The sequence below is a fragment of the Quercus lobata genome, chromosome 3, assembly GCF_001633185.2.
Source record: "Quercus lobata isolate SW786 chromosome 3, ValleyOak3.0 Primary Assembly, whole genome shotgun sequence".
NCBI classification, from domain to species: domain Eukaryota; kingdom Viridiplantae; phylum Streptophyta; class Magnoliopsida; order Fagales; family Fagaceae; genus Quercus; species Quercus lobata.
In genome coordinates, this window is record NC_044906.1 from 56,815,930 (window position 1) to 56,944,861 (window position 128,932).

Genomic DNA, 128,932 nt, shown 5'->3' on the forward strand with positions numbered 1-128,932 from the left:
CAGTCCGACCATTATAAATGGTGAATGTGGGTTGATGAAATCACCGAGGAAGGCTCGCATCTTCAATGTTCCATGTGAAGGGTGATTTAGAGACTTGACTCAGCGCCTTGTTCATGGCATCATTGCCCAAGCCTCTGCAAGGTGGGCTTCTGTACCTACGTCTATGGTGGTGCTCCTCTTCATAGGAAAAGGTCTCGCTGGGCGGAGTTCTGGACCTCTGTCTATAACTAGCACCATCTGTCTCTTCAAAGCACGGCTCGGAACTGGGTGGTGAATGTCTTCGTCAAGCATGACGCAACTCCCTCTTCAACTCGTTGATTTCACGTTGCATGTCTCGTCATTCTTTGCATAGGAAACATGACTCTTCCCTCCAGATTGACTTTTACCGGTATGAGCTGTGTGCACACTTCCCTCACGACTCCCTCTCCGTTCGAGGCTCCTGTACTGATTGCCATGCTGAGAACCCCTTGACTCCGCTTGATGTAGATCAACATCTACCTGGTGTGGTCCTGCTACTGCCTGGTGTAGACCTGCCTCTTCCATCGTGGATGTGGTAACCAAATCTCCTTTAGACTAGATCAAGCTCCTTCCCACAGACGGCGCCAATTGTAAGGATTGAAATGGGATTAGGCCCAAAATAGGATTGGGTTCTAGCCCAAGCGACCCAAACAATAAATTTGTAAAGCGTGGATGAAAGAACTAGATCTACTCCAGAAGAAAAATGATTAAATTTGGTAATTTAAAATTGTTAGACAAACGTAAGATGGGAAAATCTCTCTTCGGAGTAACTTGAGTGATTCATATTATATTGTACTTGTTAAACAATAAGATCATACAAGAGTTCATAGTCTTCTTCCCAAAATTTCTTGATTTTTTCCAATCCCCTCTTTTAGTACATCTTTCCATGCTATATACTCTAGTCTTGGTGTCATCCCTACCATACATTTGTAGGTTAGATTCGGGGAACTCCTTGCTGTCCCATCCAGTACTTCCTAGAACCATCAACTAGTAGCTGTAAGGCTGCTTGATCACTGTTCAGGCGTCACTTCCACATTAATGTGGCCAGAGAGTTGGTTGGGAGTCATTTAATGTGGAAGTAGCAGCTTTTTGAAGATATTTGTTGCCCTTCTCCTTTCTTATCCCTTGTCCGATGTCTAACTCTTAGTGATGATGTAACTCCATGATGATATGGCACTCATATTGACTTCGGACACTTGTTGCCAAGATGGATTTTATCCTCAAACGCTTGTTGGACTTACCTCATATTATCTCTACTCCTCTCTTTACTCCGTTCTCTTTATAATCTTATCTAGACCTCCTCGAATGGTCTAACGTCCTCGAATTGGGCCATAAGCCCAGTTAGCACTACCTTAACAGTACCTCCTAATTAACTGGCCCCCACAATTACTTTTTTTTTTTTTTTTTGATATCTCCATTTAAAAATGGAGAAATATAATGGTATGTACAGCTGATATACATACAAAATGAATGCGATATATACTAAAGGTCTGTTTGAATACAGCTTATTTTGCTGAAAACTAAAAACTGAAAACACTGTAGCAAAATAATTTTTAAATGTGTGAATAGTGCCGTGGGACCCATTTTTTAATGAAAAAAGTTGTTGAAAAGTGAAGTTTGTAGGTCCTATGAACAGTGCACGGGACCCACTTGTATTGCTGAAATATGCACTGTACACTAAAAAAAAGTCAACAATTGCGGCTAAAAAAAAAAAGAGGAAAACACAAAACATGAATCCAAACCGCACCTAAGTTCTCAAATTATTTGGTTAGTGTTTTTGTCTTGTTGGATAAAATTGCATACGTATGTGTCTAATCCCTATGAAAGTTTGGCAAATATCTGTCTTTATTGCACCGCTATAATATATGTATGTTTCTAATCCCTATGAAAGTTTGGCAAATATACGTATGTTTCTAATCCGTATGAAAGTTTGGCAAACCCGATAAGATAAGCCCACACCGCTATACTCCTTTTAACATCTCACTTATACTTTCAAAATTCCACTCTTATCATCTTTTTTCTGGAATGTGGTGGAGTGAGCAAAGTGGACCAATAAGTGAATTTTAAGCTAAACGTTAATTCTAGAGTAAAAAAACTGACATCAAAAATCAAATTATATTTATCAATCACTTTTGCAAGCATGTTACTAGTCCCATTTCCCATGCCCAACACTTGTCCATGTGTGTATATATATATACATATTTGGCAATCATTAACATAACACACTTGTCCATGTGTGTATATACATATTGCATGCAAGACAACACTCGATAAGATAAGCCCACACCACTATACTCCTTTTAACATCCCACCTATGCTTTCAAAATTCCACTCTTATCATCTTTTTTCCGGAATGTGGTGGAGTGAGTAAAGAAGGCCAGTAAGTAAATTTTAAGCTAAACGTTAATTCTAGAGTCTAAAAACCGACCTCAAAAATCAAATTATACTTATCAATCACTTTCGCAGGCATGTTACTAGTCCCATTTCCCATGCCCCAAAATTGTCTGTGTGTATATATATACACATTTGGCAATCATTAACATAACACACTTGTCCATGTGTGTATATACATATTGCATGCGAGACGACACCCAATAAGATAAGCCTACACCGCTATACTCCTTTTAACATCCCACCTATGCTTTCAAAATTCCACTCTTATCATCTTTTTTCTGGAATGTGGTGGAGTGAGCAAAGAAGACCCATAAGTGAATTTTAAGTTAAACGTTAATTCTAGAGTCTAAAAACCGGCCTCAAAAATCAAATTATACTTATCAATAACTTTTGCAGGCATGTTACTAGTCCCATTTCCCATGCCCCACACTTGTCCGTGTGTGTATATATATACATATTTGGCAATCATTAACATAACAAGGGACACAATATATTTTTGAAATTGAGGCTCTTCGACAATAATTTAACCATGTTTCATATTGTTTTAGATAATGACATTGGAGTGTACAATGCTATAATGTCTTCATTCCAAAGGATGAGCTAGGCATGCGATAATAGCCGATGACATGTAAAGTTTTCATCTTATTAAGAGTAAATAATTGCAATCATCTATATCTATATATATCTAAAAGTTGAAGTGTAGCATTTATTGTTGCTACGCTCTAATTGAACCACATCAGCGTCCACATCATTATCATTTTTCTTTCCAATCTTCCTATAAATTTTTTTTAACATTTACTCTTTTTTTTTTTTAATATTTACACTTTCTATAACCTTTCTCTATCCTTTACATTTCATCTCTCCACTACCCTCTACCTTAATATCACTCTTCATCTTTCCCTTCATCTTCCTTTTTTTTTTGGTTCTTTCTTATTCACACACTCTTACTATAAATTTGTCATTCTCTCTTCCATTCTTTACATACTTTTCCCTCACAAAAAAAGGTTCTCTCTCTCAATTTTTTGGTGAATTTTTTTATTTTTCTTGCATCTCTGCTTTAGGTTGATAATTGTTTTGATCTTTAGAACTTTATATTAAGCTGATGCAATTTAGTTTTGTGATTTAAGTTTTTTTCTCTCTTTAATTTTTAATTTTATTACATGTTTTTTTATTAAATTCTTAGTTTGGGTTGCTTTGAATTCACTTATTTAGTTGTTCTATATATATTATTTTTGTACAACATGACATTTGTTCTATGAAATTCCTTTAGACTTGATACGTTATCTTTTCATTTGATTTTTTTTTTCTCTCCTCATGCGCAGTGATTGACTTCTAACAAAAACTATTCTATTTATATATTTAGAAATCTATTTCTTCTTAATTCCAACCGTTTAAATTTTGTACGGGCCATGGATTCTATTGAGCAATTAATATGAAAAACAAAATAAAAGTAAAATAAATTCTACAATAATTTGCTTTATAGGGATGGACTCCTCTAAGTTATACATTGTTCCTTAAAAGTAGTGCGAGAGAAACTAATGTTTAGTCTGTCTATGTTACTAATGTTTCTAATCTTTTGAAAGTTTGTGGAGCATATACCCTACTAATTAGGCCATCTAAATCATTTGAATTAAAAATCAACTGTAACATAAAGAACAAAGGGGTCATAATGCATTCATGTTCTCCTTATATCGTGATAAATCTGAGTAGTTGAATAGTATTGTTGTTTAATTTATCACTATTACATATTTTTTCCTGAAAGCTACATACCATCGATCGTTACACCAAATGGATATTTCAAAGTTCCTTTACATGATTACTTTGCTATGTGGTGAGTTGAAACATTGTTGGGTAATGATGTACGTTAGATTGAATGTGTAGCCTCTTAACTTGCAAAGGGCAAGTACTGATTTATGCTAAGTTTTTGTTATTGGTATTCTTTAGAGCTATAATGGTTGATAGGTCTAATGAGGCTTCATTAATTTATGTGAGGCTTCAATTTCACCCAAATGACAAAGCAATAAAACAAGACAATTCATGTTCAGCTTTCAGGTTTATTTTATTAAAAAAAAAAATGCTTAGTTTTTTGGTAACCACCAATTCGTTTTGTTAACTAAACATCATAAAGTAACTTTAATTTAGTTATATGGGTTCATCAAGGGAACTCTTCCCAAGCCAGCAGCTACTTCTCCACACCTTCTTCAATGGGCACGCTGCAAGAGTATGGATAGGGTTTGTCATTTTTCAAGTTGCAAAAAAAAAAATGTATATATATATATATTCAAGCTAATATCAATAGCACTACTACATTTGACCATTTAAATTCAGTCATATCCTCTATATCATTAAATTATTAATATTTTCTCATTTTTTAATTTTTAAAAAATTAAACATATAATGTTTTAATTAAATACAAATAAATAAAAGTTTCCTTATAAAATTGTACTCATTTTTTTTAACATTTACACTTTCTTCAACATTTCTCATTCCTTTCACATTTTCATCTCTCCACTACCGTCTACCTTAATATCACTTTTCATTATCTTTTCACAAAAAAATGTTATTTCTATTATATATTTTTCATTATCTTTACTATATAATAAAAGTTGGACTTAAAAACTATGTTTTAACAAAACATGTGACTTACGTTTTCTTTGTATCAATTTTTTTTTTCTTATGAAAAAAAAAAAAGTCATAATTTGATAATTAATTTTGGACTTATCATATTACTTAGTAAGATATTTTTTTAGAATTATCAATATAAATTTAATTGGAACTTTTTTATAGATAAATACAAATATTTAATTGTCGTTATCAAAATTTTTTCCACACTTTTTTTTTCCCTATCCTAAAATCAGTAACGTTTGAAGCATCATAATTTTTTCACTTCTGATTATCTATAACACTTGTTTTTAAGATAAATTATTTTCTCTAATCAATTTTATCTCATTCAATCAAGACACTATCTCTTTGCTCACATTGCACACCACGCTTCTTCTATATATATAAAAAAATAAAAATAAAATAAAAACCATTGCACACCTCACATATTAGACTTCCTCCTATCAGTTTTCTTCTTCGTAACACGTTCTAGCTTTCAACTTTCAAGTTCAAAGTCACCAAACTGTATGGTAAAAAATTATTCCATTTCTTTTTAATAAGGTTATGTTATTTTATATTTCTTTCTTTTCAAAGCTACAATTATAATTTTTCCCATTTATGTTACTGTTTATTTGTTTTTTTATTTTGTTTGGGTTGGTTTGATCTTCCTAGGTAAGTAGTTTGGTTTTTTTTTTTGGCAGTAGGATTTGAATTCATGTTCTTGATTTTCCATTACATTTATTTCTTAATTCTTGGTATTGAAACAAGTTTTTTTTTTCCTCTTTTCTTTTTATTTTTTCTTAATTCTTCATTTTAACCCAAGTTCTTGAATTAACATTTTTGTTATAACTAATTTTCTTATTCTTTTTATGGTATTAACTTTAGGGCATTCGTGTTTTTGAAAAATTTTATGGTAGCTATGCGTTTTTTGAGGGCTGGTTTGGTATTGGTATTCACTATGATTTTCAATATGTATTTTTGAAGGGTTTTAATCTATATCCTTCTTTATGAATATTATCTAGATTTTTATTAAATTTGAAACTACCAGATATCATTCTAATATTGATTATAGGTGGAACTCTTACCCCTTATTTTATTGAGGTAATTATTTATAAAGTTTCGTTGCTGTGATCAAAAGAGCACATCCTCGGTACCCCCTCCCTCCAAGCAATAACGCATCATGCTCATACATCATGCAAAGCAAGGTTTAGATTACTCACTTACTCTTTATTGATCCTTCAACTTTTTTAGGTAGCTTTTATGAGCATTGCATCTATTATTTATCTCAAAGATGAGGCTCCCATTGCTGTCGCAAGAATGGTGGACAAGTATGTATTGCTTGCATATGTGAAATTAAAAGTTTAATTATCTGGTCAAAAGCTATATCATTCTAATGCTTTAGATTTTATTTATTTTCTTCTTGTGGTTGGTTCATTCTAGCACGTTAAAGTGTGGTCACACAAACATGTTATCACCATCAGTCAAATGAAAAGGTTTGTTTTAAATGTACTTCAAATTTATAGGCTCTAAAATATGATTTGGTGTGGGATCACTAATAATGGAATCTTGGTTGTATATATTTTACGTGATTGTAGTAAACATGAGTAGAATTCAATCAACCCAACCCAACACTTAAATCTATTATGCTTCTAAATTTACCCAACCACTATGCTTCCCACAAGTCTTCTTTTACACCTTACATATACTTAAACTGTCTTTCAATATATGCATGCATTATTATTTTACTAGATGTGATTAGCTACAAAAGTATATGCTTTATTATTATTTTGGGTCACTTACCAAATTCAAATATTTAGATAAACCACATTAAGTTTTGGTTAAGTTAATAATTATAAGCCTTTTAAATATATGTATATAATGAGATTATGATACGATTTGATTAAATTGAAATATAATTTCTAAGAAATATAAATAAAGCAAATGATTGCTCAATAATAAAGTATTAAAAATCATTAATACCAATATATCATTTATAGTCCTAACAACTACTAGTTGTTCTTCATATATAAACTTTTTCCACCCAAATGTTTGTTTCAAGATATTGTAATATCATCAAGAAATTCACAATCCCTCAAAGGTAAAAAGTACTTTTAATGTCCTTTTATTATTATTGCTAAAAAAAACTACAACCCACTTATAAAACTCATTATATTGCAATTCTATTAGATATACAATAAGCTCCATTCCATTAGATATCAAAAGCATAACATATTTTTACTAACTACACTTTTGACCAATAAAAAATGTCCTTTTCTTTAGAATAGTGTCATTTTGTATTACTTGAACTCTAGAACAAGACTATTTTACCCTTAATTTTAATAATGACCTCATATGGTTTTTTTTTTTTTTTTTGGTTGCCAATTCTGGAATTTTCCACCTATGTGAAATTATTATTTTACCCTTGAGGATTTGAAGAATGAATTTTAATAATTAAAAATTATATGTCTGCAATATTTCAATAATCCATTGATCTATTAAAATTAGATCTATCACACTTATTTGTTTTGTTGGATGGAAGGAGAGAGAATGGATGACAAGTTCCATTTTCCATGCAACGAAATGAAAGACACTTATTAGATCTATCACACTTATTTCCCTTCTTTTCCATGCAACCAAATGAAAAATAATAATAATACTAATACTAAAACTACAGATTAAAAAATATTTAAAAAAAAAAGGGGAAAATAGAATCAAATGAAAAATAATAATAAGAATTTATTAAAATCAAACCTATGTAATTCACAATTTAAAATAATAATAATAATAAAACTACAGATTAAAAAAATATATATATATAAGGGGAAAATAGAATCAAAGGTTCCAGAAACAGTATATTCTAAGAGGGGGCGAAAAGGTAACTCAACCATGGTTCAGAACTTAAAAATCCAGCTATCCATTAGTATGGATGGTATAGCCACGACGGACGGTTCAGATTAACGATCAGAAATGAATCCAACGACTGGGAACAGCTGACAAAGAACACTGTCTAATTGGTTAAAGGCTATTTCGGTTTCTCCTTCTCCTCTGCACCACAACCGTTGCGATTTTCGCATCGTAGCAAAAAAAAAAAATCAATCTATCAAAATCTAAAATTAGGGTTAGAATTAGGGTTAGGGTTAGGGTTAGGGTTTCTTGGAGTGAGAGAGAGAGAGAGAGAGAGATCGATGAAATGGAGATGGACTATGTGAGTGAGTTCCCTCATTCTCACATGGATCGGCGACCCAGAAAGAGACCCAGGTTAGCTTGGGAACTCGCTCAACCCCAAACCAACAAGGTACAGTTTTTTCTTCATTTTTTGCTTTCTCTAATTTTCTCAGTTTTTTTTTTTTTTTTGGTTCTTGAAATATTTGGATGAATGGGAATTTTGTTAGGGAGGTTAAATTTTCTTGGTGATAATTATTTACAGTTAAAAAAGTCAACTTTTTTTTTTTTTTTTTGGTTGCTTCCTGGGAATTTTTTGGTTTGGGAATAGTTCAAGAACCAAAAAAAAATTGAAATTTTTAGGCCTATAAATATGTTCCATTTTTATTATTTTCAAGGAAATATTCAATGAAGAACAAAATATATGAATTTGCTGATCTTTAAGTTTTCCTGCAAAGTATTTCCTGGAAATTTTTCCAACCTATAATGGGTTTCTTTTAAAAAAAAATTTGGATACCTAATTGAGCAGATAGGAATTTGCATTATTTCTGTTAAATATGTCATGTTTTCTGTATTGGTTTATGGTGTAATGTGTGCTTTGCTTTTATAATTTTGCAAAGATTGATTTTCTGTTTGGTTGATGAGAAATAGAGAGGTGAGTAACTTAAAAAGAATAGTGGTTTAAGGTGGGGGGATATGTTTTATTAATTATTTTTTTGTTTGGCGGAGAATGAATATATGGCTGTGTGTAGGCTGAGTCAGGAATATATTGTGGGCAAGATTTTGAGAGTGGGACAAGCTTTGGACCTTCAAGGATACTACCAGACCATGCTAGTCTATTTGTAAAGGGATTGGCTCAAAAAGGCTCTCCCCCATGGCGTGACGATGACAAAGATGGACATTACATGTTTGCGCTTGGAGATAATTTGACATCACGCTGTAATTACACACAATCACCATTGAAAAGCTTTTGTTACATTCTATTATCTGCCCCAAAGCATGATAAAATTTTCCACCAAACTATTGATCACAAGTTCATAGTCTTTTGTTATTTTATTTACATAGCTTTCTAAAACTAAATTTATCCTCATTTTTAATTGTTAGTTATGAATGTGATTTATGAGTAGAAAACTACTGATATACGAATAGGAGGATAGTATTTAGGGTAGTGGAGATGATATAGAATTGGATAATAGATGGTTTATTTTCAGGCATTTTGTATAGGTTTTAATAGTTTCTTAGAGTCGTCAGTTCTCTGTCTTGTGCAACAGGAGTCTAAAACAGTCTTCATATTCAATCATCCTCCCCCCCCACCCAACCCACCCCCAAAAAAAGGAAATTCATCCACCCCAAAGTCATTATGCCTTTGGGATTAACCTCACCCAATGGATTTCCTTTATATTTATTTAATTTTTTCTTCCTGTACCCATTACACAATACCCCCCCCCCCCCCACCCCCAAAAAAAGGAAATTTATCCACCCCAAAGTCATTATGCCTTTGGGATTAACCTCACCCAATGGATTTCCTTTATATTTATTTAATTTTTTCTTCCTGTACCCATTACACAATACTCTATCAGTTTGGTTTAGTTGTTCTTGCTCTGATTAAGTCATTCCTGTGTGTGCTTTCCTTATTGCAGATAAGATCCACAGAAAGATTGGTGAAGGTTAGTATTTTTAACTCTCTGTTTGTATTCTTTTCTTTTTTAAAGTTGAATTTCTTCGTACCATGCATTCCTCATCCAGTATCCCTTTCATTCTGCAGGCACCTTTGGTCAGGTTCTTGAATGCTGGGATAAGGAAACAAGGGAGATGGTTGCCATAAAAGTTGTGAGAAGTATTAAGAAGTACCGTGAAGCAGCAATGATAGAAATTGATGTGCTCCAGTTGCTTGGAAAGTATGACAGAACTGGAAGTCGGTTAGTGTACTTTTGCTTATAATATTATCTCTCCTTCTGCTTCATCAGTTTTGAGATGAATTTTATATTAGTGGAGTGGTTTTATTCTTTGCAGTTGTGTACAAATACGGAATTGGTTTGACTATCGTAACCATATATGTATTGTAAGTATGAGTTGATTTATGATAACATGATTTTCCCAGCTTCAAAAATATTTGTGCCTTAAGACTTGCCACTGTGATTTAAATGGTCTTAACAGGTCTTTGAGATGCTTGGACCAAGCTTATACGATTTTCTCCGGAAAAATAATTATCGCCCATTTCCTGTTGATCTTGTCCGCGAGCTTGGCAGGCAACTGTTGGAATGTGTGGCATGTGTGTAGTTGTTACTTCTGCTATTTCTTTTTTATTCTTGTCAATGTTGATGGAAACTGATCTTCTGGGAATTTCTTAAAACCTTCTTTTACTGCTCAGGGAATTTTGTAACGTTGTTTACATAATTTTTTCATTTTGGCGTTATACATGAAAACTCTATTGAGTTTGAGACGTAAAAGTTTTTTTTAATAAAAATAATCTGATGGTATGTGTTCTTTTGTTGGTTGTGGTCTATGAATTTGGCAGTTATGCATGATATGCGCCTTATTCACACGGACTTGAAGCCTGAGAACATACTTTTTGTTTCTCCAGAGTATGTAAAAGTACCTGACTACAAGGTACACCTTCTACTTTGCACGTTCTCAATTTTTGCTTTGGTACTTCCTTGAAGGAGGATTTCATGCAATAACTTTTCAATCCACTACAGGTTACATCCCGGTCACCAAAGGAGGGAACCTATTATAAGCGGTTGCCAAAGTCTAGCGCAATTAAGGTTATTGATTTTGGCAGCACAGCTTATGAGCATCAAGACCACAACTATATTGTCTCTACTAGACACTACCGTGCCCCTGAGGTTATTCTTGGTATGCTAATGTTTTGACTACTCTTTTGCCAGTTCTTCCTGTTCCATATCTTGTTGAAATTTATGGGTATAAGCTTTATATGTCTTTCCAGGACTTGGATGGAGTTATCCATGTGACATATGGAGTATTGGTTGTATCTTGGTAGAACTGTGCTCTGTATGTCTAACATCTCAGATCTATGTTGAATTGTAAGCCAGATGGCTTTACTGTGCAAGTGTTACGAATGCTGATAAAGAAATGCAATTGATTGCAGGGAGAAGCTTTATTTCAGACACATGAGAACTTAGAGCACCTAGCCATGATGGAAAGGGTTCTAGGCCCATTACCTCAGCACATGTTGAAAAGAGCTGAGTGCGTTCCCATTCAAGGACTTCCATTGACTATATCAGCATTTTTATGTTTATAGAAAACAGTAGTTCATCTATGTCTACAATTGTTTCTGTTTCAGCCGCCATGCAGAGAAGTATGTCAGAAGGGGTAGATTGGACTGGCCAGAAGGTGCAGCCTCTCGGGAAAGTATTAAAGCTGTTATCAAGTTACCCCGTCTTCAGGTGTGTATGATGTTGCCTTTTCCTAGCTTAACTTTTGGGACAAAATGTCTGGATAAACCTACGCATATGATTTTGCTCTGTGTTCTGTTTTGCTTTGGCAGAATCTAGTAATGCAGCATGTAGATCACTCAGCAGGGGATCTTATTGACCTATTGCAAGGTCTACTTAGATATGACCCCTCCAAGCGACTAACAGCTCGTGAAGCCCTCAAGCACCCATTCTTTACCAGGGATCAATACAGGAGATTTCTGTGAGAGGTTTGGTTTTTCATTCTGGTGGTGGTATGTTAATTGCTTGAAGTGGTTTTTGGTAAGAGTCAAAGGGCTGGCATTTCTTGTTGCATTACTTTTATTTATTGTCTAAAGTTGCAGCATATGAGGCCTGGTCATGATTTCATGACTTCTTTGATTCTTGTTTTATTGAGCTTGTGTAGATAATCCCATTCTCAGGAGAAGCATTCTCCTTTGTCCAATTTTGTACCAAGAAATGCGTTGTATCTGTTTTCCATTTTTGTATACGAGTTGATTACTATGGACAAATTTGCCCAGTGTTGGTTATGTTGTTGGAATGATGAGGAAGACCTTTACTATGTTGTCATGTAATTCTGCAATACTCCATTCATGAATCACTAGGAATTCTTTGTGCCTTTTGCTATTTATGATGAAATGCTACTTTGCCTTGAATTTTACTTGTATTGTATCATGTCATAATTCACGATATGTTTGCATGTTATTTTAATCTGCGGGTCCTCTGTTTATTGGGATTACACAGATTGAAACTAAGAAAATATAGCGACACGTTGGGCCCGAAGGTGGAGACCCCTCTAAAAAGGAAATTGTTGATATAATTATTTTATATTATAATTGAAAAAATATCACAACATTTTCACAACTAAGGGCATTGTAAAAATGTTGTGAAATTGTCCCTAAACTTTCTCAAGAAAATATTGTATTCATGACAGTTTACCAAGTCAACTGTAAGAATCCACAGAATACTTTGAAATACACAGAATACACAAAATACTTCGAGATTGTTTACCATACAAATGAAGTAATATTTTGCATCAATAGTATTTTCGTATCAATACTTAAAAAAAAAAAATGATCTTAACAAAAAGACAGGGTTTTGGTAATGTGATGAAAAAAATTACTCGATGTTGTAGCATATGGCGAAATAATACTCTCTATAGTCCGAGAAAAGCAATACACACTCACGGTCCACGGCTACATGAGTGCCCAAACGTCATAAGTTTGGATGGTGTTTATAATAACGCAATATGCTTCTTCAGCGTTTCGTTCTGCATTCGCTCCTAATCAAAGCCCCGGTAGGAGGTCCAGACATGAGAATATAGCAATGAGTATGCAACAAATACGAGTATTTTAGGAGCCTCCCCAAAGTAGATCGTGCCCTGAAATAACCTTTCACTTGAAACTGGACCCCTTCGGCTTCTATCTGCTTCTTAAGCCTTCGGGCTGCTACCAGTGGAATCCCAACCTGACTAGTCACCATATGAATATAAGCAAACTTGGATTGGGCCCGTGTGGCATAGAATGGTGGAACATATTGAGTAGCAATAAGGGTACTTCCATAGTATAGATCAATGTACATGTAACTGAAATCAACGTTCACTTTCCTGTTTGGATTTGAGAAGTTTGCGAGCATAGTAACATCAGCATTGAGCAGATAACCCATGTCAAGATAGGCTGCATTCAAGGTGGCAGCAGATATATCAAACCGGGGGAGCCGTGGCCGATAAACAAGATAGACTATGAGGACAATTAGGCCTCCTACGATTATGACAACCCAAAGAATTGCACAGAACACTGCAAGAAACCACGTTAAAGGTTTGTGTCGATGATGATGCTCTCGTGGCAATATCGTCAGGCCTGATTGGTATTGACCCTGGCGCTGCGGATGTTGCCTCCAGTTAGGTGGCGATGAAGACCCATGTGGCGGGGCCTGCTCATTTTGCGTCCTTTGGCCAGAAGGCAGTGTAGATGGGACAGGTGGCGGTGAAGAGGGGTCTTGTGAGTTGAGACGTTGCTGATTTGGCTTCGATTGGCTAGATGGCAGAGCAGCATTCAGGGGAAAATGATCTGCAGACCCAGGGGACTGTTGATCTTGTTGCCGTGGACGCGATGGCTGGCGTTGCTCTTGACCACCCTGCTTGGATTTTTTTCCCTTTTTGGAAGGTGGTTGTGGCCATTGATTGGGTGGCTGTCCCTGTGCAAAGGGTGGCTGGGAACGTTGGTCATGTGACGGTGGGCGCTGGGAACGTTGGTCTTGCGATGGGGGGCGCTGGGAACGTTGGTCTAGTGACAGTGGGCGAAAATAAGGGTTGGTTTCAGGTTGCTGATCAGGGTCGGTATCACGTTCCTGATGCAGCATGGCTATTATGGATATTCGTGCCTGGGCAATGACGAAGATTAGGAGGGGAAATATGTAGAGCAGTTATTATTGCTAGTGGGAGAGAGGATGACTTCATGAGAACTTCAAGAATGATTCATGTACAGGGCAAAGAATCGAACATAAGCTAAGTATTGGAGGCAAGTAATCTTGGCGACACCTTTTACTTTTAATTCTCTACTAAGGTGAGTTACACTAAGTTGTTTATGAACGCATATATTGCAGGATACCGTATCAGATGCTGGCAACTCATACAGGGCTTGGGGCCACTTCTAGTACTTAAATTAACATTTTGTGTTATGGAAAGACTATTATGCCAAGCAAATCCTCTGATTTTCAGTGTGTCAATGAGACCTTTACTGATGGCAAGCATGACTTTTCCCTTTCGTTCCACTTCCACACAAAGAAACAAGTTCTGTTACAGAACACCAAACATCCTGGTTAAAGTACATACATTATCCGACAAGGCACTTTTTTTTAAACCTCCTTTACACCATTACCACCCTCTCTCATTTGCCTAATGTTTTGCGCACAATTTCATAAATTAGTTGATGAGATATGGATTTGTTTGAATACTGCTTATTTCTGAAAACTGAAAATACTATAATAAAATAATTTTTAAATATGTAAATAGTGCCGTGAAATTCAATTTTAAAGTTTTTTTTTTATTTGTTGAAAAAAGTAAACAGTGCATAAGACCCACTGTTTTTCGGCAAAACACAAAGTAGTGACTTACTGACTTCAGTAAAACCTTATCATCACCTTGTGCCAACCGCCGCTAGCTGTTCGCTGCTGTCTGTGCAATCTACCGTCCACTCATTGGCTTCAACTTTGCTCGTCCTCACTATCCTCTATGGCTCTTAAAAAGTTGCAAATGTTGAAGGGTTTACCTTCTTACATTTAAAAAAAAAAATGGTGAATTTAAATGGAGGGAAGCACGAAACAAAAACAACTCATCTATACAGACTGAATTCCTATCTCTGTTTGACAAGTTCTTAGAAAGATTGAAGCTTGTTATGAAATTTTTTTACACCATCAATAGGTATCCGTCCAAATTCATGTCTTCTATGAGTATATAGATTCTTAATTATCACAGATGATGCCTATGAAACCAAACCACCTTATCTAATTAAAGGCAGCTCTACATAGTTAGACCCAATGCGACACATGCTCTGGCTTGTGACTCAGGGTCAAGAGCTACAGGCAATCCTAAAACTTTGAGGTCTCTCATTCACTGGTTAAAAGTGACGAGGGTAAAGTTTGCAAGTGAAACATAGCTTCAACAGGAATTTGGTTAGTTCTCATGTATCGATTATGAATTATCAGTGTGTCCTCCCATCATAGTTGTGGGATTATTATACTCTGCATGTCCTTCAGACATTGCCCTCATTGTTCTAGATAAAATTTCAAACTCTTTTCCTGGGCTTGTAATCATTTTCAACTATTCAATCACAAAACTGGGCAGCAACGTGGTTTCAAGTCCTTGGAACAAAACTTCTGCTCCATTCCCTATAAATTTCTCTTCAGCTGCAAAAAATCTGGTTAAAAGTTTAGCAAAAGTTGTATATCAGTCCCTATGTTAAATTAAAAACAAAATAAAAACGTAAATAAATAAAAGGACCAGGTGTTGAATTTAATGCATTTGGATGAGAAATCCATACCTCTGCATCTAAATTTCAAATTCAAATTGAATCATTAGAGTCTCTTCCCTTTTTTCATGCTGTAGAGGCCTTAATACCTAAGAGAATCAATAGTGAAAATCTGTAAAGAGTTAGTTTGGTTCCTTAGAGAGTGAGGGAGAGTTCCAAGATCACAAGTACAAAATCATCATAAATGGAAGGCCCTAGAGCATGAACAATAGAAATGGTTTTATTAATGTAACTAGCAGGGACAGTAAGCAAGCAAGAGAACTTATTAAAAAAAAAATGAAACATGTCACGACATATCACATAAAAAAACTACAAAAAGGTAGAAAGAAATAGGGCTAATTACAGATCACTTACCTGTGATTAGGCCCGATTTCATGTTGCCTTCCTAAAGTTTGAAAAGTGTCCCGTTAGCCCAATTATGCATCCATTACCCACCTCATCACTTTCACCATTCAAAACATAAAAAAACATTTTTTTTTTAAACAGAGAAATCAAGATCGAAAAGGGATATTTATAAATATTGAAGAAGTTTCTTATGCTTTGGCTTAAGAACAGTAAAGGAAAACCCTAGGAATGGATATGGATTTTCATAGGCCTCCTCTAACCTAGCCACCACTTCAGGACGTTCCCCAACGTACAACCATTGGTATTTTCTCTATAATAGCCACCACTTCAGGAGGTGCCCCGACCTAAAACCATTGGTATTTTCTCTATAATAGCCACCACTTCAGGAGGTGCCCCGACCTTCAATCATTGGTATTTTCTCTATAAAATCTTTGGCTTTTCAATATAAAATCTTGAAAGAACCCTTCTAGGCTTTTCACTATAAAATCTTGAAAGTAACAGATAAACATCCACATAGGAAAGGGAAATATGAATAACTAGAATTATCCTTTAAATACCCGAAGCTTGAGTAAAGAATCCAATTGCTTCTGCATAAGAAAAGGAGCTTTGAAATAACAGCTGGCACTATACCTTCTGCCATGAAGACATCCATTCTATACTTTCCCTTCCAGTTGCTTTGCTGCCTCCAAATTTAACCTCCCATCAAAAGTGAACCTTTCATGAAAGCATCCTTTGGTTCAGGTTGGACGACCTGAACTCGGCAGAGGAAGAGATTTCTCTTAAGAGTGCAAAATGTCCCCCATCTGGGGATGTCAAAATTAGAGTAATTTTTTGTAAGTAAATATTAAAAACCCAAATCCATTTTTATGGTTTTCCTTTTGTGTTCTTAAGCCAAAACATAGGCCACTTCTATAATTTTTTCAAATACCCCTTTTAGATCTTGTTTTTCTGATTTTTTTTTTAATGTTTTTAACAGTGAAAGTGATGAGGTGGGTAACAGTTGTATAACAAAGCCAACCTCAGGTGGGTAAAGTAACATTTTTCAAACCATAAGTAAGCAACATGAAATCAGGCCTAATCACAAGTGGGTAATCTATAATTAGCCCGAAGAAATAACATAAGCATAATTTGAAGCTATGTTGACCAACATTTACTAGATAACTTGAAAATATATTGAGAGTAGGGTTATACATTATGAAAGGAGAGAGAATTATTAAATTCAGAGAGATAAATTACATGTGATGAAGCCTAATTTTCTAGGAGATGTTTGGTTTAAGAAAGAGTATGTCCTGCCCAGTAAACATAAACAGAAGCATTTTTGTCAGTAATACTCCACAACATGCCCCTCTCAGCAACGCCTTTTTCGTGACTCATGCAGCAAGTAAAAATCTTGCACTGATGGTAAAATATTTATCTATCATAAAACTCAAGGAGGAGGAGCAGCTCATACCTGAGTACCATTTTTGGGAAACTTCCAAGAAGGGCAACAGGGCAGAACAGGATAGGCCTGACGAGCTCAATGTCAAACCAATTAATACTGGCAAACATGTGTTCTGCCACAGGCTATAAAGACCAAAACGGCATCAATACCATAAAATTCAACCTGAAAATACAGAAGATTTAATCATATGCAAAAGAACTTAGGATATCCTGTGCACATGAGCTGCTTAACTATTAATACGAGAACAGAAGAGTACATTAGCGTAAAAATTTATACATTGGTGTTATCTTAATATATAGTTTTGAAGTTCACTTTTGCTAAAAGATAATAGAATACAAAAGAATTTATGTTTTTTTAATCAAAACAGGTTAATCACTACAAATATGAGATGAAATATAAGATGATAAACCAAATGACTGGTCTACCTACTTGGAGGGCCAATTTTCAAACCAACAATTAGCACTATGCACAAAGCACACAATGATCACACCATCAACAAACTATATCAAACACACTATACATAACATAACATAACAAAAACTAGCATTAAAAATTGCCGTTGGCATTATCTTTAGCCTATAAACTCTTTATCTGTTGCATATTAGCATTACATAGATTGTACAGTAACCAGATTGCAAAAACTTAATGTAAACAAGACAAGCTTGTGCACGCATGTATATAGAATGGCAATGGATGCTTAATGATTTCATGGCATTTAATTTTTTTTTTTTTTTTTTTTGATAATTAACGAAAAAAATATATATTAAAAAGAAAACATACCAAGTCCGTTCATGGCATTTAATATGTTTATAGCATGTAGAAATGGAAGAATCATTATTTTGAGATATTGTCAACAAAGCAAGACTTTGCTAATTGTTTATAAGTAACCTTTCTACGATATCATAGAAACTTGAATCATTAACAGATACAACATAGATAAAGCAAAAGGTGTGAGTATATGATACAAACCATTTTTTTACATTCATGTGGCATCTCTTGAATGGATGGCATTTATTAGTGTTTCACAAACAGCACTGTCAAGAGTAAAGCCCTTCTCCATCATCTGATCCCATACACTACAAGCCAATGAAAGTTTCTTTTCTCGTATAAGCCCTCCAATGATCAACTTGAAAGTTACTTCATCAGGATAGGACCCACTCGTCTGCATTTCCTCAAAAAGAAGCATGGCTTCACTCACTCTAGAAGCCTTGCAAAGCCCATTTATGAGGGCATTGTATGAAACCACATCAGGTGCAATTCCCTTCTCCACCATATCACAAAAAACACTATGAGCCATCACAATTTTCCCAGTCTTACATAGATGATCAACAATCGTAGTATAAAATATACGATCAGGTAACAAACCCATGCCAGCCATCTGATCAAGAAGTTTCTTTGCTACAACAGAATCACCTTCTCTAAGAAAAGCTTCTATAAGAATTGTAAACGTCACCAAATCTGGTGCAATCCCCTTCCGCTGCATTTCCTCAAAGAGCTTGTAAGCCCTTCTAATACGGGATGCCTTGCAAAAGGCTCTTATAATAGTATTATACGAAACAGCATCACACAACCCCAGTGCCTCCATCTTATTCACCATCAACAAATAAGCCTTATCCGGCAGGTTTGCTTTACAAAGCCCTTTTAAAAGTTGGTTATAACTATAAACATCCGGTTCCATCCCACTCCTCTCCATCTTCTTCATCAACTTCTCGGCCTCCTCCAACATAAGTCCTTCACAACAATAATTCAATAACACATTGTACGTAATCAAATCCGGCTCACACCCATTCCTCCTCATAAATGACCTAATTGCCTGCGCCTTATCAATCCTACCTGCTCTACAAAACCCACTAATCAATGCATTGAACATCAAAATATTAAACTCAACTCTACCCTTCATCACACCCATTGTAAGCTCATAAGCCAAATCAACCTTCCCACCATCACACAACCCTATAACAAGCGCTGTACACGCCTTATTATCAGGACTAAGCCCTTTATCAATCATTTCACGCCACATATCAACCGCGGCATCAAACCGCCTAGCTTTACACAACCCATCAATTAGTATAGTGTATGTTACAACATCAGGCTCTCTACCTTTCTCAACCATTCTATAAAACAATAGCAAAGCCAATTCTAATCTATTCTCATTACACAAAAGGTTCAAATATATATTAAAAGCCCATATATCAGGAATACAACCAAGCCTATCCATGTCTTCTAGAAGCTTATCAATGAGGCTAAAGTTCTTGACTTCACACAAACCAGAAATGAACCTTGAGTACGTAAATGGGATTAGAGAAAAACCCTGGTGGGTCATTTTGTAGTAGTAGTGCTCAGCTAAGTCGAAACGAGATTCACGGACCAGTACGCCGAGGAAGCGGTTGTAGTCGATGCTGAAAATGCGGCAATTTGATTGAGTCATTTCGTCGAACACTTGGACTGCTTGGTCGATGAGACCAGTTTTTACTAGGCGTGAGATTCGAGCTCGGTATATGAGGCGGTGTGCGCCAAGACTGCGATACATATCAGGGTGAATGCATAGCAGAGGGTTGGGACGGTGAGACCTGATGGGGTACTCAATGCAGGAGCATGTACAACAGAATCAGAGAGCGAAGGTAGCTCCTGGTTTCGGCTATGGAAATGAGAGAGAGAGAAACAGAGAAGGGTTGAGGACTCGGTTGGATTTGGGGGCCCAAAAAACCAGACCCCGCTGCTTCCAAGGATCAAATGCTAGTGTGTACCTGATATCCTATTTGCTCTATTTTTGCTTGATGGGCTTTTGGGAGTTGGGACTTTGGTGGGTTGGTTGGGCAGTTGGGATAGACATGGTGGAACTAAACATTCATTTCTCTTGGGCTGTGGTAGCCACTAGCCCAAAAGTTTATGTAACTAAGCATTAATGCTAGACTGCTAGGGTACCAACTACTAGTGTGATTTAAGGGACACCCGGGTGGTAGGCTTAATAGATTTGAAGAACTTACTCTAAATCTAGAGATCTCAAGTTACATCTATAATCAGTCTATAGAGTTTCTAATGTGTCTCATATGTAGAGACTAAAACAGATTAACCAAAAATTATAACACCACTTTCTTTTCTAAAAAGAATACCAGCTACTGGTAGTTTGGCATTAAACAACCAAAAACTTGGTAATCTTCTATTCTTTATAGGGAAAAAAAAAATGTTTAATTACTATTTTTAGTCCTAACATTGGCCTCATGTTTTAAAATGGTCTCTAATGTTTAAAAGGTGTCATTTTATTTTAGTTATTAATATTTTGATATTGCATCAAAAAAAGATTCATGTAGGAAAATAATATATAGTAAAATTTGATGTAATAAATGGTGATATTAAAATGATAATTTGGGAAGTGCGTGGACAATTTTAAAATAGGACATAGTTTGACAACAAACTTGATCGTAGCATAAGGCTACAACTCCACTCAATAACTCTTTATTAGATGTGAATTTTGACAAGTCTACCGTTGAATTGCATTTTCGTCTTATACAATCTATACTTGCAAAATTTTCAAAAAATTAAATATCAATAATTGTGTCATCAATCATATATTTCAATTTCAATTTTTTATAGTTTGAAATTATGTATAAAAATAATTTTATTGATTAAATAGTTAATAATATCCGATTGGCACGAATTTGACATGTGTACTAAAAACATTAAAAATAATGCAACCAATGGTTAGATTTTCAAAATACATAGTTGTAGGGATAAGGGCCCAGGATCATATATTGGGCTTTGGGCTTTGTCGGAGGACGTTGACTGGTCCGAGAAGGAACAAATAGTTATTAGGGGTTCCAATTTAAAGTTTCATAAGTAAGGAACGAATGGAAGGTGGTCTGAGGAGGAACTCCTCCTCGGATATGATGAATGCAGCTCAAGTATCTATTCCAGTAATTAGAATAACCCTCCAGGAGAAAACAACAGTTGCTCGCTTCAGTGAGGTTTCTCTCTAAAACCTCTTTCTGTCTCGTAGCACTGTTGTTCCTTCTCCGAGGATTTTTGTCCCTGTGAATAACACTGTTATTCTCAGGCTAGTTGGGTTATTTTTCTGGGATTATAGGGAAACACTCTACCTTCCCCCTCATCTCCTTCCTCCTTTCAAGTCTTAAAATGGATGATTTGTCAAACCGGTGGAAATCCCTCTCACTATCCGAGAAGGAAGGCCCAGGTCTAGCGCTGAAGTCCGACCAAGCCACCACAGAATTTTACATGGTGGCTCGATTCCTAACTAAACGCCCGATTAACCTGGACACCATTGCAAATACCTTCAATCCCTTGTGGAGAACAAAAACAGCTTTTAGAATGAAATACATCGGAGACCATCTGATACTTTTTTCCTTTGACTACAAAGAAGATGTTGACAGAATCCTAGCAGCAGAGCCATGGAGCTTTGATAAACATATCACGGTGGTTTCAAGCTATGATAATGCGACAGCTGTGGATAGCTCGAACTTGACCATAGTGGCTTTTTGGGTGCAAATACATGACATTCCATTACGCTTCAGAAACAGAAGCATGGCTGAGCAGATTTGTGAGGCAATGGGAACTGTTATACAAACAAAGAATCCAAATGAGTGTGATGGAGGTAGCTTCATCCGTGTACGAGTAGCTCTAAACATTTCCCTACCCCTGTGCCGTGGTCGTCTTATCACTTTGGACAACGACAAGGTTCATTGGGTCTCTTTTAGGTATGAACGCCTCCCAAATGTTTGTTATTGGTGCGGATGTCTCACACACCCTGATAAGGATTGTGAAAAGTGGATAGAGAGTGAGGGTTCACTTAGCAAAGAAGACGAACATTTTGGCCCCTGGTTAAGAGCAACACCCTTCATGGTCTCTAAGAAGGGCTTCCTCTCTGTCCCTAGCTTTTATGCCCATAAGAAAGCCGGAAAACACGGCCAGAACCAGGCCGGAGCTCAACACCAATCCCAAAAGCCTCCAACTACGACGGCGTGTGAAGTCACACAAAACATACTGCCAAAAAATCAAATACAAAATGTGAACCTGGCACCCAACAACTCTGCAAAAGTGACGACTCTTATTTCAGTCTTTTCGGAGCCTTCCCTTTTGGTTCCCCCACTGAAGCCTACTCAACCTATTATGTTTGATCAATTAATTGATGAGATTGACAAAGATATTCAATGCTTTGACAAGGTGGCTCCCGCGCAATAGAGTCTAAAGGACACTCATCCGGAACAAACCATATCCCAACCAAATGGGCCAAACATCTACAGAGTTGCACCCCCTTCAAACAAACTCGCGGAGACCATTAAAGCAAGCCCACTTAGTGATATCACTAACAGCTCTCAGGCCCATTTCACTTTAGAATCGGTGAGTGAAAGAAAATGGACCCGGATTCAACGGCCCAACCTCTTATCTAATGACGAGCTTCTAGAGACCTCCTTAGGCAAAAGAGGACCTTTACCAAACTTAGTAGACTCAATCCCTCAGAAGCGTAGAGCAACCTCAGACGATGACATCCATTCATCTTCTTCCCAAACGGCGGTGGCTGGTCGGCAGCCCAACCGAGCAAGATGAGTCTCTTATTTTGGAATATGCGTGGGCTTGGGAACCAACGCACCATTCACGAGCTCGAGTGTTTTATTCGGGCACAAGATCCCACCGCCCTCTTCTTAGCCGAGATGTGGGTGGGAGAAGTTAGGCTAATCAGTTTGTGTTCAAAGCTGGGTTTTGATCAATATTGAGTCACTCTGCAAGCCAATTGATTGGGATGTCTGGCTTTGTTTTGGAAGAATTCGTTAAAGATAGCAATTTCAACTTCGTCGCTAAACCACATCGATGCCGTGGTTGGCGAAACTCAGGAAAGTAAGTATCGTCTCACATGCTTATACAGCTTTACTGATCCAGCAAAAAAATGTGACACCTGGGCTCTCCTGCGCCATCTCCAAGCAAGCTCCTCTTTGCCGTGGTTGTGTGCAGGGGATTTCAATGAAATCCTCTGGTCCCATGAGAAGTGCGATTTAGGTCCTAGAAGTGAATCTCAAATGAAAGCTTTTCATGAAGTCTTGGATGAGCTCGGATTGAAGGATTTGGGTTTTGTGGGGAAAAAGTTCACTTGGAAAGGGCGGCGACATGGTGGCTTTGTGCTTGAGTGCCTTAACAGAGCAGTAGCAAACTCCCAATGGCTCTCCAAAAACCCGGGTACCAAAGTTCAGCACCTCCACTCCAACTCGTCGGACCATCAAGCCATCCTTGTGAAGCCTGAAGGTATCACTCCTAACCAAATCGCTCCTTTAAATTCGAAAAAATGTGGCTTCAGGATAGGGGTTGTAGTGCCACAGTCAATAGTGCTTGGGGTCCTCCTATTGTTGGGGCAACAATGCTTGAGGTGGCTGGGAAAGTTAAAGTTTGTGGTGTGAAGCTCACTGAATGGAGCAAAAACTCTTTTGGTAGTGTTAGGAAGATGCTTGAGGAGAAGAAAAAACTCCTTGCAAAAGCTGAATTGGCTGCTGCTAAGGGGGGTGATTTACTAGTAGTAAAGTCTCTCCAGAAGGAAATAAACGACATTCTTGATAAAGAAAACCTGATGTGGCAACAGCGTTCTCGCGCGCTTTTCCTGAAATGTGGAGACAGGAATACTGCTTATTTCCACAGTAAGGCTTCATAAAGATACCGGAGGAATAGGCTTTCGAGCTTGAGAAATTCCCAAAATATTTGGTGTACGGAAGAGACTCAAATTAAAGAAATTGCTGTTGAGTATTACCAAGCTCTATTTTCCACCTCCTCTCCATCTGATTTTTCGGACATTCTTGGAAAAATTCAACCCTCAGTAACTGAATCAATGAATGAGAAGCTTCTAAGGGATTTCAACAGGGAAGAAGTGGAAATAGCCATAAATCAGATGAAAGCCATTTCAGCCCCAAGACCTGACGGTATGCCCCCACTCTTTTTTCAATCCTTATGGAATATTGTAAGTAATGATGTTTGTTCTGCTGTATTAGACTGTTTGGAAAATTGTAGGATCCCAAAAGAAATAAACCTTACGCATATTGCTTTAATTCCAAAAGTAAAATCCCCAGAAAGAATTTTGGAATTCCGTCCTATAAGCTTATGCAGTGTGATCTATAAGGTGGTGTCTAAGGTGCTTGCCAACAGACTTAAGAGTTTACTGCCTTCAATTGTTTCAGAAAACCAAAGTGCCTTTCAGGCAGGTAGGGTAATCACAGACAACATTCTGATGGCTTTTGAAACTCTACAATATATGAAACATCACCAGTCGGGCAAGTCGAGTTTCATGGCCTTGAAGTTAGATATGAGCAAGGCTTACAACCGGGTTGAATGGAAGTATCTGGAGCTAATAATGAAGGGAATGGGTTTCGCTGACAGGTGGGTGGCCTTAATGATGGAATGTATCTCAATAGTTAGTTACTCGATACTTATTAACGGTGAACCCTCTCAAATTGTCCATCCTACTAGGGGCATCAAACAAGGAGACCCGCTCTCCCCCTACCTCTTCCTTTTCTGCACCGAAGAATTCCATAGCCTTCTCCACCACTCTGCAGAATCGGGCCAAATCAAAAGGGTGTCCATTTGCAAGAAGGGTCCTCGGCTAACTCACCTCTTCTTTGCCGACGACAATCTGCTTTTCTGTAGATCCTCAACTACTGAATGCCTCAAGATCCAAAACATTTTAGGCAGCTATGAAAGAGCCTCAGGTCAGTAGTTAAATAAGTCGAAGACATCTCTCTTTTTTAGTAAATCTACTCCAGCTGAAAGCATTGAGCAGATCACAAGTTTATTGGGGGTCCAAGAGGTCAAGCAATATGAGAAATACCTCGGTTTCCTTACCCTGATGGGCAGGAACAAGAAGGCAAGTCTCAGGTTTATCAAAGAGCGAGCGTGGGCCAAGCTTCAGGGTTGGAAAGAATAGCTCCTCTCCCAAGCGGGTCGAGAAGTATTGCTAAAGGCGGTGATACAGGCTATCCCTACCTTTGCCATGAGCTGTTTCAAACTCCCTATCACTTTATGAAATTACATAGAATAGTTGATCCGTAAATTCTGGTGGGGTCATCGTGGAAACCAAAGGAAGATCCATTGGTCGAAATGGAGCACTCTTTGCCTTCCAAAAGACATGGGTGGCATGGGTTTTAAGGATCTTCAGAAATTTAACGATGAAATGCTGGCAAAGCAAGTGTGGCGTCTATTGGAAAACAAGTCCTCTCTCTTCCACAGGTTTTTCAAAGCAAAGTTTTTCCCAAAAGGCACTATTTTTTATGCGAAGGAAGAAAAGGGCTCCTTTGCTTGGAAGAGTATCCTTAAAAGCCGAGAGATTATAAAAAAGGGGACTCAATGGTGTGTGGGAAATGGCGAAAACATACTAATCTACAATGACAATTGGCTTCCTGACCCACAATATCCAAGAATCCAATCTTCACCTACTTTCTTCAGCGGTGATGCTAAGGTTTCAATTTTGATTGACAAGGATAGAAAGTGCTAGATTGATGAGGCAGTTGATAACAATTTCCTGGTTCATGAAGCCAGGTTGATCAAAGCAATTCCCTTGAGCCTCAATGAGGTTGAAGACAAACTATGCTGGTGTAGCAATTTGGATGGGCTGTATTCGGTGAAAGCTGGGTACAAACTCCTAGTGAGCAAGGATCTAAACTCAAATGTTGTAGTTTCTCTAGGGTCCATGCCAAAGAGCTCGTGGAAGGGGCTTTGGAATCTAAACACTCCTAACAGAATAAAAACTTTGTTGTGGCGCGCCATATCGAATGCCTTACCAACCCGAGCTAATCTAGTTAAGAGGAAAGTCCTCACTAACCCCACTTGCCAGGCTTGTGGCGTAGCTCCAGAGTCAACCTTGCATGCCTTCTGGTCATGTCCTAAGCTGATTGGGGTTTGGTCCGTTCACTTTAGTTTGCTAGGAAATGAAGCTAGGGAGTGCTCTTCCTTTTGGGATGTGTTTCATTTGTGTTTGGAGAGGTCCCACCCCTCTGAACTTTTTGCAATGATTGCTTACCAGATCTGGTTTAGACGTAATAAACTGAGATTAGGATAAGATGTGGCTGATCTGAAATTGATAAACTCAATGGCAAGAGATGCTCTTCAAGAATTTTAACAAGCCAACACAGCTCCTCTTAAGACACTCCCTGCCCGTAGCAACCCCAAGTGGTCGCCTCCCCTTTCGGATTGGGTCAAAGCAAACTTTGATGGGGCTATTTTCCAGGGCCGTGATGAAGCGGGTCTTGGTACCATCATCCGCAACGACTGTGGTCTAGCAATGGCTGCTCTAACACAAGTTATTCCTCTAACCACTTCTGTGGAGATAGTGGAAGTGTTGGCAGCAAGAAGGGCTCTGTTCTTTTCCTTAGAGCTCGGATTTGATCAGGTCATCTTAGAGGGCGATTCTGAAATTGCAATTCAAGCTATGAATTCTGATGACTACTCGGCTGCTCCCTTTGGGCATATAATTGCAGATATAAAGGCCCTTTCTTCCCACTTCAGGTCCTTGGTTTTCCGCCATACTCGAAGAATGGGAAACAAAGTAGCTCATAGACTTGCTCGGGAAGCTTGTAATTTTTCTTCTTTTTGTACTTGGATAGAGGAAGTTCCTGTATGCTCTTATGTAGAATACTCTGTAAAAATTATCAATTCCACGTAATCCCCTTCTCTAGATGGGAAGGTTTTCTCAAAAAAAAAAAAAAAAAAAAGAATAACCCTCCAGGAAGCTCCAATGATAGGGACATGCCTCGTGAACATATGAGAAGGAAGGGAACCCAAAAATATCTAAGGAAAAACTGCTACTACCGCATTAAATGCATTGCAGCTACTTTTCTAGCCGCATTTATGTGGAGAATACCTCTGAACAGTGCTGCCTTGGCTACCACAACTCACAGAAAGCCAAAGAGAGTGTCTGATAGGACAGGTACTTAAGTAAGGGTTTAAATGATCAACAAGTGTAGGATCAAGATGGTCCAAAGGGGGCTATATAATGTAAGAGACCCTCCATGAGATAAGGATCAAAAATTGATCAGAGAGCATTGTAGCAATCAAAATTATATTTGTAATTGATTTGTATGACAAAATACCTTATCGGACAGTGAATTTATTCAACTCTATTCTCCTTGTTCTTTCTTGATCACTTTTAAATCCATACTAGCCATTGTCAAAGTCATTAGGGCCAAGTTCTTCAATCCACTCTCTAAAAATTTATTGTACTGGGCTCATTGGGTTAAGATCCTATATATCTTAGGCTTAGGCTGCAAAACGTGTCCCTACAATTGGCGCCGTTTGTGGGAAGAACTTGTGTGATAATGAAAACAACAGTCAACTATGGTAGATTCAGGTCCACACCAGGCAGAATCCATAGCATCCCAACATGAAAATCCTTTCGCCAACCTTAAGCGTAGGAGTCAAAAGGGCAGCGTGCATACTACGCATACAAGCAAAAGTCACTCTTGAGTTAGGAGTCACGTCTCTCAAAAGCAACATAATAAAGCCATGCAAAGGGAGATCGACCATCTAAAGAAGAAGTTACGCCATGCACGACGAAGACAAACTCCCTCCCCATCTGATTCCTCTTCCGATGATGAGAAGGATAGTAGTTATTGATGTAGGTCAAGGACTCCTCCTAGTGAATCTTTCTCATATGAAGAAGAGCGCCACTGTGAATGTAGATACAAGAGCCCAACTCACAAAGGGCTGGGAAACGATGCTATGAGCAAAGCTTTGAACAAGATTTCCAAGTCGCCCTTCATGCATGTGATTGAAGAGGCAACTCTTCCTCAGCATTTCTATCAGCCAACATTCACCATCTACAATGGGCGAACAGACTCGGTGAACCATCTGAGCCATTTCAGTCAGAGAATGGCTGTCCATTCTAAGGATGAAGCCTTGATGTGTAAGGTGTTCCCATCCAGTCTGGGACCCGTGGCGATGAGATGGTTTGACGGCCTAACGGCAGATTCAATAGATTCCTTCAAGGAGCTCACCCAGGCATTTAGCTCTCATTTTATTACATGTACCAGGGTCCCTCAGCCCTTAGACTCCCTACTATCTTTGTCCATACGAGAAGGGGTGACCCTGAAAACATACTCGAACAGATACTAGGAGATATACAATGAGATAGATGGTGACTTTAATGACGTCGCCATCAGTACTTTCAAGAGTGGCCTCCCAACTGAGCATGGTTTAAGGAAGTCCCTAACAGGGAAACCTGTCACCAGCCTGCGCCAACTCATGGACCAAATTAACAAATATAAAAAGGTTAAGGAAGACCAGCAATTGGGTAAAGGAAAAGCTAAGGTTATCCCTCAAGAGAGGAGGGATTTTAGGTCGGACCGGTACAACAACAACAACCAGCCTCGGAGAGATTTTACTGGGTAGTCCAAGTCTGCTAATACTCAGGCGGTTAATGTGATGTTTCGAGAACTGGTGCATCAGGTTTTGGAGAAGATTAAGAATGAGAAGTTCTTCAAATGGCCAAACAAAATGGCTGGAAGCCCCATGAGGCGTAACCAGAGCCTTTATTGCCAGTACCATCAAGACTAGGGACACACTACGAAGGACTGTAGAAATTTGTGGGACCATTTGGATTAGCTGGTCCGAGAAGGAAAGTTAAAGTAGCTTTTGCATCATTCAAGTGGCCAAGGGAACTAGGCAGGTTCGGAACCCCAGAGAAATGCTTCTTCAAGACCTCCTTTAGGAACGATCAATATCATCTTTGCTGCTCTAGGGAGAACCGGCTCTTGTCCCTCTAGGGTGATGTCCATGGCTCGGTTATCGACCAAGGGCACTAATTCAGGGCCGAAGAGGGCTAAGTTGGATACCCCACCGATATTGAATTTCTTGGACGATGACAAAATTGGAACCATCCAGCCACATGATGACGCTTTAGTGATCACGCTTAGGATCGGGGGGTATGACGTGAAGAGAGTGATGGTGGATTAGAGCAGTGCAGCCGAGATCATGTACCTCAACTTGTACAGGAGGCTGAACTTAAAGCTCGATGACTTAACAGCCTACGACTCTCTGTTGGTGGGCTTCAATGGGAAGACTATCATCCCAAGGGGTTAGATCAAGCTACTAGTGCAAGCAGGATTAGAGGTGATGGAGGTAGACTTCATCGTGGTGGATGCCTATTCCCCCTACATGGCTATTGTGGCCAGACCTTGGCTTCATGCCCTAGAAGCCGTCTCATCTACTCTGCACCAGAAAGTGAAATACCCCTCGAGGGGTCGCATTGAAGAGATTGTGGGGAGTCAATTCGTGGCTAGGCAATGCCTTGTGGCAGCCATCTCATATTAGCACAAAACTGGCTCATCGGCCTCTATTGAAAAGGACTTATAGCAATCAAAAGCTCTAGATCTGCCTATCAACGGATCAGCCGAGGAGGCAAAGTGTGAGGATTTGGAAAAGTTTGTTATAAGTGATGATCCGGAGAATTTCTTTCAGGTCGGGGCTCAGCTGCCTCCTCAAGAGAAGGAAGAGCTGGTAGAATTTCTTAGAAGAAACATTGATGTGTTTGCATAGGACGCTTATAAGGCCCCGGGGATAGATCCGAACTTCATCTGTCATCATTTAAATGCTAACCCATCCATCACTCCTAAAAAACAATCGCCTCGGCGCCCATCTAAAGAGCATGCAGATGCTATCAAGGACGAGGTGATGAAGCTTAAGCGAGCAGGGGTTATCAAGGAAATTTTCTACCCTGAATGGCTGGCCAATATTGTGGTGGTGAAAAAGAAGAACGGAAAGTAGCGAGTGTGCATGGACTTCACAGATCTGAATAAGTCTTGCCCAAAAGATCCATTCCCTATGCCTAGAATAGACCAATTAGTGGATGCAATGGAGGGCCATCCGCAGATGAGCTTCTTAGACGCCTTTCAAGGGTATCATCAAATACCACTTGCCCTAGATGATCAAGAAAAGACAGTTTTTGTCACTCCCATTAGAAATTGCTACTACAAGGTGATGCCCTTTGGCTTAAAAAACGCAGGATCTACCTATCAAAAGATGATGACGAGAATATTTGAACCACAGTTGGGCAAAAGTATTGAAGTCTATATAGACGACATGGTGGTAAAGAGCAAGGTAGTGTCCGAGCATGTGGGAGACCTTGAAAACATCTTTGAAATTCTAAGGAAACACAAGTTGCTCCTAAACGCTTCCAAGTGCTCATTTGGTGTAGGATCGGGCAAGTTCTTGGGAAACATGGTGACTCACAGGGGAATTGAGGTCAACCCCAATCAAATCAAAGCCATTAATAGTTTACAACCACCTCAAAATCCTAAAGAGGTCCATAAGCTTACCGGAATGACTGCCGCCCTGAACCAGTTTATTTCTCGATCAGCGGATAGGTGCAGACCCTTCTTCCTTTTGATGAAAAAGTGGAAGGGATTTGAGTGGACTGAGGAGTGTACATTGGCTTTCCAACAACTTAAAGAATATCTATCTCGACTACCTATCATGTCCAGTCCTAAGGTAGATGAGGTCCTGTTTACTTATATCGTTGTGGCCCCTCATACCATAAGTTTGGTGTTGATACGAGTTGACAGTGGCGTACAATGGCCAATTTACTAGTGAGCAAATCACTACATAAGGTCGAGGTTTGTTATTTACCACTGGAGAAAGCCATCTTGGCGGTGGTTCATGGTAAAGATGTTCTCGTACTCAAGACTAGTCATCGGCCAGGTGAAGGGCGAACTAGAAGCAAGAGATGAGAGACTGCAAGGGTACTTAAGTCAAGTTAGGCATTTGGAATCAAGATTTGAGTCCTTCACCCTACTACACGTCCCTAGAAGTGGAAACACACATGCTGATTTCCTAACCACACTTGCAACCTCCTCGGCGCAGAGCTTACCTCGGGTTATCCTTATAGAAGACTTGTGCAAACCTATAGTGGTAAAGGGAAAGGTGGTCCATGTTCACCAAGTCAAAGTAAGGCCTAACTGGATGGATCCCATAGTACTATTCCTGAGAGAGGACATCTTGCCAGAAGACAAATCATAAGCTGATAAGGTAAGGAGAAAAGCGCCTCGTTTCTGGCTGTATGAGGACCAAAAATTGTACAAGTGCTCTTTTTCTGGGTTATATCTACTCTGCATTCACCCTGAGGTGTCAGAGCTACTCCTTGAGGAGTTACATGAAGGGATTTGTGGAAGCCACACAGGAGGCAGATCTTTGTCTCACAAAACCATCACTCAGGGCTATTGTTGGCCAAATATGCAGAAAGAAGCGCAAAAATATGTGAAGAAGTGTGATCAATGCCAAAGATTTGCGCCAAATATACATCAGTTAGGAGGAGTCCTTAACCCCCTATCCAGCCTTTAGCCATTTTCTCAATGGGGCTTAGATATAGTCAGCCATTTTCCCAAGGCAGTAGGGAACAAGAGGTATCTACTAATCGGCACTGACTATTTTACTAAGTGGGTTGAAGCTGAGCCCTTGGCGCAGAGATATGGACGCCAAGAAATTTGCCTGGAAAAACATTGTCACTTGGTTCGGGGTCCCTCACACCCTCATCTCGGACAATGGCCTTCAGTTTGATAGTAAGTCCTTTAGGAGATACTATTGTGAATTGGGAATTACGAATAGATATTCTACCCCAGCTTATCCCCAGGGGAATGGACAAGCCGAGGTGGTTAACAAGATCATCGTTAATGGACTCAAAAAGAGGTTGGATGATGCGAAGGGAAGATGGGTAGAAGAGTTATCACATGTCCTCTGAACATATAAAATTACACCTCGTAGATCAACAGGAGAAACCCCCTTTTCAATGACTTATGGGGCCGAGGCTGTCATTTCTTTAGAAACTGACTTCCCAACATTAAGGACCAGCTTGTTCAGTCCGAGCAGTAACAACGAGTTGCTAGAAAAAAGCCTAGACTTTATTGAAGAAAGAAGAGAGAGTGCAAAGGTTCAATTGACATACTACCAACACAAACTCAAGCAAGATTATGATGCCAACGTAAAGCTGAGACCATTAGTGCCTGGTGACTTGGTGTTGAGAAAAGTTGTGGATACTACGAAGAACCCATCATGGGGAAAGCTAGGGCCTAATTCAGAAGGATCATATCGCATCACCTCGGTGGCTGGTGTAGGAGCATACTTTCTTGAAGACCTAGATGAACATGTATTACCACGCCCGTGGAATGTAAACAACCTAAAAAGATATTATTATTAATGAAAGTCTCTTTTGTCAATATATTCATTTATTAAAGGCATTATACTTCCAATTATTCAATCTTTATAAGTGTTAAATAGATCCTAAGTTATGTCAGGTTTCTCGAACCACATACTTAGGTGAAATTAACACTCAATGGCATCTTTATAAGTGTTCAACAGATCCTAAGTTATGTCAGGCTTCTCGGACCACGTACTTGGGTGAAATTAACACTTAATGACATCTTTATAAGTGTTTAAACAAAACCTTAGTCATGCCTGGGTTCTCGGACTAGATGCTTTGGGGAAATTAACACACTATGACATTTTTATAAGTGTTTAAACAGAACTTTAGTCATGTCTGAGTCCTCGGACCAGATACTTTGGGAAAATTAACACATTATGACATCTTTATAAGTGTTTAAATAAAACCTTAGTCATACTTGGGTCCTCGGACCAGATGTTTTGGGGAAATTAACACACTATAACATCTTTATAAGTGTTTAAATAGAACCTTAGTCATGACTGGGTCCTCGGACCAGATACTTTGGGGAAATTAACACACTATAACATCTTTATAAGTGTTTAAACAGAATCTTAGTCATGCCTAGGTCCTCAGACCAGATGCTTTGGGAAAATTAACACACTACGACATCTATCTGAGTGTTTAAACAGATCCAAGATTATAACCAACTCCTCGGGCTGGTGGCTTTGAGTAAGTTAATGACCTTGATTATTTATACAAGTGTCAGGTAGAATCGAGAATATCTCCCCCTTCCATTTTTCTTTCAAATTCCGTTACTTATCCTTATTAGATTTAGCCTTCATTGCAGAAAGGTCATTTCACAATGCAAGTATGGAGTAAATCTCTTTGTTACTGATACATAATTGTTTCCAGTTTTTATTAAAGTTAGAGCAGCAACAGTTCAATACTATTTATGATGGTTATAAGCTTCGAAGCAAATAAAAGTAAAGGTACGAGAGATAAAAAGAAAAACATTTTTCATTAAACAAAAAAGGGAATACACTGTCTGAAGGCAAAACGCCATCACAAAAAGTTATAAAAAAAAATAAAAAATAAAAAACAAAAACTACAAAAGAAAATCTTATATCCGGGATTCTAGGTCTTGGCTTGGGAAGGGTCTTTCTTGGGATTAGCAGCCTCAGAGTGGACATCACCAGCTTTAGACTTAGCCTCTGCATCCTTGGCCTAGGAGACCATATCCCTGATAGTGAGGGCATCCTCATAGGGCTTGGCCTTCATCGGTGACTAAGCCTCCTTATCCACTCCAACTCCTTAGGAAGGGGAGCTTAGCTGGTAAGTAACTACTCGAGAGGAGAGTCCAACTCTGGAATTTCTTGAATATCCTCCGGGAAGAAGATGTTCTCGACCCTTCTCAGCTCGGAGTCTACAAGGACTCCCGACCGGCCCATTGCTATTCCCCACGACTCGGTGCAGTAGTACCTGCATACTACGGCCATCTCCTCTGCCAGTCGGGTCTCTGTGTCCCGTACCCCACGTTTGTAGGATGCCTTCACCGCGGCCTCAGCTGCTTCCTTGGCCACCCGAGCTGCATCCTTGGCTTTCTGCAGCTCCGCCTTAAGATCCAAAACAAATTGTTTTTCAGTGGCCAGGTTTATCTCTGTTATGTGCAATTTTTGGCGTATGTCTTTGGCCTGCCTTTCCATAGTCTTTAGACCTGCCTTGGCACTCTGGCGAGCCTAGATAGCTTCTTTAAGCTTCTCAGACAACTTCGTCTGTTCTTGTTTAAGGGCTCCAAGAGCCTTCTCAGCTTCAAGACGAGAGTGGGCCTCAGCCTTAACCTCGTCATGGGCGTTCCTGACCCACTCTTCAGCTACATAAATTTGCTAGGTAACCTGCATAAAAGTGGAAAAGGGGTTATAAAAATAAATACATATATGAATGAACATGTACCTTAGTATTTAGCGGAAAGAGATGTTGGTTGGCTTACCATTGCAAGGTCCCTCTTCAATGACATGAAGAGGTCCGGTTGCCTGGTACGCCTAAGACCCTCCATGTCTCGGGGGAGAAGGAGAGGTTGCTTCAAAGCCTCGGCAAGGTAGGTGGTGTGCCCCCTCTGAGACTCCCAAATCATGGCATCCCAAGGGATGGGAGCACCCTTCATCTCCAGCCCCTCGCCCAAGTGCACGGCCCTCGGCACACTTTGGCCTCGTCCCGGCTCTCCACGGACTTGGCTCTTTTGTCCTGGGCGTCTTTAGCCTTCTTCTATTGTTTAGCCCCCTTTTTAGGGGCAACCTCGCCTTCCTCTAAGTCCTTAACTAGCCTCTTTTTCCTTAGATTCAGGTTGGCATGCAGTCCGAGGTCAGTAGGGAGTGGGGGGAGAAGAAGGCAGATTGGGAGGAACTTGGGTCTTGGGAACTTCTTTCGAAGTTGATCCCTTGTTCTTGTTCGCCATTAAACCCCTTAAGCCGGTCCTCTGCTTCAAGTCCATGCCTTCCTCTTCTTCCTCTAAGCTAGTGGTGACTTAGGCAACAATTATTTTTGGAGGATAAGCTACAGAAAATCTGTCGGACTCGGTTTCAGAATCCGAGAGCTGCACAGGGCTTTCCTGCGTTCCTCCTTCCTCTTCAAAACGGAATTTATCTATCTCTTCTTTAAGAGATAAACGGGAGGATGCTATCTCTTCTTCTACTATAGCTGCTTGGGGCGGAACCTGTTGGAGTGGTATTGTGAACAATGGAAGATTCTGCCGGATCGATAGTACAACTGGGGGAAGGTCGTCTCGGGCAAGGAAATCCAGTTTTGATACGTCGATCCTAGCCAATCGTGGGTCACCTGCTCTAATGGCGTGTCCGATCTCTTGGAATATCTTCGATATGGGCTCAAACTCCAGAATCAGGTGGACAGCTAGCAGCTGTCCGTCCTCACTAATAAATATTTCCGATCTGAGCAGGTAATTGAGAGCCGTAAAGTTGGTAAAGCTAAGCCGAGGAGCAACTTGATTCTTATCTACAAACATAGCCAAGAAGCAAAACACAGTTAGAAAATCGAATTCTTTCATGAAAAGACAACAGAATGACAGAGAGATAATGATATGGTTAGGGTTAGAGAATCTAAGTCTCTTGCTAGGAAACCTAACTCTAAGGTATCCCACCTGGCACTCCCTCTCGGACTGGGCAATAAAGACCATTATGCCACGCCCCCGAAGCGATGAGGTAATCGTCCTTCATCCCTTTGTTAGATTTGGGGAGGCACGAGATAAGCCTGACGATGGGCAACCTGGACTTGAGGTAAAACCCTCCGTCAGCTTATGAATGGCATTTGTATAGGTAGACCACATCGTGCCAAGTAAGTCCCAATTGGTGATGCTTGTTAAGAGCATCGACATAGCCTAGGATCCTAAACATATTAGGTGCACATTGGTGGGGGCATAACCTATGGTTGAGGAGGTAGTCCCGTGTTATCCTACCGATAGAAATAGTCATCCCTCTCTCTATGACACGATTTGTTCTGGGGAACAATATCGTAGGCTAACTGCTTGGGGTATATGGTACTTATCCTTAAAGGCTTCTATTTTGGCAGGGGAGTCTACTAGACTCGCGAATCTACCCATTTGGACAACCTAAGAAAAAGTTACTGGAATATGTAAGTGAAGAAATAAGAACTGGAAGGCTGAGGAGATTGGCCGAGCAGAAAAAAAAATGTTTAAAAGAATATAAACTTACAGGAACTAAACCCTGATACCTTTAGAAAGGTTTTCAAAAGATTTCTTGAGGAACGGATGAGAAAAGTCTGGTGACTTGGAAAGTTTTGAGAATTTGAGTGTTAGATATCTCTGGAAAGCTTGAAGATTTGTGAAATGGGGAAATGATTTCCCCGTACACTTTATATGGAGGGAGAAAATGAGTGGGAATACTCTCACTCAAAATTCTAGGAAAAATATCAGCTGTTGTATTGGCACCTCATCGTTAGATGCGGGGAATATAACGCCGCCTAGAGCAATTAATGACGCCTCGTGAGCTACGAAGCATCAGTAGCAATTATGAGGCACATAAAATCGCACTCCCACACGTGTGAATCAAGGAATTAGTTGGTCTTATCTCTTAAAAATCAAAACCCCACTTTTTCTCCTCGGATGAGATGGAAAAACCGAAATTTTGAGGGGTTATTGTAGGGATAAGGGCCCAGGATCATATATTGGGCCTTGGGCCTTGGGCTTTGTCCGAGGACGTTGAATGGTCCGAGGAGGAAAAAATAGTTATTAGGGGTTTCAATTTAAAGTCTCATGAGTAAGGAACAAATGAAAGGTGGTCCGAGGAGAAACCCCTCCTCGGATATGATGAATGCAACTCAAGTATTTATTTCAGCAATTAGAATGACCCTCCAGGAAGCTCCAATGATAAGGACGTGCCTCATGAACATACGAGAAGGAAGGGAACCCAAAAATATCTAATGAAAAGCTGCTACCATCACATTAAATACACTTCAGCTACTTTTCTAGCTGCATTTATGTGGAGAAGACCTTTGAACAGTGCTGCCTTGACTTCCACAACTCACAGAAAGTCAAAGAGGGTGTCTGATGGGACAGATACTCAAGTAAGGGCTCAAATGATCAACAAGTGTAGGATCAAGATGGTCCAAAGGGAGCTATAAAATGTAAGAGACACTCCATGAGAGAAGGATCAGAAATTGATCAGAGAGCATTGTAGCAATCAAAATTATATTTGTAATTGATTTGTATGACAAAATACCTCATCGGACAGTGAATTCATTCAACTCTATCCTCCTTGTTCTTTCTTGATCACTTTTAAATCCATACTAGTCGTTGTCAAACTTATTAGGGCCTAGTTCTTCGACTCGCTCTCTACAAATTTATTGTACCGGGCTCACTGGGTCAAGATCTCATACATCTTGGATTTGGACTGCAAAACGTGTCCCTATAATAGTCATGTCAATTTTTTTTAGGCAAGAGTTGTAAAGTTAAGCTATAACCAAGTTTATAGTCAAATTTTTCCCTTTAAAATAATATCAAATGTTGGATTTTGTGATACTTAACAATTGAGCTTTCTTTCAGATGGGCAAAAATTGGTTGAATAGTTAATAATATCCGATTAGCACGAATTTGACATGTATATTAAAACATTAAAAAAATACAATTCAATTGTTAGATTTTCAAAATACATAGTTATGTTAATTTTTTTTAGGCGAGAGTTGTAAAGTTAAGCTACAACCAAGTTTATAGTCAAATTTTGCCCTTCAAAATAATATCAAACGTTTGGATTTTGTGATACTTAACAATTGAGCTTTCTTCAAGATGGGCAAAAATTGATGGAATGAGTCCGACTTACTTGTGTGCAACGAATTTGCCTAATGCACGCAAGCTTGATGCATGATTCATCACGTGTAACGTGTGTAAAGATTGATTATGGGTGTATTGATCTCACATTCAAGGTATAAAACTATCAAATACATGGCAATGTTTGATATAAAATTTGGAAATTGCTAGTAAACAAAAATATGGGGAATGGAATCTTTCAAACCCTTTTTGCTTTTGTATTGCAATGAGATCTAGGTGAGTTGAATGGTTATGAGAAGGGAGTGAAAATTTTTAGTATAGTTTGCCCGCTCCGGTACGGTACACATAAATATTTTTATAATTTTATTAAAATGATCAATTGTGATTGAAGTCATTTTATACGATTTCACATCATTGACATTAGTTTATTACGTACAAATCACAATCAATCTTGATAAATTATGATTGAAGTCATTTAATATAATTTCACATCATTAACATCAGTTTTATTATCTACAAATCTGAAATCACTATCAATCTTGAAAATTTTGTGTAACTAGATTTAGGGTTATTGTTGAATGTAAAGCTATATCCAATGGACAAAAAAAAAAATCTACACACAAATATCTCTTTAGTCTTGATCAATTTATGAAATATGAAGGACACTAGCCAACTTATCTAAAAGAGACATTAACACGTGATTGATACTAATTAAACATCAGATTGTTCGCTGAGATGATGAGGCAACAAAGGGCAAAACCCTGTGATCTGCTAGGAATTAATTGATTGCAGGCATGAATTTTGGTGCAGCTATATATCCTTATTTCCTTAATCAATACTCATTTTCATCTCCTAATTGGCCCATGTAGCTTTCCTTGCATCACGACATGACAAAGAAGGCATATATAATTGGGATGAATGCGAACAAAATATATGAATTTGAAACATAGACAAGTTGTTTGTATATAGACAGAATTATTTGTCGTCCTCCTCCCTTATCCACAGGTCTAGTCATTTACCAAAGATAATTTCTAACCCAAAAAAAAAAAAAAGGTGAGTCTTAAGGATGAGAAACTTGTTCATGTTATGTTATTATAAATCGTGATATTGTTGCCTTAAATTGTTCTTCATCACAACATCTTACAAAATAAAATATAAATAACAATTACTCAGCTTCAATCATAAATTACCAAAAATTCATCTTCAACCAAGGAACACAGAGCATCATTGAGTATGATGAGGTGAGGGCTTTCAATCCATGGAATCCATAAACAAAACCGCAAGGGGCATGTATCCCAAAGCGGACAATATTGTTGACATAAGGATTAAGGCATACGTGTTGTTAATATTTAGATATTCAATCCACATATAAGGGCTTCTCCTTTACCACATCCAAGCAATGTGAGATTCTGTGGATTGCAAGCCTCTCATCTCATCGTACTCACACCCATCCACGCTACTTGTGCCTCTTGGCCTTTTGGGTCACTACAATACACCCCCCTTATAGGTACACATGTCCTCGTGTAGGAGAAAATGCGTTGTGACCCACCTCTCACCCCCTTAATGTGCACAATTTCCTCATTGTGGATCTCAATCAAAAAAGGAAAAAAAAAAACACACACACAAACAAAAAGAAAACAACAAGTAACACCAATGACACAACTAATGCAAGCCTACACCTCCTTCGCGAACTTTGCCCTCCATTTCACAAGCTACTTTTTCACTCTCAGTAATTACCACCTCATTTTCAAGCTTGTTGGCTATTGCATGAGCTTCGCAGTAATTCACTCCCAAGTCCACAAGCAAGTGGATCAATCCACTCAAATCAATATCACAATATATATATATATATATATATATATATATAAAAAACAAAGAGCTCATGCGAGACTACATAACGTTCTGCCAAAAGTTTTTACCTCTTTTCACTAAGTTTTTTTACTGTTACCCAACAGTTCACATTAACTTATTTTTATTGTTATCTCATTAATTGCTTGAGCCACTATATTAGTATTAAAAACAAAAGCAAAAAATACAAATAAAATTAAAGACTATTAACCACCACCTCCATCATACTAGCCTCCCACTACCATCAAGTTGCCGAAATCCCTACGAATAATTTTTCTTTTCTTTTTTCTTTTTAAATTAGGGGCTTAAATATGAAGTATGGGTAATTTGGTTGGAAAGTTTTTGTTTTGGGTATATAAGTAGAGAGAATATTTGGTGCACAATGTAGAATCATATTCTACCATGATTTTAAACTATCTATAAGATGCATGCGCACTTGCCCACACCATGTCTTAATGTCGCACTATTGATGAGTGAAAGAAAGGAAGAGAATTGGGCATACTTTCATTTTATGGTATGTAGTCTGCGAACACAACATAAATTATTTGATTTCCATGGTCCTATTACTCTTTTGCATTTATGTTTGTTATTATGATTTTTTTTTTAAAAAAAAAATTTAATATTACCTTGAGAATGCTACAAAAAAGCAATGAAACTACTAAACCAATTTTTAATATCTCAAATTGTATCTATTTCTTTACTCTAATTTAATTTACCTTTTCTTTATAATATATATGCAACATTTTTCAAAATTGTCTTACATAAAATATCACAAAATAATCCATGCATTACACGGGTAACTTACAATTTACCCACAATGGTCATCAACTAAGCATATGATTTTCATCTTAGTTTCATTTTTCTATAATAAAATCGTGGATTTTATATTTCCAAGTTACCCACAATGGTCATCAACCGAGCATATAATTTTCATCTTAGTTTCATTTTTCTATAATAAAATCGTGGATTTTATATTTCCAAACTTACCTTACATAAAACCTCTCCTAAAATTACCCCTCATCCAATATTAAACTTTAAAACTCTCTAATTTTCTAAGCAAATTTTTCAAGTAGATGACTAGAAAGGTTGGATTGAATGAGAAAATTAACATAAATAAAACTAAGAAATGAATTAATTGCGTTGTAACCCACCTCTCACCCCCTTCATGGGATCAATGTCCTCATTGTGGATCTCAATCAAAAAACGAAAAAGCGCACACACAAACAAAAAGAAACCAACAAGTAACACCCATGACACAACTAATGCACGCCTACACCTCTTTCGCGAACATTTCCCTCAATTTCACAAGCTACTTTTTCACCCTCATAGCAAGTGCTACCTTACTTTTCCCTCAATTTCACAAGCTACTTATAGCAAGTACTACCTTATTTTCAAGCTTGTTAACTATTGCATGAGCTTCGCAGAAATTCACTCCCAAGCCCACAAGCAAGTGGATCAATCCACTCAAAATACCCACAATGGCAATCAGCCTGAGCATATAATCTTCATCTTAGTTTCAATTTTCTATGATAAAATCATGGATTTTATATTTCCAAACTTACCTTACATGAAACCTCCTCCTAAAATTACCCCCCTATCCAATATTAAACTTTAAAACTCTAATTTTCTAGGCAAAATTTTCAAGTAGATGACCAAAAAGGTTGGATTGAATGAGAAAATTAACAGAAATAAAACTAAGAAATGAATTAACAACGTACTCAAGGTTTCTTTCTCATTTACCGTGCCTCTTCTATGTTTTTTATTTAGGAAGCATGGATACGAACACGGATATGACCCGATGAAATTAGCAATTTCTGAAAGATTATAACATAAAATTATTGATACACCATGAATACGACACGAACACAACACATATACAATATAGGTGCGGCACTCTAAATGAAATATCCATGATTCCTAACTTTTTATTTTAGTTTTATGTGTCTTAATAGTTACTCTCTTTTATGCTTTTTATTTTAGTTTTATGTGTCTTAATTGTTTCTGTAATGGTAAACAGTGAAGTGGGTTACGGCTGTGAACGAACTTAAAGTTGGCCAAGTATAATTGTGCCAAACCACACGTGGGTAAATGCCTTGTTTTCTTCCTTTTACTTTTAATCAAAGCGAATCTTCTTCTTTTTTACTTTTTTCTTGGTAGATCCATATGAAGTTTTGATATGAATTTTTGGGGCATAAAGTGCCTTTTACTCTTTTAGGCCCCTACAGTGTGATTCACGCCATAGTTGTTGTTGTTGTTGTTGTTTTTTTTTTTTTTTTTTTTTTTTTTTGTCTTTAATTTTTTTTTTCTTCTTCTTCTTGGGAGATAGTCCACCACGTTCGTCTGTTGAATACAAATCCAATTTGTCTGTTATAGTGACGCTTTTAATAGTTCATAGAGAGACAATTCTTAAAGACTTGGACAAGTGGGGGGCCATCAACTAGAGAAGAATGCCATTTCTTTTCATTTTTCTTCGCCCACCTTTCTTGACATTTAATTCTTTGAATTTTTTTCCCCTCATTTTCGGATATAACCTTCCCTGACTATAACAGAAATGGATCTTGCAATTATAATTAATAATTATGTTCCACATGCCTGAATGATAAAAATAAACTTAGATTAGAATATATTTGCCCATTAACCCATTTTTTTCATATTTTAATTGTTTTGAGTTCTTCTTTTTTATAATAAGTTGAGTTATTAGTCCACCATAAATCAAAATAAATTGAAATTAAAAAAATATGTATTAAATTGAAACTCACCATAATTCAAAATAAAAGTATTATGAAATGTTGTCCGATTTTGTTGTTTCTTTAGACTTTCTAGTTTGTTTTTGTCTTGTCTTTTGAGAAAATCTATAAAAACACACACACAAAAAATGCTAAAATACAAATTGTACATTCTAAATTTGACTGAAATTTATTTCAATCATCTAACTTTATTTTCATTCAATTGAATCCTCCAAGTTTAAAATTTATTCAATTCAAGTTTTTTTATCCAATTTCGTTAAAAAAAAAATTGCTGTTAAATTTGCAATTAAAAAATATTTTTTAATGGCAGTTTTTTAGCAAAATTGGACAAAGAGATTTAAATTGAATAAATTTAAAACTTAGAGAACTTAATCCAATAAAAGTAGAGTTAGTAAACTTATATAAATTTCAGTCAAACTTAGATGAAGTAATTTGCATTTTAGCAACAAAAAAAAATGAAAAAAAAAATCATATTTGTTGATTTGATAAATTGTTAGTAGTAAATAAAAAATTAATACCAATAATGAAGTCCAATAAGAGCTAATAAAAACTTATCAATTCAACTATTGTAAAAAATATTATAAAATTTTGTTCGTACCTAACATTTGCTCTTTTGTTTTTGTCGTTGTTTGTGTTTTGGGTGAAGATAACAAGGCCAAGCTGACGGTGGTCTCATGTGAAAAGCTGAACAGTTCAAACAAATTGCAAACTCAATGACAGAGTAATCACTGTCACGAACCAAATTCACCCTTCGGCACTTTTCTTCCACTAGGCTGTCACCACCATGTGAGCATGCAAAGTGTAAATTCTTTCTTTCCTAATTGCAAGTAGCTAGCAAGTGGAAAACTCAAAGCGGCAGTCGACAAGAGAAGAGACCAAGTCAAAAATTCAGACACATTACAGTAGTGATGACTGAACACTAAACCCTATTGGGTTAAAAGTTTGAACATGAAGCAACTTTATTGACCAATCATCATCATCATATATGAGGCCCTTGTTTGTTTGTTTCGTTTGCTTCGTTGTTAAGTTTGTTCGGCTGTTATTACTTGTTCCTAGCTAACAACAACAATTTGCCATTGACAGCTGCTTCACGTGGCAGATCAAACTCCACTAAGATCACAGTGTTTTTTGGGGATGTTTTTGATGTTTCTTTCTGCTACTGCCCCAATGGCGGCTCAGTTTTGACCACAATGCACGGATACTGTACGCCTTCCAGAAAAGGAAGGAGCCATATCGCACAGCACAACAGTATATGCTTGTAATTCAGGACAAAGTTTGGCTACCTATATAGTTAAAACTCCTACTAAAAATTTAACAAGATTTTGAAAATATAATCATTGAATTGTATATTATTTATGTTCTTAATTTGCATATCAAATTTTGTATCAATTAAATGTTATTTACTATTTGATTTAAAAACTTATTTTTTATACATAATTTTACATTACAAAAACTTAAAATTTAAACATTTGATTAATAGCATAACTATTAATTTTTGATTTTTCAAAAACTTTGCAAGCATAAATGATATAAGAAAAAAATGTAAATAAAAAGATATTAAATAAAGTTGTAATCATTTTGTTGCCAAATTCTATCCTTGTGTATATAAATAAATAATGTTATATATGTCCACCGCATTTTTAGAATAAATCCTAGGTAAGAAATTGTTATTAGGAATACAAAATTGATATCAATAGTAAGTTTTGGATTATAACCAATAATAATTTGCCACCTAAAATTTGTTGTGCAAAAATATTGAGAAAATGTCATAGATGTATGATATAAATTAGTTGAAAAAATTATATAAGAAGACTCGTAATGTTTCACATTAAGCCATAATTTTTAGCTTTTATCAATTAAAGTCTTAAATTAGTAAAACCATTTTGATTTGAAGTATATATCCGTCTTCCTTTGCTTTTTAAGAATCAAATCGTCTAATTTTTTTTTTATCCTTATGCATGTAGCAAACTTTAAGTATTTTAAAATAATTAACATAGTTTCTCTAAGTGGAACTCTATTGCCAAAATTACAAAAAAGTTTGAAAAATACTATTCCAATTTAAATTTTACTGTCAATAACTTCTAGAAATTTAAAATATTTTTCATTATTTATTTTATATTTTTTTAATAATTTATCATATTATTTGTTTTAATAATACATTTCGGGTCTTACAAGTCATGTTTGTATTATGTGATTCATTAAGTATACTAAAATTATTAGTATATTTTAGTTTAAGTGAAACTCTATTACCAAATTTAATGAAAAATTAAAATATTACTCAGTCTAAAACTCAATTATCAAAAGTTTCAAGAAATATAAAAAGAGCTTAGTTAGTTATTTTAAACTATTTTATAATCTATTGTAATTTTTTTTTTTTTACTTATCTTATATGATACATTCATCATGAAATTGAAAGTAATTTATGATATAGTTTTTACTTTAGTAAACATAGCAAAAATAATAAATAAAGGAATGTCATGTGCTCATTGGTCTAGGACATGATGTAAATTTGAAGGTCTAAAGTTCAATCCACCTTACTATCAGTTCATGGGTTTCCAAGGTATTTCATGGACAGAGTGAAATAGCTTGACTAATGGTTGGAACGCCACTTCTTTATATATATATATATATATATATATATATATATATATATATATATATATATAAAATAAAATAAAAAATTAATATAGGTCTAGAAGTTGTAGTTGAGCCAAAAGGCATCTCTTTATTTGTGCCAATTTTCATGAAATTTTATTACATTCTAATTAAAACTTAATTACCAAAGTATTAAAAAATTCAAAAGATTTATTATTCTAATAAAAATTCAATAACCAAAAGTCTCAAGAAAAATCAAAAGAAGACTCATTATTCATTTTAAACTAGCTAGTTTAATCATTGTAAGGGCTTGGACCCTTGAATTGGGAATGACCCACGTCACCAAAGCCCAACACAAAGAGGGGCCCACATGACTAAGGCCCATTACAGTGTGGTTGGCCCATATGGTTAAAGTCAAACACGGAGGAGGTGGGATTAGCTCGCTAACAAAATAGACAAGTCCTCAGTAATATAGAGTTACGCTCAGGCCAAGTTGGGCCCAACACCAACAAGCCAGTCAAAGGAAAGATTGAGGGAGAATAGACATTCGAGGTCGGAACTGAACATTGTCAAATAACTTTGGGGAGTTCGCTGTCTAGCACTAATTGGCATTTGGAACAAGTTCCAAGGAAATCCTTTGAAGTCGTTAGGATTCCTAGGGATTCAGACAGGTGTGGGAAAGTGTGTCAACTGGGGAAGTAATGATAACTCCCCAAGTAAGGAGAGACTATAAAAGGGGGGAAGGTGAACATGTTAGGGGGTTGGAAAAATTAGGGTAAGAGAGAGTGAGAGTAAGGGAAACACAGGGAACCAGTGGGAAACGTAGGGAAACTGGAGGAACTACATTGCGTTGAGGGTTGAGGGAAGACAAGCCAGGCGAGGTTCAGGGCCTAATCTGTAGGATCATGACATATCCCACATATAAAGAAGTTGGGGCCCAAATACAAACTGATAACAAAGTTTTTGGCCGCCACAATCATATATCATAATTATATGTTTGATAATTAAAGAATTTTGTCAATAGATGCTAAGGGCATTTGTATATAAAATACTTTTAGAAATTTTTTATGAAAATAAAAAGAACAAATGATTTTTTTTTATAGTCTTTTATAATTCTCATAAAAGTGGATATTAAAATTTTCATAAAATAATTCATTAACAAATACTCTAAGGACATCCATTAACCAGGTATATAATTAACTTTGGATCTTCTATGTTGTGCATACCCTATTTGATTCAGTATAAGTGTTATACACTTCTAGCTACAATGTGCTTTGTTTTATGATATATTATAAGTATATTATTGAAATAATTAATATACCTTTTCTTAAGTAGAACTCTTTCACTAAAATTTGAAAAACTTTAATACTATTCTGGTTAAAACTTCATAACCAAACATTTCAAGTTATTTTAGATTATTATAAAATTCTGTTATGATATTTTAGTTTTGATAACAAATATACTTCACCAGGTTACATATAATATTTTTTTTTCTTTTATTTTTACTTTATATATTTTATCATGTAATTTCAATCATTTCATTATTTTTCATATAATTATTTTTTTTTTAAATTGTGCATTGTACATGCAACCACAGGTTTAAGAAAAATGGAGATATCACCTAGAGTAATCAATATAAAGGGGGTATTATTTCAACAACCAATATAGTAAATAAAACAATAAATTTTTTTTTTTTTTAGAAAATAAACTACACATTCAAGACCTTTCAAACTCAAACTCTCACCTTTACTTTGAAAAGGGGGTTGGGGGGGGGGGGGGGGGGGTTGTTATGGCCTAAGTGACCAAAACCAATAGTAGATTCATGCACTTGTAAAACAAGCAACTTAACATTGGGTTAGTTTAGAGCTAGTAAAATATTCTCTAGTATATAAATTTTATATTGAGTTCATTGAAAAAAGAGCCAGTTAATAGGTACCCTTAAAGTAATTATTAATAAACTATTTTAGGAAAGTTTCGACACCACTTTTATGAGAAATATAAAAAGTTATCATAAAAATTAATTGCTTTTTTCTTTTCCCATAAAAAGTTTTTAAAAATATATCCAAAACAAATATCCTTAGTATATCTATTAACTTTTTCCTAATAAAAAATATATAGTCGTTAAGGGCTTTCACACATTAGATGTAAGTCATCAAGCCAAACCACATAAACTTTCGTTTGTACTCTCTCTTACATGTTTATGCTCATCATTTAATCATTACTGTACGGCACCGAGGTACCCTGATCCATTTGGGCCTTGGGATCAGGCCCAGCAACATGGCCCACATCTCCAACCTCTTTCTACTCTACCCTCACAAACTACAAGCCCAAGTTTCATTATCTGATCTTTACTCAGCATAACATTCCTGAATAATAAAGAAAGACTAAAATCCGAGCACACCATAGCATGCTCAGCAATTCCCAGGAAATATCGCTATCGAGCATTCCTACTTGAGTTGGAACCAAGTTCCAAAGCCACATTCGCCGCATTCCACCCCCACCTAACCACCTACTTACAATTGATGATATTGGACCTCCAATTGCACTAACTATGGTTATAATCATAGTCTCCCCACTAATCTAGAACTATAAATATAAGAAGATGGAAAGGAAAAAGGGTTGGTTGAGAGGTTCACAAAAATAGAGAGTAGAGAGAAATAGTGATTCAGAAAGAGAGAGAATAAACTACGTTGAGTCTCTGTGCCGAGAACGACCCAAAGTAGGAAATCCTAAGCCCACCATATAAGTAAGTTGTGAGCCCAAGTGAGGTCAAGCCCAATAGCCTCATTTCAGGCACACACAATTACATACAATCACACACAACTACTTTAACATGACTCTCCAACAAATTCATTGGAGTTAACATCCTTATTGGTGATAGAATGTCTTTCACTGGCCTCTTTGAAGAATATCTAAAGGTTGCCTTCCATCTTCTTAGTTAACAATAAGTCACCACCGCGCGCACACCCTTGGTGTGGTGGTCACTCCACAAGTATAAGTGCTTTGTGGGGTGTGAGAGGTAAATGTTGGAATTCAAGTCTCCAGGAGAGAGTCTCACACACATATACACTTAGATTAAATTAGAATAGAATTTCTATCTTGTAAAAAAAAAAAAAAAGAGTCAATGATATAAAATTTTAAAATTTTGTTAATTGATGCTTAAGGGTATTCGTTTAGGAAATACTTTTAGAAACTTTTTATGGAAAAGGAAAAAAAAATAATTGATTTTTTTTTTTAAGTTTTTTATATTTTCCATAAAAGTGGTATCAAAATTTTCTTAAAATGATTAATTAACTAATACCCTAAGGACTTCTATTAACAGACCCAAAAAAATTCATTGTTTACAAGTGATATACTGTAACTAGTGTATAATAAAAATAAAAGGTTAAAGTGCAAAACACACCTTTGAAGTTTTGGGCTATTTATATTTTACACCCTAAAGTTTTTATTTGCATCCCTCCATCCATATTTTCTGTTAAGTGTCACACAATCTTGTCTGTATGTCTAGTTTGTCTAATAAAATAATACCACGTCATTTTCATTATGTCACGTGACATTATTTTTATTGGATTATCTAAACATATACGGCAAGTTTATGTAGCATTTAAATATAGATGAATGGACTACTAATGCAATCGTAATATAACTTTAAGAAATAAAATTCAAATTTTGAAACTTTAAAAATGTAAAATTCAAAGACCAATAAACTTTAGGGGTTTAGTTTACACTTAAGCCAAAATAAAATTAGTGGTGAGACATATTAAAATAGCTGTACTTAATCACAATTTATTATGTTATTAAAAATTTCTAGGAAAAAAATTCATTCTTGACCATAACTAAAAGCGTCACGGACACGTGACTAACATTTAAAAAAATATATGTATCATTAATTGGTAGTCAACAGTAAGCGCCATAATATATCCGTAACACTTTTTCTTATTCTTTTTTAATAGTAGTATTATTTATTGCTATGACTGAAGAATATGAGAAAAGCATATGCTCGTTTTTCATCAAAATTTGAATGGTTTGATACGATGGTGGCTGTTAATGCACTCAGTGACTGTAGGCCTGAGTGCAGTACCACACCACATACAAGTTCCAAATTCCTTATAAATATAGTAGAATAAATTCAACATGTAAACATCAAATGCTGCATCCAATCACAGAAGAAGATTTACAAACCAGGTGGCATAAGTGAATAAAAATCCTTAGGTAAATTTTGAGGGATTTTTTTTAATGGATGCCTTGTTGGAATTTAGATCATTAACAAATAGTCTCTAAGAGCACTCATTAACTGCACTTAATTTTTTTTTTTAACAAACAAGGATGTCTAGATCTTTTGAGTATTTGATTATTTCCTCGGGTATGTGCAATCTTTCCATCCCACACATACCAGGTTATTACAAGAAGGAATTTCATAGAGGTGGCCCGAAGATGTTAGCAAGAGATTTTGAACAAGGGAGTCAATCTTGACCGGAGGTTATACCAGTTTGACCAGTGAAATGATATATTTCGGTACCAGTCAATACTGGTGTACTGTTTCGGGTTTACCGCTATTTTTTATATTTATAAATATATATATATATATATATTATAATAAAAATAAAAGTTTACCATAAAACATTACCTCAATTCAAAACAAATTATTTATCATTTTAGATTTTAGACTTTAGCATACTAAGAAAACAAATAATACTAATAAATTATCATCCTACCCTTACAAAAATTCAAAAATTACAAAACTTAAAAAAAAAAAAATGAAAAAGAAAAAAGAAAAAAGAGGCTTATTTCTATACCGGCTAAAACGCTCGAAATCGACCGGTACACAACAAGTATTTAAATCGATACAAAACGTTAACGTTTCAATATCGGTGCACGTACCGGTATGGTACATACCGGCTGGTACAGTATGATATTGACCACATTAATTTCGAACTTAAGATCTCATGAATATCATAAGGCCTTAGAATCCACTAAACTGACCCATTGGGGTTAACCCTACCCAATTTTGAGTGTTTCATTTTATGTTCTCTCTATTACAACGTACCTCATATTATTTTTCCAAAATAATTAGGTTTAAAATAAAAAAAATTAACATAGCATACTACAACTAATGGATCATGAAATTTGAACACTAATTATAAGAGTAAGACAAAGTATTCTTATTTGAATACATGGAAGGCAAGATGAACACCTCATGGTGAGCATAACATTCGAGTCACCACTAAAGGCATGTTTGGTAGACTGTAATAATAATTACATAGGAATAAGAATAAGTATTATTGGAAGTAATTATGGGGACACATTATTTTTTACAACCGTTTTCCAATTGCAATAGTTTGTTGTGATTAAAGTAATATCATTTTCATCTAAGTCCACTATTAACACCATTTTTATCATGCATCAATCATGATAGGCTATATCATTGTTAGCAATTATACATTTGTGTCCAAACTTTATGGGCGGGTAGCCAAATTTTATGTCAAAATTGGAGGAATGTATTTCTACTATAATTATAATAATAATAATAAAACTCTCCCAAACCAAGTTTTATTACTAATAAATAGAGCTTTTTTTTAGCTAAATCCTAGAATTTTTAAAATAATTAAATGTATGAAAGTAAAATTCTAAACACATAAAGTCGATTTTCTATTACTACCTCCGTCCCAAATTGATGGTCTTGCTTAAAAAATTTAACATTTTAAGAGAATATCATTTATTGTGTAGTCTTTTAATAAAAAATGTACAAATTTATAAATTTACCCTCATTAATTTAAACTTAAAAAAAAATGATACGACCTCCATTAGTCCATCCCAAAATGTTGATTATGTTTAAAAAATCCAATTTTTTATAAGAACATCATTGAATACATGGTCATTTAAAAATGTACAAATTTTCAAAATTATCTTCATTAATTTAAACTATAGGAAAGAATCACATTGACTTTTAAATAAAGTAAAATGCAAGATAAAAATTTTATTTATTAATTTTGAGAAGAAAATTTTATTTTGAATAACTCAAAATAAAATTAAATACCAATAATTTGGAACAGAAGAAGTATTGACTTTTTAAATAAAGTAAATAATAAGATAAGACAGTTAAAAAACAACTACATTTCAAAACATCCCAAAAATAGGAAATGGAATAAAAAAAAAATAAAATAAAAAACCAAAACTTTCTTAGTTGTAAAATTCAAGGTTCTTTGTTTGATAAATTCTTGGTTTGAAGTTAAAAACATTAAAAAACGTTTTAAATGACATCACAAGCTAGACTTGCATGTCTTTGAAAACCAAAAAAAAAAAAACACTACTATTACTCATCTAACGCTGACGTGGCAGTTTGACCCAGTCTCTCTCTCTCTCTCTCTCTCTCCTCCTCAGTCCAAAAGAGACAAATCTCTTTCCCAAAAAACCCAGCCATGACATGAACCCAATCCACTTTGGTAACTCACTTCTTCAACTCGTTCCCTTAAACTCAGTTCTCTCTCTCTCTCTCTCTCTCTATTAGGGTTTCAAAAGTCTGCTGCTAGTACACACACAAAACAAGCGACCTTTCAACTTGAAAGAGATAGATTCTTTGGAGTAAGTCTCTCTTCAACAATTTCGACTGTATTTAATTCTCTCTACTATTACACTGTATGTAATTTTTTTCTTCTATCTTCCACTTTTCCTCTTTTTCTTGTTGTTGAATCTGTAAGCCAAACTATATACTTCTCAGCTAGAGTTTTTTACTGGGTCATATTCGTGTTTGAATTTTCTTCTTCTTTGTCCATCTAGATAGAAAGATTGTACTTTTAGAGAGAGAGTTAGATAGTCATAGAGAGAGATAGAGGGTCAAGGGTTTTAGGTGAGAAAAAAAAAAAGTGAGAAGGGAGACTGAGAATTTTCAAATATCTGCTATTTATTCCAAAGAAACTCATTTGGCTTGTTTCTATGACCTTTCTTGGAACAATCCTTTAATGGGTGTCAGTTAAATTTGTAGAATTTTGTTATATATTTTTTTTTCCCTTCCCTTTTTAGTATGTTAGGGGAAGAAGATAAAACCCCGGTTACCGGAGGAGGTACCCGGAGAACCTATTTGCGGTCAGTTTCATGGACTGACCGGTCTCCTTCCAAGCCTAATCCATGCCCTAGCCCTAGACCACAATTGAATAGTAAAGTGCGGTCATGCTTGCCCCCACTTCAGCCACTTTCAATCAACCGGAGGACTGCAGAGGAGTGGCCAAAGGCGGGTTCTGATGATCTGGGCATATGGCCTCATCCCCAAACCCCGAGAGGGGAAGCTAAACCGCTTGAGAATTCAAATTCGGAACAACCACCCGTGAAAGAATTCCAGTTTAAGAGGGAAAAGCTTGCGTTTTATAACAAGGAATGCTCGAGAATTGCTGAGCATATATACTTGGGAAGTGATGCTGTTGCAAAGAACCGCGAGATTTTGAGGAAGAATGGGATCACCCATGTGCTGAACTGTGTTGGGTTTGTTTCTCCTGAATATTTCAAGAGTGATCTTGTGTATAAGACACTTTGGTTGCAAGACAGCCCATCTGAGGATATTACAAGTATTCTCTATGATGTGTTTGATTACTTTGAAGATGTTCGGAAGCAAGGTGGGCGAGTTCTTGTGCATTGCTGCCAGGGAGTGTCACGATCGACCTCTTTGGTTATTGCATACCTCATGTGGAGGGAGGGCCAGAGCTTCGAAGATGCCTTTCAATATGTGAAGGCAGCACGAGCGGTGACTAACCCAAATATGGGTTTTGCTTGCCAACTTCTGCAGTGCCAGAAGCGAGTACATGCTGTGCCTGCAAGCCCGAATTCGGTGATTAGGATGTATCGGATGGCCCCCCACTCATCATATGCTGCTCTTCATCTGGTACCAAAAATGTTAAGCCATCCAGGTGCACAAGGCCTTGACTCTCGTGGAGCATTTATTGTGCATGTTCCTTCTGCTATATACGTTTGGACTGGGAAAAATTGCAATATTGTGATGTCAAATAGTGCTATGGGAGCTGCACATCAGGTAATTCGGTATGAAGGGGCTCAGGGACCGATTGTGAGTATCAAAGAAGGTGAAGAGCCATCAGAATTTTGGGATGCTCTTGCCAACGGGCAACTCCTAGCAGACAATTCTGAGAGTATGGAGGTCAGAAAGGAAGGGAATTTGTGTTCCAAAAATGATTTGGTTGCTGCAGCAAATCAAGTTAAGGCTGGTGAAAGGGAGGTGGATGAATATAACTTGGATTTTCAAATTTTTCACAAGGCGATTGCTGGTGGGGTTGTTCCACCTTTTTCAGTTTCAAATACTGAATCAGAAACTTGCCTCCCCGCCCGAGAAAATGGATGGGGGAGACTAAGATGGAAGCTTGCTAATGGTCTCATGAAAGAATTTGTCACCTCCTCCAAACTGAACAGTGATTGTACTCAATCCAGTGATGAATCAAATATGATTTTAGACGCACAGAAAGCAGTAAAACGCTCTCTTGGTCTGATTGAACCATCACCACTGTTATCACCATCAATTGAACCATGTGGTTCGCCAGATTCCTTTGATTGTTTCCCAAATGGCAGCCCAGATAGGATAAGGGAAACTTCTAAAGAAGTGGAACACTCTGTTACTCTTACTGATTCTTTCTTGTCAATGACACCTCCTTGTGCTTCGCCAGATTCATATTCCTGTTCTTTGACAACTGATCCTGCCTTGTCACCCACACCTACTTGCAGTTCACTAGATTCTTTTTCTTGTTTTCCGGGCCGCAGCCCGAAGTTCAGCTCCAAGTCCCCAACAATTTCGCCATCAACCTCTGATTACGCCAGTTCATTTACCTTTTCACCATCATCATCTAATTGGTCTGACTTGTCATACTTGTCTTCGCAGCAGCCTTCACCTTCGGGCTGGGAATCTACAGATCAATTTTTTCAAATGAATGCTTCCTTAGCAGATAATTCTAGTTTGATTTATAAAGAAACTCTGCCTGCAAAGGAGGTTTCTGATAAACATACTTTGAGAGTTGGAAATGCTTCTTTGCCATGTAAAGGAACTTCACCCTCTATTGCGGAGCGCAGAGGGAGTAATCCTCCACCTCGAATGTTATTACCCTCAGCTGATGAGCCATCTCAAGTCCCTAAGAATCTGGTACGATCATGGTCCTTCGCTTTACCTGACATCGAGGATGATGTGATGAATGATGTTGATTGCAACCAATCTGAGCATGAAGCCAATGGAGATGAGATTATGTTTGATACTGGATTTGAATTACAAGGTGAGATTGAAAGTAAGAAAGAGGACGATAATAAAATTCATCCTCTGTCAGGTGATATGATCAACAGGGTTGCAGGAGTGGTAACCCCAGTTTTGTTCCAGTGGCCTTGTATGAATAAATTGGAGATGCAATCTTTTTGCATTCTTGATTCCAGATCTGTATACTTTCTGTTGGCTCCAGATGTGAGTGTAGGCACCAATAGTCGCAAAATCTTATTTGTATGGTTGGGGAGTGAATTTTTGGATGTGAAAGGGCAGAGTCAGTTGATCAGCATCGATGGAAAATGGGATAGTAGTAATCTTCACTGGGAGACAGTTGGTCACAACTTCCTTAATCACATGGGTTTGCCAGCGGATATCCCTGTACAGGTAATATTTCACTTTATATTTATATGATGTGTTTTATTGAGTCCTTGTTGCATGGCATGCTTTAAATGTTCTTGACATCTTGAGAGAGATTAATTATATTGTCTTTTAATTAGAAACTTAAAACTTTTATGATGTTGACATACAGCATGGTTACTAAAGTGGATAACACTAGCTCCATAAAAGGTAGCCCCACCAGGAAAAAGAAATTACATCTTTTTCTTTTATTCCTGGAGGAGAATGGGGTGTTGCTGTGGAGGGTATGGGGGAAAGAGGGGGGAGAATGTATAAAGAGAAGCAAATAAAACCTACCAAAAAAAAGAGCAAAACAGGTTTTGGTGTGGGGGAGGAAAAGCCAACATGAAAACTGAGTCTTAGTATATCTTATCATCATTGCATATTATTCTTTGGCTTCTTCACCCATAGTAACATTGACTTTCACTACATTGTGTCATCAACTGAAAGAAATGAAAAAAATGAAATTTGAGGGGACCATTGTCAGAAGTGTATCAGAAATGAAACTTAGTAATGCATAAGACACTAGAAGACTTTCTAAGATTTCTAGCATGATCCATTTGTTTAAGAAGTCTGTCATATGGATCAAGACTTGGAGATTTAGACTTTAGAGTGAAGATTGAATGTGGCATTGCCAAACAATTGCATGTAAGTGTTCTTTTCCAAGTCACAAGGAAAATTATATGGAATTAAATTTGTTGAAATAACTTTCTCTGGCTTCAGCTATTGAACATGTGTGTATCTGCTAAAATAAATATAACATAAAGTATGTCAAGAGCCTTGTAGCTCAATGGCATTGCATGGTCTCCTTTATGAGAAGAAACACTGTTCGAATCCCCTCTCCCCCGCTTGTTGTAACAATTGAATTCTCAAAACATAAAGTAAATGTGCAATTTAATTGCCCACGATTCATAACCTCAAAATCTAAATTACATCAGAGCCAGTGGAATTATGTTTTATGGCAGTAGTCAGTTGGTTAACCACTAAACTGTAATTACAGAGGGAAATGAAGACAGCATTTGAGTCTCACAGACAAAATTTATGACCTCTTTAACTTTTCCTGGCTACTTCTTGAAAATTTTGATCATGTCTGTCTTTCATGTCCATTTCCTCACGGTGGATCAATGATCCTGGAACATGATTCTCAAGGACAGTATTAAATTATGGCAACTCTTCTAGCGCTTAAAATGTCATACTGAGGTAGCAGTAACAGGCTTACAGCAATTTCTGTCCAGACTAATAATACTTCAATAAGATGAATTAGCTAGTTGAGCTGCTTTTCTTTCATATTTGAAAGGCTATACATGCAAGTCATGTTTTGTTACTTTAAAGTGAGATAAACCTGTGGTATATTTTGGCTGAAGTAAAAAGCAAATAAGTAATAACTACACTTTTCTCTTCCCCCAAAAAATAATTAAAAATTCGTTTCTTGTGGCTTAGAAAAGCATGTAAGAAACCATGTGTTGGGCTTTTCGGTTGGATACAATGTCTTTATATTTTGTTAACAAGATATATGTTATGTGTCAGATAATAAGAGAAAGTGAAGAGCCAGAACAGTTTCTAAACTATCTCAGCTGTATATCATCCCATAAGACACAAGACCGAGGCTGCAATTGAGACTGTTTAGCAAAGCATGCAGCATTTTTCAAGAATTCAATTCCTAGTCAATTTAGCTCTTGCATGGAATGTCAAAAAGGGTCTGATGCATATTGTGAAAGGTAAGTCAGCATCCCGGGCAGTAGAACTGATTATTATCTGCTTGTGTGATGAATGGTAAGGATGTGAATCATTATTACAGCAAAGCATGTACAGAGAACAAGCCTGTTCTACAGTTACAGGAATTAGAAGTATATAATATTAGATAATATAAGTAGTAAATTAAAAGCTTTTGTGTTATTCTTTTCCCTGTTAGGCCTTTTCTTCTTCTTTACTGCTCCTTTTTTTTCATCCCTTCTGGTAGCTCTTAGTTTTTGTTTATCTGGGCTTTGGCTACATTGAGCACCGAAGGTGTTGCTGTATGTAATGAAATAAGAAAGCAGCAAAGCCATCTTTCTTAAAGAGCAGATCTTTATCTCTCTGCGTTTCATTTTCTATACTTGATATTCAGATACATGATTTTATGTTTGAAATAGGCTGGTTATTGCACAATGTTGAAATTGCTCAAGGTTTCTTTCATTCCTTTATGCAGGGCTAAGGAAGGTTTCAGAAGGTCATACTAACACAGTAGTTATATTCACACGTGATATTTCCCAATCTTAAACTATGGGTACCATATTTGTTTTTGTATGGACCATAATCTACAATTTTGAAGTCTGATTATATAGAACAGACGCCTCCTAAATCAGGATTCAGGTCCCATATTGGTGAAAGCAACTACTAAAAATATTCAGTGGTAGTGCTAAAAATTTAGCTTCTAGCACCCAAAAAAACTATTTTATCTATTTTAACTTACCATTTCACAACTCACCTTACATTAATGCTCTTATTTTTTACTACATAGTTAACACTATTCATTTATTTATTATTTTCTCTCTCTTCTTCTCTCTCTCTGTATCTTCTCCCTTCCACAGCCACCAAACCATGACCTAAAATCAACCACCACCATCATGGCACCACCTCCACCACCATAACCACCAAACCCACATCCACATCAAACACAAACCCATATGAATATATCCTTAAAAAAAAAACCAGATCAAACCACCCAAATTTCATCAATTGCCGCTAGCAAAAACCAACAAATCGAAAACCCACAAATCGGACTACCCAAGAATACAAAACCCACTAGATCGAATCACCCACTACCAGTCACCACTACAACTCGATCTCAACCCAAACCCACACCCACGGATCATTGAACCCACCCTAACAACCTACCACCACCACATCACCACCAAAATACCTAGCAATCTAGAACCCACAAACCCACAAACTCAGAAATCCCATGTAGTCACCAATTCCAACACATTTTGTTGAGAGTTTTGAGTCATAGAGAGGAGAGGAGGGAGGAGAGATCGGTGTGAAGGTGAAGCTCAAGCTCAGCCAAAGAAAAAAGAGTGAGAGAAGTCTGAAGCAGCTTCAGGCTTAGGGTTTTAGTTCGGTGGCTAGGCGGTAGGGGTGAGATGATTTGGGCAAGAGCTCGGGGTGGAGAGAGAGAGAGAGAGAGAGAGAGAGAGAGAGAGAGAGAAAAAGTGAAGAGAGAAACATTTTTTAATTAAAATATGAGAAAGAGGAATACAATATTAATTTATGTGTTTAGCTTTGAGCTACAGTGGACCGCAGTTTACTGCAGCTCAATAGTTAAAAAATTTAGCAATAGCACCTTCATTGTAGCTTCATTTTTGTTGTGTTGGTTGTTAAAATAATAATTTGGTAATCTGGCACAATCACTACTAACTATAAGGTAAAAAAGTCTAAAGAATTTGATCGTTTGTTTTGCATTAGCTTATTTGACTTTTTACTCAAAAGTTAATTAAAATATGGCTATACCTTTGAAAAAGAAAGTAATGTTTTTTAAAAAATAGTACATAAACAAATAAGCTAAGAAGTTAGTTGTAAAAATCAATGCTAAACAGACAAGCCATCTAATTTAATTTGAGCTGAAGTTCTTGCTTTGTAGCAATACGCAAAAGTGACCAGTCAAGTTTAATATCTAGTTTGCTGTACTAGCCAACTTTATAGATGAGCATTGGGAGTAATGCTACACGTATTACTTTTCACAAAAATTTCATAATTGTTAAAACTGTTTAAGATATTATTAATCTTCGTCTAAATCTATCAATGATGCCACTTTATTATTTCATAAGTTTATAATTTACAATTTGTTCCCTCAACAGTTATAAGAAAATTTGTGCAAAAGATTGTGGTTCCGGACTTATCGGAGCATTGGTAAATCCTACCTCTTGGTTACAAAATAAGCACTGCAAAACATGTAGTATAAAACACTAATTGTTCAAAGAACTCTACACCATCCTTTGCCTGCTTTTATTTTTTCCTTTCTAGAGAAACCCTTTGCCTGGATATTTAATTCAGCTGAGACGTTCACGTTTTTACATACAAAGCCATTGATTAAATTGGGTTCCCTTGTGATTCTCAAAAAAGGAGGGAAAAGAAGAAGAGAAGAGAGAGAGAGAGAGAGAGAGAGAGAACCAACAATAAATGAAAAAACAAACCTACGAGTGCACTATTCTTGCTCTATCAGCAAAAAGAAGGATTGAATAGGATGCGTATTCTAGTGAAGGTCAAGATTCTCAGCAAGTCTGCCACAACCCACAAATCCACACTCAAAAAAATATGTATTTTCCACCGACTTAGGCATATGGATAACTAGTTTTTATTTCAAATACAAAAGTGAGGTACATTTAAAAGCTACTTATAGCCAATATTGATTTCTAGGAATATGAGAAATGGAGAAGGAAACGAAAAAGGTAAATTTCTGAGGTAGGGAAGTCATTTTTGGACAACAGCTTGGGAATTGAATACATGCCCAAGTCCTTTGGCAATCTTTTCCAATTCCATCGTTAAACCAAAATGGTCTAATGTCTAAAAGAGCACTTACTACTTACTAGGCTAACTCGAGCCTGATAAAAGCCAATAGGGATGCTGTAAATAAAGTTCACAAAAGTGGGCTCCTCCTCCTTTAGACTATTACTCTTCAAAATGACAAGAAAATTGACCAACTTTCTATAAAAAAAAGTTGGTCTTTGATAGCCATTGCAGCCCTTAATTACATAAACCACAATATGATCTTTACATTCGTCAAAACTTTCCAAAACACTGGCTAAGAGGTGGATCTCATTGTCAGGAACACAGCATATATATGCCCTAATGCTGGTGGATTTTCTTATAGTCCATTTTGTGCTCTTAAACGAGCCATTGTTGGACCCAGTGCACTGCCTCTTAAGGCCCTGTAGGACCATCCATTCTTTAATGAACTCTCTTCCCTACTCCAACCGTCCTCCTGAGAGAGCTGGGCCTTCTTTGTGTCCAAAGCCTGGCTGATTTCTTCCCACACATTTACTTCTCCATTTTCTACAAAGATAACAACACAGAATGAGAATTCATCCACTTAAATACCAGATTACCAGCAGCATGAAAACAACATAAAGTAGATACCTCGTGTGGGGGCAGGGGTCTCTTTATTGTTATTGCTGGCCCCAAACCCTGAGACAGAAGTTTGATTATCCACAGGAACTTCATTAACCTCGCTCACAACCGCTTTTCCTGAATTGAAGTTACCATGCTTGACAATGCGGACATCCACAAGTGATGAATAATCTATCTGTAGAAAAGCTTCAATCGTAAGTCTCTGCTAATAACAATAATGAGCCCCGATCAAAATCAAAAAAAAAAAAAAAAAAAAACCAATAATGAGCCTTTCCTTGCCAGGTTACCAGTTATCAGTTGCGATACAAAGACAAGGGCCCCAAATACCAATTTTGAGCTCTCTATATTACTAGAACACAAAAAATGTAAAGCCTTGCATGACATTACAGTAATTTTACTGGTCAAGTTCTTAATATCCCAAAAAAGGTTAAACTAGGTCATCATCAATCAGCCAAGCAGCTCAACCAGCAAATTGTGTAATATGAAATTATATTTTATGATTCTCCTTTTTAACATTCATTTGAGACCATGTGAACTCCAAGTTGAATAGCTGGAATAGATGACTGCTGAACCATACAGAAAAATTAGCCTGGATCAATTTTTATGACTGGCATGCTACATATATGCTGATATCATGTATCAGAACTAATTAATTCATGAATGAGGATATGGAAAGTTCAGTGATTCAATTGATAAAATCTTTTGTAGATCCTTATTTGATTGGTCTAGTGCGTGGGATTTTAACAGTTGTAATTCCTTAGCTTAATTTAAGGAGTTGCTACATTTTTGTACATAATATTGTTTCTTTGTAATTCGTTTGGCTTTTTTGTGTTCATTTATATGTACATGTAGTAGTATTTTTTCAATAAAATAATTATTACTTATCAAAAATAGAGTTTTTTTTTTTTTTTTTCGATAAGTAAAAATAGAGAAAAATTTTCTTAAGACTTCTCTAAATTTCCAAAGACATTGCCTTCAAATTGTCTGTTATCCCTCCAAGCTTAACTACTACTTACAATGAAAACATTTTTTTTTATTTTTTATTTTTATTGATAGATTACTTACAATGAAAACATTGAATGAGCAAGACATTCTTATGATATCTAGAAGATATGAATTGGTCTTATGGTTAAGTCTGTTGGGAGTTGTAATACAGAGAATGGTACAAGTCCCCTTGTGAACGAATATTTCACCAGCTTGCTTGTCAAAAATGTTGGGAAAAATATAAAATTGAAAAAGAAAACGAAAGGCTTGAATACCTTTAAAGAACCATCTTCCCCATAAAGGGATGCAGCAGGTTGAGCTCCATACTCCTCCTCTGACTGCTCAGCTATCTTCTCAAAATCAATTGGATATTCTGGAACTGTTACCAGAAAAATCCTTTTGGATTCAGGGTAATAGCGTGATATTTTTCCTACCTACAGGCAAAAGAATAGGGTAAATGATATATTCCATTCCCATAATCAGCTACCAAGTATTCAAGGAGCAGAAAGAGTCATACTCGGAAGGTGGAAAGTTCAGGGGTCCATGACGATGATAACTCAATCAAACGATATGCAATAACATCACCTTCCTGCAACATATGAAGAACACAAATAATGCTTTAATTGCACCAAGAAAAATGAGAAAGAAACCTAAGGTATGAAAAGCCTGATATTACAAAATGCTTTAACACAATGGCGTTTTCTTCATAGCAAAAAATCCAAGTAGAGAAGTGAAAGGCCTGATATTACAAAGCACGCTGTGACCACATGATCTCTCTCTCTCTCTCTCTCTCTCACATTGGTAATGTGGGAAGAAAGAAAGATCCACACAAGAAAAGACAATTTAAGTGTGGAAGAAACAAACCTTAGGCATGCTAGTATAAGGCGAAAGCTTATCAAAGTCTAAGGGACTGGTTGCAGGTGTTTTTCTTTCAGAAGTACGCATATCAGAACTCTCTTGATTCCAACTCATACGATCATTCCATTTGTGAGAAGCATTTTTCTCAATACCCCATTTTTGACCCTTCTTCTTGCAGGTTATTCCATTCCACTGGGAATTCTCCTGAAGTATGACCAAAGTTGATAAATTCAATGATCAAAAGGGAATCCAGAAATATAGAAATAGAATAACACTAAGAGAATAATTTGTAAATATATAAACACTAAATGTTTTGGTTCCATGTCCCTTTAAAAGCCAATTGACAGACTATTGCAATATCCCATTTGTAACACAGTGCTTGTATGTCTTAGAACAAAGCATTGACTAAATGACCCTATTCATTTAAATGACTTGCTTTTGTGACATGATTATGTAGCTTTGTAACTCCTTCCAAAAAAAGAAGAAGGGCAAAGTCTATTTTGCAGTAGAACTACCAGGTTTATGTGAATTGTTGGGTCTTGCAAATCTTACAAGTGCCTTATGTTAAAAATCATTTTCTTTGCAGAATAAGTTTAAATGGTAAAGCAGTGAGAGGTCCATCCTTATTCATATAGTAACCTTTATCATCCCAAACATAAGCTTTCAGTGTCGAGTCTGTATCTTATGTAAAGGCATAACTTCATTTTTTTTTTTTTTTAAAGTGTGAAGGCTTAACTTCATACAAAACTAGTAGCATGGATGTGTGATGCTACGGATTATGTAAAATTTAAATGTAAAAATAATTAATGAGGCACATGGCAAAAATACAACAATGTTACACATAATACATATGTCGAGCCACTTGGGCAAGCACAGTATCTAGGATGCAATATTTATTATATTAAAACACAAAATTATGATGATAATAATAATAATAATTTCTTGAAAATTATAGTAATAGAATTTTAGTTAGATTAGCATTTTCAAATTTCTTGAAACTTTCAGTTTTACTTTTACCTAAATAAAATATCCTCACATTTAACAAGACACTTTCCAAGTGATTGTAGTTCACTGACATAATCCAATTCTCCCAATACAGAGACCTGTGTTTAAATTTCCCTTCCCCCACTTGTTGTAATGAAAGAAAAAGGGTACTTATAATCAAAAGCAATTTATTGCATCATGATAGCAAATATTGACCTAATATCAAAATACAGGGCAGCAGAAGAGATAGCAAGCATTAGAAAATTACAAATATAAATAGAACATACCCTTGGCATTTCATTTTGCTGGACGGATGGATCTGCATCTACATGAATAAAAATAATGTCAGATCCTTTGCAGTAACATGGCACATATTTGACATTGCAATTCTAAAAATTTGAATGTAAAGCTGCTATAAAATGAAATGGCAGAAAAATATAGAGCTATCAATTCCAAACTAACAAAAGACACACAATGAGAGAGGGAGACAGATAAAGGGCCAGATAAAGAGAGAAACCTTTACTTGGGCGCCCAAAGCGGATGTGTCCTGGCCTAATTACTATGGGTACAACATCGCCCTCTTCATCACTATCTTCATCTGGTTGGTCATGTTCTTCAGAAACTTTCTGTTTATCTTTAACAGGTGATTGCTCATCATCTTTTTTGACTATTTGCCCCTGATATTGCTGCAAATTTGAATATAAAATAAATAATTTTTTTTTAAATCAAGAATAAGATAAAAATTTCCATTAAGGCATACAGGTACTATAGAAGACTGACTAACAATCCCCCCAACCCTTACATCACTGACATTATAGGCTTACCATGCAGATCAAAACATGCACACATACGTCATATAGAATTGAATTGTCAGCTTTTTACTAATCAATTTCACCATTTCTATCTGTCACAGAGAGGGTAAATGCGTGTCTAAGTGTGTGTGTGTGTGTGTGCAAGCGCATGAGTGGGTGTAAAAACAACTGATTATGATCCTAAAAGTATCAATTCTAAACACCAAGTACCTTTCTACTTTCAGCTTTGACTTGCTCCCTCAACCATTGTCTTTTAGCCTTTTTGCGCCGAGCACTTCTACTAGGGAGCTGACCAAAATAACCAAGCATAGTAAGTTAACTGATTTCAAGTTTGGAGAGTTAAACATGTAAAGAGGTGAAGCTTAAAATTTCAAATTCCTGGCACACTGTGCATCTAGCAATCTACATACTCCACATGGTATGGTTCCTTGCATTGGTTATAGATGCATAGCTTTGGGTTCATTTTGCATTCTTGCATGATCCCTAAACTAGAGAAAATGGATTTGGATGACAAAACTGGGTTTGGGCTTTCCAATATTGTACTCTCTCTTTGTATTTCATCCAGTAATTTTATATAAGTTTGACTTTCTCAACAGTTGTTGACTATATATATGGATCACCAAACATCCAGCACATAGTTCACATCAAGAGAGGATGACAGGTAATAGCAACAAACTGTGGTCCATAGAAACAATGACCATGGAAAATCTGAGAAATATAGTACTTACAAGTTACAATGATTCTATAAAACCTTGGAGAGGTAGAATTTTTCTTATTGGTAAGTCACACCATGAATCCATGATCTGACACTCCACATTTTTTTGGAAGGAGGAAATGTCATTTGAAACAAAGCTCATTGGCATTCTTAGTGAGGTAGAAATCTATTAACGTAAAACAAATTCTTACTATTGCAAGTAGTAAAGAAAAATAAAATCAAAAAGTCCTAACTGGTAAATACATAACCCAGCTATCCTTGCTTTTGTTTGCACATTTGCATTACCCCCTCACAATATGTAACTCTAGCCAATTCTGAGGACACTGTTCAAGTGGTTATTGGCCTTGGGAAAATTTTCTTTCTCAAACTTATTGGAGTTTCTTGATCATTGTATTTGAAAGTTTAGTTGTTTTTACATCTTGTATACCCATGTACTTGATGTTCATTATTTTCAATAAAATACTTAATAATTATAAATAAATAAATAAATAAAAAGAATAATAATAAGTTACTCTAGGCAATGTATGTTCTGTAGATGAAGATAATACTAAAATTTAAAAAATAATAATAATTACTACTATATACAAAATTCACCCTCATACATTAAAAATATTAAATATGTATATATAAACCACAGATCTAAACCAAACAATGGTGTAAATCAAGAACCTTTTTAGTTTCGCCAGGCCCATGGGATACATTGACACTTTCATTGCCATTTTCTTGAAGCTGGCAGAATCTGCTAAACAGAAATGAGAGAGAAAGAAAAGGGAATTTGTAAGATAAAGAGAGAGCAAGAGAGAATAATTCAAGACACAACAAGCTATAGAAATACATGCAAACATGCATATGCAAAGATGTAAGCACAGTTTTGCAGCAGTACACTGGGACCAAACTCCAGGACTTCTATATCATGGATGATGATGAAAATATATAGAGGCTACATAAATACCTCTTCACATTGGGTGTAGACTTAGTTGTGTCATTACTTTTTTCATTACTTCCCAGGGCACTAGACTTATCCCGTTCACCTGGTAATTTGGATGATTTATCCTTCTTGACCCTCTTCTTCGGGTGGACTCCACTATGATGAAGGTTTCCATTATCCTCTGCATGGACATTAGTTTGATCATCTTCAGGAACAACAAGACAGTTATCAGTAGCAGCAACCTTGCTTTTCTTCCTCCTGTTATTTAGAAAGAACAAAATTGAGTTACAAACCAGAACATTGTTTATGAAGATCTGCAAAAACCACATGCAAGCATATATCCAAGCAAAATAAGAATAGCTAACAATACAAAGGAGGAAAATTTTGGTAAAATAAAAGGAATTACAAAATTTAGAAACAAAGAAAGGATACTGTGTAAATGTCAAAACTAATAAGTCTAATCCCGAGGAAATAAATCCACTGTCCAAAAGAGCATGATAAAAATAAAGAGGAATATTCACAGCAAATTTGCGCCAAACAAGCAGTGCAATGTAAAAGGTCAATTACTAATGATTTTAATCACACTAGAGCCCACAAACCATGATTAAAACCAACACCCAAAACCATGTCCCAAAAATGCTTCCAGTGAGCTTTTGGAGTTCAGATGAGATAGTAATTCCATGGTTAATATGATTACACTTTATATTGAATAAGGCACCACTAGATACCCTTTCTATTATTAAATATATCACTTAGAAATTCACTGTCAAGCATTTCATATTACACAACTCAACTTCTTCTTTTGTGTAAGATGCTGGGTAATCGGATATGCCGGATGTATTAAAAATTTGAACCCTTCTGAATCATAGTATAAAGCACAAAACTAACATGTATAGCAGTCATCACATGTATGGGAATATCTTGATGGAAGTATCACAGTCAATGATCTGATGTTGAGGATGCACAAAAAGATAATCACAACTCGAATTCAATCCTTGCTTCAGGGTTTTGATTCTCATTTGTGTCTAAACAATAACATTATGAAATACTGCCAGTGAAATCAGTATAAAAGCAGTGATCAGATCTTTGATAAACACATGATCTAAAAGCATAACATCCTAAAGCAAACATAGAATTGGGCTTTAACACATTGTGTGTCAGCCCCAATTTAATTGGATTTTCGGGTTGTTTATCTGACTCATTGTGTGAGATAAATAAATATTGTCTCCGAAACCAGCATGAAATAATGAAAATAACTCTAAACTGCAAAATAAAAAGCATCAACATAACAATTATATCACAAATGGAGTACCAAACATACTTTGGGCTATGAAGTTTCCTCGATGCCTTTCTTTTCTTGGAAACTTTGCGTTCGTGTCCACAATCATCACATTCCTTATCAAACTCCTCATTTGCCAAAAGCTTCAGACCATCAACCACACCTTGCTCCTCCACATTCTCATCTACCACCACAATAGAGTCCACCCCATCACCTGCCTTGATACTATCAAACACTTTGTCCCCTTTTCTTCTCACGCTGTTTAAAAACAGGAACCCACAAAAAAAAAAATCAAAATAGGATGACATAATCTTTCTAAAGAAGAGCCCTTTGGACTCGCCTCTAGCCAGTAAAACCTACAAGCAACTGACCCCACTTCCCAGGACCAGTTGCCAAATAATCCAGAGGCATTCGCCCCTGACGGGCTCAGCAGTTTACGCTCAAACCCAAAATCAAGATGACATAAATTATACACAAGAAAAATCAGTAATAATACATTCTTATTGACTAACCAGACTATATCTTTGTCCTTCAAAATACAAGTTGATTCAAAAGGTGGTAACACAAACCCATCCATCTGCAACAAAGATCACACTAGTGTAAATTGCAAATAATCAAAGAAAGCTCCACACAGCATAACAAGAACAAAGCTCCCCTTTTGAACAATTTTTCACTAGCTTTAACACATGATCTAATGCAAAACTCCACAATGCATGTAGTTTCCACAGAAAATCAAAACTGGGCTACCAAAAAGAGTAGATTTTTCCAGACAATAATCTCAACTCTCAACCAAGATGAACAAATTAAACAAAAAATATATGAAAATTAAAAAAATTAGGGCATGCAGAGAGAGAGGGGGGGGGGTTTACGAAGAGGATGAGGCCATTAGGGCAAGAGCGAAGGAGGTCGAAGTTGTGAAGGAGATGAGTGGTGAGGTCGGAGATGGTTTCGATTTCAGGTTTGAGGAGAAACCAGCTCCGTTTCAGACCTTCCTTCAACTGCGATTTCTTCAGAAGGTGCCGCTGCTTGAACTCCAAACGAACCCTCACGCTCTCCATGGCAGACTCACTAGTGTGAGAGAGTGAGGGAGAGAGAGAAAGAGAAGATTTTGCAGAGCAATGTGTTGCTTCGGTTTCTTAAACCCACAGTGGGGGGTTTGATGGAACACTATAGCCCCACCTACGCTTTGCCACTATTTCTTTCTTTCTTTCTTTCTTTTTATATTTTGCAAAACAGAAAAACAATTTATCCAAAAATTATTTTTTATTTTAGTCATTTTAATTTGAAATTAGTCCATCGCAATGCAGTAACTTTATGCTGCATTTGTTTAAACGGTAAAGGAAGTCCGGAAAATATTTTACACAATGCTTGTTATTTGGGATGCTTAGAAAATTCGGTCAAAAGAAAAATTAAATCATTTGACTATAAAATAAGAGGGCTTCAAGTGTAAAATAATTTACACATTCAAATTACCTTCAAGTAGAATTTTACAGACTGAAAACAGAAAAGGAGAGAGAGAGCAACGGTAGTCCAGCCTTCGATCCACCCAAACCCATCGCTAGTCAGATCACACTACTTAAACCCATCACCAATCTGATCGCATCGCCTCAGCTCCTCTGTCGTGCTCAAACCCATCTTCGATGAACCCAGTTAAACCCACCCCGATTTCACCACAGCCTCGCAGTCGTGCCTGCAAGCCCCTCTGTCAGTGAAGGTAGTTTCTCATCTACTTCACATTCATCCTCTCTCACTCATCAGACCCATCCTTCTTCCACCCATGTCATCATTGCCTTAATTTTTTTATTTTATTTTATTGTAAAATAACATTTTTGCTTGGGTTTTGGAGGATTGGTGGTTGGGGTGATTCATGAGTTTCAGTGGTGGTGGGTTGGGGGTGAGTTTAAGCGTTGATGGTGGTCGATTGGGGGTGGTGGATCGTTGGCTAGGGTGGTTTGTGGGTTTCAATGGTGGTGGATTATGGGTTTTGGTAGATGGTTTTGATATTGATTTTGAGATTAATGGGTTTTGATTTTGATTATGATTTTTTAGATTAATTGGTTATGTGGTGGTTGATGGTAGCTGGGTTTGTAGTGGCCGGTGATGGCTGGGTTTATGGTGGTGATTGTGGTTGTTGGGTTTTTTGAAAATAGGTTTTTACATGCAATACCAAACACTAAAAATACTTTTCCAGCAAATTTTCCAAAACATAAACAAAAAATTGAAAATATTTTCCTTTTCATAAAATATTTTCAATTGAAAATATTTTACTCTCGGAAAATATTTTACATATTGCCAAATGCAGCTTAACCAAAAATCATTTAAGTTCTTTCACAATTAAAGGACTAATATTTTTTTTATTAACCCACTTCAAACATAAACGACTAAAAAGATTTGTAAACAAGGTTAAAAGAATGTAGATGGCAATTTTTTCTTTTTTCTTTTTTTAATTATGAGTAGTAGGAAATAGAAATACTATGTCTTGGTCACCAAGAAGTATTAACTAGTTAAACTATAATGTGGCATTTGGTAGGGGGAATCCAAATTACTCTTAGCATCTAGATTCTTAGGAATGTGATTCCTTGCCTTGCAATCTGGATGCCTAGGAATGTAGTTATTCCTATATTTGGTTTCATTGGGAATCTCTTAAGATTCCAAGGAATGTGAAATGATAATGTTTGGTTTATTCCTAGGAATCTTAAATGAATTATTTATTTTTCTCATTCTATCCTTAGATTTGAATGTGAACTACCAAGTCCTTAAAAAAAAAAAAAGGGAAAATACTAACGAATGTCCTTCGAGTATTGGTTAACAATCCATTTAAAGAAAGTTTGTATGGAAAAAAAAAAACAATTAATGTTTTGACAGTTTTTTTCATTTTTCATAAAAGTGGTGTCAAAACTTTCCTAAAATTGATTGTTAACCAATGCCCTAAGGGCACTTGTTAGCATGACCTTAAAAAAAATCTTCCTCTAAATAAATAATGAAAAACAAAATATAAACTGTTAATAATTTGTTGAGCAACACACACACAACATCAAAAGTGAATACTTGGCAGTAATGGAAGGTCCCCTTCAAACTTTTTTTTTCACACATAAAACCTAAATAAAACTTTGTTAAAGAATATATCAACAAAGTTGTTTATCTTGTTTATGTTATTTTGGCGGGAAAAGATAAAGACAAGGGAAAAAATATTGATAATTTGTTTTATATTTTATCTTAATAGCTTAAATGATAAGGAAAAATGGTTAAAATTATCAATTTATAAAAAATACAATTTCTTTTAAGTTTGGGAATCTGGATACCCACCTATTTTAAAGGGAATCCACATCATTACTGAGAGGGGTTTAAAGGAGAAATCCAGATTCTCCTGACATCTGATTCCTTGGCGTGATTTGCAACCAAACATGAAAATCTTTAAACATTTCTAGGAATCCTAAAACATTACCCCATACCAAACGCCACATAAGGCTCTTAGCAGTTTTGTCTTAACTTCCACGTGCTAAATGTCGATTGGATTATTTTACGCCAAATACTAGTGATAGATCCATGTGTAAGTAATGGATTCTAATCACAAGTTAACATTTATACAAATTGTGGCAAAATGTGTGGTCATGGTAGAAGAGTTGGGATTTCATCCTAGCGAGCCATGCCACAAACACCAAACTTATTCCATACTTCGTAGTTTTAAATTTTGATCCGACTAGACTAATCGATTCAATTGAAATCGGGCACCAATCTGGTCCGGTAAAACCCCTAAAATCAGTATAAAACTGGCTAAAATTGGTCAAAAATTAAGTTCCGAAGCAAAAAGTGGTTCTTTGATCATACCGATTTTTAAAATCATGGTATACTCTCACCCACCCACATAGTTTTGGTCAAAAAAAGGCCATGATAAATTCAGTATCACCACAAAATTCCTTAATTATTATAAAAGTCACATTTCAAAAAGGCCAAAATCTTTTAATAATAATAATAATAATATTGGCTAATTTAAGCATTTACTCTATTGGCTAATTTAATAAACCAATACTTTGATATAAATGCAAACTTTGTTGATTTAAAATCCTAAATAAAGAAAACTTCAAGGAATGCACCATATGACACAACCTTATATTCTCTAACATGAGGTCTTTGCTTTTAAATATACTAGTATAAACATAGCAAAATCCCCCAAAAATCATATGAGTATTTAAACGAAGCTTGAAGGAGAAAATTGAATCACACACCAAAAGCCTATATTCACCAAAATTGAACCCTAAATCACACACCAAAACTGAATCCCAATTGCCACATTCAATCAATAAAAACAAATACAGCAACAAAAGCATTGCACAATATTTAATCAGAGATTAGAAAATGAAAAATTAGGGCATCAAAAGGTTCAAACCTTGATTGAGATTGGCGAAGATGCGTGCGGAAGTAGATCTTCGTTGGTGCTGCTAACCTAGCTCGTCGGAATATTCCTTACTTCGATTAGTGATTCTTGCACACCAAAATTTTGGTAGAGAGAGAGAGAGAGAGAGAGAGAGAGAGAGAGAGAGCAATTGAATGAAAAACAAATCAAAGAAAATAAAAGCCTAAATACTCTAAGATTGTAGAAATTTGAACAGAGAAGAAGAGCATAAATTCTAGGCTTTTTGAATACAGAGAGGGCTTTCGTTTTCCACTGAGTTTGCTAGGCTCTTCGAATCAATTTCAAGGATGAATTTGAAAAATCGTGGGTCCTATTTCCAGCACTATTTCAACGGTTAACAAAGTTATTTCAAGAGTTTTTTAGCTTATTTCAAAATATTGTCACATTAGCATTTACCAGATCCCTTTTCATCTACACACAAAACTACATGAAAGAACTTATAATTTTTTTTTCTTTCTTGATGTGAAATATCATCCTCCTTCTGGAAAAAAAATAAATAAATTCAGCAATTTTCGATCATAGTTTTAGCGAAACTGATACAAAGGGTGCCTTTTGTTTTCAGTCTTTAGGTCTTTCTAGGGAAAAGAAGTTTGGGGATTATTGGAATTAAAGGGTGGTTTTCATTAAGAGAAGGGGACTTCATTAGAAAATGAGAGAGAAAGAGTGAAAGAAAATTATAGGAACATTATAGTTTACTTACCTGATGTAATGGCTTATGCATTTGAAACGGTTTGTGTTGAACGAATGGGTTTGGCCTTTGAGTTTTCGAGTTTTAAAGTGCCTAAAAGAGAATAACTCTTCACTTTTAAAGTGTAAACGTGGCAGAATTTTAGATTGGTTATTTTCCTATTTGGCAGCACCACCTTAATTGCAGGAAAATAAGGCTTCCGCTTTTATATATAGTATTAGATATATATATATATATATATATATGTATATATATTGATATTGATGATTATAGATGCTGAAATCCATCATTTATTTGAGAAAGAATATCACATTGATGTACTCCGAGAATAATTGATAGTTATAGAGGAAAAAAAAAAAACTTAGGAACTAAGGTGACATTAAATGTGATGGATGAGAAGTTCATGTTTGTTGGCTTTATTTAGTGACAAATTTATATGTTTTTATTTTCTTTTTAATGTATCTTTCTGAGACATAATTGTATTTGGGTAAAAGTACTTAAGCCTTATATCCAGTTTGGAAAACTGCATTCAGAGTCATCTCGCAACCTCAGGCGACCTGCTATGCCTGCGAGAGACATGTGGCAAAATGTTAGGATCAAAGTAATGACAACGAAAGTCATGACTATCTCACAACCAGCCAAGTCGCGTCCGTCTTGTGACTAGCTAGGTCACAACAAGGTCGTGAGTTGCACGATTATTATACCCTAGTCTCTACACATTTTCAGTTCACTAAGATTCTACTAGCACGCACCCTCATAGCTATTGTGCATGGTTAGTGCTAATATCGTATTTTGTTTGGCCTCAAATTGGGTTGGGAATCCAAGTCTTAAATCAAGGGTCTCACAATCTTATTTTAACATTACATTAAAATATTGAAAGTCCTTTCAATTTAATTATTTAAAGGCAAAAATCAGGCTCGAATTGATCAAATTATTGTGGAAATATGGAATTTGTTAATTAGGTCTTGCCATGGAAGACATGCTTTATTTCTTAACTAACATTTGTTTTCCCTTGAAATGCATTAGGGATCCTCACGGATGCGTTACAATAGTTTCTGGGTTGCTTTGACGAGCCCACATTTGGATAAAAATTAATCTTGGAACGTGCTCAGAATTGCCATTAAATATAGGAAATTAGTTGGATTTGTCAAGAAACAAAATAATACAATTCTGTTATTAGGGAAAGCGTGGGAGTGACGAGTTAGTTGGATCTGTCAAATTGAAGCCCCGGTTGTCTAGTTTCTGGGAAAAATTAACCTCATTCACAGATTCAAAATATTCTGAGAGATATCAATGAAATGGTGAGTAGAAGTCATTTGTTAGAAAATGGTTTCAGTACAATTAACATTAATAGGTTCCAAATTAGCTCCCAATTAACATCAAATGGCTCCAATCACTCTCATTTTTGACTTAATTGGTTCCAAATTTACTCTAATTAAAAGATAATTGCACAAATTACTCATTAAATAATTAATGTTTAACTATCTAGTTAATTAGGTGTGTGCAACCCTACCATAAAATGTAGTCATAACCAATCAAATTATGACACATCATCGATCTCAAATTGATTATACTTATAACCAATTGAAATCAATTGTTCATAATCACATATAGTCAGACTCAATTTGTGATAATGCATCTCAACCATTAAAACTTGATTTGATGATAACTTTCAATCTGGTGGTCCAATTAGGGCTTATGACTAGTCGATTTGATCGTTACGATATCAAGATCATTTTGGTGAAATGAGATTAAGGATCTAGTGACCAGAATCAAGATGCATATTTCCAAGGCAAAATTACCCTTTTACCTTCCATATGAGGTTAAATGTGGGTTGCAAAATGGGATGTCAACACTCATTGCACTTTTTGGTACTATTTATGAATCTCACTATACTATTTCAGCTACCTTTTAGTTTTATCTACAATACTTTCAACAAAAAAGTTTTCAGTTTCAACTAAATAAGTTGATCTCAAATAGACACTATATCCACTATTCCCAATTTAGATTAAAACGCTTATCCTCTCTCATGTAACTCTCATTATATGTATTCTATCAACCCCAAAAAACTATTAAATTGCCTTTTTCGATAGATAACTAATACCTTTTCTTCTAATGTTTTTGCAATCAAGATAATTTTGTCAAACTAAAAAAAAAAAAAAAAAAATTTAAAAGAAAAAAAATTAACAACTAAAAGACTTCTAAAAAAATTTACTTATCTAAAAAAAATTAAAAGAAATTCAAGTGCTGCCACAATTCTTTAAACAATATATATCAATGTTGAATAAATAAATAAATAATTTTTTTTTTTTTTTTAAAGAAGAAGAAGAAAAAGAAAAAAAAGCCCCAGTGATTGTCACAATTATTTCCAAATATTCATTGTCCTACTACTAAAAGACTTCTTAAGAAAGTTTACTTCTCTAGAAGAATTAAAAAGTAGTTAAAGTGGTGTTTATATATATATATATATATATATATGTGTGTGTGTGTGTGTGTGTGTTGAATAACCAAAAAAAATGTGCAAGTACTATCACAATTTTTTTTTTTAAATAAATATTATCCTATTATTAAAAGACTTCTTAAAAAAATTTACTACTTCTCTACAGTGGCAGCTCTAGAAATTTTTTTTAGAGTGCTCTTCAACAAGCATAAATTACATAATCTAATAAAAAGAAAATTTTATATATTGACAACAACAACAATCAAATATTGTGGTTTTCTTATCAAATATTTGTCCATAATTCTAGCAAAAGAATAAACAATAAACTATAAGTTCATTTGAAATATTAATAAAATTATTAATTATTGTTGTTTAGTTGTTTCATTAATTTGTTTGTTTTTTAAAAACTATAATTTGTTATATTGTTGTTTCATTAATTATAAAATTATTAATTGTTGTTTAGCCTAACATAATTTAATTTTTTTGTCTTTTATAATGTATTGGTTAATTAAATTATTAATTATTGTTTATTAATTGCTTCGTCATTTTTCTTTACTAACTATTAGCACACATCTCACTGTGCACTAGCACACACCCATGTGCATTATCCACTGCCAACCCACTGCCTGCCTTTCATGCCTTTACTTTCCACCCGACCCCATGGCCCCATCCACCCCTCTCCCCACTCAACAAACAAACCCCAATCACAAGAGCCAATCAGATGATAAATTCACAATCACAAATCACAATAGACAATACACTAAAAGACAAACTCAGTAACTCACCAACACCAACACCAATGCATAAAGTCAAAACAGGACAAATATTAATAAAGTTAAAATAAAGCTAAGCAATTACAGTTCAATAAAGCTAAGCAATTTCACCCAAAAAAAAAGAGAATCAGCCAATCAGATAAAGTCTTTAGTCTTAAAGAGAGAGAGACTCTCGTTTCACTTAAATCACTTTCATACTTTTAGTTTTTAGATAAAAGAGAGAGAGAGACAAAGAGAAGTAAGAGTCTGAGAGAGAAAACCCATTAGAGAAAAAGAGAGAGTCAAAGAGAAGAAAAGATGAAATACCTTAAGGTTGAGGGAGCAGGGCGGCCTGAGGCTGAGGGGCGGCGCCGTCGGGCCGGGCAACACGTTGAGGCGACTGGCGAGGCCTGTGAGGAAGGAATCTCTGATCCGATCTGTGCTATTACGATCTCCGATCTGACTAGCGATGACCAATGAGCTTTATTGCTCGAGTTTGAGGCGGAGGCACCGTCCGTTGGTCTTGGATGACTGATGAGATTTTTTCCTTGCGTTAGGTTTCTCCTTTTCTGATTTCAGTTTTTGCTTTACTTGATGAATCGGTAGAGATCGTATATTGGGTTTTATTTTTTTTTTTTTTTTGAGAATTCGTGGGGTTGCACCATCTGTTAGGTTTGCCATATGTTGTTTTTTTCCTTTAGGTTGTGTTTATTTTGGCTTCAAATCACTTCCAAAAATGCTTTTCCGTAAATGCGGGTGTTTGGTTGCGCATGGAAAATAAATTTTCCAGAAGATATTTTTAGTTGACCGTAAAATTAAGGCCTTTGACCCGGAAAATGAATGCATGTTCTGTTTTACCTTCAAACCATATCTGGGCTCACAGAGGCGCAGAGAGAGAGAGAGAGAGAGAGAGAGAGAGAGAGAGAGAAGAGAGTAGAGAGTAGAGAGAGTGAGCTAGATCGCGCCCCACCCCAGACGCGCCGACGAGATCGCGCTGCCGAGTTCGCGCCACCAAGATCGTCCAGTCGAGATCATTGGCACCGTCATTATCATTGCTCATCGGCACCGTCGTTACCGATCTCATTCTCGTTGCTCATCGGCGCCGTCATTACCGATCTCGTTTTCGTTACTCATCGACACCGTCGTTACCGATCTCGTTCTCATTCTCGACCCAAAGCTCATCGGCGCCACCGATCTCGTCGTCTCGATCTCATCGCACCAATGATCTCGTCGTCTCGATCTCATCGTCGTCTCTCTTTCCTTGAAGTTTTCGATCACTCTCTCTTCCTCCCTCTCTCAGTTTGACCAAATTTGTATGAAGTTCAATGAATTGTTTTGAGCAGATTTCTATTTCTTTAAAGTGTATATATTGAAATTTTTGTAATAAAATTTGTTTGGATGCTGAGAAAATGTGAAAAATTTGTAGGAAAATAGCATTTTCAGAATGTTACCAAACACCGAAAACGGTTTTCTAATATAATTTTTAAAATGCAACCAAACACTAGAAAACATTTTCCTTTCCCGAAAATATTTTCACCCAGAAAATATTTTACACTGAACCAAACACAGCCTTAGATTGGGTTTGCTTTTCCAACTGATGTTTAGGATTTATGTTGGGCTATTATGTTGGAGGGTGTTCCTATTATTTTTTTTTTTTTTGTTAAGGGTAAACAAATAAAAAAAACTAAATTATTATATATAATTTTTTTTTTTTCAATTCAGGGTGTTCTTGGGAACACCCTACAGTCAACGTGGCACCACCACTACTTCTTTAATAAATTTTCAAAAGATCAATTATTGCCACATTCTTTAAAAGAAATATACCAAAAAAAAAAGTACAAATGCTGCCACAATTCTAAAAAAATTAAAAATCATTCTCCTAGGACAAAATTGGCTTCTACCATTTTCGGGCAAAATAAATAGCATTCTACCCCCTTTCCCAAACTAATTAGGGAAATGTCCCTCTTTTAAAACTCGACTATCTCAAAATCGAGTTAAGTCCTATAGTGACGTTTTTAAGGACCTATAGTGGAGTTTTTTAACTTAAGCTCCATGAAATCGAGTTATAGGTAAAAAAATTCCATGTAACTCGACTTCATGGAGATCGAGTTACAAAATGACACTATAGGTTATTAAAACGTCACTATAGGCTCCTTAAAACGCCACTGTAGGGCTCCAGAATTTTTATTTTTTATTTTTTAACTCGATTTTGAGAAAGGGGCATTTCCCTAATTAGTTTGGGAAAGGGTAGATTGCTATTTATTTTGACAAAAAGGGCAGAGGCCAATTTTGTCCCATACTACTACGATTTCTTAAAAAATTACTTCTATAATGAAAATGATAAGAAGATTAAGTTTTGCAAGAAAGTTTTTTAAAACTTAAGCAATCCCATGCCCAATATACAATCGTATTTAAAAAAACCAGGAGAAAATGGGCAAATGCCCCTTTCAAAAAAAAAAATCTAGCATTTTGCCCCCTTTTCTAAACTAATTAGGGAAATGCCCCCTCTTTTGAAACTCGATTTTCTCAAAATCGAGTTATAAAAATAAAAAAAATTTTGAAGCCCTATAGTGGCGTTTTAAGGAGCTTATAGTGACGTTTTAAGGACCTATAGTGGCGTTTTGTAATCCGATCTCCATGAAGTCGAGTTACATGCAATTTTTTTTCTTTTTTTTACCTATAACTCGGCTTCATGGAAATCAGATTACAAAACGCCACTATAGGTCCTTAAAACGTCATTATAGGATCCTTAAAAACGTCACTATAGGACTTAACTCGATTTTGAGAAAATTGAGCTTCAAAAGAGGGACATTTCCCTCATTAATTTAGGAAATAGGGTAAAATGTTGGATTGTTTTTTTGAAAGGGGCAAAAGCCAATTTTTTCCAAAAAAACCACGTGCTCATTGACTAAAGTTGATGAGATTATATATATAAGGCAATCATGGATCCATGCACTGGCTAACCGAACAAGTCACCGGCAAGGGATTAATTTTAGCTATTAGCCAAGGGAATCTCCAAAAAAGAAAACAAAAGAATGGGTAATTGTCCCATTCTGCTTAAAAGAGTGTGTTGTGGCGGTATAATTTGAGTGAAGTTTGTGTTTATAGTGTATCTTTGTATTCGAACCTCTTTTACTCTTTCTTGTATGTGTGTGTTTGTTTCTTTAAAAAAAACAATAAAATCTTATTTTACATATTTTGTTGAAAATGTATTTAAAGTTGAATAGTAATAAAAAGTGTATTTGCGCATTGCATATTTTCTAGTTTGCATAATATTGAAAGTTGATCGTTTGTCCTTAGCCTTAGTACCATATATAGTAGTCTAAGGTTTTGTTAAGGAGCATGTTCCTTAGCAATTTTCTTCATTTAGCATTCCACTTCATCAAGCCTTTACATTTTTGTCAAAATACTAATCCATTACATATGTTAATGATATATAAATTTGTAGGGTCACGTTTTTCAGGCCAGACCTAAGATGCATGAGACCTTAAACTAGTGAGCCCGATACAATGAATTTGTAGAGAGTGGGCCAAAGAGCTAGGCTCTGATGTATGGACAATGGTTATCACGGTCAAGTTGAGATGGACTGAGTTTTCTAGAAAGGATTGGTCCTCGACATGGAATGAGGAGCTTTTCTTGGTGCCACTGGTTTGTTATTTTAAGGGGGGGGGGGGCCTCAGCCCCACCCTTTCTGTTTCCCTCCACTCTCTTTTTATAGTAGTTTTCTTTCTCCTGAATGGGGTCCCTAGGGTAGGTACTTGTCCCATCAGCTCTTCCTTCCAGTTGTTGGGAGTGCTTGTAAAGGCAGAAGAGTATGGCTATGTCGGGCACAAGGCATGGAATGCAATAATGGCAGCCTTTCCCTCAGACACTTCCGTTTTCTCTGTTGTCCTTTTCTGCTTTAGCACTTTTCCTATTCCGTGGAACGATCTGGGGTGTCACTGCCAGTGGCAGGTTGCCCCCTTTATCCTCGGCTACATCCATGCCGAGGAGGATTCTCCCCATGGCCGAGGAGGGGTTTTTCCTTAGGCTGGGCCCTTGGCCTAATGTAGACATTGACATGGGCCTCCTGGTCTTTTACCCTCCCCACAATAGCCCCTCAAAATCCTGCTATCAGGCTCCTTGAACGGAGAGGAGGGTTTTAGTGACATCGGGCCTCTGTCACGGCTTGCCAAGTCTTGTCCTCCATTAATGCCAGAGCCTCTTCGCTTGCCTGAGGCGCATTCTTGGCTGTGAGACATTCGTTTAGTCTATCCAAGCCGCATTCCCGTCGTTTCGATACACGAGGTGCATTTTAATTAGGGCCTCTTCACGAGGTGACATAAATCCAACGGCTGAAAACTACTTTGGAAATTGAGTGAGATTTATCTCGCTTGCAATTCCTTCTTGGAGATTTGGGCGAATTGATTACTGTCAGGTTTGCCCCTTATATAAGACGCATGGTGGGAGATCATCCCCCTTTATTCGCAGACCCTTGAGTTTTTCAAGTTTCTAACTCACCAAATGTTCCCAAAGTCCCCACTGTGAGAGTGACTAAGATTTAGGGAGTGAAATGGTCAAGGATAGGGTTAGGGTGAGGGTGAAGGTACCAAACCCTTTTCAGAAGCCTCGGGTGTCTCCGAGATTTAGAATGGCCCAGTTAGGGTGAGGGAGACAAAGGCCAAAGATATTTCTTCCCCTCAATTGGAAGAGAAAGAAGTCTCTCTTCCTTTAGCCAAAATCTGAAGTAGGTGTAAGTCGCATCAGATTTTTGGTGCGACAAAATTGGGACTTTCATCCAGCGCTGTGTGTCATGCATGTGAGGGTTCGGGTTTCCCATCACCGGTACCATCCATACTTGCTCGATTGCTGCTAGAGCGATACTTACTTGATTGCTGCTAGAGCAAGTATGGGGATTTGTTGTTCCTGCTTCTTCTTCTTTTCCACCACCGGTGCCATCCAGACTTGCTTGGTTGCTGCTGGAGCAAGATTGAAGATTTATCGCTCCCATATACCGTTTTTTGTAGTTAGCTTCTGATATAGGCTTGTCTAAGCCCTTTTATGTATATTGTACTTCTTCTTTATCTAATAAAAAGGCGATTTTACTTCATTTTGCGTATCCTTTCTTTTTTGCAATAATTATTTTGTGAATGGATGTGTTGGTGTCTTTTCTTTCGAATAGTACTTAGGACTGATGCCATTGATAGTAAAGAATTGTCACTTTGAACTTATCAAAACTGACGGGCACAACAACGCTGACCCTAAATAAGTCAACTATATAAGACTAACCAGGAAAACAACCGCATGTTCTGTACTGTGAACAGGGTGACCGCCCGAGGACGTGTAACCCAAAGTAAACTGTCTGAGGGGGTCGCCAGGTACTAGGGTTCCTCTCCACGTTTCCAATGATATTTATAGCTTTAACTTGCCTTGGGCGTCTGGTTCGAGGACCCAAGCATGATTGAACTTAGCTTAAACGCTTAGAAGGGTACCATCGTGTGTTAGTTTCCACAAAGTCGGAGGTCTGAGGACCACGCAAGACTTTTGTTCCGTCTAGGACTTAGGTTTTTTTTTGAAGTAGCTAGTCTCCCCATAGGTTTGAGTCCGACGATCATGCAAGACATTGGTTCTGTCTGATACTTAGATTTCTGGAGTGACTAGTTTCCCCATAGGTTTGAGTCCGAAGACCATGCAATACCTTGGTTCTGTCTAACACTTAGGCTTCTGGAATGACTAGTTTCCCCATAGGTTTAAGTACGAGGACCATGCAAGACCTTGGTTCTGTCTAGCACTTAAGCTCTTGGGTGATTAGTTTCCCCATAGGTTTGAGTCTGAGGACCATGCAAGACCTTGGTTCTATCTAGCACTTAAGCTTTTGGAGTGACTAGTTTCCCCATAGGTTTGAGTCCGAGGACCATGCAAGACCTTGGTTCTGTCTAGCACTTAGACTATTGGATGACTAGTTTCCCCATAGGTTTGATTCCGAGGACCATGCAAGACCTTAGTTCTGTCTAACACTTAGGCTTCTGGAGTGACTAGTTTCCCCATAGGTTTGAGTCTGAGGACCATGCAAGACCTTGGTTCTGTCTAGTATTTAGACTTCTGGAGTGACTAGTTTCTCCATTGGTTTGAGTCCGAGTACCATGCAAGACCTTGATTCTGTCTAGTACTTAGACTCTTGGGTAACTAGTTTCCCCATAGATTTGAGTCCGAGGACCATGTAAGACCTTGGTTCTGTCTAGCACTTAGGCTTCTGGAGTGACTAGTTTTCCCATAGGTTTGAGTCTGAGGACCATGCAAGACCTTGGTTCTGTCTAGCACTTAGGCTCTTAGGTGACTAGTTTCCCCATAGGTTTGAGTCTGAGGACCATGCAAGACCTTGGTTCTGTCTAGTATTTAGACTTCTGGAGTGACTAGTTTCTCCATTGGTTTGAGTCCGAGTACCATGCAAGACCTTGATTCTGTCTAGTACTTAGACTCTTGGGTGACTAGTTTCCCCATAGATTTGAGTCCGAGGACCATGTAAGACCTTGGTTCTGTCTAGCACTTAGGCTTCTGGAGTGACTAGTTTTCCCATAGGTTTGAGTCTGAGGACCATGCAAGACCTTGGTTCTGTCTAGCACTTAGGCTCTTAGGTGACTAGTTTCCCCATAGGTTTGAGTCTGAGGACCATGCAAGACCTTGGTTCTGTCTAGCACTTAGGCTCTTGGGTGACTAGTTTCCCCATAGGTTTGAGTTTGAGGACCATGCAAGACCTTGGTTCTATCTAGCACTTAGGCTCTTGGGTGACTAATTTCCCCATAGGTTTGAGTCCGAGGACCATGCAAGACCTTGGTTCTGTCTAGCATTTAGGCTATTGGATGACTAGTTTCCCCATAGGTTTGATTCCGAGGACCATGCAAGACCTTGGTTCTATCTAGCACTTAGGCTCTTGGGTGACTAGTTTCCCCATAGGTTTGAGTCTGAGGACCATGCAAGACCTTGGTTCTATCTAGCACTTAGGCTCTTGGGTGACTAGTTTCCTTATAGGTTTGAGTCTGAGGACCATGCAAGACCTTGGTTCTGTCTAGCACTTAGGCTTTTGGAGTGACTAGTTTTCCCATAGGTTTGAGTTCGAGGACATGCAAGACTTTGGTTTTGTCTAACACTTAGGCTCTTGGGTGATTAGTTTCTCCATAGGTTTGAGTCCGAGGACCATCCAAGATCTTGGTTCTGTCTAGCACTTAGGCTCTTGGGTGACTAGTTTCCCCATAGGTTTGAGTCCAAGAACCATGCAAGACCTTAGTTTTGTCTAGCACTTAGGCTTCTAGAGTGACTAGTTTCCCCATAGGTTTGAGTCCAAGGACCATGCAAGACCTTGGTTCTATCTAGTACTTAGACTTTTGGAGTGACTAGTTTCCCCATAAGTTTGAGTCCGAGGACCATACAAGACCTTGGTTCTGTCTAGCATTTAGTCTCTTGGGTGATTAGTTTCCTCATAGGTTTGAGTCCGAGGACTATGCAAGATCTTGGTTCTGTCTAACACTTAGGCTCTTGGAGTGTCATTGGTGCGCGTCAATTTCCCCAAAGCCGGAGGTCCGAAGACTCGACATAGCTAAGGTTTTGTTTAACCGCTTCAAAATATTCTAGTTTGGCCCTTGGCTTCTTTCTCCGAAGGGAATTCAGCGAACCGGACTACTAGGCCCGTGAGAGTTAGCCCTTTGACAAATGCACGGGGCACACATCCGACGTCAGAAGCCCCTAGAACCGAACTCCGTTTAGCAATCCTCCTCGCGTAGTCAACGCTTCGAAGTGTAAACCTAAGTGGAAGCTGAGTAACGACAATGACAATGTGTTCTTGGAAATAATGGGGGGTGGCTTTCGCGTAGCTTGCACCACCGCCAAAGTGGTCCTTTCGAGGGGCTCTCGCTGATAGGAACTTGACCATGATTAACCGTTGCATTCGCCAACGCATAAGCTCTCCCCACAGATGGCGACAATTGTAGGGTCACGTTTTTCAAGTCAGTCCCAAGATGCATGGGACTTTAGACCAGTGAGCCCGGTACAATGAATTTGTAGAGAGTGGGCCAAAAAGCTAGGCTCTAATGTATGGACAACGGTTATCACGGTCAAGTTGAGATGGACTGAGTTTTCCAAAAAGGATTGGTCCTCAGCATGGAATGAGGAGCTTTTCCTGGTGCTACTGGTTTGTTGTTTTAGGGGGGGGGGGTCTCAGTCCCACCCTTTCTGTTTCCCTCCACTCCCTTTTTATAGTAGTTTTCTTCCTTCTGAATGGGGTCCCTAGGGTAGGTACTTGTCCTATCAGCCCTTCCTTCCAGTTGTTAGAAGTGGTTGTAAAGACAAAAGAGTATGGCTGTGTCAGGCACAAGGTACAGAATGCAATAATGGCAGCCTTTCCCTCAGACACTTCCATTTTCTCCGTTGTCCTTTTCTACTTTAGCACTTTTCCTATTCCGTGGAACGATCTGGGGTGTCACTGCCAGTGGCAGGTTGCCCCCTTTATCCTCGGCTACATCCATGCCGAGGAGGATTCTCCCCATGGCTGAGGAGGGGTTTTTCCTTGGGTTGGGCTCTTGGCCCAATGTAGACATTGACATGGGCCTCCTGGTCTTTTACCCTCCCCACAAAATTAATATTTTGACATAATTAAATTCAAAGGTTTGATGATGTGCAAAGGTTCTTGGGTAGATATTTATTAAAGTTACACTACTTAAAATTTTTTTATTGGTTAAAATATTTAAAATCTTACAATTGGATTACACATTTTCATTGCTCTTAATACGTATGTCAAATTTTGTATTAATTAGATATTATTTACTATTTGATTAATTATTTTACAAATAAAATAGTTATTAATCTCTTATCATCTCAATATTTTGCAAATATAGAGATAATATAAAGAGGTAATATAATATCTAACCAATAATTTATATTTTTAACTTATTTTAGTGAGATATCATATATAATTTCTAAATATAGTGGAGTAATATAACCAAATTAATTTTCTAATTATCAAAACACATAATGAGTGTTAATTATACACCATAAAGATTATTTCTTATTAAAATTAAATAAATAAACTGATAGCATATTGTGCAGTACATCAACTGGTGGTAAATAATTGCACACACCTTCGATACAAGATAGAACATTAATACATTATTGTAGTTTGAGTCAACATATTACTGATAACACACATGAGCACATAAGAAACCAAAATTTAATAATATAATGCATGCATGAAAATCCATCAAACTTGCAAGAACTTATTAAGGATACACTTCAATAAGAACCCTTAAACCTAGTATGGGGGTTATCTTATAGTTACTAAAACCAGCATCCATAAATAGCTTAGCCCATTCTTTCTCATTTCTCTCTCTTCCTTTCACTAATACCATCAGCATCATGTCAAAAAAGAGTTGTGTCTCAGTTGACTTTTTATCTTCCTTTTGATTCTCCATCATCAACTCTATGATAATCACTTTTCCCTTCTTATCATTGGTAGTGATTGCCTCCTTGCATCGCTTAAGCAGTTTCACGCTGTCCTCTTCATTCCAATCATGCAATATCCACTGTCTCCTCATTTGCAAGATCAATCAAAAACACTAAAATTGTATGAGGTCAAACCCTTAGACATAATGAAATTTTATATTCTTTTATGATTATTTTATTTAGTCCATGCTATTAAAATAATCATGGTTAGGCAAAGAAACAAACTAATTTACGAAAATTGAAAAAAAATGAAATGCATGAAATGAAACGTACCTAGTTACATGAAACAAGCTTAATATTTTGAAAATTCTAAAAGTGGATTACATATTCATTAGGTTCTTGACATATATATATATATGTCATATTTTGTATCTATTGAATGTTATTTACTTCATATTAATAAAATCATGTTTCATACAAAATTTTAAAATAAAATATTTGAAATTTAAATTATTTTATAGATGAGACAATTATTAGCCTCTAATAGTATTGATGTTTTGAATGCATATAGCGCAAAACAAGACAATTTATTAGAATGGTGGATTTTTCATAGAAAAACATCCAAAAGTTACACCATAAACCATGTGTAACTTGAAGCAAATTTTATATATGTGTGTGTGTGTGTTGGAGGGGCATGATAATTTTTATTGAATAGAATTTGGATAAAATTTAGTTACAAAATTGGTTATAGTCTAAGACAACAACCTTACTCAATAAAATAAATATTATTACATATTTTAAAAATATAATCTTTAAATTGTATGATCTTTGCATTCTTAATACATATGTTAAATTTTGTATCAATTAGATGTTATTTACTATATAATCTATAAGTTAATATTTTATTCATAATTTTAAACTACAAAAACTTATAATTTAAACAATTTATTGATGAGATAGCTATTGAACTTTAATTTTATAGAAAATTTGCAATGGTGGATTTATCAAAATTCACCTCTAATAAAAATATATTAAGTATGATTATAGTCTAAACTACAACCAATTTTATAGCTAAACTTTGTCCATAGAATATATTTTTAAAAGGATAAAAGAAAATTTTGAAGACTTTAGGAGCTATAGCGCCGTTCTCCCAGGTGGGTTTGCCACTACAAGAATAGAGTTGATCCACAATATGGAAATTTGGAAATAAATTGTGAAAATGCCTCTAATCACCGAATGTAAACCATATGATATGTACGACCATTCATGTACCGGGTGGAAATAGCACTAAAATATATTTTACCTTCATAAAAACAGCATCAGCAGGAGGAACTGCCTCAAACATGTCCCCTCCAACATATTTCAAGTTCTTACTCCCTTGAAAGTCAGCAACTACGTGTGGGAGATCAAATACAGTGCACTCTATGTCTGGGAATGTATCGGCAATGGCCTTGGTCACAGTTCCTGTGCCACCTCCAACGTCGACAAATGACTTCAGTCCCTCAAACACCCCCTTACACTTGTCAACCACAATGCTCATGACTAAGCGTGCATCGCTAGCCATAGCATCATTGAAAATATTAGCAAATTTTGGTTCATCCCCCCCATAATCCCAAAATGTCTTCCCGTGAGCCGTGTCAAATGGTGTAAGATCCTCATTTTGGAACCAAGTGGTCAAATAATTCCATGGCGTTGTCAACACTGGATCAACCACGGCTAGTAAGAAAGGTGTCACACTCAAGGGATTGTCCTTAATGAGGAGCCTGGAAGATTCAGTCAGTACATACGCTTCTTCTTGGTCATTTTCGTTAGTATTTTTGGGAGCAAAGAAGCCAGAGTGGATCAAAATGCGCATGAGGCGGTAAACATGTGGAGATTTTGTAGGGTATATTGGTAGTGCAGTGATGAGCTCAGAGAGAGTCATGGGTTTGCCATGGTTGTGGATGATATCTGGTATACCTAGCTCAATTGCACATTTTTAAGGGACATAGAGTTTACGAAGTTGAAAATGTGGTTCCATATGTGGGCTTGAGCATCAAGTAACTCAGTAGCATTTTCACCTGGGACCAATTTGAAACTTAGCTGTTTAGTGCCACTCATTTTGTTTTTTTACATACCAACTCTTTAGAACATTGAGCTTACATATATAATATCGAGAATTGAGTGATATGCTCATATCATACCGACAGCCAATAGTATTTGGACGACAGAAACAGGTATAAGAAAAAATCTTTTCTTTATAAATTGATACAGAAAAGACAAAGAAAGAAAAAGATATGTTCCACCGAACCGAAATTTTTGGTTTTACCAAATTTGGTACTGACACCGAAAGGGAGGAACACCGACACCGAACTGACTGGATTTCAATCGGTTCGGTCGGTTTTCGGTTGGAATTACAACACGTTTTTTTTGCCCCCACTGCACCTCTTAAATCAGTTAAATGTTTATTTAAATTTAGTCAATTAGATTTGCTAGATCTGACCTATCCAAAAAAAAAAAAAAAAGATTTGTTACATCTGCTTTCCTCATCAGGATAATTGAAGCCATATAGATTATGGAATTCACGTGATAATTATGGAATTCTAATTTTCCGGAACTCTACCACTGTCCTCGATATCGAGTCTAAATCTTCTGTCCCACTTTTCTTACTCTACTCTTTACTCCACAAAAAAAAACTTACCACGTGTTCACTTAATTAATTAAATACTATCATTATTAACTTATTAATACTACTGTTATTAATCAATAGTAGTATTTAATTAATTAGGTGAATACGTGTCAAGTTTTTATTGGTAAAGTATAAAGTGGAGTAGGAAAAGTGGGATAGAAAATTTGGACTCCTCGATATCGAGTCAAAATTATGTGTCTCAAATTCTCTATATCACTCTATGCTCCACGAATTAAAATGTGCCACGTGTCCACCAATTCTTAAATTCACGCTTCTTATTTCACTTACCCAAAAAAAAAAAAAAAAACACCCAACATCATCTCATCCCACTTATGTGAGTTTGCCAACGCCATCAAAGGCTGTCACAGCCATGGCTTCGCCTCTAGGTTCATGTGGATCAAAGCTGGTCTAAAACCCCCATGAACCCATTGCTCTGCCTTGTTCATGTGGATCACTCTGCCTTGTTCTTAGAAAGGTACAACAGGTTGCCCCCCACCGCCTCCGCCTCTTCGTTTTCTTGTCATCAACACTAGTCCCATCCCCACCTCTGTCGGATCTGCTTTGCTCTCAGAACATCACCACCACCTTTGATTTGCTCCTCTTTTTCTTGCCATCAATGCCACCAAGGAGCACATCCTGTCTAAAGACGAAACCGACGTGCCAAACCAGGATGTGCCAATGAAGTTGGTGGTGGTTGTCTCTTAGTAGTGGTGTTGCCGGAGTTGATGGTGGTGACCGGTGATGGCCTGATGGGATAACATGAGTTTTTTTTTTTTTTTTTTTTTTTTTTTTTTTTTTTTTTTTTTAAGAAAGTTCTTTTTGTTGAGTGAAATAGGAAGCGTGAATTTAGGAATTAGTGGACACGTGGCACATTTTAATTCGTGGAGTATAGAAATGGTATAGAGAGTTTGAGACAGAAGATTTTGACTCCTCGATATCATCTAGGTAATCATTGTCTCATAAAGCTCTAATCTATTTCAAAAATTGGCAGTTCACAACTTCACATAGTTATAATTTATGCCATGTCTTGTACAAATAGCATGGGCAAAAATTTTCCATTCTAAAATTTATAAAGATCCTCATGCTTCAAAAATAAAAATGGATTGGTATAAGGCTCTAGAAGACTAGAATACCCACCAATCACCTACAACCTTTGGAAAGAAGTGAAGAAAAGGCTAGGAACTAGAAAAGTTCTATCAAAATCCACCTTCTGAGTTTCTTTTTAAATCTTTCTTTCAAAGTGTAGTATTTCACGCTATCTTGTTCTATCAATATTCTTTTGATATTTTTGTGTATGATAATTTCAAAAAGTTTAAATTTGTTGCACATAAATTGTTTTATACGTTTTACACAACCCAAATCACCTTCCCTTCTTCACTTAGAGGTTGCTTTTGGAGGTGCGTGTAAAATTTTGTAAAATAGTTTGTGTAATAAACACTACTCATTAAAAAAATATTTAAATGTCTCTGGCCTATTCTTGGTATCAAGTATCCATCAATTTCTTTTTAAATATCAAACTTAACTAAATGCTCTATCTTAAATGTTGTTTCTTCTAAGTTTGAAATCAATAATCAACCCCTAAATTATTTTGACTCATTCAAAAGTCACCGGTATACGCCTTTACGCTGCATTAGTTTCAACTGTAGAGGAAGTCGGGAAAATACTTTACACCGTGCTTGCTATTTGGGATGTTCAAAAAATTCGGTCAAAGAGAAAATTAAATCATTTGACTATAAAATAAGAGGGCTTCAAGTGTAATTAAAATAATCTACACATTCAAATAACCTTCAAATAGAATTTTACAGACTGAAAACAGAAAAGGAGAGAGAGAGAGAGAGAGCAATGGTAGTCCAGCCTTCACTCCACCCAAACCCATCGCTAATTAAATCACGCCACTCAAATCCATCACCGGTCTGATCGCGCTGCTCAAACCCATCGCTGGTCTGATCGCACCGCCTCAGCTCCTCCGTCGTGCTCAAACCCATTTCCGATGAACCCAACTAAACCCACACTGATTTCACCACATCCCAGTCCCTGACTCGTGGCCTCGTAGTCGTGCCTACAAGCCCCTCTGCCGGTGAAGGTAGTTTCTCATCTACTTCACCTTTGTCCTCTCTCTCACTCATCAAACCCATCCTTCTTCCACCCACGCCATCACTGCCTTAAATTTTTTTTTTTTTTTTTAATATTGTAAAATAACATTTTTGCTTGGGTTTTGGAGGATTGGTGGTTGGGGTGATTCATGGGTTTCAGTGGTGGTGGGTTGGGGGTGAGTTTAAGCGTTGATGGTGGTCGATTAGGGGTGGTGGATCGTTGGCTAGGGTGGTTTATGGGTTTCAATGATGGTGGATGGGTTTTGGTAGATGGTTTTGATATTAATTTTGAGATTAATGTGTTTTGATTTTGATTATGATTTTTCAGATTAAATGGTTATGTGGTGGTTGATGGTGGCTGGGTTTGTAGTAGCCAGTGGTGGTTGATGGTGGCTAGGTTTATGGTGGTGATTGTGGTTGTTGGGTTTTCTGAAAATAGGTTTTTACATGCAATATCAAACACTAAAAATACTTTTCCAATAAATTTTCCAAAACACAAACAAACAATTGAAAATATTTTACACTCGGGAAGCATTTTACATATTGCCAAACGCAGCCTAACCAAAAGTCATTTAAGTTCTTTGACAGTCAAAGGACTAATATATTTTTTTATTAACCCACTTCAAACATAAACGACTAAAAAGATTTGTAAACAAGGTTAAAAGAATGTAGATAGCAATTTTTTCTTTTTTCTTTTTTTAATTACGAGTAATAGGAAATAGAAATACTATGTCTTGGTCACCAAGAAGTATTAACTAGTTAAACTATAATGTGGCATTTGGTAGGGGGAATCCAAATTACTCTTGGCATCTAGATTCTTAGGAATGTGATTCCTTGCAATTCTTTGCTATCTGGATGCCTAAGAATGTAGCTAATTCTATGTTTGGTTTCATTGGGAATCTTTTAAGATTCTTAGGAATGTGAAATGATAATGCTTGGTTTATTCCTAGGAATCTTAAATGAATTATTTATTTTTTCATTCTATCCTTAGATTTGAATGTGAACTACCAAGTCCTTTAAAAAAAAAAGGAAATGCTAACGAATGCCCTTAGGGCATTGGTTAACAATCCATTTAAAGAAAGTTTGTACGGGATGTTAGGACATACGTGATTCATTGTTAGGACATACGTGATTCATTGTTAGGAACATATGTCAACATTTTAAGTAATTGGCTAATCCTTTGATAAAACGCACTTTACTTGTATTTGGGTATATTTAGGATGTGTTTAATGCTTCAAGAAACAAGGTTTCAAGTTCAAATGTTAAAGCCATGCAAGTCTGTTCAAGAATCAAGTGAGAAAGTGTTGGATTTTAAAACTCGACAGCTAGCATCTATCAAGGTTTAGAAGCTGCTGAAGCCCGTGGCTTGACAGCTAGCTCGATAGATGGCTATCTATCACGGTTTATGAAACTCAGTTTTTTAAAGTTGTTTTTCATCCAATCCGTGAGTATATGTTTGAGCTTTCTTTTCTCACAACTCTAAGCTTATATAAAGTTTATTTTAAGGGCCGTAAAAGGTTACACACAGTTGCACAAGAGCACAATTCCACAAGTGTGAAGAAAAGTGTGACCGGAAACTCAATTTGCCCTAATTCTTCTTTCTCTTCAAGAAGCTGCTGTGTTTGTATACCATAGGGTTTTGTGACCAAGCAACTTCATGGTCTTCATCGTGTGATGAACAGAAGAACTTTGCAGCCACGTATTTCCACACATGTTTTCAAATACATAAAAATGAACAGTGACATTAGGTTTTACCTACTTACTTTTTCAAATATACTTTTCAACAGATTCTCTATCACTTTCTCCATCTCATTTAAATATTATTTATTCATTCATTCTTCATTCTTTTTTTGATCATCATTTATTCTTCCTATATTCATTCTCAACAATTATATTTTTCAATAAAAAATGTTATATCCACAAAACTTTTTGCAATACTTTCGCAAGAATCACATCAAAATCTTATGTGGAAAGTTGTTCCTAGTTCTAATTTGAACTCACCGCTGAAATTATTTTTTTACTCACCAATATTAGCTAATAATAATCTATTACTTAAAATTTATAGTGAAAATATTGTGGTAGCATTTCTTAATTGCCATTTCTTATTTTTTTTATATTATTTTTCCTTTCTTAATTTCTTAACTGCTAATTAATAACGTACCAGACAAACCATATTTAACAGTTCAATTAAATATTTATTCACACTTGTATACACAATATCCACAATTGTACAATCGATATACACATTTTAAAATGTCAAAAAGGTGATAACCCTGTTTAAACGTGGAAAGGGCTGAAACAAGTATGAAAATGTGAAATGAGTTGTGTGGGAGAATCATTATCCTTAATTAACAGCTATATATCTTTTTTTTTTCCTTAAAAGAAGTGGGGAATAAAGGGTTGGAACACAAATTCAGCATGGGAGATATAATTGGGTAGTGTCTTTGAGCCACAAGGTTGTTGGCATTTTTGTCATATTTTGCTATAACTCATGAAGTAGTCAATAAGTGTAAATCGTTACACTATATTTCTCCTATAATCATGTTGTGACCATGCAGGGTGAACTATACGAAGATAGGGTAAAGAAAGTAGAAGAAGATGTGAGGAGTATGATTAATAATGAAAATGCGGACTTAGTGGAAACACTTGAACTAATTGATGATGTTCAACGATTAGATTTGGGGCACCGCTTTGAGAAGGACATAGCAAGAGCCCTTGTAAAGTTTGCATCTTCAAAAGGTTGTAACGAGAGAGTAGAGAAGAGTCTGCATGCTACTGCTCTCAGCTTTAGGATCCTCAGACAACACGGCTATGAGGTTTCTCAAGGTATAATTAAATATCTACCGACATCATGGGTTCTTTTCAATATATGGTCCTCGTTATTTCTAGATTTTGTGATATTAAGGTAATACAAATTTTACTGCATAATTTTTTTTTTTACAAAGCAATGCAATCATCAATCACAGAAAATGTAATTGGGACATACATATATTATATTATTAAAATTTTCCCATTATATTTATTTTCATATCAATTTATAATTTTTACTACATTTTATAAAGTAAAAGTTTTACGAAGTAATGCAATCATCAATCATAAAAAAAAATAAATAAATAAATAAATTGGGACATACATTTATTATATTGTTAAAATCCACCAATCGTATTTCTTATCACATTAATTTGTAATTTTTATTATGGTAAAATTTGTAAAATTTATAACATTTTTCATCTCGTGTCAACCTCATAACCTCATAATTATTGGATAATGTCTGTATGGAACCCAGATATATTCAACAGATTCAAGGACGATAGTGGCAATTTCAAGGAATTCCTCGGAAAGGATGTTCAAGGAATGCTCAGTCTATATGAAGCCTCGTATCTTGCTTTTGAAGGAGAAAATCTCTTGGATAAGACCCTGGCATTCACAAGAATGCATCTCAAGGACCTCAAAAGGGATGTAAGTAAAAGCATCGCAGAACAAATTAGGTGTTGTTTGGATGAGTGAGTTTTGAGTGATATGATTTTGTTTTCATCACTCATCATCCAAAATTTGTGGGACCCACGGAAATTTTTTTTGTTTGGACACCATCACTCATGATCCATGACTCAGTTTTCATCACTCAATTTTCTGATTTTTGAGTTATGAGTTATGGAAACTGAAAACACATTTTAGCTGTTTTCAATTTTCATAACTCATAACTCAATGGCATTTTTGTAATTATACACACATAGAGAGACCCACAGCTGCAACTTTTGACCTTTGACTCCTTTTTTTTTTTTTTTTTCACCGGTTGGTCTTCCGTTCTTTTTTTTTTTTTTTTTTCTTCACTGATTCTTTCTTCAGTTCTTCGTCTCTCTCTCTCTCTCTCTTTTTTTTTTTTTTTTTTTTTTTTTTTCTGGGTTCAGTGGTTTTTTTTTTTTTTAATTGTTTTTTTTTCTCACTGGGTTCAGTGAATTTAGCTACTAGGGGTTGAAGGAAAAAAAAAAGAAAAAAAGTAAAAACTACACAAGGTACAAGTATGAGGCCCACAAATAATTGAAAAATATTGAGTGATGATAAGTGAGTGATGGTGCCAAACAGGATGGGGTGTTTTAAGTGATGAGTGATAAGTAATAAGTGATGAGTGATGAAAACTGAGTGATGAGTGATGGGTGATGAAAACTGAGTGATGAGTGACCATTTTTTTAAACCAAACAAGGCCTTAGCCACGCATTGGAGGTTCCATTGCACCATAGAATGCTAAGGCTGGAAGCTCGATGGTATATTGAGGCATATAGTAAGAGGGAGGATGCCAATGGTGTTCTACTTGAACTCGCCAAGTTGGATTTTAACATTGTGCAATCAGTACATCAAACTGAGCTTCAAGAAATGTCGAGGTAAGATAATTCTCAATGTATTTATATGTGATCAATTAGGCGGGCTTTTGCTAAATAACGTTACCAAAAAAAAAAAAAAAAATTGCATGTTAAGTGGGAACTAATTAATTTTGCTTCCCACATGCATTTAGGTGGTGGAAGGGTATGGGTCTAGCAAACAAGTTGAGCTTCAGTAGAGATAGACTGATGGAATGCTTCTTTTGGACCGTTGGAATGGCCTACGAACCTCAATTCAGTCATTTTCGTAAAGGGTTAACGAAAGTGTTTTCTCTGATAACCGCCATTGATGATGTCTATGATGTTTATGGTACTCTGGATGAACTGGAGCTATTTACTGATGCCGTTGAAAGGTTTATACTAACCAACTCTTCAACGTTCCAATTTTTACAATAGCAAGTCATAGCTTTAATTTGAATTCTTAATGATTTTTTCAGATGGGATATCAGTGTGGTGAAAAATCTTCCCAACTGTATGAAATTGAGCTTCCTAGCTCTCTATAACACAGTTAATGAGATGGCATATGACAATCTTAAGGATAATGAAGAAGACAGCCTTCCATACCTAACAAAAGCGGTAGATATATATGTAGCCATTTAATCGTTTCTTTTAATGAATAAATAGCATGTAGGTTTTCTTTTATAGTTAATGGGTGTTCTAGTTTATTTGATAACAAAGCCTTTAATGCAATATGTTGCAATCCTTCTACAACCTTATAGTAATTTTTTTTAAATGCTAGGATCACAAAAAAATTTACAATTTTGACATAGTTCTCAACTTTTTTGTGGTCTTATTTATGCTTTTATAACATACATGCACTTGCTAATACATTTTCTTGATTTCATAAAAGAGAGGCATTTTAATATATATATATTGAAACCTCAGTAGTTGTCCAAGGACACATGTTAATAATTGCTTTCAGTTAACACATAAATAGCAAGTGGAGAATCTAATGCATGTATCTTGTATGTTTTACCTTAGTGGGCTGATATGTTAAAAGCTTTCCTACAAGAAGCAAAGTGGAGTTACAACAAAGATATGCCAACATTCAGGGACTATCTTGACAATGCATGGGTATCAGTATCTGGGGTTGTCATGCTAGTTCATACTTATTTTTTATTGAACCAAACTGTCACAAAGCAAGCACTTGGAGGCTTAGAAAAATACCCCGATCTCTTACGTTGGCCATCCATGATTTTTCAACTCTTCAATGATTTGACTACTTCCGCGGTATTAATTCTATTTTTTTTACCACCCCCATGTTGTTCTTTTTTGTGCTAAACTGGATTTTAAAATCTATATCATAGTTGATAAGATTACTTTACATTAATATATTTTGTCATTTGTTTGAAAAACAGGCAGAGTTAGAGACTGGTAAAACTGCAAATGCAATCCATTGCTACATGCGTGAAACTAGTCTTTCAGAGAAACGTGCTTGCAAAGACATCAGAAATGTGGTTGACAGAACTTGGAAAAAGATAAATGAAGAGCGAGTAGTTGATTCTTCATTTGGAGAACCGTTTGTGGAATTAGCAATCAACCTTGCTCGGATTGCCCAATGCACATACCAGTACGGAGATGGGCTTGGGGACCCAGATGAGAGAGCGAAGAACCGAGTGTTATCATTGATGATTGAACCTGTTTCACTAATTTAGAGATAAAATATGTGTGGTCTATGTCTGAGCTTGAGGTAAAAATTGTAAACTTATCGATCGGCTCAAGTCAATAGTGGCTACGAAATGGGTGCTAGAGGCTGCGGTGGATGGAGTTTGGCGTCTAATATTTGTTCTTTATGTTGAAAAGTTAAATAAATAAGGACAAGAGTATCTGGGGTTCATACTTCAAATTGATTAAGTTTGATTTTGCCTAGTGCTAAGCAATGTGGCCTACGCAATAAATGGAGAAGACATTTAAACTACTAGATATATTGATGAATGTGGCCTAGATTGATGAATGCTAAGGATTTAGTTTCCATTTAGTCTCACATAATTTAAAATCTCATGCTGGGATAATGGAATTAATTTGTAATTTAATAATAAAAAATCCTGAATGATGGGATAATGGTATCTAGCTCTTTGTATCTAATTTTTTTTTTTTTTTTTTTTCTAGTAGGTATTTACACTTGAAATGAAAATTCTAGAAACTAAGAACTAAATAATAATAAAAAATCCTGTACAGGATATTTATGTACGTACAGGATTTTTTTTAGCTTCTAGAATTTTCATTTCATGTATAAAGCCTTTATGTATGACAGAAATTCGTCTTCTCTGCAGCAAAAGAAACATAACATTTTTTTTGCCGAAAAAAGAAACATAACTCAATCCATTGTGTTGTAACGCACCAGCCCTTAAAAAAAGATCAGATTTTCATTTCCTGGTGGGTGAAGATAAATTTGGGGGTCGTCCAGTCAATATTAGACGTGCACTTCGCTTTCAGGAATGTCTGGACACTTGTAGGCTGATTGATATTGGTTTTTCTGGGCCTCATTTCACGTGGTCCAATCACAGGCCATTGACAGATCTAATTCAAGAAAGGATCGATAGGATCTTTGTTAATGCTGAATGGAATAAGATTTACCCAGAAGCTAATGTTAAACACCTTGAAAGAGTTCAGTAAGACCATTGCCCCATCCTGGTTTGTCTCGAGCATAGTCAACAAGCCAGACTCCAACGCCCCTTCAGGTTCCAACCCATATGGTTGTCACATCCTGATTTCCCAAATGTAGTGCGTGATGCCTGGATCAATCCTGTTGTGCTAGCCAATGCAACGGCCACTTTCACGGAAAAGGCTAGAGTGTGGAATAAGGAGGTCTTTGGGAACATTTTTCACCGAAAAAAGAGAGTTGTTGCAAGGCATAGAGGTGTCCAAATAGCTCTGTCCACTAATCCCAATAATTTTCTTATGGATTTGGAAAGGGATTTGAGGAAGAAGTTCACGGAAGTTTTGAAGCTTGAAGAGGAATTATGGGCCATGAAATCCTAAATTACTTGGTTGGTGGAGGGGGATAGAAACACCAGCTTTTACCATACCTCGGCATTAGTGCGGAGAAGAAGAAACCGAATCACTTGCATGAAAGACCAAGCTGGTAATTGAGTTCAAGGAGAAAAGGATATAACTGAATTTATTAGAAATGGTTATATTGATTTATTTTCTTCAAGTCACAGCCACTCTACCTTTGCCATGTGGGACCCTCCTTTCTGGCAAACCTATTTAAAAGAGGAGGACTCAGCTATGCTTACTCGCCCAGTATCGAATGAAGACATCTCTGCAGGCCTTTGGTCCCTTAAGGCATTTAAGGCTCCCGGTTTTGATGGTCTTCACGCTGGATTCTTCCAGCGCTTCTGGTTATTAATGGGGGAATCAATCAAGAATGAAGTAAAGCAGATTTTTACCTCTGGTAGGATTCCCAAGTACCTCAACAAAACGGTTGTTACTCTGATCTCGAAATGTGGTAATCCGAAATCTTTTGGTCATTACCGCCCTATCAGTCTGTGTAACACGGTGTACAAGATCGTCTCCAAGATCATTGTTGCTCGGATTCGGCCTTTTCTTCCAAATCTGGTTTCTCCTCTCCAAACCACTTTTGTCCTTGGGAGAAAAGGAATTGACAATGCGATAATTGTCCAAGAAATTATCCATTCCATGTCTAAAACTAGGGGGAGAAGTGAGTATATGGCGATTAAGATTGATTTGGAGAAAGCCTACGATCATATGGAGTGGAGTTTTATTCGAGATACCCTCACTCTTTTCAAGTTTCCAATCCAGCTGATTGCTCTTATTATTAGCTGTGTTTCTTCTTCCTCAATATCCATTCTCTTCAATGGGGGTGCTTTGGAGCCGTTCCACCATTTCAGAGGTATTAGGCAAGGGGACCCGCTATCTCCGTATCTTTTCATTTTCTGTATGGAGGTTTTAGGTGCCATGATAACAGAGAAATGCAGCTCTAAGTTGTGGAATCTGATCAAGGCTTCTCAGGGAGGGATTGCTTTTTCTTATTTGTTCTTTGCTGATGATCTGGTGTTGTTTGCAAAGGCGGATCGGAAAAATTGTGTGGCTGTGAGGGATGTTTTGGAGTCCTTTTGCGAGCTTTCTAGTCAAAAGGTTAGTCTGGATAAATCTCAGGTCTTCTTTAATCCTAATGTTTCAGCAGATGGTAGGACTGACCTGTGTAATATTCTAGGATTTCGATCTACCCCGTCGCTTGGAAAGTATCTTGGTTTCCCCATTAAACACTCGGGCACACCACAGGATTTTGGGTTTATCTTGGACAGGGTGCAAGGGAGGCTTGCGGGGTGGAAAGCTAACTTGCTCTCTTTTGCGGGGAGGCTTGTTCTCACCCAAACCGTCACTTCCACAATTCCAAATTATGCAATGCAATGTTGTGCACTTCCTGCTAAGGTGCTCACTAATGTGGACAGGCTGAGTTGCAACTTCCTTTAAGGGTCTTCAGAGAACAAGAAGAAACTGCACTTAATTGGGTGGAACAAGATTTCTAAGCCTAAGAAGGAGGGTGGTCTGGGTATCCAGGCTACCAAAGCTAAAAATATTGCTCTTCTAGGACAACTTAATTGGCGCCTTGCTTTGGAACCAAACTCTTTATGGGCTCTAGAAGATCCTCACGCTTCAAAAATTTATAAAGATCCTCACACTTCAAAAATAAAAATGGATTGGTATAAGGCTCTAGAAGACTAGAATACCCACCAATCACCTACAACCTTTGGAAAGAAGTGAAGAAAAGGCTAGGAACTAGAAAAGTTCTATCAAAATCCACCTTTTGAGTTTCTTTTCTAAATCTTTCTTTCAAAGTGTAGTATTTCACTCTATCTTGTTCTATCAATATTCTTTTGATATTTATGTGTATGATAATTTCAAAAAGTTTAAATTTGTTGCACACAAATTGTTTTATACATTTTACACAATCCAAATCACCTTCCCTTCTTCACTTAGAGGTTGCTTTTGGAGGTGCGTGTAAAATTTTGTAAAATAGTTTGTGTAATAAACACTACTCATTAAAAAAATATTTAAATGTCTCCGGCCTATTCTTGGTATCAAGTATCCATCAATTTCTTTTTAAATATCGAACTTAACTAAATGCTCTATCTTAAATGTTGTTTCTTCTAAGTTTGAAATCAATAATCAACCCCTAAATTATTTTGACTCATTCAAAAGTCACTAGTATACACCTTTACGCTGCGTTTGTTTCAGTTGTAAAGGAAGTCGGGAAAATATTTTACACCGTGCTTGCTATTTGAGATGCTCAAAAAATTCAGTCAAAGGGAAAATTAAATAATTTGATTGTAAAATAAGAGGGCTTCAAGTGTAAAATAATTTACACATTCAAATTACCTTCAAATATAATTTTACAGACTGAAAACAGAAAAGGAGAGGGAGAGAGAGCAACGGTAGTCCAGACTTTGATCCACCCAAACCCATCACTAATCAGATTGCGCCGCTCAAATCCATCACCGGTGTGATCGCGCTACTCAAACCCATCGTTGGTCTGATCGCACAGCCTCAACTCCTCCGTCGTGCTCAAACCCATCTCTGATGAACCCAGCTAAACCCACCCCGATTTCACCACATCCCAGTCCCCGACCCACGGCCTCACAGTCGTGCTTGCAAGCCCCTCTGCCGGTGAAGGTAGTTTCTCATCTACTTCACCTTCATCCTCTCTCTCAGTCATCAAACCCATCCTTCTTCCACCCACATTGTTGCTGCCTTAAATTTTTCTTTTTAACTATACAATAACATTCTTCCTTGGGTTTTGGAGGATTGATGGTTGGGGTGATTCATGGGTTTCGGTGGTGGTGGGTTAGGGGTGAGGTTAAGTGTTGATTGTGGTCGATTAGGGGTGGTGGATCATTGGCTAGGGTGGTTTATGGGTTTCAATGGTGGTGGATTATGGGTTTTGGTAGATGGTTTTGATATTTATTTTGAGATTAATGGGTTTTGATTTTGATTATGATTTTTCAAATTAATTGGTTATGTGATGGTTGATGGCGGTTGGGTTTGTAGTGGCCGGTGGTGGCTGGGAATGTGATTCTTTGCAATTCCTTGCAGTTTGGATGCCTAGGAATGTAGTTATTCTTATGTTTGGCTTCATTAGGAATCTCTTAAGATTCCTAGGAATGTGAAATGATAATGTTTGGTTTATTCCTAGGAATCTTAAATGAATTATTTATTTTTCCCATTCTATCTTTAGATTTAAATGTGAACTACTAAGTGCTTTTAAAAAAAGGGAAATACTAACGAATGCCCTTGGGGCATTAGTTAACAATCCATTTAAAGAAAGTTGTATGGGAAAAGAAAAAAAAAACAATTAATGTTTTGACAGCTTTTTTCATTTTCCATAAAAGTGGTGTCGAAACTTTCCTAAAATGGATTGTTAACCAATGCTCTAAGGGCACTCGTTAGCATGAACCTTAAAAAAAAATCTTCTCTAAATAAATAATGAAAAACAAAATATAAACTGTTAATAATTTTTTGAGCAACACACACACAACATCAAAAATGAATACCTGGCAATAATGAAAAGTCCCCTGCAAACTTTTTTTTTTTTTCACACGTGAAACCTAAATTGAACTTTGTTAAAGAATATATCAACAAAGTTGTTTATCCAGTTTATGTTATTTTGGCTGGAAAAGATAAAGACAAGGGAAAAAATATTGATAATTTGTTTTATATTTTATCTTAATTGCTTAGATGATAAGGAAAAATTGTTAAAATTATCAATTTATAAAAAATACAATTTCTTTTAAGCTTGGGAATTTGGATACCCACCTGTTTTAAAGAGAATTCACATTCTTATTGAGAAGGGTTTAAAGGGGGAATCCAGATTCCCCTGGCATCTAATTCCCTGGTGTGATTTGCAACCAAACATGGGAACCTTTAAACATTCCTGAGAATCCTAAAACATTACCTCATACCAAACACCACATAAGGCTCTTAGCAATTTTGTCTTAACTTGCATGTGCTAAATGTCGATTGGATTATTTTACGCCAAATATCAGTGATAGATCCATGTGTAAGTAATGGATTCTAATCACAAGTTAACATTTATACATATTGTGGCAAAATGTGTGGTCATGGTAGAAGAGTTGGGATTTCATCCAAGCGAGCCATGCCACAAACACCAAACTTTTTCCATACTCCGTAGTTTTAAATTTTGGATCTGACTAGACCAGCCGATTCAATCGAAACTGGGCACCAATCTAGTCTGGTAAAACCCCCAAAATCGGTATAAAACTAGCAAAAATTGGTCAAAAATTGAGTTCCGGAGCAAAAAATGGTTCTTTGATCATACCGGTTTTTAAAATCATGGTATAATTCTCACACACCCAAATAGTTTTGGCGAAAAAAAGGCTATGATAAATTTAGTATCACCACAAAATTCCTTAATTATTATAAAAGTCACATTCCAAAAACGCTAAAAACTTTTAATAATAATAATAATAATATTATTATTATTACAATAAATCTAGAGTTACAACAATTTTTACAAAACAATTTACAACTGTCGAGCCAATAAATTATGAATGATGAATCATAAAGTGATCAGGACAAGATAAGAACCAACAAAAACTCACCAACTTAACTCTTGTAAAAATTATTATTTTTATTTAAAGGACCAAGATGGCCAAAAAACATGAAAGGCTTATCGTTTATATTTTCTTGGTCCAATGCCCAAACTCAAAGCCTAAACATTTCCAACCTTTTCGAACTCTAAGATGAAACATAAAACAATGTTATACAGAATGTTGATTAAAAGAACAAAGTTTGGGTTTAAGCATGTTTGGAGTTATTTTTCCAACTCATTGCATATTGATTTATAAGATTATCCATGTCTATTATTTTGAATAAGTCATGACCTATTAAAGAAGTTATATGATTAAAATTATACATGAATGATCTCTTTAATCATCATATGACTACAATTACACATGGATGGTCTTTTAATTTAATCGTCACATCATAGGTTGGAGCCAAAAAAAATGCATATATCCTTCAATTTTTACATGACTAAAAAAATGCATATATCCTTCAATTTTTTTTATTTTTTTTATTCTTGATTGTGTGCTACTAATTTTTTCCCCTTTTTGTTGGAAATTTCTAACATAAAATTTTAAATAAAAAAAAAAATTGTTTCTCATATAAATCTTAAAAAAATTATATTGAAATTTCATTATGCTATAACAAAATAAATATATTTATTTCTATTACACACACACATATATATATTACATGTGACTGAAAGGAGTTAGGAAATTTGAAGGACTAAAATTTATTTTAGTGAATTAACAAATTTAATTTTGTATGGATTTTGTGTCAATTGTTGTCAAAGCAATTAAACATGAGTAAGAGTCATATTCTAAATTTATTACTATTATTCCAACTAAAAATTATCTCTTATATAGAGTTTATAAAAATAATCATATTCATTCGATATAAAAATTTATGGACAACTATAGATAATTAATATAAACATTTACTCTGTTGGCTAATTAAATAAACCAATACCTTGATATAAATGCAAACTTTGTTAATTTAGAATCCTAAATAAAGAAAACTTCAAGGAATGCGCCATATGGCACAACCTTATATTCTCTAACATGAGGTCTCTGCTTTTATATATACTAGTCGCTAACCCGTGCGATGCACGGGAAAACTACCAATTTTTTCCAAATGATGTGACATTAGCTATTGGAATTCAACATCGATTCTCTAGAAGCATGTTGTTATTTTTCAATTTCATTTATTTCATGTCTTCCACTAAATATGCAATGCATTCATTATATTTAAAAACATATATTCAAATTGACTATCTAAGTGTCTGCAAAAAACTACAATTCAATCAACTCTAGAATACAAAATAGGCTGGGGTAAAAAATAAATCATAGCTCAGTTTCCACACAAAAACAAAGGAAGCAAGCTGATAACTACACCTCGCTCAGTTTCCACTAAACAAATTCAAACCCATAGCTCAGTTTCCACACAAAAACATATATTCAATTTGATTATCTTAGTGTGTGCACAAAAACTACAATTCAATCAACTCTAGAATACAAAATAGGCTGGGGTAAAAAATAAATCATAGCTCAGTTTCCACACAAAAACAATTCAAATTGACTAATAGCTCAGTTTCCACACACAAAAAAACAGAATTTTGTCTAAATTTTATTCGGTCATTGAAAAGCAGATTAGCAGCAGAAAATTAACAGAATGAACAGTATTCTGGTTGGATAGGCCCAATAATTCATTATGTTTGCATTTTGTAATTTCCCCTATTCCATAATGTGTTAGTTGGTGTAACTCACTCCGTAATAACCCCGTCCAAATCAAACAGTTCACGTGAGTCCATTGAGGCATTTTTTTCCACAATAGCAAGCTTTGGACAGCTATATAATGCATGCTTCACATCTTCCATGTGTTCTCGGCAAACATCACAGCTGCCGTTTTGGATAATCTTTCTTCGAACCAGGTTGTCTTTGGTTGGCAAGGAGTTCTTGGTTGCTCTCCAAACCAAGTTCTTCACTTTGCTCGGTACAGGGAGGTTCCAAATAGCTTGCCACAACGGTTTCAACCTCGAAACATCAGATTGACCAGGCTGTGCATTCTGGTGCTCTCGTTGCAGGAACTGATACCCAGATTTAACGTCGTCAGTTATTAGCCGCTTGTCGTTAGTTGGTGTAACTCACTTCGTAATAACTCCGTCCAAATCAAACAGGCTTTCCAACGGAAACCGTTATCGTTCCTTTCCTCTCAATCTCTTTGTATTCCTCACAGCCAGTTATTAGCCGCTTGTCGTTGGTTGAGTATCTCTGTTTTTTATGGATTCTAAGGCAAATCTCAAAAAGGTAATCTTCTAGATCCTTTCTTTATCATACCCACTTTTTTTTTTCTTTGTTTCCTTCAAAGGAAAACCAAATTGTCTTAAGCCTTTCTCAATTGTAAATATTTATGTGTATCTCTGGTAACCCTTGTTGAAGGTGTCTGTTGGGTCTTGCCGTGGAAAGGGAGAGTCAGAGGATCAGGAAAGATAGGCTGGATGGGTTGGGTGTTGAATTGTCGTGGGTCTGATTGGCTTGCCATGGGTGTGATTGAGGAGGAGCTGGTAGAGGAGGAGCTGGGAGGAAGGTAATGGCAGAGTTTTCGTGGAAGGGAAAGCGTGAAAATCAGAGTTGGGTAGGGAATGGGTTTATGACGTTTTTTTTTTTTGGTTTTGCTTTTATTGTTTTATGTTTTATTATTTTTTTTTAATGTTGTGCTGACGTGGAAAATTGTGGGAGCTTCAAAAGCTTCGGTTTTATATATATATAGACTAGTATAAACACAGCAAAATCTCTCAAAAATCATATGAGTATTTAAATGAAGCTTGAAGGAGCAAATTGAATCACACACCAAAAGCCTATATTCACCAAAATTGAACCCTAAATCACACACCAAAACCAAACCCTAATTGCCACATTCAATCAATAAAAACAAATACAGTAACAAAAGTATTGCACAATATTCAATCAGAGATTAGAAAATGAAATATTAGGGCATTAAAAGGTTCAGACCTTGATTGAGATTGGTGAAGATGCATGCGGAAGCAAATATTTGTTGGTGCTGCTGACCTAGCTCGTCGGAATATTCCTTACTCCGATCAAAGATTCCAGCACACCAAAAAATTTTTAGAGAAAATGAGAAAGAGAGAGAGAGAGTGATTGCTATAGAGAGAGAGAAAGCAATTGACTAAAAAACAAATCAAAGAAAATAAGAGCCTAAATACTCTGAGATTGTAGAAATTTGAACAAAGAAGAAGAGCGTAAATTCTAGGCTCTTCGAATACAGAGAGGGCTTTTGTTTTCCATTGAGTTTGCTAGGCTCTTTAAATCAGTTTCAAGGATGAATTTGAAAAATCATGGGTCCTATTTCCAGCACTTATTTCAATAGAGAGGAAGAGCGTAAATTTTAGAGGGTAAACTCGTGGGTCTTATTTCCAACACTTATTTCAACAATTAACAAAGTTATTTCAAGAGTTTTGTTAGCTTATTTCAAAATAGTGTCACATTAGCGTTTACCAGATCCCTCTTCATCTACACACGAAACAACTTATAATTTTTTTTTCTTTCTTGACGTGAAATATCATCCTCCTTCAAGAAAAAATAAATAAATAAAGTAAGTGATTTTCGATCTTAGTTTTTGCAAAACGGATACAAAGGGTGCCTTTTGTTTTCAGTCTTTAGGTCTTTCTAGGGAAAAGAAATTTGGGGCTTATTGGGGTTGAAGGGTGGTTTTCATTAAGAGAAGGGGAGTTCATTGAGAAAATGAGAGAGAAAGAGTGAAAGAAAATTATAGGAACATTACAGTTTACTTACCAGATGGAATGGCTTATGCATTTGAAACGGTTTATGTGTTGAACGAATGGGTTTGGCCTTTGAGTTTTTGAGTTTTAAAGTGCCTGAAACAAAATAACTCTTCACTTTTAAAGTGTAAACGTGGCAGAATTTTAGATTGGTTATTTTCCTATGTGGCAGCACTACCTTAATTGCAGGAAAATAATGCTTCTGCTTTTATATATAGTATTAGATATATATTGATATTGATGATTATAGATGCTGAAATCCATCATTTATTTGAGAGAGAATATCACATTGATGTACTCCAAGAATAATTGATAGTTATAGAGAAAAAAAAAAAAAAAAAAAGGAACTAAGGTGACATTAAATGTGATGGATGAGAAGTTCATGTTTGTTGGCTTTATTTAGTGACAAATTTATAAGTTTTTATTTTCTTTTTAATGTATCTTTCGGAGACAATTGTATTTGGGAAAAAGTACTTGAGCCTTATATACTGTTTGGAAAATTGCATTCAGAGTCATCTCACGACCTCAGGTGACTTGCTATGCCTACGAGAGACATGTGGCAAAATGTTAGGATCAAAGTAATGACAAGGCAAGTCACAACCATCTCGCGACTGTCTTGTGACTAGCTAGGTCGCAACAAGGTCATGAGTTGCATGATTATTGTACCCTACTCTCTGCACATTTTCAGTTCATTAAGATTCTACTAGCACACACCCTTACAGCTATTGTGCATGGTTAGTGCCGATACCGTATTTTGTTTGGCCTCAAATTGGGTTGGGAATCTGATTTTTAAATCAAAGGTCTCACAGACTTATTTTAACATTACATTAAAAATATTGAAAGTCCTTTCAATTTAATTATTTAGAGGCAAAAATCAGGCTCGAATTGATCAAATTATTGTGGAAATATGGAATTTGTCAATTAGGGCTTGCCATGGAAGACATGCTTTATTTCTTAACTGACATTTGTTTTCCCTTGAAATGCATTAGGGATCCTCACTGATGTGTTACGATAGTTTCTGGGTTGCTTTGATGAGCCCACATTCGGATAAAAATTAATCTTGGAATGTGCTTAGAATTGCCATTAAATTTAGGAAATTAGTTGGACTTGTCAAGAAATGCTTGCCACTATTTTTCATTGGGTCCAACAATTCCACATTTATTTTAATTGGTCTCATTATATTTAAATCTCTCTAATTGTCCTGACATTTTATTGAGTGTGTCCAATTTTAATTTAAGGTCCATTGATTATTGGCCGAATGTCACATTGTTACAAAGGATGGAATTAGATTAATACAAAGAGCTGGAATTGCATTGCCATTGGATGGATCCCACCTTCCCATATTCTAGAGAATTCCCTAATAATAGATTTTGTGTTTCATTTGCTAGCACACACTCTCACTCCCACGCTTTCACTTAGTACCCTATACATGTTGTCCTCAACTCACTACATGCCCTCACCTCACACAAGGGATAGACCTCACTCAAAAAAGCCTCCTTGATTCCCACGGTTTGGGTAGAGAGAAAATCATTTCTACCTTTACCTCATTCTCTCCCTTTTTTTCTCCATCATCAACTGAGAAAAACTCTCTACAAGAACCCTAAAAATCAACACAAAAGTAGAGAAGAGAAGAATCAGAAACAATAGTATAGAACCATAGCAAAGCAGATGCAGAAAACATGAGCTTCTTCTCTCTTTTTCCTTTACGCTCTGTTTGTTTCAGCATTAATGTTTTCTGGAAAATAGGTCATTTTCCAGAGAAAATTTTTTGGAAAACTATCTCATTTTCCAGTGTTTGGTAACGATCTTGAAAATGGGCTTGAGAATGTTTTCTAGTGTTTGGTAGGTACAGACATTTTTTGGAAAACTATCTTATTTTTTTGAAAAACTATCTTATTTTTTTAGAAAACTTTTACCATCCCACACCTTTGTAGCAGATAGCTTTCTTAGCTTCCTGTCATGATTGAGCATGGCACTTACACTATTAACCACCAAAATTATGCAATCAATATCCACTAGTAACAATAGCAAACCAATCATTCCATATTAAAATAATTTTTAGCCAACGAAAGGACTAAAAGTTGCTTCCAAATCCACATGCCCATGAAACAAAAGGACTAAAAGTTGCAAACCAATACCCATTATAATGATCTCAAAACCTACAAACTAGACGCCAAATAGTCTGATAAATACCAAAATGCCAAATTGTCCAAATAGAAAAGCATAAATTCTAACAAAAATGCACCTACATAATCAAAATTGGCTTAAATAGTTGTCAAAGAAGTTCTGCAACCATTGTCTACGGAGCTTGTCATTTTTCAACATGAATGACCTTGCTTGTTTTTCATCCCCATTCAAATGGTCAAATGTAGATGCAAGCATATTTTCTTCAAATCCATCCATCTTCATAACTTCTTCATAAAGACTACCAAAATTTAGCTGATTTTCAGAAATCTTTTCTATTGCAGAAGCAACCTTACCAAGTTGTATGGACAAATCTTGGTAAACAGCATCTTCAATCATAGTAGCATGACTTCGTTTCCTGTGAGACCTTGTTTCATTTGAGGCCACATGTGAGGGATCAACTTGCTTCTTTTTGGATATGTCATCAACATCAGCATCAACAAGCGGAGGTGAGTCATCCAATGCTTCTACACCTATATCACCTACTCCCTTGGAAAAACCTCCTGTAGCCATATCCTTACCCACAACCAAAGCCATCTCATCAAACATCTCAATTTTCTTGTTTAGAAATTGTGCATGATTTGGATGTGCCTGTGTAAAGAAAGGAAAAGAAACAATTAAAAAAAGAAAAGAAAAGAAAGGAATAGAGCCAAAAACTAATATGAGAGCAATAAGAGTAATGAAAAATTTTAAACTTTACAATGATACAAACTAAAAAGTTTCTACTTATAAAATAAAAATAATAAAAGTTTCTTACCTCGACTTCTTCATCATACACTATCCTATCACAGGTGATCATTTTCAAATCATCATTCCATCCAAACCCACTTTTCTTATTACGAAGTAATGCAATTGTATTCCAATTGGTTTTAAGTGTTTTAAAGCGATGTTCCACATGCTTTGGAGTACATTCAGTCATAAATTTCTCAGTAATTGCTTCAGCTACTTTAGCATATGATGCATGTTTAAATGTGTTGGATTGCTTGTTTCCATGAAGAGCCTCATCTGCAAGTATCTCAAGTAATAAATTCTGCATTGGTTGTGACCACCTGAAGTTGGTCTTGGTGTCCTTGACCTTCTGAGTATCCTTTTTATTTCCCATTGCAATTCTATTATAATGATATTCACAAGAAAAATGAGACAAAATGAAAGAAGAATATAAATAATATTCAATACAAAATATGAACTGGGGTTGTGCATGCCAAACAAAAATAATTGTAACATAAAAGTCTTGATAATATGAAACCAAAAAAAAATCCATTACACAACCAACTAATATAAAGAGTATGAAATCACTCCATAGCATTATAATCCTCCCACATATTACGACAGATATCATCTCGTATTTGAACCCATTCTCTATTTTCTTCTTGGACTTCCCTTTGTGATTGTTGGACTCTTCTACTTGTACTGTCATTTGCAAGTGGACTACCACGAAGCCCATTGTTCATAATTGAGTCTAAAGGGTCAACTCCTATGATATGATTGTGAATTATGCAACAAGCTAAGACTACATCCACTTGTGTTGGGAATGACCAAAAAGGTTCTGCATCTAACACACGGAAACGTTTCTTCAAAACCCCAAAACAACACTCAATGCTAGTGCGTAAAGAAGAATGGCGAAGATTGAATAATTCTTTGTCATTTCTTGGCGGGTTATCACTAAACTCTTTTAAATGGTAACGAACACCACGATAAGGGGATATAATTCCTCTCCGAACTCCATAACCAGCATCACCAAGATAATATTTACTTACACGTTCATAATCAGAAGGAAAAAAAAATCACTCCAAAAGCTATTATCCATAATAAAATCACTTTCTATTCCTATAATACCTTCAAGAATTTTTAATCCTCTTGGCCTAGAGAGTGCATCATTTAAGACACGTGAATCATGGGCACTTCCTTCCCAACTAGCTAATACATAAGTGAATTTTAAGCCAAAGTTAGCAGCAGTGAGGACATTTTGTGTTGTTCCATCCTTTCTGCCGCGAAACCTTCCTTGTATTTGAATTGGAACAGATGCACGAACATGAGTTCCATCAATAGCTCCCACACAATCCTAATTACGACCAATATAAGTTACATTTATCTTATATTTTTATATGTATATAAAAAAAAGAGGAAAATAAAAGCCTATGGAATTTACCTTAAAATAGGAGTTAAACCTGTTGCTATTTCTTATCTCCAAGGGTGTATCTTTGTCAGGCTCTCTAATCATGTGTTTGTATAATTGCAAAATAGCTCTAAGGACATGCCTAAAGTATCGGTGCACTGTCTCAACTGATCTATAAAACCTCCCACCAACAACTCGAAACCTCACATCATGTCCAATAGTGTGTAAAAAAATTAACACTTGTTCTTTAATGGACATATGAATGGTCTCTTGAAGTAGATTATTCCCACTCAAAATTTTGCATAGCGCATAAAAAGCAATAGGTCTCATCCTTATATGATGGAGACAACGCATATCACCTCTACAAAGAATATCATTCATATATATCTCTCTTTCATACTCTCGATTAACATGAGGTTCTCTAGGCATAATTCTTCTAGATCTTAGTCCTTTCAAAAGAACAACACCCAAAGCAATAACAGATGTAGCTGCCCCCATTATGGCAGCAGGAAGTGATGGGTTATCCATCTATATTTCCCAAAAAAAAAAAAAATGATGAGTATGAATTAAATGTGTACTTAAAGAAAGCATTCATATATATAGGTACATTGAGAAATCACTTCATAAAAAAAATGAACACTTTAAGTTTGATGAGACAAAACTATAAGGTAACAACATCATCACTCCATAAATACTAGAAACCAATGGCAGCTCTAGGAATTTTTTCTAGGGAGGTCATTGAGAAACTTAAATTAAACAATCGCTTAATTTAGAAAAAAAAAATTGAATATATTGTGTGGGGCCCAGCAATTCGTGGACCAGGCCCATTTGCCCTTAGAAAGTCCGAGGGCCCAATCCGAGGAGAACTGTGGCCCAAGCTCCATGACGCCGAGCACGGACCAATTTTTGGGAGGCAGCCGAGGACAGTCTAGTCCTCGGCAGGCCCATAATCCGCCCTAAATAAAGGGATAAATTCGTAAGGAAATCCAAAATACCTTGGGGCGATTACCCTAAATACCCTTCTGGATAAGGCCCAATGCCTGGCAGAACCGTACTCTACAGTTTTATCAAGTCATCCCCAACAATTCCGGGATTAGACTGATGGGACCAATGTCAGTATTTGTAAAGACTGACCCTACACGTGGACGAAGGACATCGAACGCACACTAGTATAAAAGAAGAAGTAAGTGGATCTAGCAAAAGGAGGAGGGAGAAAAAAAAGGAGACTTCATGAGGAAGATCGCCGGAACGATCCATGCACAGAACAGAGAAAGTCCTCCGTTGGACAGCCGGAAAGGACCACAAGGGTCCTCGGATCAAGTCCGAGGATCCCATTCTCAGAGGTGGCAGTATGGCGGGGCTTTAAACGTTTAGGCCCAGTCCATTTTTCACAGGGATCTTTCTGAAATCCAGACCGGACCATCCCCCCGTGACCAAGCCCAAGCTTTTCAAGCCCACTCTCTACAAATCGTATTGTGAGGGATCTCTCCCGCGTGAACCCGAAAATGTCACTGGGCCGCGCAGGAATCGTGTCCTTACAATTGGCGCCGTCTGTGGGAAGCATGCGCGCTTGGCGCAGGTGGCGGTGGAGTCAACTCTCTACTAAGCAAAAATCCACGGAGCTTCCTCCGTCTCCTTTGACGTGCAGCTGTTGTTCCGACATAAACTTCTGCTAGGGGCTACTCCTTGCAGCGCCCATGGCGTAGGCAGCCCTAGGGGCTCTTGGCCTCAAGCCGGCTCTCCCCGCCCTGATCTAGGGGCTTACATCCGAAAAACAAACCAAACATAAGAAAAAAAAAAATAAATAAATCTCGTAAGTTTTGGACAGAACCAAGGTCTTGCATGGTCCTCGGACTCAAACCTATGGGGAAACCAAGTACAAGAGATGAAAATCAAAAGTTTTGGACAGAACCAAGGCCTTGCATGGTCCACGGACTCAAGCCTGTGGGGAAACCAAACACACAAAAATAAATCTCGTAAGTTTTGGACAGAACCAAGGTCTTGCATGGTCCTCGGACTCAAACCTATGGGGAAACCAAGTACAAGAGATGAAAATCAAAAGTTTTGGACAGAACCAAGGCCTTGCATGGTCCACGGACTCAAGCCTGTGGGGAAACCAAACACACAAAAATAAATCTCGTAAGTTTTGGACAGAACCAAGGTCTTGCATGGTCCTCGGACTCAAACCTATGGGGAAACCAAGTACAAGAGATGAAAATCAAAAGTTTTGGACAGAACCAAGGCCTTGCATGGTCCACGGACTCAAGCCTGTGGGGAAACCAAACACACAAAAATAAATCTCGTAAGTTTTGGACAGAACCAAGGTCTTGCATGGTCCTCGGACTCAAACCTATGGGGAAACCAAGTACAAGAGATGAAAATCAAAAGTTTTGGACAGAACCAAGGCCTTGCATGGTCCACGGACTCAAGCCTGTGGGGAAACCAAACACACAAAAATAAATCTCGTAAGTTTTGGACAGAACCAAGGTCTTGCATGGTCCTCGGACTCAAACCTATGGGGAAACCAAGTACAAGAGATGAAAATCAAAAGTTTTGGACAGAACCAAGGCCTTGCATGGTCCACGGACTCAAGCCTGTGGGGAAACCAAACACACAAAAATAAATCTCGTAAGTTTTGGACAGAACCAAGGTCTTGCATGGTCCTCGGACTCAAACCTATGGGGAAACCAAGTACAAGAGATGAAAATCAAAAGTTTTGGACAGAACCAAGGCCTTGCATGGTCCACGGACTCAAGCCTGTGGGGAAACCAAACACAAAAAAAAAATAAATCTCGTAAGTTTTGGACAGAACCAAGGTCTTGCATGGTCCTCGGACTCAAACCTATGGGGAAACCAAGTACAAGAGATGAAAATCAAAAGTTTTGGACAGAACCAAGGCCTTGCATGGTCCACGGACTCAAGCCTGTGGGGAAACCAAACAAAAAAAAAAAATAAATCTCGTAAGTTTTGGACAGAACCAAGGTCTTGCATGGTCCTCGGACTCAAACCTATGGGGAAACCAAGTACAAGAGATGAAAATCAAAAGTTTTGGACAGAACCAAGGCCTTGCATGGTCCACGGACTCAAGCCTGTGGGGAAACCAAACAAAAAATAAATAAATCTCGTAAGTTTTGGACAGAACCAAGGTCTTGCATGGTCCTCGGACTCAAACCTATGGGGAAACCAAGTACAAGAGATGAAAACCAAAAGTTTTGGACAGAACCAAGGCCTTGCATGGTCCACGGACTCAAGCCTGTGGGGAAACCAAACACAAAAAAAAATATAAATCTCGTAAGTTTTGGACAGAACCAAGGTCTTGCATGGTCCTCGGACTCAAACCTATGGGGAAACCAAGTACAAGAGATGAAAACCAAAAGTCTTGGACAGAACCAAGGCCTTGCATGGTCCACGGACTCAAGCCTGTGGGGAAACCAAGTACAAGAGATAAACATCACAAGTTTCGGACTCAAACCTATGAGAAAACCAACTACTCGTAAGGAAAAACTACATTACGTAGAATTTGGATTCATCTGAGGAAAGCTCCCCACTCGCCATTGGGACAGTTCCCAAACTGCGGGGATTCGCAAGTCTGCTCTTAGATCTGCAGCACCAAGGGAATCGATGCGACTTAGGGCAATACGTCACCTGAGAAACAATTTGAGTTCTTTACCCTCCGTCAACTCCTTGGACGGTACTCTCATACTTATCACAGAATATTCAATTGTTATTTTTGCTAGTTTCCTGAGTTAAACCTGCTATGAGTTATCGCCGTAAGGTTTGGTAGTGTTGGTACATTAGAACTGATTGGATTATGTTTCAAAACTTCCTGCTCTAAGTATCATTGAAGAAACAGACACAGGGAGCGCACCCTTCCACAAAATAATGTTGCAAAAAGAGTAGTATTCAAAATAAGTAGGCAAAATTTCCTTTCTTATTAAAACAAAGAAACAGTACAGCATACAACAAAAAGCTGAGATCAACTTGTGATAAAACTTGCTACATGATAGAAAGGAAAGTTACAAGGAAGCAAGAGAAGGCCGAGGAGGTAGCACAGACGAGACGTGGGCTACTGCTTCGAGGCCTTGTCCCTTCCCCCATGCTTTCGCATGCCCATAGCTCCGGCAGCAAAGGAGCCCAACTTGAGCCTCACGCCGCAGTGGGGAGGATGCAGGTAGCACAGAGGAGAGGTTGGCTACTGCCTCAAGACCTCGTTTCATCCTCAACGCTTTCACGTGCCCGAAACTCAGGCAGCAAAAGAACCTGACCTCAGGCTAACACCATCTACAAAGAAGATGCAGGGAGCCGAAAGTTGGGAAGCCCCCGCAGAAATTTGCCGGCTGCAAGGTAGACAGTGCTGATGGTGGAAATTCCTTCTTCGGACATACCAAAAATCTGGCATGACCAGAACCTGCTTCGGATTTTGACTAAAAGCGTGGGAAACACCCTCACCCCTCTGTCATAAGGGAATATTTCTTTGAATCTATGCCTTCGTTGCCCGTATATCACTCTTTTGAGCTTGAGGAGAACGTGGCGCCTTTGCGGCGGAGAGAGTTTTTCTTCCCCGACCCTCGTCTCAAACATGACTTGCTGCGGGAGGAAGCTGAAGGAGGAGACTAAGGAGCTGGTGCCTAGGCAAAGAAACTTGCTCTCTTATTTATTTGAGGAGATAGGGTGGTGGCATTTAATTAGCGCAGCTTCCCGAGGAACGCTACAGACAAAACGTCTCCAGCTCGACTTCCAACAAACCTCTGCAACGACAAGACTAAAGGAGCCTCGTCGAGGTGCACCTCGAACATCGGGACACCCAGAAGTACCGCGTGGCCAAAGATTATGGAAATATCTCATGATCAGTGGGCCTAGTAAATTCGCGGCCCATGCCCTTGCTACATGATGGCCCACGGACTACGGCCCACGCCGGGTAATAACTAATGCCGAGGACAACCTCCTGCCCGGCCGCGTACGGGATACCTAAGGAGAGGGAATAAAACAGAACCAAGGCCTTGCATGGTCCTCGGACTCAAGCCTATGGGGAAACCAAGTATAAAAATTATTATTATTACAAGTTATGGACTGAACCAAGGCCTTGCATGGTCCTCGGACTCAAGCCTATGGGGAAACCGAGTATAAAAATTATTATTATTACGAGTTTTGTATAGAATCAAGGCCTTGTATGGTCCTCGGACCCAAACACGGCATCAAGCCTCCAGTTCTCTCCTCGGCCAGCATGGGTAATCATTACTTTTCACTGGTCGGCCTTATTGGGCCAAACACTTATATTAGAGTTATGGCAACATCTTTTTATTATCAAGTATTTTGGTCTTAGTTGTCATCGGTTTAGATACTTTCTCATTAAGCCGAGCAGCATTTACCAATATACAAAAACATAAACGGAATATGCAAAATGAAATAATAAAAACTTTTATTAATATAAGAGATTATTACAATGTACGAAAAAGGGCTCAAACAAGCCTATACAAAAGGAGAACTGCTGAAGCAACGATAACACTCGCAGTACAGAGAAGTAAACAGTCAGGCTTCTTCTAAAACTCATCTTCAAGGTCTCTTCAGTCTCTACCTCAACATTGCTCATATCATGACAAGAACCTTCTTCGGAAAAGGATGAAGGACAAGGAAGAAGAATTGAAGGAGAAGGAAGAAGAATTGAAGGAAAAGGAAATAGTAAGGAAGAAATCAATGAAGAAGATAGAGGAGATGAAGGAGGAAGATGGAGGACATGAGTAAAGAAGGAGGAGAAGAAGAGAGAAGGGACGAAAAGAAAGAAAAGGAGCAAAAGAGGGAAAAGGGAAGGCACCAGGACGGAACTGGTGCTGGGAAGACTATAAGAGGAAAGCGGAGGAGGGCACCAAGGAGCAAAAGAGGGAGAAGCAGAAGCACTTAGCCCCTGCCTCAGCCCTGACTCCTAACACGTTGGTGCCATATTAGGTATGCTCATGAGGAGCCGGGTGGTGCTGGTCTTGGTTGTTCTCGACTCAGTCGCGCCGAGAGTTCGACACGACGAGTCCCTGCTTCGGATTTTGGCTGAAAGAGAGGCGAGACAGATCTTAAGTCTGCGCCACCCTTGCCCTGATCGAGCCATTTCAAGCTTTATCAGAATATGGTGTCTAGAGGAGGGGCATGATTTCTTCATCATTTGGTGCGATCTCAGAAGAATAGAAGGGAGTTAGTACGAAAGTGATGGCCTCCTGCTTGCCTTCTTATAGGAAGAGCAGAACGGATGGCATTAAATGCATTCAACCTCCCCAAAGAATCTGAAGAAAAAAGAGGCGTCCGTTCCACTTCTCCACCTTATCAAATGAGCCGCTGGACATAAATGAGCCTCATTAAGGGGAATTCATTAAGGGCGCGTCTGGGACATCCAAGCGGCAGGAGCAGATTCCGAGCGGATTAAAAGGAATCCCTCAAAAACCGCCTGACTTCCTGAGAAACAGCTCACATAAATGCGGGATTAAGCTAAATAGGCCATATTAAGGGCCCGGGTTTGCCAAAACCCTCCTTTCCAATCCGGAATTTGGATAGAAGGGTTTTGAGGGGCTATTGTGGGGCCCAGCAATTCGTGGACCAGGCCCATTTGCCCTTAGAAAGTCCGAGGGCCCAATCCGAGGAGAACTGTGGCCCAAGCTCCATGACGCCGAGCACGGACCAATTTTTGGGAGGCAGCCGAGGACAGTCTAGTCCTCGGCAGGCCCATAATCCGCCCTAAATAAAGGGATAAATTCGTAAGGAAATCCAAAATACCTTGGGGCGATTACCCTAAATACCCTTCTGGATAAGGCCCAATGCCTGGCAGAACCGTACTCTACAGTTTTATCAAGTCATCCCCAACAATTCCGGGATTAGACTGATGGGACCAATGTCAGTATTTGTAAAGACTGACCCTACACGTGGACGAAGGACATCGAACGCACACTAGTATAAAAGAAGAAGTAAGTGGATCTAGCAAAAGGAGGAGGGAGAAAAAAAAGGAGACTTCATGAGGAAGATCGCCGGAACGATCCATGCACAGAACAGAGAAAGTCCTCCGTTGGATAGCCGGAAAGGACCACAAGGGTCCTCGGATCAAGTCCGAGGATCCCATTCTCAGAGGTGGCAGTATGGCGGGGCTTTAAACGTTTAGGCCCAGTCCATTTTTCACAGGGATCTTTCTGAAATCCAGACCGGACCATCCCCCCGTGACCAAGCCCAAGCTTTTCAAGCCCACTCTCTACAAATCGTATTGTGAGGGATCTCTCCCGCGTGAACCCGAAAATGTCACTGGGCCGCGCAGGAATCGTGTCCTTACATATTGAATTATTGAAAACAAAAACACACAAATACATAAAATTTTACAATTTTTTTCTATGGGTTTTTATATTTTAAAATCATCTCATTATAGTTCTATTATCAGTTCTCATTATCTATTGTCAATATAAGTATGACCATGTTATTTTGTTAAATTTGTATAATATTTTTGTTTTTATGCAATTGTGGTTATATATTTGTCATTTTTTTATAAAAATATTTTAAACTAAATAAAAAAAAAAACTTAATTCCACTTACACTATATAACTATTAACTCAAACAACCACACTCATCCTTTCATAAATAATACAATAAGTTGTTATTTGATTGTGAGATAAACTGATATGGGATTAGAATGTGTAAGATTTAAAACAAAGTGTGCAAAAATAATTTTAAAAGTATTAATTTAGTAAAGCAATATATTATATATATATATATATATACTTTTTTTTTTTCAGGTCAGGGGGTTCATTTGAACCCCCTGAAATGTATGTGCAGCCGCCCCTGCTAGTAGAAACAATAACTATTGGGTTTGTTATTAAAGGCTAAAAATTGACAAGGTAATAGATGGTGAAGGAGGGACGTTTTCCCTTAAAAACAATCTATTTCTGGACCACGTTTTGACTAGCTTACAAACACTCTGTTTCTGGACCGAGAAACAGAGCATTGCTCCTAACGAAAACAACAACAACAACAACAACAACAAAATCTTTAATAATTTTAATTCCCTACACATTGAGAGAGGATTCTAATATGACTAACATGAAAATATATATGGACAAAACCTCCTCTTCTATATCTCTATCATGGCTGGACACATAGGCCTGAATATATAAAAAAGATACGTGCCAAGAGCCAAATAGTCATTAAATCACAGGTTTATTTCCAACGTGATTTTTGATGTTTTTGTATACAAAACATTTGACAATAATCACAGTGACATATAATTGAATAATGGCTACCATTGAAGATCTGGATAGTAAACCGTGTGAGCATAATTGAAATCAAGAACCTTACCGTGGGAATACTGCAAGGAACAGTGTTGACCGTGAGAGACAGATAGAGAGAGATCTGTGAAAACTGAAAAGAGGAGAGACTAGAGGGGGAGAGACAGTGAGAATATGAGAGGAGAGAAAAAAGCAAAGAGAAGGGAGAAAACTGAGAGCTTACCGTGAGACTGTGAGACAGAGGCGCCAAAATAGTTGTTTCCCGTGGCTGCAGAGGGTAAAGAAAAAAAATAATATTTATAGGAGATGTGATGCGTGAGAGAGAGATTGTTTTCCAAAAAAAAAAATTGGAAAACATCTCATAGAAAATAAGCCTTGTTTTTATTAGGGTTTTCCATTGACTAAAGATAGTTTTCCGTTGACTAATTTTTTTTTATGCTACCAAACACTGGAAAATGTGGAAAACTATCTATATAGATAGTTTACTCTTTTGTTGGATTTTAATTTAGCTTGAATCTTAACTTATTTATGTGTTTTCTTTCTAGCCGAACATCAAGTGGAGCAACTAAAAGGAACCAACACAACACAATATGCAAAAGTGAAAGAGCAACAACTAGCAATCATCAAAATATGGAAAACGAAAATAAAAAGAAAAAGGAAGGAGGTGCATTGACAGGGTAAACCTTAAAACCCATTTTCCTATTTCCTATTTTTGTGTGATATTTGTCGGGGGCAGTTTTTGCGCGTAGCCACATGTCTTCTGCTGGAGGTGTGACTCTACTAGACCCAAATTTGTTTTGGAGAGTTCAATCCGGAACTCGACATTGGTCTACATAGACCAATGGCTTCCAGTGCATTTTCAAGCCTACAAAATAGATAAAGGCCAAAGTCTTAGAATCATGATAATGGTTGAAATAAATAAATAATATGTTTAGCATAATATATTTGTTCAAATGGTGAGTTGAACGTATTATTATGTGTGTTAAGTGATGTCCATTAGAATGATTAATTAATTGTCATATGTCCAATAATGAGATGAGTCCAATAGTCCATATCCAGCAATGGTATAGTTCTTGTTCAATATAATAAGATATGTCTAGCAATAGTCTATGTCCAAATAATATATGTCCAACAATGGTTTATTTCCAAATAATACATATCCAGCTGTAGTTTATGTCCAAACATTACACGTCCAGCAGTGGTACATGTCCAAGTAATATATGTCCATCGATGGTATATGTCTGAATAATATATGTACATCGGTGGTTTATATCCGAATAATATGTCCAGCGATGGTAGATCAATTTATTAATATATATATTCATTAATGAAGTATTAGTGAGATCATATTTTATTAAATAGTGAGATGATATTAAAGTAACTTGCATCCAACGATGCAATAATAATGAGTTAACTGTGTGGGTTCTTTTTTTTTTTTTTTTTTGGGTAAAACGGCACATAGGCCCAGGTAGAAAGCAAGGATCCTAGGTCCAATGCTTTATGTTTAAGGGACTGGGCTTGGTTCACCGTAGCTAAGTTGGGCTGATTTCGAACAAAGTTGTGGATAATGAGCGGATCCTACAACACATACCTACTAACACACGGAAAAACGTATACGTATTGTACAACAAGGAACAGTAAAGAAGTGATATTAGAGAAAAAATAAAATAAACATTAGGGATCCTTAGGATGATATGGAATGTTTCATTATTTTCTTAAGTTTTTAATACATCACGCTCACTAGGATATGTTACAAGGTCAAAATAAGTTCAAAAATCACAGACTTAGATGACTCCTCAGGCCTCTAAGACTTGCGAAGTTTAAATCCCTTTGAATCCAAGTGTATTCTCTAGTGGCTGTTTCAGGATCCCAGATGGTGTTTTCCCTCTCTTTTCTCTTTTTTGAATTATGAAAAAATTTTCTCAAGGATCTTTTCCTTTGATTCACTGTTGCTGAATGCCCTTCACTGTTGGTTGCCCCTCCTTTTATAGTACCATCCTAGGGCTTTCTGGTGTACCATTGATTTCCTCTATTTGCTACCTTGAGTACCAGAACCAATGTTGTGTTAGCAACATTAGTGACTGGCCCCTTCCTATTCTGAGGGGTCCTAAAAGGCTTGATCTTTTTTTTTTCCAAAACTTCTAGATACCACCTTTTTAGACCTACCTTTTGGCTGCTTTCCTTTTTGTCATTTTTCCTAAATGGGCAAATTCCTTTCCATCAGGCTAAAAGATTCCCAACCACCTTCCTTCATAGTCCATCTTTCTGGATTCCCCGAGATACCAGACCCTTATTTATAAATTGCTGGTTCCCCAAGTCTTCTGCCCCTTTTATGCATCATTGGGTGGCTAATGGGACACATCTGCTCTCGTTCTTTGTGCTCCTGGGCATGCTTCCTTAAGCTGTCTCAATCAACCTAGCCTTGCTGCATATCCCGAGAATCCCAGGCTTTTGGGAATTCCCAAGTATCCTGGTTCAGTTTTCTCTCTAAGTTCTCCAGCGATTTTCTCCCTTAAGGGCTGGGCTGAACTTCTTCTTTTTTTTCTTTTTTTTCTTTTTGGTTTCGAAAGGTCCAATGTTTGCCCATTCATGAGTTTAGGTCCCTTCCTATTGACTTTTAATGGATTTGGGCCTTGCCTTTTCATTGAAAGCCCAAATGGTTCTTGGATTTCAATCTTTTTTGTATTGTTTTGGGCTTTGGTACAATATTGTGATATTTTGGACCTCAACATTAACATATACTTAATAATGTAATCTTGAAGGTAGAGAAACATTGACTTACCTTTTATGTTTCTGACTCTAGCCGTATAGCATTACTATATTCTTTATATGATTTGTGGCTTCAACCGTATAGTATTGGTGAGCTGATAACATTCCAGTAGCATAATAATATAAGTACAGCAGTACAATGATAAAAAAATAAAATATATTCAATAATTTAAATATAGAAATAAAGATATAATGACTTATCTTCATAGTTTGTGGCTCCAGCCGTATAACATCAGTGGACTTATAACATTTCAGCAGTATAATAAAATGAGTCCAATGGTGCAGAATGATATTGTAAGTCCTTTCATGGTGACTTCATGATTGAAGGGGGAAAATGGGTGCAATTGGAGGGAGAGAGAATATGTCCAGCTGTGTGCTTTGGTTGGTTCAGTTTGTCTCCATTATCATGCACTTAAATGAAATTTCCCGTGATGATGCTCTTTTAGTTTTTAGTAAGATATAAGTGATATTGCCTTCCATGAGAAGGGTTTTCAATATCATAAGTTTGTGCCTTTCATAAGGAGGACTTTTTAGCAATATAAATATATGTCTTCCATGAGAAGGCCTTTGTGACATGTTCTTGGAAAAGTGTTTGATATCTTTTAAGATGTATAGAGATGATAAGAAATATACATGTTTTGTGAGATATGGTATTTGTAAGATACATTAGAAATATATGGGAAGTATGTATGGATAGTTTATGAGGAATATGTTTGTAAAATATATGTAAGTATGAGATAGATAATATGAAGGCTGAATATAGTAAATACATGAGCTTATAGTTACTGCTGGAGTGGTTTTTTGTGTTATGTCTTGGGTTATGTTACTTTCTCAGAAGAAAGATTTTGTAAGAGAAATGGAGAAAGAGATGGGGATGTGTTTATGGGCAAAAATATATAGGCATTTTCTGAATATGGAGGGAAAGAGAGAGTAAGTATATGATGGGGTAATAGTGTGGTGTAATAAGTGTGTTGTAATGGTGTTATCTAAGAAGAGAGATGGAGAAGTATGGAAATGTTTAGAGATATGGGCAACAAGATGATGATATTTCAAAATGTAGAGAATGACAGATTGAGCATAAGATGGGGTAGTAGTGTGTGGAGTTGTATGGCTTAATCCTCTTTATATAGAGCCAAGTATGTAACTTAGTTTGAATTAGTTGAAGGGAAAATCAGTAAATATGGAAAGATCTTTGGCAAATCAGGTGATTTCTTTAGTTGGTTTTTGGTTTTTAGCCAAAAGAAGAAAGTCTGAAATTAACGTTTGCTGCTGTAGCTGTACAGCGGCTAACACAGTGTTGAGGACAAATTTTTCACGACACATGGCTTCATTTCATTGGTGACCTGCACCACGTCAACACTATCATGGATTTTGGGAAAATCTCTTCTAAAGCCCAAAAGAGCCCATATTTACACAAAAAGGCATGGAAAGCCCATGGTTCAAGCTCATAGCACATCATCTCATTTTTTGGCTCATGATCCAAGCTCATGAGTTTCATCGGGAGAATTTTGGGAGTCGTGGTTTGGAGGGCCAAGAAATGTATTCAGTAAAGCTCCAGTGGTTCAAAGTTGATAAAGGAAAGCATGTTGCTTGGCATGTTTTCCCCAATTCTCTGAACTCTAACGGATCAGTGTGCAATAGGTAACATTTGATAAGCTTCTCATATCACATAACACCTAAAATGATAAAGCTCCCCATGCTCTTTACATAAAAATTAATGTTCATCATATAATATGAGTTTAAAAATGTGATTATAGTATTTCATATAAATTATATTATTATCATCTAAATCAATTCCAAGCACATGACTAAATATATATTAATATTTCATATCTAGCATTAAATGCTCTCCTTACTCTCCATAATTACATCTCTTAAACTTCGTCAAATATCAACCAACTAGTCCATTACTTACCAAAATTATATATAGACTAAGCATATAATTTTCCAAAAGAGAAAACTTAGTTGAAAATACCAACAATAGCTCCAGCAGAAGCTGCAAACAGCTTCTATAAAAACAGCTTCTGCAGAAACTGTAACAACTCCAGCACATTCTGCAGTGGCTTCAGGTGTGATACCAGAAATAGATGTAAGGATCCCACGAAGATTATCTTACCATTTTTAGCCAAATCATGAATTTAATGCCAAATATTTTCCCTTCAAGCAAAAGATCTCATTCAGATGGCATCATCTGACAGCTTACAGCTGTGACTAACAGCTGTGATAGTACCATTAAGTCTCTAATTTTCTTCTTTTGGCTAAAAATCAAAATCCCACTAATGAAACCACTTATTTTGCCAAATAATTTTCCTTCCTTGCTGAATTTCCCTTCAACTAGTTCTGATCTAGTTACATACTTGGCTCTATATAAAGAGGACCAAGCTACACACTAAAAGGGATCCATCCCTCTCTCATCTTCAATATTCTAAAACTCCATTCATTTTGCTACCATATCTTTAAAAGATCTCCATATCTTTCTTCATCTCTCTTACAAAATCTCTCTTCATAGATAACAACACAACACACATATTACAACACACCATTATCTATTACTATCCATTTCTCCCACACTTAAATATTTTGAAACTTCATCATTTTGCTACCCAAAAACACATCTCCATCTCATTCTTTATTTCTCATACAAAATCCTCCTTATTAAAAAGCAACATAACCCATGACATAACACAAAATCACTCCAACAGCAGCTATAATCTCATGTATTTACTACATTTAACCTTCATATTATCTATCTCACACTTCCATATATTTTACAAACACATTCCTCACAAAATACCCATACATACTTCTCATATATTTTTAAACTCCATGTCTCACAAAGTATACACATACTAGATCCATGTCCAACAAAGTATCCACATATAATTCCTATACATATTACAAACACCATATCTCACACAAAATATATATATATATATATATTTCTTACCATCTCCACACGCCTTAAAACATATCAAACACTCTTCCAAGAACTTATTACTAAAAGCCCTTCTTATGAAAGGCAAAAACTTATAAAATTAAAAGCCCTTCTTATGGAAGGCAATATCACTCATACTTGACCAAAAAACCAAAAGAGCATTACATGGGAAAAGTCATTTAAGTGTATGATGAAAGGGGATAAACTTAACCAACCTATGCACATGGCTGGACATATTCTCTCTCCCTCTAATTGCACCTATTTTTCCCCTTCAATCATGAAATCACCGTCGAAGGACTCAAAATATTATATTGTACTACTGGACTCATTTTATCACGCTGCTGAGTTAAGTCCACTAATGTTATACAGCTAGAGCTGCAAAACACGAAGATAAGTCATCATATTTTTGTCTTCAAATTTATATTATTAAGTATATTTTATTCATTATCATTATACCACTCAACTAATGTTATTATGCTGTTGGAATCATTTTCTCATGTTGCTGAAATGTTAAAGCCCATTAATGTTATATGGCTGGAGCTACAAAATATGAAGAATATAAAGGTTATTAGCTCATTAATGCTAAATGGTCGGAGCCACAAATCATATAAAGAATGAAGTGCTACTATATAGCTGGAGTCAGAAACATAAAAAAATAAGTCAATGTTTTCTCCATCTTTGAAATTACATTATTAAGTATATGGTAATTCATTATCATTTTACCGCTGGATGCAAATTACTTTAATATTATCTCACCATCTAATAATCATGGATTCACTAATACTTCATTAATGAACATACATATTAATAAATCGATCTACCACCTTTGCACATATATTATTTGGACATGAACCACCCTTGGACATATTTTTGGAATGAACTACCATTGGACATATATTATTTGGACATGGACTATTGCTAGACATACCTTATTATGTTGAACATGAACCATGAAGTGCAACTAGACATGGATTATTGGACTCATCCCATTATTGGACATTTAACACCTAATTAATTATTTTCTAACATTGGACATCATTTAATATACATAATAATAACATATCAACTCACCATCTAATCAAAGCTATCATGCTAAGCATATCATTTATTTATTTCAACCATTATCATGATTCTAAGACTTTGGGCTTCATCTATTTTGTAGGCTTAAAAATACATTGGAAGCCATTGGTCTATGCGGCCCGATGTCGAGTTCTGAGTTGAACTCCCTAAAACAAATCCAGGCTTAGCAAAGTCACACTTCCAGCAGGAGACACGTGGCTACACGCACCAAAACAGCCCCCGACACATAGTAGTACAATAGTAGCTGCTGCAATTGACAACTCTACAACAGTAGCTGTCCTGACACAGTTGGACAATGTCACCTGTGTGAGGTCTTCTGCTGGAGAAAATATTTTGCATTAAATTCATGAATTTGGCTAAAAATGGTAAGATAGCCTTTATAGGATCTTCCTATTTCTGGTACTATAGCTAAAGGCTTAGCTTAAAGTGGTAGGACTTCTTTATAGGATATTTGCTTCTTTGGGTGTAGCAAAAAGCTGCTAGGAATGGGCGTTAAAGGGTTGATGATGTCACTTTGGACATGTGTCAATTGCCTAAGTTGCTGCTAGAGCTATTGCAGTTGCTACTGAAGCTACTGTAGCTTCTGCTGGAGCCGTTGCTAACTCTGCTGGAGCTGTTGCTGTTTCTACTCAAGTTAAGGTAGCTTTTGCTAGAAATATTGCTAGTATTTTTGGCTAAGTTGCCTCTTTTGGAAAATTATATATTTAGTCCAATGTTTTATTACAATATAATTTTGGCAAGTAATAGACTAGTTGGTTGATATTTGATGAAGTTTTAGAGATGTAATTATGGTCTCTTTGTATTTTGACCAAATCTTGGAGAGCAAGGGGAGCATTTAATGCTAAATATGAGATATTAATATAGGTTTAGCCATGTGGTTGGGATTGATTTAAATAATAATATAATTTATATGAAATAATATAATTACATTTTTAAACTTATATTATATGATGAACATTAATTTTATGTAAAGAGCATGGAGAGTTTTATCATTTTAAGTGTTATGTGATATGAGAGGCTTACCAGGTGTTACATATTGCACATTGACCAGTTAGAGTTTAGGGAATTTGGGAAGACATACCAAGCAACATGTTTTCCTTTATCAACTTTGAACCGCTAGAGTTTTACTAAACATACTTCTTGGCCCTCTAAACCACGACTCCCAAAATTCCCTCGATGAGACTCATAAACTTGGATCATGAGCCGAGAATGAGATATTGTGCCACGAGCTTAAACTATGGGCTTTGATGAGATAATATCGCCATGGGTTTTGGACCATGGGCTTCGGCCTCATTTTGTGAATATGGGCTCTTTAGGGCTTTAAAATAGGGTTTTCCAAAATCCATAATTTGTTGATGTGATGCAAGTTGCCAATGAAATAAATTTCATGTGGTGTGAAAAATTTTGTCCTCAATGATATTTACACTTTCATCTTGTACACAATACACCGCCCAAAAATTTAACAAAAACAAATTTTAAAATCCTGTCAGCCCAATATAAGAACATTCACATTAGCTCATACAAAAAATTTCGTATATTTTAGCATAAGAACCTTTTTTTTCCCTATTTTACGTACTCATTTTTAAACATTTCACATCAAATTATCTATTTTACACTATATTACATTTTTTCGCACAGAATAACCATCCTCCACTCTCTTCCTTTAATCTTGGGTAGGGGTGGGAAATGGGCGATTTGGATCATAAATGGGTTGGATGTGTAATTACCCATTTATCCATTTATGACCTGTTTATATATAAATTAATTATTCATTATCAATTCAACCCATTTAATTAGTAACCCACTAATTTAACTCAATATGACCCAAATACCTCTAAAACTACTTGAATTCCTCTTGACCTCCAAAATTACCAAAATACCCTTAAATACCGAAAATGACCCAAATACCCCTACACTTCCAAAATTACCAATATACCCTTGGACATCCAAAATTATCCTCAAAAATGAGTAAAATACCCATGAAACCTCTAAAATGAACAAAATACCCCCGATATCTCTAAAATTAACAAATATACTAAAAAATAACTAAAATGGCCAAAATATCCCCAAAATCTCTAAAAGGAGCAAAATACCCATAAAACCTTGAAAATGACCAAAATACCCCCAATATCTCCAAAATCACCAAATATGCTCAAAAACCACTAAAATGACCAAAATACCTCCAAAATCTCTAAAATTGGCAAAATACCCCCTAAAACCTCTAAAATGTCCAAAATATCCCCAAAACCTAAAAAAATACCAAAATACCCCCAAAAACTAAAAATGACCAAAATACCCTCTAAACCTAAAAAATTATCAAAATATCCCTGAAACATAAAAATTACCAAATTACCACCGAAATCTAAAAAATGACTAAAATACCCTAAAACCTAAAAAATGACTAAAATACCCCGGAAACCTATAAAATGACAAAAATACTCTGAAAACCTTTAAATGACCAAAATGCCCCTAAAACCTTAAAAAAATACCAAAATACCCCCAAAATCTAAAAATTACCAAAATAGCCCTTAAACCTAAAAAATGACCAAAATATCCCCAAAACCAAAAAAAAATACCGAAATACCCCCTAAATCTAAAAAATAACTGAAATACCTCCAAAAACCTAAAAATTACCAAAATACCCCTAAAATCTAAAAGATGACCAAAATACCCCCGAAACCTAAAAAGTTACCAAATTACCCCGTAACCTAAAAAATGAATGAAATACCCTGAAACCTATAAAATTAACAAAATATCCCTTAAACCTAAAAAATGACCGAAATACCCTAAAACCTGAAAAATGATTGAAATACTGCTAGAACTTATAAAATAACCAGAATACCCTCAAAACCTTTAAAATGACCAAAATACCCCCAAAACATTAAAAAAAATAATTGAAATACCCCCGAAACCTAAAAATTAGCAAAATACCCCTAAAATCTAAAAAATGACTGAAATACCTTGGAAACCAAAAAATTAGCAAAATGTCCCCTAAATAATAAAAAATGACCGAACTACCTCAAAAACCTAAAAAATGACTAAAATACCCTCAAAACCTAAAAAAATGATCAAAATACCCTGAAACCTAAAAGAAGATCAAAATACCCCCGAAACCAAAAGAAAATGACCAAAATACCTCTATAACCTAAAAAGTGACTGATAAATACCCCTAAAACCTAAAAAATGGCCAAAATACCCCTAAACATGTAATATGACCAAAATACACCTGAAACATCTAAAATTACCAAAATAAAGGTTTAGGTATTTTGGTTGTCTTGAGGATACAAATTAATTGTTTAAGAGTATTTCTATCATTTTATAGGTTTCAAGGGACTTTCGGTAATTTTTAGGTTTCATGGTTATTTTGGTCATTTTTTAGATTCTAAGGGTATTTTGGTCATTTTTTAATTTTTGGACTATTTCAATAAATTTCTAGGTTTTAGAGGTATTTTGGTAATTTTTAGATTTTTGGGCTATTTTGGTAAATTTATAGGTTTTAGAGGTTTTTGGGGGTATTTCTGTAATTTTTAGGTTTAGGGGGCATTTTGGTCATTTTCTAGGTTTTAGAGGTATTTCGAACTTTTTCTAGGATTGGGGGGTATTTTGGTAATTTTTTGGTTGTGGAGGTATTTCGGTCATTTTTTAGGTTTTAGGGGTATTTTAGTCATTTTAAGGTTTCGGCGGTATTTCGATCATTTTTTAGGTGTACGAGGTATTTTGGTAATTTTTAGGTTTCGAGGGTATTTTGGTCATTTTATTGGTTTCGGAGGTATTTCGGTCATTTTATAGGTTTAGGGGGTATTTTGGTTATTTACAGGTTTTGGGGGTATTTTGGTCATTTTTAGGTTTTGGTGGTATTTTGGTCATTTATTAGGTTTCAAGTGTTTCGGTCTTTTTTTATGGTTAGGGGGTATTTTTGGTAATTTTTAGGTTTCAAGAGTATTTTGGTCATTTTATAGGTTTCAGAGGTATTCCAGTCATCTTTTAGGTTTAGGGGGTATTTTGGTCATTTTTAAGTTTTTAGGGTACTTTAGTCATTTTTTAGGTTTTGGGGGATATTTTGGTAATTTTTAGGTTTCGGGGTAATTTGGTTATTTTATAGGTTTCGGAGGTACTCCGATCATCTTTTAGGTTTATGGGGATTTTTTGGTAATTTTTAGGTTTCGAGGGTATTTCTGTCATTTTTTTAGGTTTTGGAGGTATTTTGGTAATTTTCAGGTTTCAAAAGTATTTTGATCATTTTATATGTTTCGGAGATATTCCGATCATCTTTTAGGTTTAAGGAGTATTTTGGTAATTTTAGGTTTTGGGGGTATTTTGGTCATTTATTAGGTTTTAGGAGTGTTTCAGTCATTTTTTAGGTTTAGGGGGTATTTTGGTAATTTTCAGGTTTCAAAAGTATTTTGATCATTTTATATGTTTCGGAGATATTCCGATCATCTTTTAGGTTTAAGGGGTATTTTGGTCATTTTATAGGTTTTAGATTGTATTTCGGTCGTTTTCTAGGTTAAAGGGGGTATTTTGGTAATTTTTAGGTTTCTTGAGTATTTTGGACATTTTTTAAGTTTCGGTAATATTTTGGTAATTTTAAGGTTTCAGGGGTATTTTAGTCATTTTTAGGTTTCATGGGTATTTTGGTTATTTTTTAAGTTTTGTGGATATTTCGGTCATTTTCTAGAAATTTAGATTTTATGTCGTTTATTTAAATTTTAAATAGATTTTAGTGGGTATTAATGGGTTTATCCATTAAGACCCATATAATTAAATAACCTAATGGGTTTTTACCAATTTAACTCAAATATTCAAATGGGTTGAGTTATGACTTATCCAAATTAGGTGGGTAATGAGTGGGTTCATGAATATGGATAAAAATTGCCACCCCTAACCTTGGGATATGTAAAAATAAAAAATAAAATAAAAAACTATATGCAAAGTGATTAATATCAATTTAAATTTACACAATTACTGTAGCACATTTGCAAATTAACACATTTTTAGTTTGACTTATATGAGTGATTTTGGAGGTTAAATGTGTAAAAGTGATACTTTTTTTTTCTCCCTATTT

General features: G+C 36.5%; 9 protein-coding genes across 20 annotated transcripts; 3 read left to right on the forward strand and 6 right to left on the reverse strand.

The window, feature by feature from the left end:
• Positions 1 to 8,111: 8,111 nt before the first annotated feature.
• LOC115982401 (serine/threonine-protein kinase AFC1-like) lies at positions 8,112 to 12,207 on the forward strand. Of its 2 annotated transcripts, XM_031104987.1 has the most exons (12): positions 8,112 to 8,308; positions 8,928 to 9,114; positions 9,816 to 9,842; positions 9,941 to 10,094; positions 10,189 to 10,237; positions 10,333 to 10,447; positions 10,694 to 10,785; positions 10,875 to 11,031; positions 11,123 to 11,187; positions 11,285 to 11,382; positions 11,480 to 11,582; positions 11,684 to 12,207. In XM_031104987.1, exons 1-12 carry the CDS (start codon positions 8,204 to 8,206, stop codon positions 11,834 to 11,836), a joined length of 1,305 nt encoding a protein of 434 aa, XP_030960847.1. In that variant the 5' UTR covers positions 8,112 to 8,203; the 3' UTR covers positions 11,837 to 12,207. The 2 variants fall into 2 exon arrangements, with proteins under 2 accessions (XP_030960847.1, XP_030960848.1); XM_031104988.1 differs by lacking the exon at positions 8,928 to 9,114 and having other exon boundaries at positions 8,219 to 8,308; positions 11,684 to 12,194.
• A 659-nt stretch (positions 12,208 to 12,866) lies between these two features.
• LOC115981121 (NDR1/HIN1-like protein 13) lies at positions 12,867 to 13,970 on the reverse strand. Its single transcript, XM_031103304.1, has one exon. The coding sequence runs from the start codon at positions 13,968 to 13,970 to the stop codon at positions 12,867 to 12,869; it is 1,104 nt and encodes a 367-aa protein (XP_030959164.1).
• A 1,018-nt stretch (positions 13,971 to 14,988) lies between these two features.
• On the reverse strand, positions 14,989 to 20,156 carry LOC115982859 (pentatricopeptide repeat-containing protein At1g13040, mitochondrial-like). 9 transcript variants are annotated; one of them, XM_031105589.1, is made up of 7 exons: positions 18,393 to 20,087; positions 17,433 to 17,585; positions 17,219 to 17,271; positions 16,613 to 16,785; positions 15,992 to 16,079; positions 15,650 to 15,726; positions 14,989 to 15,526 (listed from the first exon to the last, which is right to left on the reverse strand). In XM_031105589.1, the coding sequence occupies exon 1, from the start codon at positions 19,951 to 19,953 to the stop codon at positions 18,406 to 18,408; it is 1,548 nt and encodes a 515-aa protein (XP_030961449.1). In that variant the 5' UTR covers positions 19,954 to 20,087; the 3' UTR covers positions 14,989 to 15,526; positions 15,650 to 15,726; positions 15,992 to 16,079; positions 16,613 to 16,785; positions 17,219 to 17,271; positions 17,433 to 17,585; positions 18,393 to 18,405. The 9 variants fall into 9 exon arrangements, with proteins under 9 accessions (XP_030961449.1, XP_030961454.1, XP_030961447.1 ...); XM_031105594.1 differs by lacking the exon at positions 17,219 to 17,271 and having other exon boundaries at positions 18,393 to 20,156; XM_031105587.1 differs by lacking the exon at positions 17,219 to 17,271 and having other exon boundaries at positions 15,992 to 16,022.
• A 31,290-nt stretch (positions 20,157 to 51,446) lies between these two features.
• LOC115982404 (protein-tyrosine-phosphatase MKP1-like) lies at positions 51,447 to 57,148 on the forward strand. 2 transcript variants are annotated; one of them, XR_004089613.1, is made up of 3 exons: positions 51,447 to 54,670; positions 56,210 to 56,400; positions 56,871 to 57,148. XR_004089613.1 is itself a non-coding variant. In XM_031104989.1 (2 exons), the coding sequence occupies exons 1-2, from the start codon at positions 52,064 to 52,066 to the stop codon at positions 56,297 to 56,299; spliced, it is 2,697 nt and encodes an 898-aa protein (XP_030960849.1). In that variant the 5' UTR covers positions 51,447 to 52,063; the 3' UTR covers positions 56,300 to 56,745. The 2 variants fall into 2 exon arrangements, 1 of the variants encoding a protein (XP_030960849.1); XM_031104989.1 differs by lacking the exon at positions 56,871 to 57,148 and having other exon boundaries at positions 56,210 to 56,745.
• Positions 57,149 to 58,992: 1,844 nt separating this feature from the next.
• Positions 58,993 to 67,549, reverse strand: LOC115982405 (coilin). Of its 2 annotated transcripts, none has more exons than XM_031104991.1 (13): positions 67,218 to 67,549; positions 66,861 to 66,925; positions 66,391 to 66,606; positions 65,094 to 65,327; positions 64,811 to 64,880; positions 63,637 to 63,714; positions 63,132 to 63,300; positions 62,902 to 62,939; positions 61,637 to 61,834; positions 61,290 to 61,361; positions 61,048 to 61,206; positions 59,798 to 59,963; positions 58,993 to 59,713 (listed from the first exon to the last, which is right to left on the reverse strand). In XM_031104991.1, the coding sequence occupies exons 1-13, from the start codon at positions 67,404 to 67,406 to the stop codon at positions 59,526 to 59,528; spliced, it is 1,842 nt and encodes a 613-aa protein (XP_030960851.1). In that variant the 5' UTR covers positions 67,407 to 67,549; the 3' UTR covers positions 58,993 to 59,525. The 2 variants fall into 2 exon arrangements, with proteins under 2 accessions (XP_030960851.1, XP_030960850.1); XM_031104990.1 differs by having other exon boundaries at positions 64,811 to 64,883.
• Positions 67,550 to 83,734: 16,185 nt separating this feature from the next.
• LOC115981764 (probable O-methyltransferase 3) lies at positions 83,735 to 86,153 on the reverse strand. Its single transcript, XM_031104110.1, is given in 3 exon segments — positions 83,735 to 84,193; positions 85,357 to 86,031; positions 86,034 to 86,153. Coding segments are annotated over 3 exon segments (1,098 nt in total). The 3' UTR covers positions 83,735 to 83,890.
• Positions 86,154 to 88,963: 2,810 nt separating this feature from the next.
• Positions 88,964 to 95,111, forward strand: LOC115981122 (probable terpene synthase 12). The gene is made up of 9 exons (XM_031103305.1): positions 88,964 to 89,043; positions 89,143 to 89,230; positions 91,373 to 91,640; positions 92,101 to 92,302; positions 93,023 to 93,193; positions 93,325 to 93,543; positions 93,628 to 93,766; positions 94,172 to 94,420; positions 94,549 to 95,111. Exons 1-9 carry the CDS (start codon positions 88,964 to 88,966, stop codon positions 94,843 to 94,845), a joined length of 1,713 nt encoding a protein of 570 aa, XP_030959165.1. The 3' UTR covers positions 94,846 to 95,111.
• Positions 95,112 to 106,655: 11,544 nt separating this feature from the next.
• LOC115981124 (uncharacterized protein At2g29880-like) lies at positions 106,656 to 107,823 on the reverse strand. The gene is made up of 2 exons (XM_031103306.1): positions 107,479 to 107,823; positions 106,656 to 107,312 (listed from the first exon to the last, which is right to left on the reverse strand). The coding sequence occupies exons 1-2, from the start codon at positions 107,821 to 107,823 to the stop codon at positions 106,791 to 106,793; spliced, it is 867 nt and encodes a 288-aa protein (XP_030959166.1). The 3' UTR covers positions 106,656 to 106,790.
• A 190-nt stretch (positions 107,824 to 108,013) lies between these two features.
• LOC115981125 (protein ANTAGONIST OF LIKE HETEROCHROMATIN PROTEIN 1-like) lies at positions 108,014 to 109,365 on the reverse strand. Its single transcript, XM_031103307.1, has 3 exons — positions 108,871 to 109,365; positions 108,558 to 108,783; positions 108,014 to 108,441 (listed from the first exon to the last, which is right to left on the reverse strand). The coding sequence occupies exons 1-3, from the start codon at positions 109,363 to 109,365 to the stop codon at positions 108,014 to 108,016; spliced, it is 1,149 nt and encodes a 382-aa protein (XP_030959167.1).
• Between the last annotated feature and the right edge of the window lie 19,567 nt (positions 109,366 to 128,932).

Bases quoted from the DNA above. Each gene is read 5' to 3' on its own strand.
- LOC115981122 (XM_031103305.1), top strand. From the start codon at position 88,964: ATGGGTTTCAGTGGTGGTGGGTTGGGGGTGAGTTTAAGCGTTGATGGT. The intron at 92,303-93,022 runs GTGTTGTTTGGA...ACAAGGCCTTAG, and splicing joins AGCATCGCAGAACAAATTAG to CCACGCATTGGAGGTTCCAT. The intron at 93,767-94,171 runs GTAGATATATAT...GTTTTACCTTAG, and splicing joins TTCCATACCTAACAAAAGCG to TGGGCTGATATGTTAAAAGC.
- LOC115982404 (XM_031104989.1), top strand. From the start codon at position 52,064: ATGTTAGGGGAAGAAGATAAAACCCCGGTTACCGGAGGAGGTACCCGG. The intron at 54,671-56,209 runs GTAATATTTCAC...GTTATGTGTCAG, and splicing joins CAGCGGATATCCCTGTACAG to ATAATAAGAGAAAGTGAAGA.
- LOC115981125 (XM_031103307.1), bottom strand. From the start codon at position 109,365: ATGGATAACCCATCACTTCCTGCTGCCATAATGGGGGCAGCTACATCT. The intron at 108,784-108,870 runs GTAAATTCCATA...GGTCGTAATTAG, and splicing joins GGTTTAACTCCTATTTTAAG to GATTGTGTGGGAGCTATTGA. The intron at 108,442-108,557 runs GTATTATAGGAA...CTGGTTATGGAG, and splicing joins AGGATTAAAAATTCTTGAAG to TTCGGAGAGGAATTATATCC.
- LOC115982859 (XM_031105594.1), bottom strand. From the start codon at position 19,953: ATGTATCGCAGTCTTGGCGCACACCGCCTCATATACCGAGCTCGAATC.
- LOC115981121 (XM_031103304.1), bottom strand. From the start codon at position 13,970: ATGCTGCATCAGGAACGTGATACCGACCCTGATCAGCAACCTGAAACC.
- LOC115981124 (XM_031103306.1), bottom strand. From the start codon at position 107,823: ATGGGAAATAAAAAGGATACTCAGAAGGTCAAGGACACCAAGACCAAC. The intron at 107,313-107,478 runs GTAAGAAACTTT...TTCTTTACACAG, and splicing joins TGTATGATGAAGAAGTCGAG to GCACATCCAAATCATGCACA.
- LOC115982405 (XM_031104990.1), bottom strand. From the start codon at position 67,406: ATGGAGAGCGTGAGGGTTCGTTTGGAGTTCAAGCAGCGGCACCTTCTG. The intron at 63,301-63,636 runs GTACTTGGTGTT...TCAAATTTGCAG, and splicing joins TCAAAGCTGAAAGTAGAAAG to CAATATCAGGGGCAAATAGT. The intron at 59,714-59,797 runs GTATCTACTTTA...TTATCTTTGTAG, and splicing joins GACCCCTGCCCCCACACGAG to AAAATGGAGAAGTAAATGTG.
- LOC115982401 (XM_031104987.1), top strand. From the start codon at position 8,204: ATGGAGATGGACTATGTGAGTGAGTTCCCTCATTCTCACATGGATCGG. The intron at 10,095-10,188 runs GTTAGTGTACTT...TATTCTTTGCAG, and splicing joins TATGACAGAACTGGAAGTCG to TTGTGTACAAATACGGAATT. The intron at 11,032-11,122 runs GTATGCTAATGT...ATGTCTTTCCAG, and splicing joins TGCCCCTGAGGTTATTCTTG to GACTTGGATGGAGTTATCCA.